Source organism: Oncorhynchus gorbuscha, linkage group LG08, assembly GCF_021184085.1.
Source record: "Oncorhynchus gorbuscha isolate QuinsamMale2020 ecotype Even-year linkage group LG08, OgorEven_v1.0, whole genome shotgun sequence".
NCBI classification, from domain to species: domain Eukaryota; kingdom Metazoa; phylum Chordata; class Actinopteri; order Salmoniformes; family Salmonidae; genus Oncorhynchus; species Oncorhynchus gorbuscha.
Window position 1 is genome coordinate 7,574,705 of NC_060180.1, and position 144,179 is coordinate 7,718,883.

Below are 144,179 nucleotides of genomic sequence, written 5' to 3' on the forward strand. Positions count from 1 at the left end.
AGTTTTGTTTTCATGATGCTTGTGGAAGGTGGTGACTGTTAGTAGTTGCATACTGGAATGTAGGCGGAAATGAACTGAAAAGCTAAAGCAGCAAGAGCCTCCGGAGCGAGCAGTGGACAGCTGCTGAGGAAATGATCACTATAACTGTCATCAAAGCATGACATGTCCTGACAGCTCCTTCAAAAGCAATAGAAAACAACACAAGCCATTTTGGAGAGTTTACATTTTTATTAGACAGCTCTCATTTTCGACAACGTCACATGCCCTGTCATGCGTTTCATGTCCTGTCTCTTCCTCGGGTTTGTGGTCAGGATGCACTCCATTCTTAGGGGTGGCCATGATGAGGGGCAGGGGCCCGCGCTCCGGCTGAAACTCACCAGGCAGAAACTGTTGGGTCTCTTACAGAGAGAAGAGAAGATCGTTAGTCTAAAGCAGTGTGTGTGTGCGCGTGTGTGTTTATGTTCAGAGCTCATGACTATGTTTTTACAGGAAGATTCCCAGAGATTGGCCGAGAACCAGCAAGCAACCCTGACAATGGCTCACCTGATTGGCCAGTCTGGTGAACAGAGCCATGGTGATGTTGAGCAGGTTGACGGAGCCCTCTTCCTTGGCGTACATGTCCTCTACACCAATCAGCTTACAGATGGTGATGACCGCGCGGTGACAGTGTAGTCCGTAACCTGACACAGCAACATGTTAGACTCGCCAGACTAACAGACAACCTCCATGCCACAGTGTTAATGACTTCCATTGCAAACAAATGAAAATTGAAAATGAAAATGAACTCATACACGGGGTAACATAATACGTTGCTGGTCCAGATTCACAAGGGACTCTAGTGTTGCATGTAAGGTCAAAGGTCCTCTGAGTTGACACTCCTCCTGAAGCTGGAGGCCCCTGTGTCTCTAACACTACTACATTGGAGTTTCATTATCCTTTACATAACACACCTGCGTCCGAGGCTATGTGAGACTGTTCACATGATAGGATGTAAATGAGAGAGAGATGTGGGTGTGAATAGATTTGTATTCAAGACTGTGTGTATGTGTTTGAGTAAATGTGTGAACCGTATCAGAGACACTTTTTGTGTGTGTGTGTGTGGGGGGGCACAGTGCTCTGTCAGTTGAACAAACTCTCATCAACTTATTGCTCCTCTGGGTTGAGCACAGCTTGTTAGGGCAGCCATACACACACAAATGTTTAACCTTTATTTAACTAGACAAGTCAGTTAAGAACAAATTATTATTTTTAATGACAGCCTAGGAACGGTGGGTTAACTGCCTTGTTTAGGGCCAGGACGACAGATTTGTACCTTGTCTGCTCAGGGATTCAAACTTGCAACCTTTCGGTTACTAGTCCAACGCTCTAACCACTAGGCTACCCTGCCGCCCCAAAATGCTCTACCACCCCTTGGTGCTGTTTCTTCATGAGTAGGGTGGTCCTCTTGAAGGTGGAGTTGATGTCATGGTAAACTGTTACAAAGAAAAAAACATCCATGTCAACCCAGCTGTCAGTCATCAGCTCACCCTAGCCAGTATGACCCTTTCCCTCTGGCCAACAAAGTGCACTAAATAGGGAATAGGGGACATTTTTTAATCTCTCCCGATGAGCAATGGGTGATGAGTCAGAACCTTGAGTGAGTGTGACTTAGTGGGTTAGTGACAGGAGTCAAAGAGCCAGCCTGTCCTGTGTTAGTCTGGGCCGGCATGGCACAAACACATCACCCACAGAACAGAACACTTACAGGAGCTGCAGGAGGTCCGGGCCTGTTAGGAACAGCCTCTTTCAGTGTGTGTGTGACTAACACAGAGACCAACTTACAGCAAGAGAATCAAACAAAACCCCACAGAGAGAAAAACGTGCCTTTCATCTAGTAATTTGCAGCAACATCCCCTCTGCAGAAAACCTTTAACAAGAATATTACTGTTCACACATTTTTTTTATGTGATCACTATTTAACTTATTTTGTGTAGTGCTGTTTGCAGTTTGATTAGTCTGTTGAGGGAATAGATTATTATAGACAACACAGGTATCTTTTGGTTATCACTACGGCAACAGCTTCCAGGAACGACACAATATTTACATCTTACAGTTATTCAGAAAATAAGCAAAAGGAATAGAACAACAATATGTACATAACTGCCAAGTGGTACAGTATTTGGAATTTCAGTACAGAAGAAAGATCATTGGTGAGCTCGCTCACTTAAAGTACAGTGGTTTGCATAGAAAAAAAGCCTGGTTCACTGTTCAGACAGTCAGAATAAACATAGGAAAAAGCCTGGTTCACTGCTCAGACAGTCAGAATAAACATAGGAAAAAGCCTGCCAAAGAGAGGAGTCACAAAAAGCAGAAATAGAGATAAAATGAATCACTAACCTTTAATGATTTTCATCAGATGACACTCATAGGACTTCATGTTACACAATACATGTCTGTTTTGTTCAATAAAGTTAATTTTATATCTAAAAATCTCAGTTTACATTGGCGTGTTACGTTCAGTAATGTTTTGCTTCCAAAACATCCGGTGATTTTGCGGAGAGCCACATCAATTTACAGAAATACTCATCATAAATGTTGATGAAAATACAAGTGTTATGCATGGAACTTTAGATAAACTTCTCCTTAATGCAACCGCTGTGTCAGATTTCAAAAAAGCTTTACCGAAAAAGCACACCATGCAATAATCTGAGTACGGCGCTCGGACACAAAAACAAGTCATACAGATATCCGCCATGTTGTGGAGTCAACAGAAGTCAGAAATAGCACTATAAATATTCACTTACATTTGATGATCTTCATCAGAATGCACTCCCAGGAATCCCAGTCCCACAATAAATGATTGATTTCTTCGATAAAGTCCATCATTTATGTCCAAATACTTCCTTTATGTACGCGCCTTGAGTTCACAAATCCAAATTCACGACACGCAGGCCAGATGAAAAGTAAAACAATTCCATTACAGTTCGTAGAAACATGTCAAACGATGTATAGAATCAATCTTTATGATGTTTATAACATTAATCTTCAATAATGTTTCAACCGGAGAATTTCTTTGTCTTTAGAAATGCGATGGAACGCAGCTATCTCTCACGGGAGCGCGCCTGAATGAGCTCATGGCACTCTGCCAGACCCCTGACTCAGCTCTCATTCCCCCCTACTTCACAGTAGAAGCCTCAAACAAGGTTCTAAAGACTGTTGACATCTAGTGGAAGCCCTAGGAAGTGCAATATGACCCCATAGATACTGTATATTCGATAGGCAATGAAAACTACAAACCTCAGATTTCCCACTTCCTGGTTGGATTTCAGGTCAATATATCTTAGCAGATTCCAACATCAACCAAGTCAATATAGTTTATCAGATTCCAACATCAACCAAGTCAATATAGTTTAGCAGATTCCAACATCAACCAGGTCGATATAGTTTAGCAGATTTCAAAATCAACCAGGTCAATATAGCTTAGCAGATTCCAAAATCAACCAGGTCAATATAGCTTAGCAGATTCCAACATCAACCAGGTCAATATAGCTTAGCAGATTCCAACATCAACCAGGTCAATATAGCTTAGCAGATTCCAACATCAACCAGGTCAATATAGTTTAGCAGATTCCAACATCAACCAGGTCAACATAGCTTAGCAGATTCCAACATCAACCAGGTCAATATAGTTTAGCAGATTCCAACATCAACCAGGTCAACATAGCTTAGCAGATTCCAACATCAACCAGGTCAATACAGCTTAGCAGATTCCAACATCAACCAGGTCAATATAGTTTAGCAGATTCCAACATCAACCAGGTCAATATAGTTTAGCAGATTCTAACATCAACCAGGTCAATATAGTTTAGCAGATTCCAACATCAACCAGGTCAATATAGTTTAGCAGATTCCCGGCTAGAATCCCAAACCCGTCCACTTGGAGAAATGACTTCTAACAAGACCATTTAAAACGACCCATTACTGCCGACACTGCAGAGCAGAACAATGTGAAACAACAACTTTATGGGAGGCAGAAGGAGCCCATTAACTTAGACATGCTATTATAAAGAAGAGGGTGAGCCCTGGTGGAGAACTGAAGGGAGGAGGCAGGCCCCTGGTTCATTGCATTTGGTGATAATCTTCCCTTCCCTCCCTCTTCTCGGTTATTGCTATCCTCCTAAAAGTCCCATCAAATAAACTGACCAGAGACTATAGTCAAACGAACAAATAATCACTGGTTACCAAACAGAATGCAGGTAGCATCTTATTAAACCTCAGGCTTTTTAAGAGTGATTGATCTTTCCTTCAAGGCCTCAGTCGCCACTGTTTACACTTTGTGTCTGATGTTTGGACTGAGTTAAAGTTCCTGCTGGTGTCTGGGCGGCGGTGTGTGTGTGTTTGCCCCTGGGGAGACAACCCATCTCATCCCTCCTTGACACCCTCTCAAAATGTAAGAGCTTTACAGTGGTCTGGATAGAGAGACGAATGCTGCCCTTCCCGGCCATTCACTCTGTTCTCCTCACTCCGGACAGATTTACGAGCTGCAGTGTGACCTGGGAGGCAGCAGAGGGCAGTGTGAGCATATGACAGGACCAGGGGACAAGACGAGGGTTAGCCATACATACAGCCCTGCTCTACACACATCCACACACCTGTAACACACACATACACAAACTGACCTAGAACATACATTTACACACAGACACACACTGCAATACACACACACATTCTGCAATACACAAACAGCAAACATACTGAGTCAAGATCCTCTGATCTAGACCATCACTGCCACAGACCCGTGAGTTGGAGGATCAGAGAAGAGATGGGAAACAGACCCAGGGCAACACAAAGTGACTGAAGTAGTTATGTGAGCATTACTCTTGAGCAGCAGTGTCAGAGGCCATTTCCATCTGTTCAGCTACACGCATGACTGTGTGAGGAAGAGCAGAGCAGAATACTAAGAAACAAACTTTATGCTCTCTGGTGTACAGGGACGAGCAGCGTTCAACATCTACTCTGTCTGTACTGCACTAATGTGAGTGGACACTGTTGTTCACCATGTCAATCAATATCAATCACTGTTCTTGAGGTACTCTGGTAGTAGGCCAGTATACGGTTGCCTCTAAAATACTTGTATTTAGTTGTGCAGCTGACTAGGTATCTGAAATATGTGTATTTAGTTGTGCAGCTGACTAGGTATCTGAAATATGTGTATTTAGTTGTGCAGCTGACTAGGTATCTGAAATATGTGTATTTAGTTGTGCAGCTGACTAGGTATCTGAAATATGTGTATTTAGTTGTGCAGCTGACTAGGTATCTGAAATACGTGTATTTAGTTGTGCAGCTGACTAGGTATCTGAAATATGTGTATTTAGTTGTGCAGCTGACTAGGTATCTGAAATACGTGTATTTAGTTGTGCAGCTGACTAGGTATCTGAAATATGTGTATTTAGTTGTGCAGCTGACTAGGTATCTGAAATATGTGTATTTAGTTGTGCAGCTGACTAGGTTTCAGATACCTAGTCAACTGCGTTCATCCACCTCTGGCCTGCTCGCCTCCCTACCACTGAGGAAGTACAGCTCCCGCTCAGCCCAGTCAAAACTGTTCGCTGCCCTGGCCCCCCAATGGTGGAACAAACTCCCTCACGACGCCAGGACAGCGGAGTCAATCACCACCTTCCGGAGACACCTGAAACCCCACCTCTTTAAGGAATACCTAGGATAGGTTAAGTAATCCCTCTCACCCCACCCCCCTAAGTTTTAGATGCACTATTGTTAAGTGACTGTCCCACTGGATGTCATAAGGTGAATGCACCAATTTGTAAGTCGCTCTGGATAAGAGCGTCTGCTAAATGACTTAAATGTAAATGTAAATGTAAATACGTGTATTTAGTTGTGCAGCTGACTAGGTATCTGAAATACGTGTATTTAGTTGTGCAGCTGACTAGGTATCCCCCTTTCAGTTCCGTTATTTGTTTTTTCAAATAACCATTCAAATACTCAAATAAAAGTACTTATTTTGGACTGTGCATTTTGAATCGACAAAAATACACTATTTTAAATACCATATACTCAAATACATGTGGAATTAAATCCAGTCTGACTGTGACAAGTGTCCACCTGTGCTCCCTCCATCCAGAAAGTGAGAGTGTTAAGTGGGAATAGGACTTGTCCCCATGCTAGTTTCAGTGCTAATGATAAAGGCAGGGATTTGGTGCTGAGAGAACATCAAAGGAAAGAGCTGCCCTGAGCAGCAGCAATAGTTACGTAACTAACACAAACACAGAGAGAGAGAGAGAGAGAGAGAGAGAGAGAGAGAGAGAGAGAGAGAGAGAGAGAGAGAGAGAGAGAGAGAGAGAGAGAGAGAGAGAGAGAGAGAGCAGGGGATATTTTTTCTTACAGGGCTAACACCAGTGAGGACCAGAACCTAAGGCTGGTATCATGAACCTAAAGAACTCCACTTTGCCCTCCTGCGTGCACACACACACACACACACACACACACACACACACACACACACACACACACACACACACACACACACACACACACACACACACACACACACACACACACACACACACACACACACACACACACACACACACACACACACACACACACACACACACACACACACACACACACACTCACACTCACACACACTTTTATCCATCCATCTCTTTGGGTAGATGTTTCTGCCTTCTCAGCATCCTCAGTCTAAAATGGCTCCATTCCTGACTACAGCTGAGTGCAAACCTCTGAAGCTGTAGCCATACACAGCCTGTGAACTGTCTTCAGATACAGAGATGAGATGATGAGACAGATCATGATGGCAGTAGTGTGCTGTAGGAGAGGCCCAGCCCAGATCAGGGAGAGAGACGAAAGAGTGGAAAGATGGGTGTGGAAAAGTATCATCTTTATGAGACATGGGTAAAGAGAGACAAGTGAGAGGACATGGAGAGAGAGGAGGACACGGAGAGAGGAGGAAACGGAGAGAAAGGAGGACACGGAGAGAGAGGAGGACACGGAGAGAGAGGAGGACACTGAGAAAGAGGAGGACACAGAGAGAGGAGGACACGGAGAGAGAGGAGGACACAGAGAGAGAGGAGGACACAGGGAGAGAGGAGGACACGGAGAGAGAGGAGGACACTGAGAGAGAGGAGGACATGGAGAGAGAGGAGGACACTGAGAAAGAGGAGGACACAGAGAGAGGAGGACACGGAGAGAGAGGAGGACACAGAGAGAGAGGAGGACACGGAGAGAGAGGAGGACACGGAGAGAGAGGAGGACACAGAGAGAGAGGTGGACACGGAGAGAGAGGAAGACACGGAGAGAGAGGAGGACACGGAGAGAGGGGAGGACATGGAGAGAGAGGAGGACATGGAGAGGCCGATACATAAGCAAGAGGATGAGAGGGGGAGAAAGAGGGAAGGGGAGATTGATAGGAGAAAGAGAAATAGAGAGGGATAAAGAGGGGAGAGAGAGGGTAGCAGAGAGAGAAATAGAGAGGGATAAAGATAGGGAGGGAGAGAGAGAGGGTAGCAGAGAGAGAAATAGAGAGGGATAAAGATAGGGAGGGAGAGAGAGGGTAGCAGAGAGAGAAATAGAGAGGGATAAAGATAGGGAGGGAGAGAGAGAGGGTAGCAGAGAGAGAAATAGAGAGGGATAAAGATAGGGAGGGAGAGAGAGGGTAGCAGAGAGAAAATAGAGAGGGATAAAGATAGGGAGGGAGAGAGAGGAGAGAGAGAAATAGAGAGGGTTAAAGATAGGGAGGGAGAGAAAGCAGAGAGAGAAATAGAGAGGGATAAAGATAGGGAGGGAGAGAGAGAGGGTAGGAGGGTTAAAGAGAGGGAAGAGAGAGAGGGATAAAGATAAAGATAGGGAGGAGAGAGAGAGGGTAGCAGAGAGATAAACAGAGAGGGATAAAGATAGGGAGGGAGAGCAGGGTAGGAGAGAGAAAATAGAGAGGGTTAAAGATAAGGGAGAGAGAGAGGGTAGGAGAGAGAAATAGAGAGGGATAAAGATAGGGAGGGAGAGAGAGGGAGCAGAGAGAGAAATAGAGAGGGATAAAGATAGGGAGGAGAGAGAGAGGGGAGAGAGAGCAGAGAGAGAAATAGAGAGGGATAAAGATAGGGAGGGAGAGAGAGAGGGTAGGAGAGAGAGAAATAGAGAGGGTTAAAGATAGGGAGGGAGAGAGAGAGGGTAGCAGAGAGAGAAATAGAGAGGGATAAAGATAGGGAGGGAGAGAGAGAGGGTAGCAGAGAGAGAAATAGAGAGGGATAAAGATAGGGAGGGAGAGAGAGAGGGTAGCAGAGAGAGAAATAGAGAGGGATAAAGATAGGGAGGGAGAGAGAGAGGGTAGGAGAGAGAGAAACAGAGAGGGATAAAGATAGGGAGGGAGAGAGAGGGTAGGAGAGAGAGAAACAGAGAGGGATAAAGATAGGGAGGGAGAGAGAGAGGAGAGAGAGAAATAGAGAGGGATAAAGATAGGGAGGGAGAGAGAGGGGGTAGCAGAGAGAGAAATAGAGAGGGATAAAGATAGGGAGGGAGAGAGAGGGTAGCAGAGAGAGAAATAGAGGGGATAAAGATAGGGAGGGAGAGAGAGAGGGTAGGAGAGAGAGAAATAGAGAGGGATAAAGATAGGGAGGGAGAGAGAGAGGGTAGCAGAGAGAGAAATAGAGGGAGGGAATGAGCTGGACTCCCACATGAAGGCTGTTGCAGTAATGGTAGCATACAGAGCCAACTGTTCAGATTGATTGGCACAGCAGAGGGACAGAATTATCCGCACCAAATACCCCCCCCCCCCCAAAACAGACAGTAGGACCAAGACAGGACAGAAAGTAGGACCAGGACAGGACAGAGAGTAGGACCAGGACAAAACATCAGGAACAGGACACAACAGACAGTAGGACCAGGACAGGACAGTAGGACCAGGACAGGACACAACAGACAGTAGGACCAGGACAGGACAGTAGGACCAGGACAGGACACAACAGACAGTAGGACCAGGACAGGACAGTAGGACCAGGACAGGACACAACAGACAGTAGGACCAGGACAGGACAGTAGGACCAGGACAGGACACAACAGATAGTAGGGCCAGGACAGGACACGGCACAACAGAGAGTAGGACCAGGACAGGACAGTAGGACCAGGACAGGACACAACAGACAGTAGGACCAGGACAGGACAGTAGGACCAGGACAGGACACAACAGATAGTAGGGCCAGGACAGGACACGGCACAACAGACAGTAGGGCCAGGACAGGACAGGACACAACAGGCAGTAGGACCAGGACAGGACACAACCGAGAGTAGGACCAGGACAGGACAGAGAGTAGGACCAGGACAAAACTGTAGGAACAGGACACAACAGACAGTAGCACCAGGATAGGACAGTAGGACCAGGACAGGACACAACAGACAGTAGGACCAGGACAGGACAGTAGGACCAGGACAGGACACAACAGACAGTAGGACCAGGATAGGACAGTAGGACCAGGACAGGACACAACAGACAGTAGGGCCAGGACAGGACAGTAGGACCAGGACAGGACACAACAGACAGTAGGACCAGGACAGGACAGTAGGACCAGGACAGGACACAACAGACAGTAGGACCAGGACAGGACAGTAGGACCAGGACAGGACACAACAGATAGTAGGGCCAGGACAGGACACGGCACAACAGAGAGTAGGACCAGGACAGGACACAACAGACAGTAGGGCCAGGACAGGACAGGACACAACAGGCAGTAGGACCAGGACAGGACACAACCGAGAGTAGGACCAGGACAGGACAGAGAGTAGGACCAGGACAAAACTGTAGGAACAGGACACAACAGACAGTAGCACCAGGATAGGACAGTAGGACCAGGACAGGACACAACAGACAGTAGGACCAGGACAGGACAGTAGGACCAGGACAGGACACAACAGACAGTAGGACCAGGATAGGACAGTAGGACCAGGACAGGACACAACAGACAGTAGGGCCAGGACAGGACAGTAGGACCAGGACAGGACACAACAGACAGTAGGGCCAGGACAGGACACAACAGACAGTAGGACAGGGACACAACAGGCCACTACAGGACACAACAAAGAGTAGGACCAGGACACAACAGACAGTAGGACCAGGACACAACAAACAGTAGGACCAGGACACAACAGACAGTAGGGCCAGGACAGGACTGGACACAACAGAGAGTAGGACCAGGACACAACAGGACACAACAAAGAGTAGGACCAGGACACAACAGACAGTAGGACCAGGACACAACAGACAGTAGGACCAGGACACAACAGGACACAACAAAGAGTAGGACCAGGACACAATAGACAGTAGGACCAGGACACAACAGAGAGTAGGACCAGGACACAACAGGACACAACAAAGAGTAGGACCAGGACACAACAGAGAGTAGGACCAGGACACAATAGACAGTAGGACCAGGACACAACAAAGTAGGACCAGGACAGGACACAACAGATAGGACCAGGACACAACAGAGACAGGACCAGGACACAACAGAGAGTAGGACCAGGACAGGAACAGACAGTAGGACCAGGACACAACAGAGAGTAGGACAAGGACACAATAGACAGTAGGACCAGGACACAATAGACAGTAGGACCAGGACATAACAGACAGTAGGACCAGGACACAATAGACAGTAGGACCAGGACACAACAGAGAGTAGGACCAGGACACAACAAAGAGTAGGACCAGGACACAATAGACAGTAGGACCAGGACACAACAGGACACAACAGAGAGTAGGACCAGGACACAACAGGACACAACAAAGACCAGGACCAGGACACAACAGACAGTAGGACCAGGACACAACAGGACACAACAGAGAGTAGGACCAGGACACAACAGGACACAACAACGAGTAGGACCAGGACACAATAGACAGTAGGACCAGGACACAACAGGACACAACAAAGAGTAGGACCAGGACACAACAAAGAGTAGGACCAGGACACAATAGACAGTAGGACCAGGACACAACAGGACACAACAGAGAGTAGGACCAGGACACAACAGGACACAACAAAGAGTAGGACCAGGACACAATAGACAGTAGGACCAGGACACAACAGAGAGTAGGACCAGGACACAACAGGACACAACAAAGAGTAGGACCAGGACACAACAGAGAGTAGGACCAGGACACAATAGACAGTAGGACCAGGACACAACAAAGAGTAGGACCAGGACACAATAGACAGTAGGACCAGGACACAACAGAGAGTAGGACCAGGACACGACAGAGAGTAGGACCAGGACATAACAGACAGTAGGACCAGGACACAACAGAGAGTAGGACAAGGACACAATAGACAGTAGGACCAGGACACAATAGACAGTAGGACCAGGACATAACAGACAGTAGGACCAGGACACAATAGACAGTAGGACCAGGACACAACAGAGAGTAGGACCAGGACACAACAAAGAGTAGGACCAGGACACAATAGACAGTAGGACCAGGACACAACAGGACACAACAGAGAGTAGGACCAGGACACAACAGGACACAACAAAGAGTAGGACCAGGACACAATAGACAGTAGGACCAGGACACAACAGGACACAACAGAGAGTAGGACCAGGACACAACAGGACACAACAAAGAGTAGGACCAGGACACAATAGACAGTAGGACCAGGACACAACAGGACACAACAAAGAGTAGGACCAGGACACAACAAAGAGTAGGACCAGGACACAATAGACAGTAGGACCAGAACACAACAGGACACAACAGAGAGTAGGACCAGGACACAACAGGACACAACAAAGAGTAGGACCAGGACACAATAGACAGTAGGACCAGGACACAACAGGACACAACAGAGAGTAGGACCAGGACACAACAGGACACAACAAAGAGTAGGACCAGGACACAACAGAGAGTAGGACCAGGACACAACAGAGAGTAGGACCAGGACACAACAGGACACAACAAAGAGTAGGACCAGGACACAACAGAGAGAAGGACCAGGACACAACAGAGAGTAGGACCAGGACACAACAAAGAGTAGGACCAGGACACAACAGAGAGTAGGACCAGGACACAACAGAGAGTAGGACCAGGACACAACAGGGCACAATAGACAGTAGGACCAGGACACAACAAAGAGTAGGACCAGGACACAACAAAGAGTAGGACCAGGACACAACAGGACACAACAAAGAGTAGGACCAGGACACAACAGAGAGTAGGACCAGGACAGAACAGAGAGTAGGACCAGGACACAACAGAGAGTAGGACCAGGACACAACAGAGAGTAGGACCAGGACACAACAGAGAGTAGGACCAGGACACAACAGGACACAACAAAGAGTAGGACCAGGACACAACAGGACACAACAATGAGTAGGACCAGGACATAACAGGACACACCAAAGACTAGGACCAGGACACAACAGAGAGTAGGACCAGGACACAACAGAGAGTAGGACCAGGACACAACAAAGAGTAGGACCAGGACACAACAAAGAGTAGGACCAGGACACAATAGACAGTAGGAACAGGACAGGACACAACAGAGAGTAGGACCAGGACACAACAGAGAGTAGGACCAGGACACAACAGAGAGTAGGACCAGGACACAACAGGACACAATAGACAGTAGGACCAGGACACAACAGAGAGTAGGACCGGGACACAACAAAGAGTAGTACCAGGACATAACAGACAGTAGGACCAGGACACAACAGACAGTAGGACCAGGACCAGGACAGGACAGGACACAACAAAAGAGAGTAGGACCAGGACACAACAGACAGTAGGACCAGGACAGGACAAAGTAGGACCAGGACAGGACACAGGACACAACAGACAGTAGGACCAGGACACAACAGACAGTAGGACCAGGACACAACAGGACACAACAAAGAGAGTAGGACAGGACACAACAGAGAGTAGGACCAGGACACAACAGAGAGTAGGACCAGGACACAACAGACAGTAGGACCAGGACAGGACAGGACACAACAAAGAGTAGGACCAGGACATAACAGACAGTAGGACCAGGACACAACAGACAGTAGGACCAGGACACAACAGACAGTAGGACCAGGACACAACAGACAGTAGGACCAGGGCAGGACAGGACATAACAGACAGTAGGACCAGGACACACCAGACAGTAGGACCAGGACAGGACACAACAGACAGTAGGACCAGGACACAACAGACAGTAGGACCAGGACACAACAGAGAGTAGGACCAGGACACAACAGAGAGTAGGACCAGGACACAACAGAGAGTAGGACCAGGACACAACAGAGAGTAGGACCAGGACACAACAGAGAGTAGGACCAGGACAACAGAAGAGTAGGACCAGGACACAACAGAGAGTAGGACCAGGACACAACAGAGTTAGGACCAGGACACAACAGAGAGTAGGACCAGGACACAACAGAGAGTAGGACCAGGACACAACAGACAGAGGACCAGGACACAACAGACAGTAGGACCAGGACCAGGACAACAGAGAGTAGGACCAGGACACAACAGACAGTAGGACCAGGACACAACAGACAGTAGGACCAGGACACAACAGAGAGTAGGACCAGGACACAGGACAACAGAGAGTAGGACCAGGACACAGGACAGTAGGACCAGGACACAACAGACAGTAGGACCAGGACAGGACACAACAGAGAGTAGGACCAGGACACAACAGACAGTAGGACCAGGACACAACAGACAGTAGGACCAGGACAGGACAGGACACAACAGAGTAGGACCAGGACACAACAGACAGTAGGACCAGGACAGGACAGGACACAACAGAGAGTAGGACCAGGACACAACAGACAGTAGGACCAGGACAGGACAGGACACAACAGAGAGTAGGACCAGGACACAACAGACAGTAGGACCAGGACACAGACAGAGACAGTAGGACCAGGACACAAACAGAGAGTAGGACCAGGACACAACAGACAGTAGGACCAGGACACAACAGAGAGAGTAGGACCAGGACAGGACAGGACAAACAGAGAGTAGGACCAGGACAGGACAGGACACAACAGACAGTAGGACCAGGACAGGACAGGAAACAACAGAGAGTAGGACCAGGACAGGACAGGACACAACAGAGAGTAGGACCAGGACACAACAGACAGTAGGACCAGGACACAGGACAGAGAGAGTAGGACCAGGACAGGACACAACAGAGAGTAGGACCAGGACACAACAGAGAGTAGGACCAGGACACAACAAACAGAGAGTAGGACCAGGACAGGACAGGACACAACAGACAGTAGGACCAGGACAGGACAGGAAACAACAGAGAGTAGGACCAGGACAGGACAGGAAACAACAGAGAGTAGGACCAGGACAGGACAGGACACAACAGAGAGTAGGACCAGGACAGGACAGGACAGAACAGACAGAGAGTAGGACCAGGACACAACAGACAGTAGGACCAGGACACAACAGACAGTAGGACCAGGACAGGACAACAGACAGTAGGACCAGGACACAACAGAGAGTAGGACCAGGACAGGACAGGACAACAGAGAGTAGGACCAGGACAGGACAGGACACAACAGAGAGTAGGACCAGGACACAACACAACAGAGAGTAGGACCAGGACAGGACAGACAGTAGGACCAGGACACAACAGAGAGTAGGACCAGGACAGGACAGAGAGTAGGACCAGGACACAACAGAGAGTAGGACCAGGACAGGACAGGAAACAACAGGACAGGACCAGGACACAACAGACAGTAGGACCAGGACAGGACAGGACACAACAGAGAGTAGGACCAGGACAGGACACAACAGACAGACAGGACACACAACAGAAGTAGGACCAGGACACAACAGAGAGTAGGACCAGGACACAACAGACAGTAGGACCAGGACACAACAACAGAGAGTAGGACCAGGACAGGACAGGACACAACAGAGAGTACCAGGACCAGGACACAGGACAGACAGTAGGACCAGGACAGGACAGGAAACAACAGAGAGTAGGACCAGGACACAACAGACAGGACACAGGACAGAGAGTAGGACCAGGACACAACAGGACACAATAGACAGTAGGACCAGGACACAACAGACAGTAGGACCAGGACAGGATAGTAGGACCAGGACAACAGACAGAGAGTAGGACCAGGACACAGGACACAACAGACAGTAGGACCAGGACAGGACAGGACACAACAGAAGTAGGACCAGGACAGGACCAGGACACAACAGAGAGTAGGACCAGGACAGGACATAACAGAGAGTAGGACCAGGACACAACAGACAGTAGGACCAGGACACAACAGACAGTAGGACCAGGGCAGGACACAACAGAGAGTAGGACCAGGACACAACAAAGGGTAGGACCAGGACACAACAGACAGTAGGACCAGGACAGGACAGGACACAACAAAGAGTAGGACCAGGACAGGACAGGACATAACAGACAGTAGGACCAGGACACAACAGACAGTAGGACCAGGACAGGACACAACAGACAGTAGGACCAGGACACAACAGACAGTAGGACCAGGGCAGGACACAACAGAGAGTAGGACCAGGCCACAACAGACAGTAGGACCAGGACAGGACACAACAGACAGTAGGACCAGGACACAACAGACAGTAGGACCAGGAAACAACAGAGAGTAGGACCAGGACACAACAGACAGTAGGACCAGGACAGGTCACAACAGAGAGTAGGACCAGGACACAATAGACAGTAGGACCAGGACACAACAGAGAGTAGGACCAGGACAAGACAGAGAGTAGGACCAGGACACAACAGAGAGTAGGACCAGGACACAACAGAGAGTAGGACCAGGACACAACAGAGAGTAGGACCAGGACACAACAGAGAGTAGGACCAGGACACAACAGAGAGTAGGACCAGGACACAACAGACAGGGACAGGACACAACAGACAGTAGGACCAGGACCGGAAACAACAGAGAGTAGGACCAGGACAGGACAAAACAACAGTAGGACCAGGACAGGACAGGACACAACAGAGTAGGACCAGGACAGGACAGGACACAACAGAGAGTAGGACCAGGACACAACAGACAGTAGGACCAGGACACAACAGAGAGTAGGACCAGGACAGGACAGAACACAACAGAGAGTAGGACCAGGACACAACAGACAGTAGGACCAGGACAGGACAGGAAACAACAGAGAGTAGGACCAGGACACAACAGACAGTAGGACCAGGACAGGACAGGACACAACAGAGAGTAGGACCAGGACAGGACACAACAGACAGAAGGACCAGGGCAGGACACAAAAGAGAGCAGGACCAGGACACAACAGAGAGTAGGACCAGGACACAACAGACAGTAGGACCAGGACAGGACACAACAGAGAGTAGGACCAGGACACAACAGACAGTAGGACCAGGACAGGACACAACAGACAGAGGACCAGGGCAGGACCAGGACAGGACAGGACACAACAGAGAGTAGGACCAGGACAGGACAGGACAGAACAGACAGTAGGACCAGGACAGGAACAGACAGTAGGACCAGGACAGGACACAACAGACAGTAGGACCAGGACACAACAGACAGTAGGACCAGGAAACAACAGACAGTAGGACCAGGACAGGACAGACAACAACAGGAGTAGGACCAGGACAGGACAGGACACAACAGACAGTAGGACCAGGACAGGACAGGACACAACAGACAGTAGGACCAGGACACACCAGAGAGTAGGACCAGGACAGGACAGGACACAACAGAGAGTAGGACCAGGACACAACAGACAGTAGGACCAGGACAGACAACAACAGAGAGTAGGACCAGGACAGGACAGGACACAACAGAGAGTAGGACCAGGACAGGACAGGACACAACAGACAGTAGGACCAGGACAGGACAGGAAACAACAGAGAGTAGGACCAGGACAGGACAGGACACAACAGAGAGTAGGACCAGGACACAGGAAACAGCAGAGAGTAGGACCAGGACAGGACAGGACACAACAGAGATAGGACCAGGACAGGACACACAACAGACAGTAGGACCAGGACAGGACAGGAAACAACAGATAGTAGGACCAGGACAGGACAACAACACAGTAGGACCAGGACAGGACAGGACACAACAGACAGTAGGACCAGGACACAGGAAACAGAGAGTAGGACCAGGACAGGACAGGAAACAACAGAGAGTAGGACCAGGATTGGACAGGACACAACAGAGAGTAGGACCAGGACAGGACAGGACAGGACAGAACAGACAGTAGGACCAGGACAGGACAGGAAACAACAGAGAGTAGGACCAGGACAGGACAGGAAACAACAGACAGTAGGACCAGGACACAACAGACAGTAGGACCAGGACACAACAGGACACAACAGAGTAGGACCAGGACACAACAGGACACAATAGTAGGACCAGGACAGAGACCAGGACACAACAGGAGACAGGACAGGACACAACAGACAGTAGGACCAGGACACAACAGACAGTAGGACCAGGACACAACAGAGAGTAGGACCAGGACACAACAAAGGACCAGGACATAACAGACAGTAGGACCAGGACACACCAGAGAGTAGGACCAGGACAGGACAGGACAGGAAACAAAGAGAGTAGGACCAGGACACAACAGACAGTAGGACCAGGACAGGACAGGAAAAGAGAGTAGGACCAGGACACAACAGACAGTAGGACCAGGACAGGACACAACAGAGAGTAGGACCAGGACAGGACACAACAGAGAGTAGGACCAGGACAGGAAACAACAGAGAGTAGGACCAGGACAGGACAGGACACAACAGAGAGTAGGACCAGGACAGGACACAACAGACAGTAGGACCAGGACAGGACAGGACAACAACAGAGAGTAGGACCAGGACAGGACAGGAAACAACAGAGAGTAGGACCAGGACAGGACACAGACAGTAGGACCAGGACAGGACAGGAAACAACAGAGAGTAGGACCAGGACAGGACAGGAAACAACAGAGAGTAGGACCAGGACAGGACACAACAGACAGTAGGACCAGGACAGGACAGGACAGACAGACAGTAGGACCAGGACACAACAGACAGTAGGACCAGGACACAACAGACAGTAGGACCAGGACACAACAGACAGTAGGACCAGGACACAACAGAGAGTAGGACCAGGACAGGACAGGAAACAACAGAGAGTAGGACCAGGACAGGACAGGACACAACAGAGAGTAGGACCAGGACAGGACAGGACACAACAGAGAGTAGGACCAGGACACAACAGACAGTAGGACCAGGACAGGAAACAACAGAGAGTAGGACCAGGACAGGACAGGACACAACAGAGAGTAGGACCAGGACACAACAGACAGTAGGACCAGGACAGGACACAACAGAGAGTAGGACCAGGACACAAACAGACAGTAGGACCAGGACAGGACAGGACACAACAGAGAGTAGGACCAGGACAGGACACAACAGACAGAGTAGGACCAGGACAGGACACAAAAGAGAGTAGGACCAGGACACAACAGAGAGTAGGACCAGGACACAACAGACAGTAGGACCAGGACAGGACAGGAAACAACAGAGAGTAGGACCAGGACAGGACAGGACACAACAGAGAGTAGGACCAGGACAGGACAGGACACAACAGACAGTAGGACCAGGACAGGACAGGAAACAACAGAGAGTAGGACCAGGACAGGACAGGACACAACAGAGAGTAGGACCAGGACAGGACAGGACAGAGAGAGTAGGACCAGGACAGACAGGACACAACAGAGAGTAGGACCAGGACACAACAGACAGTAGGACCAGGACAGGACAGGACAACAGACCAGGACAGGACAAGAAACAACAGAGAGTAGGACCAGGACACAACAGACAGTAGGACCAGGACAGGACAGGAAACAACAGAGAGTAGGACCAGGACACAGGACAACAGAGAGTAGGACCAGGACACAGGACACAGGACAGGACACAACAGAGAGTAGGACCAGGACACAACAGACAGTAGGACCAGGGCAGGACACAACAGAGAGTAGGACCAGGACACAACAGAAGGGTAGGACCAGGACACAACAGACAGTAGGACCAGGACAGGACAGGACACAACAAAGAGTAGGACCAGGACAGGACAGGACATAACAGACAGTAGGACCAGGACACAACAGACAGTAGGACCAGGACAGGACACAACAGACAGTAGGACCAGGACAAACAGACAGTAGGACCAGGACAGGACAGGACACAACAGACAGTAGGACCAGGCCACAACAGACAGTAGGACCAGGACAGGACACAACAGACAGTAGGACCAGGACACAACAGACAGTAGGACCAGGAAACAGGAGTAGGACCAGGACACAACAGACAGTAGGACCAGGACAGGACACAACAGACAGTAGGACCAGGACACAATAGACAGTAGGACCAGGACACAACAGAGAGTAGGACCAGGACAAGACAGAGAGTAGGACAGGACACAACAGAGAGTAGGACAGGACACAACAGAGAGTAGGACCAGGACACAACAGAGAGTAGGACCAGGACACAACAGAGAGTAGGACCAGGACACAACAAAGACCAGGACAGAGAGTAGGACCAGGACACAACAGACAGGAGGACCAGGACCGGAAACAACAGAGAGTAGGACCAGGACAGGACAGGAAACAACAGACCAGGACAGGACAGGACAGGAAACAACAGAGAGTAGGACCAGGACAGGACAGGACACAACAGAGAGTAGGACCAGGACACAACAGACAGTAGGACCAGGACAGGACAACAACAGAGAGTAGGACCAGGACAGGACAGGAAACAACAGAGAGTAGGACCAGGACACAACAGACAGTAGGACCAGGACAGGACAGGAAACAACAGAGAGTAGGACCAGGACACAACAGACAGTAGGACCAGGACAGGACAGGACAGAGAGTAGGACCAGGACAGGACACAACAGACAGACAGGACAGGACACAACAGAGAGTAGGACCAGGACACAACAGACAGTAGGACCAGGACACAACAGACAGTAGGACCAGGACAGGACAGGACCAGGACACAACAGACAGTAGGACCAGGACAGGACAGGAACAGACAGTAGGACCAGGAGGACACAACAGAGAGTAGGACCAGGACACAACAGAGAGTAGGACCAGGACAGGACAGGACAGAACAGACAGTAGGACCAGGACAGGACAAACAACAGAGAGTAGGACCAGGACAGGACAGGAAACAACAGACAGTAGGACCAGGACACAACAGACAGTAGGACCAGGAAACAACAGACAGTAGGACCAGGACAGGACAGGACAACAACAGAGAGTAGGACCAGGACAGGACAGGACACAACAGACAGTAGGACCAGGACAGGACAGGACACAACAGACAGTAGGACCAGGACACACCAGAGAGTAGGACCAGGACAGGACACAACAGAGAGTAGGACCAGGACACAACAGACAGTAGGACCAAGACAGGGCAGGAAACAACAGAGAGTAGGACCAGGACAGGACAGGAACAACAGAGAGTAGGACCAGGACAGGACAGGACACAACGACAGTAGGACCAGGACAGGACAGGAAACAACAGAGAGTAGGACCAGGACAGGACAGGACACAACAGAGAGTAGGATCAGGACAGGACAGGAAACAGCAGAGAGTAGGACCAGGACAGGACAGGACAGGAACAGAGATTAGGACCAGGACAGGACACAACAAACAGTAGGACCAGGACAGGACAGGAAACAACAGATAGTAGGACCAGGACAGGACAAGAAACAACAGAGAGTAGGACCAGGACAGGACAGGACACAACAGACAGTAGGACCAGGACAGGACAGGAAACAACAGAGAGTAGGACCAGGACAGGACAGGAAACAACAGAGAGTAGGACCAGGATTGGACAGGACACAACAGAGAGTAGGACCAGGACAGGACAGGACAGGACAGAACAGACAGTAGGACCAGGACAGGACAGGAAACAACAGAGAGTAGGACCAGGACAGGACAGGAAACAACAGACAGTAGGACCAGGACACAACAGACAGTAGGACCAGGACACAACAGGACACAACAGAGAGTAGGACCAGGACACAACAGGACACAATAGACAGTAGGACCAGGACACAACAGAGAGTAGGACCAGGACACAACAAAGAGTAGGACCAGGACACAACAGACAGTAGGACCAGGACACAATAGACAGTAGGACAAGGACACAACAGAGAGTAGGACCAGGACACAACAAAGAGTAGGACCAGGACATAACAGACAGTAGGACCAGGACACACCAGAGAGTAGGACCAGGACAGGACAGGACAGGAAACAAAAGAGAGTAGGACCAAGACACAACAGAGAGTAGGACCAGGACAGGACATAAAAGAGAGTAGGACCAGGACACAACAGAGAGTAGGACCAGGACACAACAGACAGTAGGACCAGGGCAGGACACAACAGAGAGTAGGACCAGGACACAACAAAGGGTAGGACCAGGACACAACAGACAGTAGGACCAGGACAGGACAGGACACAACAAAGAGTAGGACCAGGACAGGACAGGACATAACAGACAGTAGGACCAGGACACAACAGACAGTAGGACCAGGACAGGACACAACAGACAGTAGGACCAGGACACAACAGACAGTAGGACCAGGACAGGACAGGACATAACAGACAGTAGGACCAGGCCACAACAGACAGTAGGACCAGGACAGGACACAACAGACAGTAGGACCAGGAAACAACAGAGAGTAGGACCAGGACACAACAGACAGTAGGACCAGGACAGGACACAACAGAGAGTAGGACCAGGACACAATAGACAGTAGGACCAGGACACAACAGAGAGTAGGACCAGGACAAGACAGAGAGTAGGACCAGGACACAACAGAGAGTAGGACCAGGACACAACAGAGAGTAGGACCAGGACACAACAGAGAGTAGGACCAGGACACAACAGAGAGTAGGACCAGGACACAACAAAGAGTAGGACCAGGACACAACAGACAGTAGGACCAGGACACAACAGACAGTAGGACCAGGACACAACAGACAGTAGGACCAGGACACAACAGACAGTAGGACCAGGACACAACAGACAGTAGGACCAGGACCGGAACAACAGAGAGTAGGACCAGGACAGGACAGGAAACAACAGAGAGTAGGACCAGGACAGGACAGGACAGGAAACAACAGAGAGTAGGACCAGGACAGGACAGGACACAACAGAGAGTAGGACCAGGACACAACAGACAGTAGGACCAGGACAGGAAACAACAGAGAGTAGGACCAGGACAGGACAGAACACAACAGAGAGTAGGACCAGGACACAACAGACAGTAGGACCAGGACAGGACAGGAAACAACAGAGAGTAGGACCAGGACAGGACAGGACACAACAGAGAGTAGGACCAGGACAGGACACAACAGACAGAAGGACCAGGGCAGGACACAAAAGAGAGCAGGACCAGGACACAACAGAGAGTAGGACCAGGACAGGACAGGAAACAACAGAGAGTAGGACCAGGACAGGACAGGAAACAACAGAGAGTAGGACCAGGACAGGACACAACAGAGAGTAGGACCAGGACAGGACAGGACAGAACAGACAGTAGGACCAGGACAGGACCGGAAACAACAGAGAGTAGGACCAGGACAGGACAGGAAACAACAGACAGTAGGACCAGGACACAACAGACAGTAGGACCAGGAAACAACAGACAGTAGGACCAGGACAGGACAGGAAACAACAGAGAGTAGGACCAGGACAGGACAGGACACAACAGACAGTAGGACCAGGACAGGACAGGACACAACAGACAGTAGGACCAGGACACACCAGAGAGTAGGACCAGGACAGGACACAACAGAGAGTAGGACCAGGACACAACAGACAGTAGGACCAAGACAGGGCAGGAAACAACAGAGAGTAGGACCAGGACAGGACAGGACACAACAGAGAGTAGGACCAGGACAGGACAGGACACAACAGACAGTAGGACCAGGACAGGACAGGAAACAACAGAGAGTAGGACCAGGACAGGACAGGACACAACAGAGAGTAGGATCAGGACAGGACAGGAAACAGCAGAGAGTAGGACCAGGACAGGACAGGACACAACAGAGATTAGGACCAGGACAGGACACAACAAACAGTAGGACCAGGACAGGACAGGAAACAACAGATAGTAGGACCAGGACAGGACAAGAAACAACAGAGAGTAGGACCAGGACAGGACAGGACACAACAGACAGTAGGACCAGGACAGGACAGGAAACAACAGAGAGTAGGACCAGGACAGGACAGGAAACAACAGAGAGTAGGACCAGGATTGGACAGGACACAACAGAGAGTAGGACCAGGACAGGACAGGACAGACACAGACAGTAGGACCAGGACAGGACAGGAAACAACAGAGAGGACCAGGACCAGGACAACAGACAGTAGGACCAGGACACAACAGACAGTAGGACCAGGACACAACAGGACACAACAGAGAGTAGGACCAGGACACAACAGGACACAACAGAGAGTAGGACCAGGACATAACAGACCAGGACACAACAAAGAGTAGGACCAGGACACAATAGACAGTAGGACCAGGACACAATAGACAGTAGGACAAGGACACAACAGAGAGTAGGACCGGGACACAACAAAGAGTAGTACCAGGACATAACAGACAGTAGGACCAGGACACACCAGAGAGTAGGACCAGGACAGGACAGGACAGGAAACAAAGAGAGTAGGACCAAGACACAACAGAGAGTAGGACCAGGACAGGACATAAAAGAGAGTAGGACCAGGACACAACAGAGAGTAGGACCAGGACACAACAGACAGTAGGACCAGGACACAACAGACAGTAGGACCAGGACAGGACAGGACACAACAAAGAGTAGGACCAGGACAGGACAGACATAACAGACAGGACCAGGACACAACAGACAGTAGGACCAGGACAGGACACAACAGACAGTAGGACCAGGACACAACAGACAGTAGGACCAGGACAGGACAGGACAGTAACAGACAACAGACAGTAGGACCAGGACAGGACAACAGACAGTAGGACCAGGACAGGACACAACAGACAGTAGGACCAGGACACAACAGACAGTAGGACCAGGAAACAACAGAGAGTAGGACCAGGACACAACAGACAGTAGGACCAGGACAGGACACAACAGAGAGTAGGACCAGGACACAATAGACAGTAGGACCAGGACACAACAGAGAGTAGGACCAGGACAAGACAGAGAGTAGGACCAGGACACAACAGAGAGTAGGACCAGGACACAACAGAGAGTAGGACCAGGATACAACAGAGAGTAGGACAGGACACAACAGAGAGTAGGACCAGGACACAACAAAGAGTAGGACCAGGACACAACAGACAGTAGGACTAGGACACAACAGACAGTAGGACCAGGACACAACAGACAGTAGGACCAGGACACAACAGACAGTAGGACCAGGACACAACAGACAGTAGGACCAGGACCGGAAACAACAGAGAGTAGGACCAGGACAGGACAGGAAACAACAGAGAGTAGGACCAGGACAGGACAGGAAACAACAGAGAGTAGGACCAGGACAGGACAGGACACAACAGAGAGTAGGACCAGGACACAACAGACAGTAGGACCAGGACAGGAAACAGAGAGTAGGACCAGGACAGGACAGAACACAACAGAGAGTAGGACCAGGACACAACAGACAGTAGGACCAGGACAGGACAGGAAACAACAGAGAGTAGGACCAGGACACAACAGACAGGGACCAGGACAGGACAGGACACAACAGAGAGTAGGACCAGGACAGGACACAACAGACAGAAGGACCAGGGCAGGACACAAAAGAGAGCAGGACCAGGACACAACAGAGAGTAGGACCAGGACACAACAGACAGTAGGACCAGACAGGGCAGGAAACAACAGAGAGTAGGACCAGGACAGGACAGGACACAACAGAGAGTAGGACCAGGACAGGACACAACACAACAGTAGGACCAGGACAGGACAGGAAACAACAGAGAGTAGGACCAGGACAGGACAGGACACAACAGAGAGTAGGACAGGACAGGACAGGAAACAGAGAGTAGGACCAGGACAGGACAGGACACAACAGAGATTAGGACCAGGACAGGACACAACAAACAGTAGGACCAGGACAGGACAGGAAACAACAGATAGTAGGACCAGGACAGGACAAGAAACAACAGAGAGTAGGACCAGGACAGGACAGGACACAACAGACAGTAGGACCAGGACAGGACAGGACAACAGAGAGTAGGACCAGGACAGGACAGGAAACAACAGAGAGTAGGACCAGGACAGGACAGGACACAACAGAGAGTAGGACCAGGACAGGACAGGACAGAACAGACAGTAGGACCAGGACACAACAGACAGAGGACCAGGACACAACAGACAGTAGGACCAGGACACAACAGACAGAGGACCAGGACCGGAAACAACAGAGAGTAGGACCAGGACAGGACAGGAAACAACAGAGAGTAGGACAAGGACAGGACAGGACAGGAAACAACAGAGAGTAGGACCAGGACAGGACAGGACACAACAGAGAGTAGGACCAGGACACAACAGACAGTAGGACCAGGACACAACAGAGAGTAGGACCAGGACAGGACACAACAGAGAGTAGGACCAGGACACAACAGACAGTAGGACCAGGACAGGACAGGAAACAACAGAGAGTAGGACCAGGACACAACAGACAGTAGGACCAGGACAGGACAGGACACAACAGAGAGTAGGACCAGGACAGGACACAACAGACAGAAGGACCAGGGCAGGACACAAAAGAGAGCAGGACCAGGACACAACAGAGAGTAGGACCAGGACACAACAGACAGTAGGACCAAGACAGGGCAGGAAACAACAGAGAGTAGGACCAGGACAGGACAGGACACAACAGAGAGTAGGACCAGGACAGGACAGGACACAACAGACAGTAGGACCAGGACAGGACAGGAAACAACAGAGAGTAGGACCAGGACAGGACAGGACACAACAGAGAGTAGGATCAGGACAGGACAGGAAACAGCAGAGAGTAGGACCAGGACAGGACAGGACACAACAGAGATTAGGACCAGGACAGGACACAACAAACAGTAGGACCAGGACAGGACAGGAAACAACAGATAGTAGGACCAGGACAGGACAAGAAACAACAGAGAGTAGGACCAGGACAGGACAGGACACAACAGACAGTAGGACCAGGACAGGACAGGAAACAACAGAGAGTAGGACCAGGACAGGACAGGAAACAACAGAGAGTAGGACCAGGATTGGACAGGACACAACAAAGAGTAGGACCAGGACACAATAGACAGTAGGACCAGGACACAATAGACAGTAGGACCAGGGCAGGACACAACAGAGAGTAGGACCAGGACACAACAAAGGGTAGGACCAGGACACAACAGACAGTAGGACCAGGACAGGACAGGACACAACAAAGAGTAGGACCAGGACAGGACAGGACATAACAGACAGTAGGACCAGGACACAACAGACAGTAGGACCAGGACAGGACACAACAGACAGTAGGACCAGGACACAACAGACAGTAGGACCAGGACAGGACAGGACATAACAGACAGTAGGACCAGGCCACAACAGACAGTAGGACCAGGACAGGACACAACAGACAGTAGGACCAGGACACAACAGACAGTAGGACCAGGAAACAACAGAGAGTAGAACCAGGACACAACAGACAGTAGGACCAGGACAGGTCACAACAGAGAGTAGGACCAGGACACAATAGACAGTAGGACCAGGACACAACAGAGAGTAGGACCAGGACAAGACAGAGAGTAGGACCAGGACACAACAGAGAGTAGGACCAGGACACAACAGAGAGTAGGACCAGGACACAACAGAGAGTAGGACCAGGACACAACAGAGAGTAGGACCAGGACACAACAAAGAGTAGGACCAGGACACAACAGCCAGTAGGACCAGGACACAACAGACAGTAGGACCAGGACCGGAAACAACAGAGAGTAGGACCAGGACAGGACAGGAAACAACAGAGAGTAGGACCAGGACAGGACAGGACAGGAAACAACAGAGAGTAGGACCAGGACAGGACAGGACACAACAGAGAGTAGGACCAGGACACAACAGACAGTAGGACCAGGACAGGAAACAACAGAGAGTAGGACCAGGACAGGACAGAACACAACAGAGAGTAGGACCAGGACACAACAGACAGTAGGACCAGGACAGGACAGGAAACAACAGAGAGTAGGACCAGGACACAACAGACAGTAGGACCAGGACAGGACAGGACACAACAGAGAGTAGGACCAGGACAGGACACAACAGACAGAAGGACCAGGGCAGGACACAAAAGAGAGCAGGACCAGGACACAACAGAGAGTAGGACCAGGACACAACAGACAGTAGGACCAGGACAGGAGAGGACACAACAGAGAGTAGGACCAGGACACAACAGACAGTAGGACCAGGACAGGACACAACAGACAGAAGGACCAGGGCAGGACACAAAGAGAGCAGGACCAGGACACAACAGACAGTAGGACCGGACAGGACAGGACATAACAGACAGTAGGACCAGGCCACAACAGACAGTAGGACCAGGACAGGACACAACAGACAGTAGGACCAGGACACAACAGACAGTAGGACCAGGAAACAACAGAGAGTAGGACCAGGACACAACAGACAGTAGGACCAGGACAGGACACAACAGAGAGTAGGACCAGGACACAATAGACAGTAGGACCAGGACACAACAGAGAGTAGGACCAGGACAAGACAGAGAGTAGGACCAGGACACAACAGAGAGTAGGACCAGGACACAACAGAGAGTAGGACCAGGACACAACAGAGAGTAGGACCAGGACACAACAGAGAGTAGGACCAGGACACAACATGACACAACAAAGAGTAGGACCAGGACACAATAGACAGTAGGACCCGGACACAACAGAGAGTAGGACCAGGACACAACAAAGAGTAGGACCAGGACATAACAGACAGTAGGACCAGGACTCAACAGACAGTAGGACCAGGACAGGACAGAGAGTAGGACCAGGACACAACAGACAGTAGGACCAGGACAGGACAGGAAACAACAGAGAGTAGGACCAGGACACACCAGACAGTAGGACCAGGACAGGACAGGACACAACAGAAAGTAGGACCAGGACACAACAGACAGTAGGACCAGGACACACCAGAGAGTAGGACCAGGACAGGACACAACAGAGAGTAGGACCAGGACACAACAGACAGTAGGACCAGGACAGGGCAGGAAGCAACAGAGAGTAGGACCAGGACAGGACAGGACACAACAGAGAGGAGGACCAGGACAGGACAGGACACAACAGACAGTAGGACCAGGACAGGACAGGAAACAACAGAGAGTAGGACCAGGACAGGACAGGACACAACAGAGAGTAGGACCAGGACACAACAGACAGTAGGACCACGACACACCAGAGAGTAGGACCAGGACAGGACAGGAAACAACAGAGAGTAGGACCAGGACACAACGACAGTAGGACCAGGACAGGACAGGAAACAACAGAGAGTAGGACCAGGACAGGACAGGAAACAGCAGAGAGTAGGACCAGGACAGGACAGGACACAACAGAGATTAGGACCAGGACAGGACAGGACACAACAGACAGTAGGACCAGGACAGGACAGGAAACAACAGAGAGTAGGACCAGGACAGGACAAGAAACAACAGAGAGTAGGACCAGGACAGGACAGGACACAACAACAGACAGTAGGACCAGGACAGGACAGGAAACAACAGAGAGTAGGACCAGGACAGGACAGGAAACAACAGAGAGTAGGACCAGGACAGGACACAACAGAGAGTAGGACCAGGACAGGACAGGACAGAACAGACAGTAGGACCAGGACAGGACCGGAAACAACAGAGAGTAGGACCAGGACAGGACAGGAAACAACAGACAGTAGGACCAGGACACAACAGACAGTAGGACCAGGAAACAACAGACAGTAGGACCAGGACAGGACAGGAAACAACAGAGAGTAGGACCAGGACAGGACAGGACACAACAGACAGTAGGACCAGGACAGGACAGGACACAACAGACAGTAGGACCAGGACACACCAGAGAGTAGGACCAGGACAGGACACAACAGAGAGTAGGACCAGGACACAACAGACAGTAGGACCAAGACAGGGCAGGAAACAACAGAGAGTAGGACCAGGACAGGACAGGACACAACAGAGAGTAGGACCAGGACAGGACAGGACACAACAGACAGTAGGACCAGGACAGGACAGGAAACAACAGAGAGTAGGACCAGGACAGGACACAACAGAGAGTAGGACCAGGACACAACAGACAGTAGGACCACGACACACCAGAGAGTAGGACCAGGACAGGACAGGAAACAACAGAGAGTAGGACCAGGACACAACAGACAGTAGGACCAGGACAGGACAGGAAACAACAGAGAGTAGGACCAGGACAGGACAGGACACAACAGAGAGTAGGACAGGACAGGACAGGAAACAGCAGAGAGTAGGACCAGGACAGGACAGGACACAACAGAGATTAGGACCAGGACAGGACACAACAAACAGTAGGACCAGGACAGGACAGGAAACAACAGATAGTAGGACCAGGACAGGACAAGAAACAACAGAGAGTAGGACCAGGACAGGACAGGACACAACAGAGAGTAGGACCAGGACAGGACAGGACAGAACAGACAGTAGGACCAGGACAGGACAGGAAACAACAGAGAGTAGGACCAGGACAGGACAGGAAACAACAGACAGTAGGACCAGGACACAACAGACAGTAGGACCAGGACACAACAGGACACAACAGAGAGTAGGACCAGGACACAACAGGACACAATAGACAGTAGGACCAGGACATAACAGAGAGTAGGACCAGGACACAACAAAGAGTAGGACCAGGACACAATAGACAGTAGGACCAGGACACAATAGACAGTAGGACAAGGACACAACAGAGAGTAGGACCGGGACACAACAAAGGAGTACCAGGACATAACAGACAGTAGGACCAGGACACACCAGAGAGTAGGACCAGGACAGGACAGGACAGGAAACAAAAGAGAGTAGGACCAAGACACAACAGAGAGTAGGACCAGGACAGGACATAAAAGAGAGTAGGACCAGGACACAACAGAGAGTAGGACCAGGACACAACAGACAGTAGGACCAGGGCAGGACACAACAGAGAGTAGGACCAGGACACAACAAAGGGTAGGACCAGGACACAACAGACAGTAGGACCAGGACAGGACAGGACACAACAAAGAGTAGGACCAGGACAGGACAGGACATAACAGACAGTAGGACCAGGACACAACAGACAGTAGGACCAGGACAGGACACAACAGACAGTAGGACCAGGACACAACAGACAGTAGGACCAGGACAGGACAGGACATAACAGACAGTAGGACCAGGCCACAACAGACAGTAGGACCAGGACAGGACACAACAGACAGTAGGACCAGGAAACAACAGACAGTAGGACCAGGACAGGACAGGAAACAACAGAGAGTAGGACCAGGACAGGACAGGACACAACAGACAGTAGGACCAGGACAGGACAGGACACAACAGACAGTAGGACCAGGACACACCAGAGAGTAGGACCAGGACAGGACACAACAGAGAGTAGGACCAGGACACAACAGACAGTAGGACCAAGACAGGGCAGGAAACAACAGAGAGTAGGACCAGGACAGGACAGGACACAACAGAGAGTAGGACCAGGACAGGACAGGACACAACAGACAGTAGGACCAGGACAGGACAGGAAACAACAGAGAGTAGGACCAGGACAGGACACAACAGAGAGTAGGACCAGGACACAACAGACAGTAGGACCACGACACACCAGAGAGTAGGACCAGGACAGGACAGGAAACAACAGAGAGTAGGACCAGGACACAACGACAGTAGGACCAGGACAGGACAGGAAACAACAGAGAGTAGGACCAGGACAGGACAGGACACAACAGAGAGTAGGATCAGGACAGGACAGGAAACAGCAGAGAGTAGGACCAGGACAGGACAGGACACAACAGAGATTAGGACCAGGACAGGACACAACAAACAGTAGGACCAGGACAGGACAGGAAACAACAGATAGTAGGACCAGGACAGGACAAGAAACAACAGAGAGTAGGACCAGGACAGGACAGGACACAACAGAGAGTAGGACCAGGACAGGACAGGACAGAACAGACAGTAGGACCAGGACAGGACAGGAAACAACAGAGAGTAGGACCAGGACAGGACAGGAAACAACAGACAATAGGACCAGGACACAACAGACAGTAGGACCAGGACACAACAGGACACAACAGAGAGTAGGACCAGGACACAACAGGACACAATAGACAGTAGGACCAGGACATAACAGAGAGTAGGACCAGGACACAACAAAGAGTAGGACCAGGACACAATAGACAGTAGGACCAGGACACAATAGACAGTAGGACAAGGACACAACAGAGAGTAGGACCGGGACACAACAAAGAGTAGTACCAGGACATAACAGACAGTAGGACCAGGACACACCAGAGAGTAGGACCAGGACAGGACAGGACAGGAAACAAAAGAGAGTAGGACCAAGACACAACAGAGAGTAGGACCAGGACAGGACATAAAAGAGAGTAGGACCAGGACACAACAGAGAGTAGGACCAGGACACAACAGACAGTAGGACCAGGGCAGGACACAACAGAGAGTAGGACCAGGACACAACAAAGGGTAGGACCAGGACACAACAGACAGTAGGACCAGGACAGGACAGGACACAACAAAGAGTAGGACCAGGACAGGACAGGACATAACAGACAGTAGGACCAGGACACAACAGACAGTAGGACCAGGACAGGACACAACAGACAGTAGGACCAGGACACAACAGACAGTAGGACCAGGACAGGACAGGACATAACAGACAGTAGGACCAGGCCACAACAGACAGTAGGACCAGGACAGGACACAACAGACAGTAGGACCAGGACACAACAGACAGTAGGACCAGGAAACAACAGAGAGTAGAACCAGGACACAACAGACAGTAGGACCAGGACAGGTCACAACAGAGAGTAGGACCAGGACACAATAGACAGTAGGACCAGGACACAACAGAGAGTAGGACCAGGACAAGACAGAGAGTAGGACCAGGACACAACAGAGAGTAGGACCAGGACACAACAGAGAGTAGGACCAGGACACAACAGAGAGTAGGACCAGGACACAACAGAGAGTAGGACCAGGACACAACAAAGAGTAGGACCAGGACACAACAGCCAGTAGGACCAGGACACAACAGACAGTAGGACCAGGACCGGAAACAACAGAGAGTAGGACCAGGACAGGACAGGAAACAACAGAGAGTAGGACCAGGACAGGACAGGACAGGAAACAACAGAGAGTAGGACCAGGACAGGACAGGACACAACAGAGAGTAGGACCAGGACACAACAGACAGTAGGACCAGGACAGGAAACAACAGAGAGTAGGACCAGGACAGGACAGAACACAACAGAGAGTAGGACCAGGACACAACAGACAGTAGGACCAGGACAGGACAGGAAACAACAGAGAGTAGGACCAGGACACAACAGACAGTAGGACCAGGACAGGACAGGACACAACAGAGAGTAGGACCAGGACAGGACACAACAGACAGAAGGACCAGGGCAGGACACAAAAGAGAGCAGGACCAGGACACAACAGAGAGTAGGACCAGGACACAACAGACAGTAGGACCAGGACAGGAGAGGACACAACAGAGAGTAGGACCAGGACACAACAGACAGTAGGACCAGGACAGGACACAACAGACAGAAGGACCAGGGCAGGACACAAAAGAGAGCAGGACCAGGACACAACAGACAGTAGGACCAGGACAGGACAGGACATAACAGACAGTAGGACCAGGCCACAACAGACAGTAGGACCAGGACAGGACACAACAGACAGTAGGACCAGGACACAACAGACAGTAGGACCAGGAAACAACAGAGAGTAGGACCAGGACACAACAGACAGTAGGACCAGGACAGGACACAACAGAGAGTAGGACCAGGACACAATAGACAGTAGGACCAGGACACAACAGAGAGTAGGACCAGGACAAGACAGAGAGTAGGACCAGGACACAACAGAGAGTAGGACCAGGACACAACAGAGAGTAGGACCAGGACACAACAGAGAGTAGGACCAGGACACAACAGAGAGTAGGACCAGGACACAACATGACACAACAAAGAGTAGGACCAGGACACAATAGACAGTAGGACCCGGACACAACAGAGAGTAGGACCAGGACACAACAAAGAGTAGGACCAGGACATAACAGACAGTAGGACCAGGACTCAACAGACAGTAGGACCAGGACAGGACAGAGAGTAGGACCAGGACACAACAGACAGTAGGACCAGGACAGGACAGGAAACAACAGAGAGTAGGACCAGGACACAGCAGACAGTAGGACCAGGACAGGACAGGACACAACAGAGAGTAGGACCAGGACACACCCGAGAGTAGGACCAGGACAGGACAGGACACAACAGAAAGTAGGACCAGGACAGGACACAACAGAGAGTAGGACCAGGACACAACAGACAGTAGGACCAGGACAGGGCAGGAAGCAACAGAGAGTAGGACCAGGACAGGACAGGACACAACAGAGAGGAGGACCAGGACAGGACAGGACACAACAGACAGTAGGACCAGGACAGGACAGGAAACAACAGAGAGTAGGACCAGGACAGGACAGGACACAACAGAGAGTAGGACCAGGACACAACAGACAGTAGGACCACGACACACCAGAGAGTAGGACCAGGACAGGACAGGAAACAACAGAGAGTAGGACCAGGACACAACGACAGTAGGACCAGGACAGGACAGGAAACAACAGAGAGTAGGACCAGGATAGGACAGGAAACAGCAGAGAGTAGGACCAGGACAGGACAGGACACAACAGAGATTAGGACCAGGACAGGACAGGACACAACAGACAGTAGGACCAGGACAGGACAGGAAACAACAGAGAGTAGGACCAGGACAGGACAAGAAACAACAGAGAGTAGGACCAGGACAGGACAGGACACAACACAACAGACAGTAGGACCAGGACAGGACAGGAAACAACAGAGAGTAGGACCAGGACAGGACAGGAAACAACAGAGAGTAGGACCAGGACAGGACACAACAGAGAGTAGGACCAGGACAGGACAGGACAGAACAGACAGTAGGACCAGGACAGGACCGGAAACAACAGAGAGTAGGACCAGGACAGGACAGGAAACAACAGACAGTAGGACCAGGACACAACAGACAGTAGGACCAGGAAACAACAGACAGTAGGACCAGGACAGGACAGGAAACAACAGAGAGTAGGACCAGGACAGGACAGGACACAACAGACAGTAGGACCAGGACAGGACAGGACACAACAGACAGTAGGACCAGGACACACCAGAGAGTAGGACCAGGACAGGACACAACAGAGAGTAGGACCAGGACACAACAGACAGTAGGACCAAGACAGGGCAGGAAACAACAGAGAGTAGGACCAGGACAGGACAGGACACAACAGAGAGTAGGACCAGGACAGGACAGGACACAACGACAGTAGGACCAGGACAGGACAGGAAACAACAGAGAGTAGGACCAGGACAGGACAGGACACAACAGAGAGTAGGATCAGGACAGGACAGGAAACAGCAGAGAGTAGGACCAGGACAGGACAGGACACAACAGAGATTAGGACCAGGACAGGACACAACAAACAGTAGGACCAGGACAGGACAGGAAACAACAGATAGTAGGACCAGGACAGGACAAGAAACAACAGAGAGTAGGACCAGGACAGGACAGGACACAACAGACAGTAGGACCAGGACAGGACAGGAAACAACAGAGAGTAGGACCAGGACAGGACAGGAAACAACAGAGAGTAGGACCAGGATTGGACAGGACACAACAGAGAGTAGGACCAGGACAGGACAGGACAGGACAGAACAGACAGTAGGACCAGGACAGGACAGGAAACAACAGAGAGTAGGACCAGGACAGGACAGGAAACAACAGACAGTAGGACCAGGACACAACAGACAGTAGGACCAGGACACAACAGGACACAACAGAGAGTAGGACCAGGACACAACAGGACACAATAGACAGTAGGACCAGGACATAACAGAGAGTAGGACCAGGACACAACAAAGAGTAGGACCAGGACACAATAGACAGTAGGACCAGGACACAATAGACAGTAGGACAAGGACACAACAGAGAGTAGGACCGGGACACAACAAAGAGTAGTACCAGGACATAACAGACAGTAGGACCAGGACACACCAGAGAGTAGGACCAGGACAGGACAGGACAGGAAACAAAAGAGAGTAGGACCAAGACACAACAGAGAGTAGGACCAGGACAGGACATAAAAGAGAGTAGGACCAGGACACAACAGAGAGTAGGACCAGGACACAACAGACAGTAGGACCAGGGCAGGACACAACAGAGAGTAGGACCAGGACACAACAAAGGGTAGGACCAGGACACAACAGACAGTAGGACCAGGACAGGACAGGACACAACAAAGAGTAGGACCAGGACAGGACAGGACATAACAGACAGTAGGACCAGGACACAACAGACAGTAGGACCAGGACAGGACACAACAGACAGTAGGACCAGGACACAACAGACAGTAGGACCAGGACAGGACAGGACATAACAGACAGTAGGACCAGGCCACAACAGACAGTAGGACCAGGACAGGACACAACAGACAGTAGGACCAGGACACAACAGACAGTAGGACCAGGAAACAACAGAGAGTAGGACAGGACACAACAGACAGTAGGACCAGGACAGGACACAACAGAGAGTAGGACCAGGACACAATAGACAGTAGGACCAGGACACAACAGAGAGTAGGACCAGGACAAGACAGAGAGTAGGACCAGGACACAACAGAGAGTAGGACCAGGACACAACAGAGAGTAGGACCAGGATACAACAGAGAGTAGGACCAGGACACAACAGAGAGTAGGACCAGGACACAACAAAGAGTAGGACCAGGACACAACAGACAGTAGGACTAGGACACAACAGACAGTAGGACCAGGACACAACAGACAGTAGGACCAGGACACAACAGACAGTAGGACCAGGACACAACAGACAGTAGGACCAGGACCGGAAACAACAGAGAGTAGGACCAGGACAGGACAGGAAACAACAGAGAGTAGGACCAGGACAGGACAGGACAGGAAACAACAGAGAGTAGGACCAGGACAGGACAGGACACAACAGAGAGTAGGACCAGGACACAACAGACAGTAGGACCAGGACAGGAAACAACAGAGAGTAGGACCAGGACAGGACAGAACACAACAGAGAGTAGGACCAGGACACAACAGACAGTAGGACCAGGACAGGACAGGAAACAACAGAGAGTAGGACCAGGACAGGACAGGACACAACAGAGAGTAGGACCAGGACAGGACACAACAGACAGAAGGACCAGGGCAGGGCACAAAAGAGAGCAGGACCAGGACACAACAGAGAGTAGGACCAGGACAGGACAGGAAACAACAGAGAGTAGGACCAGGACAGGACAGGAAACAACAGAGAGTAGGACCAGGACAGGACACAACAGAGAGTAGGACCAGGACAGGACAGGACAGAACAGACAGTAGGACCAGGACAGGACCGGAAACAACAGAGAGTAGGACCAGGACAGGACAGGAAACAACAGACAGTAGGACCAGGACACAACAGACAGTAGGACCAGGAAACAACAGACAGTAGGACCAGGACAGGACAGGAAACAACAGAGAGTAGGACCAGGACAGGACAGGACACAACAGACAGTAGGACCAGGACAGGACAGGACACAACAGACAGTAGGACCAGGACACACCAGAGAGTAGGACCAGGACAGGACACAACAGAGAGTAGGACCAGGACACAACAGACAGTAGGACCAAGACAGGGCAGGAAACAACAGAGAGTAGGACCAGGACAGGATAGGACACAACAGAGAGTAGGACCAGGACAGGACAGGACACAACGACAGTAGGACCAGGACAGGACAGGAAACAACAGAGAGTAGGACCAGGACAGGACAGGACACAACAGAGAGTAGGATCAGGACAGGACAGGAAACAGCAGAGAGTAGGACCAGGACAGGACAGGACACAACAGAGATTAGGACCAGGACAGGACACAACAAACAGTAGGACCAGGACAGGACAGGAAACAACAGATAGTAGGACCAGGACAGGACAAGAAACAACAGAGAGTAGGACCAGGACAGGACAGGACACAACAGACAGTAGGACCAGGACAGGACAGGAAACAACAGAGAGTAGGACCAGGACAGGACAGGAAACAACAGAGAGTAGGACCAGGATTGGACAGGACACAACAGAGAGTAGGACCAGGACAGGACAGGACAGAACAGACAGTAGGACCAGGACAGGACAGGAAACAACAGAGAGTAGGACCAGGACAGGACAGGAAACAACAGACAGTAGGACCAGGACACAACAGACAGTAGGACCAGGACACAACAGGACACAACAGAGAGTAGGACCAGGACATAACAGAGAGTAGGACCAGGACACAACAAAGAGTAGGACCAGGACACAATAGACAGTAGGACCAGGACACAATAGACAGTAGGACAAGGACACAACAGAGAGTAGGACCGGGACACAACAAAGAGTAGTACCAGGACATAACAGACAGTAGGACCAGGACACACCAGAGAGTAGGACCAGGACAGGACAGGACAGGAAACAAAAGAGAGTAGGACCAAGACACAACAGAGAGTAGGACCAGGACAGGACATAAAAGAGAGTAGGACCAGGACACAACAGAGAGTAGGACCAGGACACAACAGACAGTAGGACCAGGACACAACAGACAGTAGGACCAGGACAGGACAGGACACAACAAAGAGTAGGACCAGGACAGGACAGGACATAACAGACAGTAGGACCAGGACACAACAGACAGTAGGACCAGGACAGGACACAACAGACAGTAGGACCAGGACACAACAGACAGTAGGACCAGGACAGGACAGGACATAACAGACAGTAGGACCAGGCCACAACAGACAGTAGGACCAGGACAGGACACAACAGACAGTAGGACCAGGACACAACAGACAGTAGGACCAGGAAACAACAGAGAGTAGGACCAGGACACAACAGACAGTAGGACCAGGACAGGACACAACAGAGAGTAGGACCAGGACACAATAGACAGTAGGACCAGGACACAACAGAGAGTAGGACCAGGACAAGACAGAGAGTAGGACCAGGACACAACAGAGAGTAGGACCAGGACACAACAGAGAGTAGGACCAGGATACAACAGAGAGTAGGACCAGGACACAACAGAGAGTAGGACCAGGACACAACAAAGAGTAGGACCAGGACACAACAGACAGTAGGACTAGGACACAACAGACAGTAGGACCAGGACACAACAGACAGTAGGACCAGGACACAACAGACAGTAGGACCAGGACACAACAGACAGTAGGACCAGGACCGGAAACAACAGAGAGTAGGACCAGGACAGGACAGGAAACAACAGAGAGTAGGACAAGGACAGGACAGGACAGGAAACAACAGAGAGTAGGACCAGGACAGGACAGGACACAACAGAGAGTAGGACCAGGACACAACAGACAGTAGGACCAGGACAGGAAACAACAGAGAGTAGGACCAGGACAGGACAGAACACAACAGAGAGTAGGACCAGGACACAACAGACAGTAGGACCAGGACAGGACAGGAAACAACAGAGAGTAGGACCAGGACACAACAGACAGTAGGACCAGGACAGGACAGGACACAACAGAGAGTAGGACCAGGACAGGACACAACAGACAGAAGGACCAGGGCAGGACACAAAAGAGAGCAGGACCAGGACACAACAGAGAGTAGGACCAGGACACAACAGACAGTAGGACCAAGACAGGGCAGGAAACAACAGAGAGTAGGACCAGGACAGGACAGGACACAACAGAGAGTAGGACCAGGACAGGACCAGGACAGGACAGGACACAACGACAGTAGGACCAGGACAGGACAGGAAACAACAGAGAGTAGGACCAGGACAGGACAGGACACAACAGAGAGTAGGATCAGGACAGGACAGGAAACAGCAGAGAGTAGGACCAGGACAGGACAGGACACAACAGAGATTAGGACCAGGACAGGACACAACAAACAGTAGGACCAGGACAGGACAGGAAACAACAGATAGTAGGACCAGGACAGGACAAGAAACAACAGAGAGTAGGACCAGGACAGGACAGGACACAACAGACAGTAGGACCAGGACAGGACAGGAAACAACAGAGAGTAGGACCAGGACAGGACAGGAAACAACAGAGAGTAGGACCAGGATTGGACAGGACACAACAGAGAGTAGGACCAGGACAGGACAGGACAGAACAGACAGTAGGACCAGGACACAACAGACAGTAGGACCAGGACACAACAGACAGTAGGACCAGGACACAACAGACAGTAGGACCAGGACCGGAAACAACAGAGAGTAGGACCAGGACAGGACAGGAAACAACAGAGAGTAGGACAAGGACAGGACAGGACAGGAAACAACAGAGAGTAGGACCAGGACAGGACAGGACACAACAGAGAGTAGGACCAGGACACAACAGACAGTAGGACCAGGACAGGAAACAACAGAGAGTAGGACCAGGACAGGACAGAACACAACAGAGAGTAGGACCAGGACACAACAGACAGTAGGACCAGGACAGGACAGGAAACAACAGAGAGTAGGACCAGGACACAACAGACAGTAGGACCAGGACAGGACAGGACACAACAGAGAGTAGGACCAGGACAGGACACAACAGACAGAAGGACCAGGGCAGGACACAAAAGAGAGCAGGACCAGGACACAACAGAGAGTAGGACCAGGACACAACAGACAGTAGGACCAAGACAGGGCAGGAAACAACAGAGAGTAGGACCAGGACAGGACAGGACACAACAGAGAGTAGGACCAGGACAGGACAGGACACAACGACAGTAGGACCAGGACAGGACAGGAAACAACAGAGAGTAGGACCAGGACAGGACAGGACACAACAGAGAGTAGGATCAGGACAGGACAGGAAACAGCAGAGAGTAGGACCAGGACAGGACAGGACACAACAGAGATTAGGACCAGGACAGGACACAACAAACAGTAGGACCAGGACAGGACAGGAAACAACAGATAGTAGGACCAGGACAGGACAAGAAACAACAGAGAGTAGGACCAGGACAGGACAGGACACAACAGACAGTAGGACCAGGACAGGACAGGAAACAACAGAGAGTAGGACCAGGACAGGACAGGAAACAACAGAGAGTAGGACCAGGATTGAACAGGACACAACAGAGAGTAGGACCAGGACAGGACAGGACAGAACAGACAGTAGGACCAGGACAGGACAGGAACCAACAGAGAGTAGGACCAGGACAGGACAGGAAACAACAGACAGTAGGACCAGGACACAACAGACAGTAGGACCAGGACACAACAGGACACAACAGAGAGTAGGACCAGGACACAACAGGACACAATAGACAGTAGGACCAGGACATAACAGAGAGTAGGACCAGGACACAACAAAGAGTAGGACCAGGACACAATAGACAGTAGGACCAGGACACAATAGACAGTAGGACAAGGACACAACAGAGAGTAGGACCGGGACACAACAAAGAGTAGTACCAGGACATAACAGACAGTAGGACCAGGACACACCAGAGAGTAGGACCAGGACAGGACAGGACAGGAAACAAAAGAGAGTAGGACCAAGACACAACAGAGAGTAGGACCAGGACACAACAGACAGTAGGACCAGGACAGGACACAACAGAGAGTAGGACCAGGACACAATAGACAGTAGGACCAGGACACAACAGAGAGTAGGACCAGGACAAGACAGAGAGTAGGACCAGGACACAACAGAGAGTAGGACCAGGACACAACAGAGAGTAGGACCAGGATACAACAGAGAGTAGGACCAGGACACAACAGAGAGTAGGACCAGGACACAACAAAGAGTAGGACCAGGACACAACAGACAGTAGGACTAGGACACAACAGACAGTAGGACCAGGACACAACAGACAGTAGGACCAGGACACAACAGACAGTAGGACCAGGACACAACAGACAGTAGGACCAGGACCGGAAACAACAGAGAGTAGGACCAGGACAGGACAGGAAACAACAGAGAGTAGGACAAGGACAGGACAGGACAGGAAACAACAGAGAGTAGGACCAGGACAGGACAGGACACAACAGAGAGTAGGACCAGGACACAACAGACAGTAGGACCAGGACAGGAAACAACAGAGAGTAGGACCAGGACAGGACAGAACACAACAGAGAGTAGGACCAGGACACAACAGACAGTAGGACCAGGACAGGACAGGAAACAACAGAGAGTAGGACCAGGACACAACAGACAGTAGGACCAGGACAGGACAGGACACAACAGAGAGTAGGACCAGGACAGGACACAACAGACAGAAGGACCAGGGCAGGACACAAAAGAGAGCAGGACCAGGACACAACAGAGAGTAGGACCAGGACACAACAGACAGTAGGACCAAGACAGGGCAGGAAACAACAGAGAGTAGGACCAGGACAGGACAGGACACAACAGAGAGTAGGACCAGGACAGGACAGGACACAACGACAGTAGGACCAGGACAGGACAGGAAACAACAGAGAGTAGGACCAGGACAGGACAGGACACAACAGAGAGTAGGATCAGGACAGGACAGGAAACAGCAGAGAGTAGGACCAGGACAGGACAGGACACAACAGAGATTAGGACCAGGACAGGACACAACAAACAGTAGGACCAGGACAGGACAGGAAACAACAGATAGTAGGACCAGGACAGGACAAGAAACAACAGAGAGTAGGACCAGGACAGGACAGGACACAACAGACAGTAGGACCAGGACAGGACAGGAAACAACAGAGAGTAGGACCAGGACAGGACAGGAAACAACAGAGAGTAGGACCAGGATTGGACAGGACACAACAGAGAGTAGGACCAGGACAGGACAGGACAGAACAGACAGTAGGACCAGGACAGGACAGGAACCAACAGAGAGTAGGACCAGGACAGGACAGGAAACAACAGACAGTAGGACCAGGACACAACAGACAGTAGGACTAGGACACAACAGACAGTAGGACCAGGACACAACAGACAGTAGGACCAGGACACAACAGACAGTAGGACCAGGACACAACAGACAGTAGGACCAGGACCGGAAACAACAGAGAGTAGGACCAGGACAGGACAGGAAACAACAGAGAGTAGGACAAGGACAGGACAGGACAGGAAACAACAGAGAGTAGGACCAGGACAGGACAGGACACAACAGAGAGTAGGACCAGGACACAACAGACAGTAGGACCAGGACAGGAAACAACAGAGAGTAGGACCAGGACAGGACAGAACACAACAGAGAGTAGGACCAGGACACAACAGACAGTAGGACCAGGACAGGACAGGAAACAACAGAGAGTAGGACCAGGACACAACAGACAGTAGGACCAGGACAGGACAGGACACAACAGAGAGTAGGACCAGGACAGGACACAACAGACAGAAGGACCAGGGCAGGACACAAAAGAGAGCAGGACCAGGACACAACAGAGAGTAGGACCAGGACACAACAGACAGTAGGACCAAGACAGGGCAGGAAACAACAGAGAGTAGGACCAGGACAGGACAGGACACAACAGAGAGTAGGACCAGGACAGGACAGGACACAACGACAGTAGGACCAGGACAGGACAGGAAACAACAGAGAGTAGGACCAGGACAGGACAGGACACAACAGAGAGTAGGATCAGGACAGGACAGGAAACAGCAGAGAGTAGGACCAGGACAGGACAGGACACAACAGAGATTAGGACCAGGACAGGACACAACAAACAGTAGGACCAGGACAGGACAGGAAACAACAGATAGTAGGACCAGGACAGGACAAGAAACAACAGAGAGTAGGACCAGGACAGGACAGGACACAACAGACAGTAGGACCAGGACAGGACAGGAAACAACAGAGAGTAGGACCAGGACAGGACAGGAAACAACAGAGAGTAGGACCAGGATTGGACAGGACACAACAGAGAGTAGGACCAGGACAGGACAGGACAGAACAGACAGTAGGACCAGGACAGGACAGGAACCAACAGAGAGTAGGACCAGGACAGGACAGGAAACAACAGACAGTAGGACCAGGACACAACAGACAGTAGGACCAGGACACAACAGGACACAACAGAGAGTAGGACCAGGACACAACAGGACACAATAGACAGTAGGACCAGGACATAACAGAGAGTAGGACCAGGACACAACAAAGAGTAGGACCAGGACACAATAGACAGTAGGACCAGGACACAATAGACAGTAGGACAAGGACACAACAGAGAGTAGGACCGGGACACAACAAAGAGTAGTACCAGGACATAACAGACAGTAGGACCAGGACACACCAGAGAGTAGGACCAGGACAGGACAGGACAGGAAACAAAAGAGAGTAGGACCAAGACACAACAGAGAGTAGGACCAGGACAGGACATAAAAGAGAGTAGGACCAGGACACAACAGAGAGTAGGACCAGGACACAACAGACAGTAGGACCAGGGCAGGACACAACAGAGAGTAGGACCAGGACACAACAAAGGGTAGGACCAGGACACAACAGACAGTAGGACCAGGACAGGACAGGACACAACAAAGAGTAGGACCAGGACAGGACAGGACATAACAGACAGTAGGACCAGGACACAACAGACAGTAGGACCAGGACAGGACACAACAGACAGTAGGACCAGGACACAACAGACAGTAGGACCAGGACAGGACAGGACATAACAGACAGTAGGACCAGGCCACAACAGACAGTAGGACCAGGACAGGACACAACAGACAGTAGGACCAGGACACAACAGACAGTAGGACCAGGAAACAACAGAGAGTAGGACCAGGACACAACAGACAGTAGGACCAGGACAGGACACAACAGAGAGTAGGACCAGGACACAATAGACAGTAGGACCAGGACACAACAGAGAGTAGGACCAGGACAAGACAGAGAGTAGGACCAGGACACAACAGAGAGTAGGACCAGGACACAACAGAGAGTAGGACCAGGATACAACAGAGAGTAGGACCAGGACACAACAGAGAGTAGGACCAGGACACAACAAAGAGTAGGACCAGGACACAACAGACAGTAGGACTAGGACACAACAGACAGTAGGACCAGGACACAACAGACAGTAGGACCAGGACACAACAGACAGTAGGACCAGGACACAACAGACAGTAGGACCAGGACCGGAAACAACAGAGAGTAGGACCAGGACAGGACAGGAAACAACAGAGAGTAGGACCAGGACAGGACAGGACAGGAAACAACAGAGAGTAGGACCAGGACAGGACAGGACACAACAGAGAGTAGGACCAGGACACAACAGACAGTAGGACCAGGACAGGAAACAACAGAGAGTAGGACCAGGACAGGACAGAACACAACAGAGAGTAGGACCAGGACACAACAGACAGTAGGACCAGGACAGGACAGGAAACAACAGAGAGTAGGACCAGGACACAACAGACAGTAGGACCAGGACAGGACAGGACACAACAGAGAGTAGGACCAGGACAGGACACAACAGACAGAAGGACCAGGGCAGGACACAAAAGAGAGCAGGACCAGGACACAACAGAGAGTAGGACCAGGACACAACAGACAGTAGGACCAGGACAGGAGAGGACACAACAGAGAGTAGGACCAGGACACAACAGACAGTAGGACCAGGACAGGACACAACAGACAGAAGGACCAGGGCAGGACACAAAAGAGAGGACAGGACCAGGACACAACAGACAGTAGGACCAGGACAGGACAGGAAACAACAGAGAGTAGGACCAGGACACAACAGACAGTAGGGCCAGGACAGGACAGGACACAACAGAGAGTAGGACCAGGACACAACAGAGAGTAGGACCAGGACACAACAGAGAGTAGGACCAGGACACAACAGAGAGTAGGACCAGGACACAACAGAGAGTAGGACCAGGACACAACAGAGAGTAGGACCAGGACAGGACAGGACACAACAGACAGAAGGACCAGGGCAGGACACAAAAAGAGAGCAGGACCAGGACACAACAGAGAGTAGGACCAGGACACAACAGACAGTAGGACCAGGACAGGACAGGACACAACAGAGAGTAGGACCAGGACACAACAGACAGTAGGACCAGGACAGGACAGGACAGGACACAACATACAGAAGGACCAGGGCAGGACACAAAGAGAGCAGGAACAGGACACAACAGACAGTAGGACCAGACAGGACAGGACACAACAGACAGAAGGACCAGGGCAGGACACAAAAGAGAGCAGGACCAGGACACAACAGAGAGTAGGACCAGGACAGGACACAACAGACAGAAGGACCAGGGCAGGACACAAAAAAGAGCAGGACCAGGACACAACAGAGAGTAGAACCAGGACAGGACATAACATAGAGTACGACTATGACACAACAGACAGTAGGACCAGGACAGGACACAACAGACAGTAGGACCAGGACACAACAGACAGTAGGACCAGGACAGCACACAACAGCGAGTAGGACCAGGACACAACAGACAGTAGGACCAGGGCATGACAGGACACAACAGACAGTAGGACCAGGCCACAACAGACAGTAGGACCAGGACAGGACACAACAGACAGTAGGACCAGGACACAACAGACAGTAGGACCAGGAAACAACAGAGAGTAGGACCAGGACACAACAGACAGTAGGACCAGGACAGGACACAACAGAGAGTAGGACCAGGACACAATAGACAGTAGGACCAGGACACAACAGAGAGTAGGACCAGGACAAGACAGAGAGTAGGACCAGGACACAACAGAGAGTAGGACCAGGACACAACAGAGAGTAGGACCAGGATACAACAGAGAGTAGGACCAGGACACAACAGAGAGTAGGACCAGGACACAACAAAGAGTAGGACCAGGACACAACAGACAGTAGGACTAGGACACAACAGACAGTAGGACCAGGACACAACAGACAGTAGGACCAGGACACAACAGACAGTAGGACCAGGACACAACAGACAGTAGGACCAGGACCGGAAACAACAGAGAGTAGGACCAGGACAGGACAGGAAACAACAGAGAGTAGGACCAGGACAGGACAGGACAGGAAACAACAGAGAGTAGGACCAGGACAGGACAGGACACAACAGAGAGTAGGACCAGGACACAACAGACAGTAGGACCAGGACAGGAAACAACAGAGAGTAGGACCAGGACAGGACAGAACACAACAGAGAGTAGGACCAGGACACAACAGACAGTAGGACCAGGACAGGACAGGAAACAACAGAGAGTAGGACCAGGACACAACAGACAGTAGGACCAGGACAGGACAGGACACAACAGAGAGTAGGACCAGGACAGGACACAACAGACAGAAGGACCAGGGCAGGACACAAAAGAGAGCAGGACCAGGACACAACAGAGAGTAGGACCAGGACACAACAGACAGTAGGACCAGGACAGGAGAGGACACAACAGAGAGTAGGACCAGGACACAACAGACAGTAGGACCAGGACAGGACACAACAGACAGAAGGACCAGGGCAGGACACAAAAGAGAGCAGGACCAGGACACAACAGACAGTAGGACCAGGACAGGACAGGAAACAACAGAGAGTAGGACCAGGACACAACAGACAGTAGGGCCAGGACAGGACAGGACACAACAGAGAGTAGGACCAGGACACAACAGAGAGTAGGACCAGGACACAACAGAGAGTAGGACCAGGACACAACAGAGAGTAGGACCAGGACACAACAGAGAGTAGGACCAGGACACAACAGAGAGTAGGACCAGGACAGGACAGGACACAACAGACAGAAGGACCAGGGCAGGACACAAAAGAGAGCAGGACCAGGACACAACAGAGAGTAGGACCAGGACACAACAGACAGTAGGACCAGGACAGGACAGGACACAACAGAGAGTAGGACCAGGACACAACAGACAGTAGGACCAGGACAGGACAGGACAGGACACAACATACAGAAGGACCAGGGCAGGACACAAAAGAGAGCAGGAACAGGACACAACAGACAGTAGGACCACGACAGGACAGGACACAACAGACAGAAGGACCAGGGCAGGACACAAAAGAGAGCAGGACCAGGACACAACAGAGAGTAGGACCAGGACAGGACACAACAGACAGAAGGACCAGGGCAGGACACAAAAAAGAGCAGGACCAGGACACAACAGAGAGTAGAACCAGGACAGGACATAACATAGAGTACGACTATGACACAACAGACAGTAGGACCAGGACAGGACACAACAGACAGTAGGACCAGGACACAACAGACAGTAGGACCAGGACACAACAGACAGTAGGACCAGGACAGCACACAACAGCGAGTAGGACCAGGACACAACAGACAGTAGGACCAGGGCATGACAGGACACAACAGACAGTAGGACCAGGACACAACAGACAGTAGGACCAGGGCACGACAGGACACAACAGACAGTAGGACCAGGACACAACAGACAGTAGGACCAGGGCACGACAGGACACAACAGACAGTAGGACCAGTAGAGCTGGAGAGAACAGATAGAGTTGTACTGGTCCAACAGAACTCTGCTCCTAAATCAACAACACTTACTCCAGAAGAGAAGTTTCGCTTTGGGGATCAGTAGAGTATATTATTATTCATTCATGAGTTCTTTCATTCTGCTCCTAAACTCTGTAACAGTAAACCCAGACCTGCTGCTAACTCAGCCTGTACTGAACCCATCCCTGTCCTGTGTGTGTGTGTGTGTGTGTGTCTGTGTCTGTGTGTGTTTGTGTTTGTGTGTGTGTGTGTGTGTGTGTTTGTGTGTGTGTGTGTGTGTGTGTGTGTGTGTGTGTGTGTGTGTGTGTGTGTGTGTGTGTGTGTGTGTGTGTGTGTGTGTGTGTGTGTGTGTGTGTGTGTGTGTGTGTGTGTGTGTGTGTGTGTGTGTGTGTGTGTGTGTGTGTGTGTGTGTGTGTGTGTGTGTGTGTGTGTGTGTGTGTGTGTGTGTGTGTGTGTGTGAGAATGTGAGAATACATTAAAAGTCTGCTGAAACCTAAACCCAACATACAGTATTATGACTCCATTCAGAAGAAACCATAACAGCTGGGTATTAAACAATAGAAATATGACTCCAAGGACAATGTGTTGATACCCCCAGAGAGAGAGACAGAAGGAGAGAAAGAAAGAGAGAGGAGAGTCAGACTAAGAGAGCTCCAGTTGCATGCTAATGGAATTGGCAGCACCGTGAAGCCACTTCGTCATTATATTCTTGTTACCATTTGCTGCATATTGCCAAGTCTCTCTCTCAGCTGCAGAGAACAGCACAGAAACAGCCACATGCATGATATGTTTTTCTATTCACCCGAATACAATTATGAGCAAGCATTGTGTCCTGAACCCTCATACAGAGTTAACTCAAGTTAGCGGGTGCGCCGGCAAATCGCTTCTCCATGGATTTGTTTAAAAGTTAACTATTAAAAGATGAAAAAATCCTCCAGTCTGAACTTAAACAACTAAAACCAGGTAGAACATGTGTAGAATGATGAATTATACATAACTAAAATCTACTGAACAAAAATATAAATGCAAAATGCAACAATTTCAAAGATTTTACTGAGTTCATAGAAGTAAATGGGTCATTTGAAATAAATAAATGAGGCCCTAATCCAGCGGTAGACAACCCTGGTCCTAGAGGGCCACAGGCACTTCATGTTTTTCATTTAACCAAACTGGAAGACCCGTGGGTTGAATTTAGGCAATCATTGAACTGATCAATTAGCTCTGTTGGCCAGGTGTGGTGCCTAGTTGGAACAAAATCCTGCAGTACCTGCAGCACTCGAGGAACAGTGCCTACCCCTGCCCTAATCTATGGATTTCACATGACTGGGCTGGGGTGCAGCTATGGGTGGGCCTGCATGGTCCGTGGTTGGACGTACTGCCAAATTCTCTAAAACAACATTGGAGGCAGCTTATGTAGATATATTAACAAATGATCTAGCAACAGCTCTGGTGGATATTCCTGCAATCAGCATGCCAATTGCACTCTCCCTCAAAACTTGTGGCATTGTGTTATGTGACAAAACTACACATTTTAGAGTGGCATTTTTTTGTCTTCAGCACAAGGTGCACCAGTGTGACTAAAATGGCGCCAGAGAAGAAGGTTAGACATTTTACGTGCCCCCAACCGATTGTGTTTTTTTTATTAGTTTATCTGCGTTGTTTGTAACTTATTTTTTGCTATTTTTGTACATAATCTTTCCTCCACTGTCTCTTATGACCGAAAATAACTTCAAGACATCAGGACTGCGATTACTAGCAGAATCCTTTTTTTACTTTCACGACTCTGACAAGCCCGAGGCGGAGGATATAAGGCTCCCTCGGGAACAGACCCCGACCCCCGTGATCTGTGTGAAGAGGAGGCAGAGAAAGAGAGGCTGAAGGGCGGGCTGCCTTCTGAGGAGTAGGAGGTGATCAAATAAACCCCCACTCCCCTCAATTCTGCTCGCAGACATGCAATCTTTGGACAACAAAATGGACGAGTTATTGGGAAGATTAAACTACCAACGGGACATTAAAAACTGCAACATCTTATGCATCACAGAGTCGTGGCTGAACGATGACAATATCAACATACAGCTGGCTGGTTATATGATGTACCGGCAGGATAGAACAGCGGAGTCTAGTAAGACAAGGGGCGGCGGTCTATGTATTTTAGTAAACAACAGCTGGTGCACGATATCTAAGGAAGTCTCGAGCCATTGCTCGCCTGAGGTAGAATATCTCATGATAAGCTGCAGACCACATTACCTACCAAGAGAGTTTTCATCTATATTCTTTGTAGCTGTTTACATACAACAACAGTCAGAGGATGGCACAAAGATAGCATTGAATGAGCTGTATTCTGCCATAAGCAAACAAGAAAACGTTCACCCAGAGGTGGCGCTCCTAGTAGCTGGGGACTTTAATGCTGGGAAAATTAAATCAGTTTTACCAAATTTCTACCAGCATGTTAAATGTACATCCAGAGGGAAAAGAACTCTGGACCATCTATACTCCTCAAACAGAGATGCATACATAGCGCTCCCTAGCCCTCCATTTGGCAAAACTGAACATAATGCTATCCTCCTGATTCCTGCTTACAAGCAAAAGCAGGAAGCACCAGTGACTAACTAGATCAATAAAAACGTGGTCAGATGAAGCAGATGCTAAGCTACAGGACTGTTTTGCTAACACAGACTGGAATATGTTTCGGGATTCCTCCAATGACATTGAGGAGTACAGCACTTCTGTCATTGGCTTCATCAAAAAGTGCATCGATGACGTCGTCCCCACAGTGACCGTACGCAAATACCCCAACCAGAAACCATGGATTACAGGCAGCATCAGCACTGAGTTAAGGGCTAGAGCTGCCGCTTTTAAGGAGCAGGACTCTAACCCGGAAGCTTATAAGAAATGCCGCTATGCCGTCCGACGAACCATCAAAAAAAGTGTCATTACAGAACTAAGATCGAGTCGTACTACACCGGCTCTGACGCTCGTCGGATGTGGCAGGGCCTGCAAACTATTACAGACTACAAAGGGAAACACAGTCGAAAGTTGCCCAGTGACAAGAGCCTACCGGACGAGCTAAACTACTTCTATGCCCGCTGCGAGGCAAATAACACTGAAACATGCATGAGAGCACCAGCTGTACTGGAAGACTGTGTGATCACGCTCTCCACAGCCAATGTGAGAAAGATCTTTAGACAGATAAAAACTCACAAGGCAGCAGGGCCAGACAGATTACCTGGATGTGTACTGCGAGCATGCACGGACCAGCTAGCAAGTGTCTTCACTGACATTTTCAACCTTTCCCTGCCGAGTATGTAATGGAAACATGTTTTAATCAGACCACCATAGTGCCTGTGACCAAGAACACTAAGGTAACCTGCCTAAATGACTACCGACCTGTAGCACTCACGTCCGTAGTCTTGAAGTGCTTTAAAAAGTTGGTCATGGCTCACAACACCATCATCCCAGAAACCCTAGACCCACTCCAATTTGCATACCGCCTCATCAGATCCACAGATGATGCAGTCTCTATTGCACTCCACACTGCCCTGTACCCACCTGGACAAAAGGAACACCTATGTGAGAATACTATTCATTGACTACAGCTCAGCTTTCAACACCATAATGCCCTCAAAGCTCATCAATAAGCTAAGAACACTGGGACTAAACACTTCTTTCCACAACTGAATCCTGGGCCGCCCCCGTGTAGTAAGGGTAGGTAACAACACATCCGCTACGCTGATCCTCAACACAGGGGCCCCTCAGGGGTGCGTGCTCAGTCCCCTCCTGTACTCCTTGTTCACTTATGACTGCGCGGCCAGGTATGACTCCAACACCATCATTAAATTTGCCGGTGACACAGTGGTAGACCTAATCACCGACAACAACAAGACAGCCTATAGGGAGGAGGTCAGAGACCTGGCCGTGTGGTGCCAGGACAACAGCCTCCTCAATGCGATCAACACAAAGGAGATGATTGTGGACTACATGAAAAAGAGGACCGATCATGCCCCCACTCTCATCGACGGGGCTGCAGTGGAGCAAGTTGAGAGCTTCAAGTTCCTTGGTGTCCACATCACCAACAAACTAACATGGTCCAAGTACACCATGACAGTCGTGAAGCGGGCATGACAAGATCAGATCCTGGATCCTCAGATCCTCAAAAGGTTATACAGCTGCACCATCAAGAGCATCCTGACGGGTTGCATCACTGCCTGGTATGGCAACTGCTCGGTCCTGCCATCCAGGACCTCTACACCAGGCGGTGTCAGAGGAAGGCCCAGAAAATAGTTAAAGACTCCAGCCATCCTCGTCATAAACGGTTCTCTCTGCTACCACACGGCAAGCGGTACCGGACCGCCAAGTCCAGGTCCAAGAGGCTTCTAAACAGCTTCTACCCCCCTAAGCCATAAGACTCCTGAACATCTAGTCAAATGGCTTCCCAGACTATTCGCATTGTCTGCCCTCCCCCTCCCCTCCCCTCACCACTGCCACTATCTGTTGTCATCTATGCATAGTCACTTTAATAACTCTACCTACACGTACATACTTCCTCAACCATCTTGTGCCCCCGCACATTGACTCTGTACTGGCACCCCCCTATATATATTTTGCTATTTTTACTGCCCCTCTTTAATTAATTGTAACTGTTGTATTCGGCGCATGTGAGTAATACAATTTGATTTGTAATGATCAAGCTGTTTAAATCAGCTTCTTGGCAAAGGAGAAATGCTCACTAACAGGGATGTAAACACATTTGTGCACAACATTTGAGAGAAATAAGCTTTTTGTGCGTATGGACAATTTCTGGGATCTTTTATTTCAGCTCATGAAACATGGGACTAACACTTTACATGTTGCGTTTATATTTTATTGAGTGTTCAATATATGTATATATTTTTTGAATTTAATCTCCAATTTTTTTTTATTACTATTTTCAACAGAGCTATTTGGTTGATTTGTGGTCTCAAACCAGTGAGTTTACTATCATTCTCTCAGATTTAATTATTGATGGAGAAAGTGGGAATGTTGTTCCCTTATAATTGCTACATTTACTATTCATATAGCATTAAAAACAGCTTTCTAGATTGCATTTTGGAGAAAAAAATTGTGATGTGAATATTAAGTTGTGACACAACCTGGTCTAATTTGGGTCCCATGGAAAAACACTATTTTTCCACTGTTTTTATCTCGGTCTCTAAGAGCTCTTCTCACCGGTACTCTCCCTCTTTCAATACGAATCTATAGTTGTGCTTCTATGATCAAGAGGAGAGTACGGTTCAGGCAACCACAGCTCACATGTTAGGGAACGAAAGCTTTAAATCAGCCTGCCAGGCATTAAGGGGGAAGTCAAGTACTCAGCATGTTAATATTCAAAAGCGACATCACCACCATTTATTTTTATAAAGAATAGACGTAGGGACGTCTCTCTACTCTGGATTTCATCCATGTGACTCATCTGTCATCTAAGCATCTGCCAGGTGGCTGGCGGCACCATTCAGCCCTCACTGGCCAATCACAGCTCAATGACCTGATTTGCAGATTGTATAGGGGAGGTGTGTGAAACCTGGTCAGGCAGGAGTGTCTTCAGAATTAGAACAGAACAAACCCAGTGGCTCACGGGTCATTGAGAATAACATCTCATGTGGACTGTACCACAAAGCAGAGTGTAGGGGGTCTAGGAGTGCAATGGAAAGGATGGCAGCCTTCCGACCCACGTTATCCATCTTAAACCGGATGTCTGCAGACCTATCTATACGCTGACATTTCCCCACAGGCCTACTTTACCTTAGAATTCAGGTACAAGTGTTTTTTTCCAATTATCAGAGGATATATTTTCATCCAACTTTTAATCTAGAACCTGTGCAATGCATAATACACCTTAAATCCGGGATGAAAAATGAACTGCCAACAAATTCACCTAGCCTTATGAATCACTGTGGAATTAGTGGTGTGTGTGTGTCTGTGCCATGTGTGTGCTCGTGTCTGTGGCACACGATAAGGGAGTCCATTACCGCAGGTATAAATTGATTTTATTACAGCGGCTTAATACTTTGGGGTGGATTTCAGAAGCTCTGTGTATCACACCCCTGCAAGATAACCTCTATGGATGGTCCCTGTTAGTTTAGGCCCTCCACTACATCCATTTGTTTTCAATTAGTCTAAATGGAAAGCACCATCATTACCGGGAGAGATCTACTCCAACTGGATGGGGAAGCTAAATGTATCTCTGAATCTCCGAAGCCCCTCTCTTCTCTCTCTCTCTCTCTGCCCCATAATAAGGATTGATGAGGATGGCGAGGAGTTTGTTTTGGGTGCCAGTTGACTGGTGTTCCTGTTTATCAAAACATTTTGTAATCGACTCCGTCTATATTCCAATATCCTCTCTGAGGGGTGCCTCTGATAACAACATACTGTATTAGCAATATCCATATCACCGCCATATTCATATCACCGTACTTCCCTTCATTTACCAAAATGGAAAAAGTAACATCATTTCCTCCGTTAGGGGGGTAGAGTTGCAGTGAGACCTCGGTGCTGACAACATGGCTGTCTGTGCCTACAGTCTCTCTCTGGCAGCCAGAAGGCATAAAACTGTCCTTTGGAAGACAGAGATCATGTGCATGATTAGGAATCATGTTGTTATCAATGCTGGGGGAGGGGAGGGGGGGGTGTTGAGAGATTACCTTTAACCCCCAACCCTCACCAACCCTCAGTTAGTGCTGGAGTAGGAATGATGTTAGGTAGCGATAGCTACATTAGTTGGCTGAACTTTTGTCAAAACTCTGGTAATTTTCATCCTATAGTTCAACATGTTTTTAGCACTTTTATTTCCATGACTGATCAAAACTAATTTGCTCATGCTCTCTCTCGTCTCTTCGCAGCATCAAATCCCAGCATCGAATCCCAGCATCGAATCGCAATATATATAGAATCGTGATAATCGCAATACATATCGTATCGTGAAAATATCGTATCATGAGGCCCCTGACAATCCCCAGCCCTAATGTAGACATATCGTGAGTGTCTGGGTAGGAGTGAAGCAGGTGAGATGTATTGTGAGTGTCTGAGTAGGATTGAAGCAGGTGAGATGTATAGTGAGTGTAAACATACAAGTCGTTTGCCCTCTTTCATACAGTGTGTAATACACAGATTTCAGCATGACTGTGCTAGGGCCTGTGTTTATGTGTGAGCCCTCCGGGGTCATATCCTTTCCAATTTCCCTCAGTGAGTTCAGCTGTGGTTCAGGCTCTTTGATCAGGAATGTTGAGAGGCCCATTGGCAGCTGGCTCCTCAACCAAGTGATATTCCTCACCAAGCAAGGAGTTCCGGTAAGCAGCAGGGGAGACACAGACATCCTCCCAGCCAGTCTCCACGGATCAAACCCAGCTCTCCCAGGGACCGGGAACATCAACCATCAAAGGGATCCCAGCCGCTTTTCTTCAAAGCCACTAAATATCACTACACTACAGCGTGGTGTCTGCCCTGCTTTGTCAAACTACAGACATTGCTACATGCCCTGATACACTGTTTTGGGCGGAGTTAATATCATGGTACCAGATTCCAACATTTTAGGTTAGTATTTGAAGAGCACTCACCTCGATCACTCAGGAGTCAAAGTCTTCGTAAATCTCAGTAAAAACATGAAATAACAAAGCAGTAAAAAAAACATGGAGATAAAAGGTGAATTCCAGTGGAATGAATATGCATGTTAACCCAGGTTACAGCTTTCAATAAACAAGAAATGTAATATAAAACTAATTTCATATGACCTATAAGAGAGGAGCCATTAGGACTGATGATGTCAGAATGCTGTTCCTCGACTGCAGGTCAGCTATCAACACCATAGTGTCCGCTCGTCACTAAGATCAGGGCCTTGGGTCTGAACCCTGACCTGAAAAACTAGATCCTAGATTTCCTGACGGGCTGATCCCAGGTGGTGAGGGTAGGCAACACCTCCTCCATGCTGACCCTCAACACAGGGGCTCATGGGTGCGTGCTCAGCCCACTCCTGTAATCCCTGTTCACCCATGACTGCGTGGCCACGCACGACTCCAACTCAAATCATTAAGTTTGCAGACGACATTACAGTGGAAGGTCTGGTTACCAACAATGACGAGATGGCGTACAGGGAGGAAGTTAGAGCCCTGGCAGAGTGGTGCCAGGAACATAACCTCTCCCTCAACGTCAACAAAACGAAGGAGCTGATCATGGACTACAGGAGACAGAGGGCGCATGCCCCCATCCTCATTGACGAGGCTGCAGTGGATAGGGTCAAAATCTTCAAGTTCCTCTGCGTGCACATCATTGAAGACCTGAAATAGTCTCGCCACACAGACACCATGGTGAAGAAGATGCAAAAGTGCCTCTACAACCTCCAACCTCAGGAGGCTGAAGAAATTTGGCATTGCCCTTTAAGACCCTCACAAACTTATACAGATGCACAAGGGCATTCTGTCGGGCTGCATCCCCGTCTGGTACGGCAACTGCACCGCCCTCAACCGCAACTCCAGAGGGTGGTGCGGTTAGGCATAACGCATAACCGGGGTGATGTCAAAGGATGACCAAGAAGATCATGAAGGAACTCAGTCACCCAAGCCACAGACTGTTCACTCGGCTACAGTCTGACAGACAGAGAAAGTGCAGGTGCTGGGCTTGAGAGTCCAGAAATCAACTATCGCCAGACCAGTAGACTGTTGGACAGGTTCTATTACTATTAGACTGTTGAACAGCTTCTATTACCATTAGACTTTTGGACAGCTTCTATTTCCATCAGACTGTTGGACAGCTTCTATTACCATCAGACTGTTGTACAACTTCTATTACCATCAGACTGTTGGACAGCTTCTATTACCATCAGATTGTTGTACAGCTTCTATTACCATCAGACTGTTGGACAGCTTCTATTACCATCAGACTGTTGTACAGCTTCTATTACCATCAGACTGTTGGACAGCTTCTATTACCATCAGACTGTTGGACAGACTGTTGAACTTCTATTACCATCAGACTGTTGTACAGCTGTTGAACAGCTATTACCATCAGACTGTTGGACAGCTTCTATTACCATCAGACTGTTGTCTACATCAGACTGTTGAACAGCTTCTACCATCAGACTGTTGAACAGCATCTATTACAATCAGACTGTTGTACAGCTTCTATTACCATCAGACTGTTGGACAGCTTCTATTACCATCAGACTGTTTTACAGCTTCTATTACCATCAGACTGTTGGACAGCTTCTATTACCATCAGACTGTTGAACCTTCTATTACCATCAGACTGTTGTACAGCTTCTATTACCATCAGACTGTTGGACAGCTTCTATTACCATCAGACTGTTGACAGCTTCTATTACCATCAGACTGTTGAACAGCATCAGACTGTTGACAGCTTCTATTATCAGACTGTTGGACAGCTTCTATTACCATCAGACTGTTGACTGTTGACAGCTTCTATTACCATCAGACTGTTGGACAGCTTCTATTACCATCAGACTGTTGTACAGCTTCTATTACCATCAGACTGTTGGACAACATATATTGCCATCAGACTGTTCTACAGCTTCAACTACAATCAGACTGTTGGACAACATCTATTGCCATCAGACTGTTCTACAGCTTCAACTACCATCAGACTGTTAGATATCTTCTATTACCATCATAATGTAGAACAACTTCTATTAACATCAGACTGTTCTACAGCTTCAACTACCATCAGTCTGTTAGACATCTTCTATTACCATCAGACTGTAGAACAACTTATATTACCATCAGACTGTTGGACAGCTTCTATTACCATCAGACTGTTGAACAGCATCTATTACCATCAGACTGTTGAACAGCTTCTATTACCATCAGACTGTTCTACAGCTTCAACTATCATCAGTCTGTTAGACATCTTCTATTACCATCAGACTGTTCAACAGCTTCAACTACCATCAGTCTGTTAGACATCTTCTATTACCATCAGACTGTAGAACAACTTATATTACCATCAGACTGTTGGACAGCTTCTATTACCATCAAACTGTTGAACAGCATCTATTACCATCAGACTGTTGGACAGCTTCTATTATCATCAGAATGTAGAACAACTTCTATTACCATCAGACTGTTGAACCGCTTCTATTACCATCAGACTGTTGGACAGCTTCTATTACCAGACCATCAGACTGTTGGACAGCTTCTATTACCATCAGACTGTTGAACCGCTTCTATTACCATCAGACTGTTGAACAGCTTCTATTACCATCAGACTGTTGAAAAGCTTCTATTACCATCAGAATGTAGAACAACTTCTATTACCATCAGACTGTTGAACAACTTCTATTACCATCAGACTGTTCTACAGCTTCAACTATCATCAGTCTGTTAGACATCTTCTATTACCATCAGACTGTTGAACAGCTTCAACTACCATCAGTCTGTTAGACATCTTCTATTACCATCAGACTGTTGAACAGCTTCTATTACCATCAGACTGTAGAACAATTTCTATTACCATCAGACTGTTGGACAGCTTCTATTACCATCAGACTGTTGAACAGCTTCTAATACCATCAACAGACTGTTGAACAGCTTCTATTACCATTAGACTGTTGAACAGCTTCTATTACCATCAGACTGTTGAACAGCTTCTACTACCATCAGACTGTTGAACAGCTTCTATTACCATCAGACTGTTGAACAACTTCTATTACCATCAGACTGTTGAACACAGCCATCAGACTGTTGAACAGCTTCATCAGACTGTTGAACAGCTTCTATTACCATCAGACTGTTGAACAGCTTCTATTACCATCAGACTGTTGAACAACCATCAGACTGTTGAACAGCTTCTATTACCATCAGACTGTTGAACAGCTTCTATTACCATCAGACTGTTGGACAGCTTCTACTACCATCAGACTGTTGAACAGCTCAGACTGTTGACCAGCTTCTATTACCATCAGACTGTTGGACAGCTTCTATTACCATCAGACTGTTGGTTGACAGCTTCTATTACCATCAGACTGTTGAACAGCTTCTATTACCATCAGACTGTTGAACAGCTTCTATTACCATCAGACTGTTGAACAGCTTCTATTACCATCAGACTGTTGAACAGCTTCTATTACCATCAGACTGTTGAACAGCTTCTATTACCATCAGACTGTTGAACAGCTTCTATTACCATCAGACTGTTGGACAGCTTCTATTACCATCAGACTGTTGAACAGCTTCTATTACCATCAGACTGTTGAACAGCTTCTATTACCATCAGACTGTTGAACAGCATCTATTACCATCAGACTGTTGGACAGCTTCTATTACCATCAGACTGTTGAACAGCATCTATTACCATCAGACTGTTGAACAGCTTCTATTACCATCAGACTGTTGAACAGCTTCTAGCAGACTCTATTACCATCAGACTGTTGAACAGCTTCTATTACCATCAGACTGTTGAACAGCTTCTATTACCATCAGACTGTTGAACAGCATCTATTACCATCAGACTGTTGAACAGCATCTATTACCATCAGACTGTTGAACAGCTTCTATTACCATCAGACTGTTGAACAGCTTCTATTACCATCAGACTGTTGAACAGCTTCTATTACCATCAGACTGTTGAACAGCTTCTATTACCATCAGACTGTAGAACAATTTCTATTACCATCAGACTGTTGGACAGCTTCTATTACCATCAGACTGTTGAACAGTTTCTAATACCAGAACAACAGACTGCTGAACAGCTTATATTACCATTAGACTGTTGAAAAGCTTCTATTACCATCAGACTGTTGGACAACTTCTATTACCATCAGACTGTTGAACAGCTTCTATTACAATCAGACTGTTGAACAGCTTCTATTACCATCAGACTGTTGAACAGCTTCTATTACCATCAGACTGTTGAACAGCTTCTATTACCATCAGACTGTTGAACAGCTTCTATTACCATCAGACTGCTGAACAGCTTCTATTACCATTAGAATGTTGAAAAGCTTCTATTACCATCAGACTGTTGAACAGCTTCTACTACCATCAGATTGTTGAACAGCTTATATTACCATAAGACTGTTGAACAGCATCTATTACCATCAGACTGTTGGACAGCTTCTACTACCATCAGACTGTTGAACAGCTTCTAATACCAGAACAACAGACTGCTGAACAGCTTCTATTACCATTAGACTGTTGAACAGCTTCTATTACATCAGACTGTTGAACAGCTTCTATCACCATCAGACTGTTGAACAGCTTCTATTACCATCAGACTGTTGAACCGCTTCTATTACCATCAGACTGTTGGACAGCTTCTATTACCATCAGACTGTTGAAAAGCTTTGGACAGCTATTACCATCAGACTGTTGAACAGCTTCTATCACCATCAGACTGTTGGACAGCTTCTATCACCATCAGACTGTTGAAAAGCTTCTATTACCATCAGACTGTTGAACAGCTTCTATCACCATCAGACTGTTGAACAGCTTCTATTACCATCAGACTGTTGAACAGCTTCTATTACCATCAGACTGTTGAACAGCTTCTATCACCATCAGACTGTTGAACAGCTTCTATCACCATCAGACTGTTGAAAAGCTTCTATTACCATCAGACTGTTGAACAGCTTCTATCACCATCAGACTGTTGAACAGCTTCTATTACCATCAGACTGTTGAACAGCTTCTATTACCATCAGACTGTTGAACAGCTTCTATCACCATCAGACTGTTGGACAGCTTCTATTACCATCAGACTGTTGAACAGCTTCTATTACCATCAGACTGTTGAACAGCTTATATTACCATCAGACTGTTGGACAGCTTCTATTACCATCAGACTGTTGAACAGTTTCTACTACCATCAGACTTCTTTAAAGGATCCTAATAACACCATACTTTTGAAGAGCTTCTATTACCTTCAGACTGTTGGACAGCTTCTACTACCATCAGATTGTTGAACAGCTTCTATTACCATCAGACTGTTGGACAGCTTCTATTACCATCAGACTGTTGAACAGCTTCTATTACCATCAGACTGTTGAACAGCTTCTATTACCATCAGACTGTTGAACAGCTTCTATTACCATCAGACTGTTGAACAGCTTCTAATACCAGAACAACAGACTGCTGAACAGCTTCTATTACCATCAGACTGTTGAACAGCTTCTATTACCATCAGACTGTTGAACAGCTTCTATTACCATCAGACTGTTGAACAGCTTCTATTACCATCAGACTGTTGAACAGCTTCTATTACCATCAGACTGTTGAACAGCTTCTATTACCATCAGACTGTTGAACAGACTGTTGAACAGCTATATTACCAACAGCATCAGACTGACTTGAACAGCTTCTATTACCATCAGACTGTTGAACAGCTTCTATTACCATCAGACTGTTGAACAGCTTCTATTACCATCAGACTGTTGAACAGCTTCTATTACCATCAACAGCTTCTATTACCATCAGACTGTTGAACAGCATCTATTACCATCAGACTGTTGAACAGCTTCTATTACCATCAGACTGTTGAACAGCTTCTATTACCATCAGACTGTTGAACAGCTTCTATTACCATCAGACAGACTGACTTTCTATTACCATCAGACTGTTGGACAGCTTCTATTACCATCAGACTGTTGAACAGCTTCTAACAACAGACTGTTGAACTATTACCATCAGACTGTTGAACAGCTTCTATTACCATCAGACTGTTGAACAGCTTCTATTACCATCAGAACAACAGACTGTTGAACAGCTTCTATTACCATCAGACTGTTGAACAGCTTCTATTACCATCAGACTGTTGAACAGCTTCTATTACCATCAGACTGTTGAACAGCATCTATTACCATCAGACTGTTGAACAGCTTCTATTACCATCAGACTGTTGAACAGCTTCTATTACCATCAGACTGTTGAACAGCTTCTATTACCATCAGACTGTTGAACAGCTTCTATTACCATCAGACTGTTGAACAGCTTCTATTACAATCAGACTGTTGAACAGCTTCTATTACATCAGACTGTTGAACAGCTTCTATCACCATCAGACTGTTGAACAGCTTCTAATACCAGAACAACAGACTGACAGAAATTACCATCAGACTGTTGAACAGCTTCTATTACCATCAGACTGTTGAACAGCTTCTATTACCATCAGACTGTTGAACAGCTTCTATTACCATCAGACTGTTGAACAGCTTCTAATACCATCAGAACAACAGACTGTTGAACAGCTTCTATTACCATCAGACTGTTGAAAAGCTTCTATTACCATCAGACTGTTGAACAGCTTCCATCAGACTGTACCATCAGACTGTTGAACAGACATCTTCTATTACCATCAGACTGTTGAACAGCTTCTATTACCATCAGACTGTTGAACAGCTTCTATTACCATCAGACTGTTGAACAGCTTCTATTACCATCAGACTGTTGAACAGCTTCTATTACCATCAGACTGTTGAACAACTTCTATTACCATCAGACTGTTGAACAGCTTCTATTACCATCAGACTGTTGAACAGCTTCTATTACCATCAGACTGTTGAACAGCTTCTATTACCATCAGACTGTTGAACAGCTTCTATTACCATCAGACTGTTGAACAGCTTCTATTACCATCAGACTGTTGAAAAGCTTCTATTACCATCAGACTGTTGAACAGCTTCTATTACCATCAGACTGTTGAACAGCTGTCACAGCTATCCATCAGACTGTTGACAGCTTCTATTACCATCAGACTGTTGAACAGCTTCTATTACCATCAGACTGTTGAACATCAGTCTGTTGAACAGCTTCTATTACCATCAGACTGTTGAACAGCTTCTATTACCATCAGACTGTTGAACAGCTTCTATTACCATCAGACTGTTGGACAGCTTCTATTACCATCAGACTGTTGAACAGCTTCTAATACCAGAACAACAGACTGCTGAACAGCTTCTATTACCATCAGACTGTTGAACAGCTTCTATTACCATCAGACTGTTGAACAGCTTCTATTACCATCAGACTGTTGAACAGCTTCTATTACCATCAGACTGTTGAACAGCTTCTATTACCATCAGACTGTTGGACAGCTTCTACTACCATCAGACTGTTGAACAGCTTCTATTACCATCAGACTGTTGAACAGCTTCTATTACCATCAGACTGTTGAACAGCTTCTATTACCATCAGACTGTTGAACAGCCATCAGACTGTTGGACAGCTTCTATTACCATCAGACTGTTGGACAGCTTCTATTACCATCAGACTGTTGAACAGCTTCTATTACCATCAGACTGTTGAACAGCTTCTATTACCATCAGACTGTTGGACAGCTTCTATTACCATCAGACTGTTGAACAGCTTCTATTACCATCAGACTGTTGAACAGCTTCTATTACCATCAGACTGTTGAACAGCTTCTATTACCATCAGACTGTTGAACAGCTTCTATTACCATCAGACTGTTGAACAGCTTCTATTACCATCAGACTGTTGAACAGCTTCTATTACCATCAGACTGTTGACAGCATCAGACTGTTGAACAGCTTCTATTACCATCAGACTGTTGACTGTTGAACAACAGCTTCTATTACCATCAGACTGTTGAACAGCTTCTATTACCATCAGACTGTTGAACAGCTTATTACCATCAGACTGTTGAACACCATCAGACTGTTGAACAGCTTCTATACCATCAGACTGTTGAACAGCATCTATTACCATCAGACTGTTGAACAGCTTCTATTACCATCAGACTGTTGAACAGCTTCTATTACCATCAGACTGTTGAACAGCTTCTATTACCATCAGACTGTTGAACAGCTTCTATTACCATCAGACTGTTGAACAGCTTCTATTACCATCAGACTGTTGAACAGCTTCTATTACCATCAGACTGTTGAACAGCATCTATTACCATCAGACTGTTGAACAGCTTCTATTACCATCAGACTGTTGAACAGCTTCTATCAGACTGTACCATTAGACTGTTGAACAGCTTCTATTACCATCAGACTGTTGAACAGCTTCTATTACCATCAGACTGTAGAACAATTTCTATTACCATCAGACTGTTGAACAGCATCTATTACCATCAGACTGTTGAACAGCTTCTATTACCATCAGACTGTTGAACAGCTTCTATTACCATCAGACTGTTGAACAGCTTCTATTACCATCAGACTGTTGAACAGCTTCTATTACCATCAGACTGTTGAACAGCTTCTATTACCATCAGACTGTTGAACAGCTTCTATTACCATCAGACTGTTGAACAGCTTCTATTACCATCAGACTGTTGAACAGCTTCTATTACCATCAGACTGTTGGACAGCTTCTACTACCATCAGACTGTTGAACAGCTTCTAATACCAGAACAACAGACTGCTGAACAGCTTCTATTACCATTAGACTGTTGAACAGCTTCTATTACATCAGACTGTTGAACAGCTTCTATCACCATCAGACTGTTGAACAGCTTCTATTACCATCAGACTGTTGAACAGCTTCTATTACCATCAGACTGTTGGACAGCTTCTATTACCATCAGACTGTTGAACAGCTTCTATTACCATCAGACTGTTGAACAGCTTCTATTACCATCAGACTGTTGAACAGCTTCTATTACCATCAGACTGTTGGACAGCTTCTAGACTGTTGAACAGCTTCTATTACCATCAGACTGTTGAACAGCTTCTATTACCATCAGACTGTTGAACAGCTTCTATTACCATCAGACTGTTGAACAGCTTCTATTACCATCAGACTGTTGAACATCAGACTGTTGAACAGCTTCTATTACCATCAGACTGTTGAACAGCTTCTATTACCATCAGACTGTTGAACAGCTTCTATTACCATCAGACTGTTGAACAGCTTCTATCTACCATCAGACTGTTGAACAGCTTCTATTACCATCAGACTGTTGAACAGCTTCTATTACCATCAGACTGTTGAACAGCTTCTATTACCATCAGACTGTTGAACAGCTTCTATTACCATCAGACTGTTGAACAGCTTCTATTACCATCAGACTGTTGAACAGCTTCTATTACCATCAACTGTTGAGCTTCTATTACCATCAGACTGTTGAACAGCTTCTATTACCATCAGACTGTTGGACAGCTTCTATTACCATCAGACTGTTGAACTGTTGAACAGCTTCTATTACCATCAGACTGTTGAACAGCTTCTATTACCATCAGACTGTTGGACAGCTTCTATTACCATCAGACTGTTGAACAGCTTCTATTACCATCAGACTGTTGAACAGCTTCTATTACCATCAGACTGTTGAACAGCTTCTATTACCATCAGACTGTTGAACAGCTTCTATTACCATCAGACTGTTGAACAGCTTCCATCAGACTGTTGACCATCAGACTGTTGAACAGCTTCTATTACCATCAGACTGTTGAACAGCTTCTATTACCATCAGACTGTTGAACAGCTTCTATTACCATCAGACTGTTGAACAGCTTCTATTACCATCAGACTGACTGTTGAACAGCTTCTATTACCATCAGACTGTTGAACAGCTTCTATTACCATCAGACTGTTGAACAGCATCTATTACCATCAGACTGTTGAACAGCTTCTATTACACTGTTGACTGTTGAACAGCTTCTATTACCATCAGACTGTTGAACAGCTTCTATTTCAGACTGTTGAATTACCATCAGACTGTTGAACAGCTTCTATTACCATCAGACTGTTGAACAGCTTCTATTACCATCAGACTGTTGAACAGCTGCTATTACCATCAGACTGTTGAACAGCTTCTATTACCATCAGACTGTTGAACAGCTTCTATTACCATCAGACTGTTGGACAGCTTCTATTACCATCAGACTGTTGAACAGCTTCTAATAGACTGCTGAACAGCTTCTATTACCATTACAGACTGTTGAACAGCTTCTATTACCATCAGACTGTTGAACAGCTTCTATTACCATCAGACTGTTGAACAGCTTCTATTACCATCAGACTGTTGAACAGCTTCTATTACCATCAGACTGTTGAACAGCTTCTATTACCATCAGACTGTTGAACAGCTTCTATTACATCAGACTGTTGAACAGCTTCTATCACCATCAGACTGTTGAACAGCTTCTATTACCATCAGACTGTTGAACAGCTTCTAATACCACCATCAGACTGTTGAACAGCTTCTATTACCATCAGACTGTTGAACAGCTTCTAGACTTACCATCAGACTGTTGAACAGCTTCTATTACCATCAGACTGTTGAACAGCTTCTATTACCATCAGACTGTTGAACAGCTTCTATTACCATCAGACTGTTGAACAGCTTCTATTACCATCAGACTGTTGAACAGCTTCTATTACCATCAGACTGCAGCTTCTATTACCATCAGACTTACAGCACCATCAGACTGTCAGCTTCTGTAGCATCAGACTTGGCTTCTTGACCATCAGACTGTTGAACAGCTTCTATTACCATCAGACTGTTGAACAGCTTCTATTACCATCAGACTGTTGAACAGCTTCTATTACCATCTGTTGAACAGCTAATTACCATCAGACTGTTGAACAGATCAGACTGTTGCAGCTTCTATTACCATCAACTGTGAACAGCATATATTACCATCAGACTGTTGAACAGCTTCTATTACCATCAGACTGTTGAACAGCTTCTATTACCATCAGACTGTTGAACAGCTTCTATTACCATCAGACTGTTGAACAGCTTATATTACCATCAGACTGTTGAACAGCTTCTATTACCATCAGACTGTTGGACAGCTTCTATTACCATCAGACTGTTGAACAGCTTCTATTACCATACCACTGAACAGACTGTTGAACAGCTTCTATTACCATCAGACTGTTGAACAGCTTCTATTACATCAGACTGTTGAACAGCTTCTATCACCATCAGACTGTTGAACAGCTTCTATTACCATCAGACTGTTGAACCGCTTCTATTACCATCAGACTGTTGGACAGCTTCTATTACCATCAGACTGTTGAAAAGCTTCTATTACCATCAGACTGTTGAACAGCTTCTATCACCATCAGACTGTTGGACAGCTTCTATTACCATCAGACTGTTGAACAGCATCTATTACCATCAGACTGTTGAACAGCTTCTATTACCATCAGACTGTTGAACAGCATCTATTACCATCAGACTGTTGAACAGCTTCTATTACAATCAGACTGTTGAACAGCTTCTATTACCATCAGACTGTAGAACAATTTCTATTACCATCAGACTGTTGGACAGCTTCTATTACCATCAGACTGTTGGACAGCTTCTACTACCATCAGACTGTTGAACAGCTTCTAATACCAGAACAACAGACTGCTGAACAGCTTCTATTACCATTAGACTGTTGAACAGCTTCTATTACATCAGACTGTTGAACAGCTTCTATCACCATCAGACTGTTGAACAGCTTCTATTACCATCAGACTGTTGAACCGCTTCTATTACCATCAGACTGTTGGACAGCTTCTATTACCATCAGACTGTTGAAAAGCTTCTATTACCATCAGACTGTTGAACAGCTTCTATTACCATCAGACTGTTGAACAGCTTCTATTACCATCAGACTGTTGAACAGCTTCTATTACCATCAGACTGTTGAACAGCTTCTATTACCATCAGACTGTTGAACAGCTTCTATTACCATCAGACTGTTGAACAGCTTCTATTACCATCAGACTGTTGAACAGCTTCTATTACCATCAGACTGTTGAACAGCTTCTATTACCATCAGACTGTTGACCATCAGACTGTTGAACTTCTAGACTGTTGAACAGCTTCTAATACCAGAACAACAGACTGCTGAACAGCTTCTATTACCATTAGACTGTTGAACAGCTTCTATTACATCAGACTGTTGAACAGCTTCTATCACCATCAGACTGTTGAACAGCTTCTATTACCATCAGACTGTTGAACAGCTTCTATTACCATCAGACTGTTGAACAGCTTCTATCACCATCAGACTGTTGAACAGCTTCTATTACCATCAGACTGTTGAACAGCTTCTATTACCATCAGACTGTTGGACAGCTTCTATTACCATCAGACTGTTGAAAAGCTTCTATTACCATCAGACTGTTGAACAGCTTCTATCACCATCAGACTGTTGGACAGCTTCTATTACCATCAGACTGTTGAACAGCATCTATTACCATCAGACTGTTGAACAGCTTCTATTACCATCAGACTGTTGAACAGCATCTATTACCATCAGACTGTTGAACAGCTTCTATTACAATCAGACTGTTGAACAGCTTCTATTACCATCAGACTGTAGAACAATTTCTATTACCATCAGACTGTTGGACAGCTTCTATTACCATCAGACTGTTGAACAGCATCTATTACCATCAGACTGTTGGACAGCTTCTATTACCATCAGACTGTTGAACAGCTTCTATTACCATCAGACTGTTGAACAGCTTCTATTACATCAGACTGTTGAACAGCTTCTATCACCATCAGACTGTTGAACAGCTTCTATTACCATCAGACTGTTGAACAGCTTCTATTACCATCAGACTGTTGAACAGACTGTTGGACAGCTTCTATTACCATCAGACTGTTGAAAAGCTTCTATTACCATCAGACTGTTGAACAGCTTCTATCACCATCAGACTGTTGGACAGCTTCTATTACCATCAGACTGTTGAACAGCATCTATTACCATCAGACTGTTGAACAGCTTCTATTACCATCAGACTGTTGAACAGCTTCTATTACCATCAGACTGTTGAACAGCTTCTATTACAATCAGACTGTTGAACAGCTTCTATTACCATCAGACTGTTGAACAGCTTCTATTACCATCAGACTGTTGGACAGCTTCTATTACCATCAGACTGTTGAACAGCTTCTAATACCAGAACAACAGACTGCTGAACAGCTTCTATTACCATTAGACTGTTGAACAGCTTCTATTACCATCAGACTGTTGGACAGCTTCTATTACCATCAGACTGTTGAACAGCTTCTATCACCATCAGACTGTTGGACAGCTTCTATTACCATCAGACTGTTGAACAGCTTCTATTACCATCAGACTGTTGAACAGCTTCTATTACCATCAGACTGTTGAACAGCTTCTATTACCATCAGACTGTTGAACAGCTTCTATCACCATCAGACTGTTGGACAGCTTCTATTACCATCAGACTGTTGAACAGCTTCTATTACCATCAGACTGTTGAACAGCTTCTATTACCATCAGACTGTTGAACAGCTTCTATTACCATCAGACTGTTGAACAGCTTCTTTACCATAGACTGTTGAACCATCAGACTGTTGAACAGCTTCTATTACCATCAGACTGTTGGACAGCTTCTATTACCATCAGACTGTTGAACAGCTTCTACTACCATCAGACTGTTGAACAGCTTTAAAGGATCCTAATAACACCATACTTGTTGAACAGCTTCTATTACCATCAGACTTCTATTACCTTACCATCAGACTGTTGGAACAGCTTCTATTACCAATCAGACTGTTGAACAGAATCTATTACAATCAGACTGTTGAAGAGCTTCTAATCAGACTGTTGAACAGCTTCTATTTCCATCAGAATGTTGAACAGCTTCAACTACCATCAGACTGTTGAACAGCATCTATTACCATCAGACTGTTGAACAGCTTCTATTACTATCAGACTGTTGAACAGCTTCTATTACCATCAGACTGTTGAACAGCATCTATTACCATCAGACTGTTGAACAGCATCTATTACCATTAGACTGTTGAACAGCTTCTATTACCATCAGACTGTTGAACAGCTTCTATTACCATCAGACTGTTGGACAACTTCTATTACCATCAGACTGTTCTACAGCTTCAACTACCATCAGACTGTTAGACATCTTCTATTACCATCAGAATGTAGAACAACTTCTATTATCGTCAGACTGTTCTACAGCTTCAACTATATTCAGACTGTTAGACATCTTCTATTACCATCAGACTGTTGATCAGCTTCTATTACCATTAGACTGTTGAAAAGCTTCTATTACCATCAGACTGTTGGACAGCTTCTACAACCATCAGACTGTTGGACAGCTTCTATTACCATAAGACTATTGAGCAGCATCTATTACCATCAGACTGTTGAACAGCTTCTATTACCATCAGAATGATCAGAATGTTGAACAGCTTCTACTACCATCAGACTGTTGAACAGCTTCTAATACCATCAGACTGTTGGACAACTTCTATTACCATCAGACTGTTGGACAGCTTCTATTACCATCAGACTGTTGAACAGCTTCTATTACCATCAGACTGTTGAACAGCTTCTAATACCATCAGACTGTTGAACAGCTTCTATTACATCAGACTGTTGAACAGCTTCTATTACCATCAGACTGTTGGACAGCTTCTATTACCATCAGACTGTTGAACAGCTTCTATTACCATCAGACTGTTGGACAACTTCTATTACCATCAGACTGTTGGACAGCTTCTATTACCATCAGACTGTTGAACAGCTTCTACTACCATCAGACTGTTGGACAACTTCTATTACCATCAGACTGTTGAACAGCTTCTACTACCATCAGACTGTTGGACAACTTCTATTACCATCAGACTGTTGGACAGCTTCTATTACCATCAGACTGTTGAACAGCATCTATTACCATCAGACTGTTGAACAGCTTCTATTACCATCAGACTGTTGAACAGCATCTATTACCATCAGACTGTTGAACAGCATCTATTACCATCAGACTGTTGAACAGCTTCTATTACCATCAGACTGTTGAACAGCATCTATTACCATTAGACTTTTGAACAGCATCTATTACCATCAGACTGTTGAACAGCTTCTATTACCATCAGACTGTTGAACAGCATCTATTACCATCAGACTGTTGGACAGCTTCTACTACCATCAGACTGTTGGACAGCTTCTATTACCATCAGACTGATGGACAACTTCTATTACAATCAGACTGTTGGACCGCTTCTATTACCATCAGACTGTTGGACAGCTTCTATTACCTTCAGACTGTTGGACAGCTTCTATTACCATCAGACTGTTGGACAGCTTCTATTACCATCAGACTGTTGGACAGCTTCTATTACCATCAGACTGTTGGACAGCTTCTATTACCATCAGACTGTTGGACAGCTTCTATTACCATCAGACTGTTGGACAGCTTCTATTTCCATCAGAATGTTGAACAGCTTCAACTAACATCAGACTGTTGAACAGCATCTATTACCATCAGACTGTTGAACAGCATCTATTACCATCAGACTGTTGAACAGCTTCTATTACCATCAGACTGTTGAACAGCATCTATTACCATTAGACTTTTGAACAGCATCTATTACCATCAGACTGTTGAACAGCTTCTATTACCATCAGACTGTTGGACAGCTTCTAATACCATCAGACTGTTGAACAGCTTCTATTACCATCAGACTTTTGAACAGCATCTATTACCATCAGACTGTTGGACAGCTTCTAATACCATCAGGCTGTTGAACAGCTTCTATTACCATCAGACTGTTTGACAGCTTCTATTACCATCAGACTGTTTGACAGCTTCTATTACCATCAGACTGTTGGACATCTTCTAATACCATCAGACTGTTGAACAGCTTCTATTACCATCAGACTGTTGAACAGCTTCTATTACCATCAGACTGTTGGACAGCATCCATGTTGATTATGGCATGCCCCGTACCTCTCTGCGGAAGACACATTTCAGTTGAATGTATTCAGTTGTACAACTGACTAGGTATCCCCCTTTCCCTTACAACCGATGGTAATGGCAATTTACTCACTCGCCCACAAATCCTAACAAGTCATCCCGACCTTCTCCCTCGGTATCTCTGTGTCACGTTCTGACCTTTATTTCCTGTGTTTTGTCTTTAGTTAGTGTGGTCAGGGCGTGAGTTGGGTGGGCAGTCTATGTTTGTTTTTCTAGGTTTTGGGAATTTCTATGTTTCGGCCAGGTATGGTTCTCAATCAGAGGCAGGTGTCATTAGTTGTCTCTGATTGAGAATCATACTTAGGTAGCCTGGGTTTCACTGTGTGTTGGTGGGTGATTGTTCCTGTCTCTGTCTTTGCACCAGATAGGACTGTTTTGAGATTTCACATTTCTTGTTTTTTGTAGTCAGTTGTTCATGTGTACCTTAACGCATTAAAAAGAACCATGGACACTTACCACGCCGCGTATTGGTCCTCTGATCCGTTTCGCCTCTCCTCTTCGGAAGAATAGGAGGAAATTCATTACAGAATCACCCACCCAAATCGGACCAAGCGGCGTGGTAAAGCACAGCGACGACAGCAGCAGCAGCATCAACAACAGAGGCCAGCATCACAGGACTCCTGGACATGGGAGGAGATACTGAATGGAGAGGGACCCTGGGCACAGGCTGGGGAAAATCTCTGCCCCAAAGCAGAGCTGGAGGCAGCGAGAGCTGAGCGGCGGCAATATGAGGAGCCAGCACGGCAGTGCGACAGGTACGAGAGGCAGCCCCAAAAAATTTTGGGGAGGGGGCACACGAGGTGTGGTACTAAGCCAGGTAGCAGACCTGAGCTCACTCCTCGTGTTTATGATAAGCAGCGTATTACTGGTCAGGCACCGTGTTATGCGGTTAAGCGCACGGTGTCGCCAGTACGTGCCCATAGCCCGGTGCGTGATAGGGCAGCCCCCCGAAAGTGCCATGCGAGTGTGGGCATTGAGCCAGGGCGTATGATGCCTGCTCAGAGGGTCTGGTCGCCAGTACACAGTTTTGGTCCAGGTTATCCTGCGCCGGCTCTGCGTGCTGTGTCTCCGGGGCGCTGGGAGGGTGCAGTGCGTCCTCTGCCTGCGCTCCGCTCGTGCTGGGCAACTGTGGGAGTGGAGCCTAGGGGAGAGGTGCATGTAGTAAGCACTAGATCTCCCGTGCTTACCCACAGCCCGGTTCAACCTGTGCCTGCACTCTGGAGGGTCCGGGCTAGAGTAGTTGTCCAGCCTGGGGAAGTGGTGCCAAGGTTGCGCACCAGAGCGTGCTCCCCCACAGCCCGGTCTTTCAGGCTCCTCCTAACACCAAGCCTCCTGAAGGTCTCCCCAGCCTGGTGGTTCCTGTGGCAGCCCCACGCACCAGGCTGTCTCTCTGTCTCCTCCCTGCAGGTGCTCCCGCCTGTCCGGCGCTGCTGCCGGAGCGTCCCGCCTGTCCGGCGCCGCTGCCAGAGCGTCCCGCCTGTCCGGCGCCGCTGCCGGAGCCTCCCGCCTGTCCGGCGCCGCTGCCGGAGCCTCCCGCCTGTCCGGCGCCGCTGCCGGAGCCCCTCAGCCCAGAGGCGCCAGAGCCCCTCAGCCCAGAGGCGCCAGAGCCCCTCATCCCAGAGGCACCAGAGCCCCTCAGCCCAGAGGCGCCAGAGCCCCTCAGCCCAGAGGCGCCAGAGCACCTGCCCCTCTGTCCCGAGCCCCTGCCCCTCTGTCCAGAGCTTCTGCCCCTCTGTCCCGAGCTGCCCCTCTGTCCAGTGGGGTCATTGAGAGGGGTTGCCATGGTGAGAAAGCCACAGAGGCGGACAATAAGGCGGACTAAGACAATGGTGAAGTGGGGTCCGCGTCCCGCGCCAGAACCGCCACCGCGGACAGACACCCACACAGACCCTCCCCTATAGGTCAAGGTTTTGCGGCCGGAGTCCGCACCTTTGGGGGGGGGATACTGTCACGTTCTGACCTTTATTTCCTGTGTTTTGTATTTAGTTAGTATGGTCAGGGCGTGAGTTGGGTGGGCAGTCTATGTTTGTTTTTCTAGGTTTTGGGAATTTCTATGTTTCGGCCTAGTATGGTTCTCAATCAGAGGCAGGTGTCATTAGTTGTCTCTGATTGAGAATCATACTTAGGTAGCCTGGGTTTCACTGTGTGTTGGTGGGTGATTGTTCCTGTCTCTGTCTTTGCACCAGATAGGACTGTTTTGAGATTTCACATTTCTTGTTTTTTGTTGTCAGTTGTTCATGTGTACCTTAACGCATTAAAAAGAACCATGGACACTTACCACGCCGCGTATTGGTCCTCTGATCCGTTTCGCCTCTCCTCTTCGGAAGAAGAGGAGGAAATTCATTACACTCTGCTTTTTCTTCACGCGAATGACAGGGATTTGGACCTGTTCTGCAGAAAGCAGTATTTCTTTCGTATCGGACTCATTAAAGAAAAAATCTCTGTCCAGTTCTTGGTGAGTAATTGCTGTTCTGATGTCCAGAAGCTCTTTTCGGTCAATAGAAACGGTAGCAGTAAACTTTATGTACAAAATAAGTAAAACGGCTCAGCGCCATCACACATTTGCTCAAATGAAATATTAGGCCTTTGGGGACACCTACACACTTGGCAGCCAAGCATGAGTGATCAGTATAGCTTTTTATTGTCATAGACTCAATCCAATGAAAACCTATTAGAATTACAGGGCAGTTTGGAAAAACTAATCCCGTGCGAATCTTCCTCTGAAATAAGGCACATGCTGGGATAATAATTACATAACCAACGTCTCTAGTAATAGGCTACTATAGCTGTCTCTCCCTCCCCTTCAAACTTTCCTTGTCAATTTATTTGATAGGCTACATTATTTTTTAATTATGCTATAAATATAGCCAAGGCTTACTTTCTGATGGACTACAGCCAAGATTTGAAGTTGAACCTAGGTTTTTAATACATTTTTAAGAAATGAGAAATTCGATTTTTTTGTTTGAGATACGCTGGTTTAGATTGATGGGTCCTTTTAGGGGGGGTGTGTGTTAGCTAAAACAACTGCTACCCAGACTAACAGTGAATAGCTCTGATTGTATACTGTTAAGCTAACATCACCTTCTATCAGACTCTGAACAGGACATGAGAGGTTCACCTTGTTAGCAGCTGGGCTTCTCATCTTTGGATGCTGTATTTGTGCTGCTTGGGTTTATGAGGTAAATTCAATCCAAACAAATGGGCATTGGATTAAATGTATAATTCAATTGGAAATAGGAGCTACAGAAGCAAATCTCGGAGCAAATGAAAGCGAATTAGCAGCCGGCTTTCAGCCAGACAAATAAGGGGGTGATGAGGCAGACTTCTCAGATAGGGAGAGTGGGATAGAGAGAAAAGTTAGATTTTTTGTTTACAACACAGGGAAATCGGACTTGTGTGGATATTGTCTAGTAGTGTACTCCACGGCTAACACAGTAGAGAATCATTTCTGTGGGAAACCCACACGAATCCAAAACCAATTGTTAACAAACACATGACATTCACTACATGGAGCTAGTTTAAATGGAATGTTGTAAGCCACCATAACAGTATTCATTTCACCCCCTTTGATGGCATGTAAATATATCTGGAAATAAACGTAAATAATCTGTCAATGATTTAGCTCTGCAGTGGTGTATCAGTAATTCCCTCACTACGCTCTAACATGGGATTCTGAAAGAGATGGGAGGCGACAGGACATTTCCTAGATTTTAGAGCCGGGCTTGGCAAAGGTGTCTGTTAGGAGGTGGGGTTAACCCCAGGTTGAGGAATAGGAGGGTGAAGGTCAAAGGTTGTGCGTTTCCTGCTCCAATCCAGAGCCGTGATTTAGGATCCTGTCTACGCAGACGCACGGCAATCAATCACCGTGGGGACTAGGAGCCAGAGCTGACACTGCAGCTGGACTAGCAAGAGAGAGAGAGACAATGGAAAACAGGAAATGTAATAACCAACCAAGCGCTGCTTGGGCAACTGGAAGAAATAAATAGAAAAAATAAATGTATAACAAATAAATCCTGGTCGTGCTGTGTGGGAACGACTAAAATTAAACTGAGATTGTTCTCTCTGTGGTGTGTTTCAGTCGTAAACAGAGTTGGGAGTGGTGGGGGATGAGGAAAGATTGGAGATGCAGATGAACAATACCAGTTTGATTGTGTTCCATCTCACAGGGAGATGAGGAGAGGAGAGGCAGAGAGAGCGTTCTATTTCAGATACGTCTTTCCTTGACAGAGGACCACCACAAATCTGACTTATTCTCAAGTTCTGCAATTCTGAAAGTTTGAGCTTTTTGACTACTGTAATATTCAGGCCCAACAATAAGTTCTCCATCGGAGGGGTTAAGGGCCAAATGGACAGAGCTGAGAAACAAGAGGGAAGGGGTGAGTGGGTGGTAGAGGGATTTGTACCTTCTTTTTAATCTTGCTCTCCATCAGTCATGAGGTGCTAAAGGAATACAGGGCTATCCCCCAGCCCTACAGACAGCCTCCACTCTTCCTCTCTCAGACTACAGTACAGTGACAGTGAGTCTGATGGCCCTGCACACCCTCCCTCCCTCAAAAACACAGACTTCTCACATTATCTAGAATGTATCAAAGACCTGATATATCATTTTAAATGTCAAAGATTTGATCAAAATACAGTTCATTAATCACTTCATAGAAATGTAGTGAATTTAGACCACCAAATTAGAGAGGTGTAAGGGAAAGAGTCCTGTCAGTCTGCCGGGCCTTTCATTGTGTTTCGCTAGGCTCCATTGTTTCTCAGTTTCTTGTTTTAAACCCTGCTAGCCAGATGACATTTACCCTCCTTCCAGACAGCGGTACGGACAGTGGACTGAGCTTTTACCGTGTGGTGCAGCAATTGAAAGAATCATCGTCGTGGAGGCTGCAGGCATTTGGAGCTTTCAGAAGGAAAAGAGTGACCCAACCTGCCCTTTTCACTGTTTCACAACATTTACCAGTAAATCAAGGCCGGAGGTGACGCTGTGTGGTGGATGCAGATTGCTTTGCTTCAATAATATACCAACAATATTCAATCTGATCTAAGGTAATATCAGTAACAGTGATTGATGTTTGGTGGCAAAACAGACCTTCAAAGTGTGTGCACGCGTTACACACACACACACACACACACACACACACACACACACACACACACACACACACACACACACACACACACACACACACACACACACACACACACACACACACACACACACACACACACACACACACACACACACACACACACACACACACACACACATACCTCCGTTGGGTCCAGGGTCAGGGGGCCCAAGACTGATGCCTCCCCAGGAGTTGCCAGTCCACCCTCGCTCCCTCTTCACCCTCATCTTCCTCCTGCGATCTAATTTGTCACGCTGCCGCAGAAGCTCCCCCTGCAGTTCCTGTTGCTCCGATTCCACACGGCAGGACATGTTCTGTATGGCCCCACTCTTCAGGATGGGTTGCGTTCAACCCACAGCCACAGGAACCCCCCGATGCCCTGACAGAGAAAGAGGGTAGGAAGGAGCATTGCTTTGTTCTAAACTCCACTGCAATCCTAACTGAAACAAAGAAAGAATAGTTGTTACAGAGAGACCAGGACAGACGGGACAGATGGGGCACTGATTAGGAGGGGAGTAGACAGCACTTCAACCACTGTGACGAGGTGCAGACAAAAATCAAAAGAACATAGGAAGAGAAGTCACGCCTATTCTCTTCCAATAGGGCACTGATTACACAATCTTGTCACAGCTGTAGGGTTTGAAGGATTTGAACAAAGCCGGAGAAGAAAGACAGGGAGACTGTCTGGGTAACAGACAGGTCAGCAATAAAATAACCTGATTAATTTCCACTTTTTAAACGAGACAGATAGATAAGATACAGAGAACAGATCTGTTCATTATAAATGATTGTAATTAATAAAATCATACTGGTAACAGATGAATAGTCTATACAGTGCCTGTTTAATGCCCATTAGTGTCACGCCTTGGTCTTAGTATTTTGTGTTTTCTTTAATTATTTGTTCAGGCCAGGGTGTGACATGGGGTTATTGTATTGTCGTATTGGGGTTTTTGTAGGCATTGGGATTGTGGTTGATTAGGGGTGTGTCTAGTATAGGCTTGGCTGCCTGAGGCGGTTCTCAATCAGAGTCAGGTGATTCTTGTTGTCTCTGATGGGGAACCGTATTTAGGTAGCCTGGGTTTCACTTTGTATTTCGTGGTGATTGTTCCTGTCTCTGTGTAGGTTCACCAGATAGGCTGTAATTAGGTTTCACGCTCCGTTTTGTTGTTTTGTATTTGTATTCAGTTATTTCATGTACCACGATTCATTCATTAAAGACATGAGTAACCACCACGCTGCATTTCGGTCCGACTTTCTTTTGACAAACGAAGAACGCCGTTACAGAATCACCCACCACACACGGACCGAGTGGCGTGGTTACAGGCAGCGACAGCCGGAGCAGCGAACGGAGGCACTTACGAGAGCTGAGAGACGCTGTTATGAGGACGTTATGGACAGCAGATGTATGGAGTATACGACGTGGGAAGAAATAGACAGGTGGGCGGTCGACCCAGAGAGAGTGCCGGAGCCCGCCTGGGATTCGCTGGAGCAGTGCGAAGAGGGCTATAGGAGAATGGAGTTGAAGAGAAAGACACGGCGGCGGAGAAAGAAACCCGAGATTCACCCCCAAAAATGTATTGGGGGAGGGCTCAGGGAGAGAGTGGCAGAGTCAGGAGTCAGACCTGAGCCTACTCTTCCTGTTAATCGTGAGGAGCAGCGATCAAAGGACTTCTGGACTTGGGAGGAAATATTAGACGGAAAAGGACCCTGGGCTCAGCCTGGAGAATATCGCCGTCCCAAGGAAGAACTGGAGGTGAAAAAAGCGGAGAGGCGCTGGTATGAGGAGGCAGCACGGCGACGCGGATGGAAGCCCGAAAAGCAGCCCAAATTTTTTTTTTTGGGGGGGCTTACAGGGAGTATGGCTACGCCAGGTAGGAGACCTGCCCAAACTCCTGTGCTTACCGGGGGGCTAGAGAGACCGGGCAGGCACCGTGTTATGCTATGGAGCGCACGTGTTTCCAGTGCGGGTGCATAGCCCGGTGCGGTTCATACCAGTCCTTCGTATTGGCCGGGCTAGAGTGGGCATCGAGCCAGGTAAGGTTGGGCAGGCTCGGTGCTCAAGAGCTCCAGTGCGCCTGCACGGTCCGGTCTATCCAGAGCCACCTCCACACACCAGTCCTCCGGTAGCAGCTCCCCGCACCAGGCTTCCTGTGCGTGTCCTCGCTCCAGTATCACCAGTGCCAGCACCACGCATCAGGCCTACAGTGCGCCTCGCCTCTCCTGTGCTGTCGGAGTCTCCTGTCTGTTCAGCGCTATCAGAGCCTTCATTCCCTCCTGCACTGTCGGAGTCTCCCGCCTGTTCAGCGCTATCAGAGCCTTCCTCCTCTACAGCGCTGCCGGAGCCTCCTGCCTGTTCGGAGCAGCCTGAGCTGTCATTCTGCATGAAGCAGTCAGAGCTGTCAGTCTGCATGAAGCAGCCAGGGCTGTCAGTCTGCATGAAGCAGCCAGAGCTGTCAGTCTGCAAAGAGCTGCCAGTCTGCAAGGAGCTGTCAGTCTGCAAGGAGCTGTCAGTCTGCAAGGAGCTGCCAGTCTGCAGGGTGCTGTCAGCCTGCATGGAGCAGTCAGAGCTGTCAGTCTGCATAAAGCAGCCAGAGATGTCAGTCTGTATGGGCAGTCAGAGCTGTCAGTCTGTATGAAGCAGCCAGAGATGTCAGTCTGCATGAAGCAGCCAGAGCTGTCAGTCGGCATGAAGCAGCCAGAGCTGTCAGTCTGCAAGGAGCTGTCAGTCTGCATGGAGCAGCCAGAGCTGTCAGTCTGCATAGAGCAGCTAGATCCGCCAGTCAGCCATGATCTTCTAGATCTGCCAGTCAACCAGATTCTTCCAGATCTGCCAGTCAACCAGTCCCTTCCAGATCTGCCAGTCAACCAGAATCTTCCAGATCTGCTAGTCAACCAGAATCTTCCAGATCCGCCAGCCAGCCAGGATCTACCGGAGCCGGCTACCTACCTGAGCTTCCTCTCAGTGCTGGGCTTCCTCTCAGTACTGGGCTTCCTCTCAGTACTGGGCTTTCTCTCAGTACTGGGCTTCCTCTCTGTTCCGGGCTGCCCCTCAGTCCCGAGCTGCCCCTTAGTCCCGAGCTGCTCCTCAGTTCAGTGGGGTTCTGGATGCCCCTCAGTCCCGGCTGCCCCTCAGTCCCGAGCTGCCCTCAGTTCAGGTTCTGGATGAGGGCTATTAGGCCATGGTCGGAGGCGAGGGTGGATTTATCCCAGGACGCAAAGGGAAGGAACTAGGACATTAATGGAGTGGGTTCCACGTCCCGAGCCGGAACAGGGGGAGTTCTGTCACGCCTTGGTCTTAGTATTTTGTGTTTTCTTTAATTATTTGTTCAGGCCGGGTGTGACATGGGGTTATTGTATTGTCGTATTGGGTTTTTTGTAGGTATTGGGATTGTGTTGATTAGGTAGTGGTTGATTAGGGGTGTGTCTAGCATAGGCTTGGCTGCCTGAGGCAGTTCTCAATCAGAGTCAGGTGATTCTTGTTGTCTCTGATGGGGAACCGTATTTAGGTAGCCTGGGTTTCACTTTGTATTTCGTGGGTGATTGTTCCTGTCTCTGTGTAGGTTCACCAGATAGGCTGTAATTAGGTGTCACGTTCCTTTTTGTATTTGTATTCAGTTATTTCATGTGCCGCGATTCATTCATTAAAGACATGAGTAACCACCACGCTGCATTTCGGACCTACATTCTTTTGACAAACGAAGAACGCCGTTACAATTATCAGAATGAAATTCAGCCATCGATACACAAACTCGAATTCAGCTTTGGCATCAAAGATGGAAAGAAACATGATACCAACCCATGCTTGTTTTGGTTCTCTCAGGGGTTTGGATTTACTCTCCGTCTCCAACATAAAGTAACATTATTGAGTTATAGGGATATATAAACATTTAGCTATTAATTAAATAGATCTATCCAATATATCAATCTTACCTTCTCCGATGTTCTGGCCTCAGTTCAGATCTTTCTTCATATTCCTCTTGGTCCTCTTCCCTCGACCCTTCCGAGCTCCGGCGCCAGTCTCCGCCAGAACTCCCCTCCAAAGCTCCTCTGCTGTCATTGCAATGATAACACACCAAAGGGGGATTTAATTGGGAAATCTGACCAATCTGGCAACCTCAACGCAGTATGTGTTTTCTCATCCCTCTATGTTTAGAATATCGAAAGCAAGCTAAATATCCAGTGAATAAACTAGACGTCTGGTTACCTGTAGGATACTGATGACGAGTATCCAATGGCACACAGAACCCAGCTCATATAGCCCTATGTCACAGAGATCTGCATTTGTATGGGGCTGTGGCAGTCACGAAATGTCATCAGCCGGTGATTGTCAAGCAAATAACTGTCGGTCTCACAGTAATTGACCATTAATTAACATGAACACATTTAGCATCTCCTGACTTCCACACATAGCCTACAAGCCACTGATGCAGACCTTTGGAACATCTACATTTGAAAAAGTCTAATAAATCCATGTAATATAGCCTACACCTTCACAATAAATCCATTATTTATTTCAGATAGGTCTAAAGAAATATGATATGAAGAAAATGTAGTCTATTTCAGAAGAACAGAATAGCAATCTCTGAGTTGTCCTTAATGTTAGGTCCTGATCTGGCTATGCTAAATGGCTTTGGGCTACACTAGTTTATTTAGTAGACAAGATTTGCTTATAATTCCATGGCATTATTTTATATTATGTTATAGTATGAAGAATAGAATTGAACAAAGCTGAATAAAATAGAAAGGATATTTTTCCAAACGATTTGAGGGAGTGCACACATGCGGCTATTCTGTGTTGAGCGGTTAACAAAGAAATAGTTATTCCTATATGCTTAATTTACAGTTATGTAACTTTAGTTGTTCTACAAATGTTGGGCTATTTTAAAAACATTGTAAGGCTACATGATGAGACTTTAATGATGATTTGAAAAAAGTTGCTTGAAAGGCATGATTTCTGATTTGGTTTGTTTTGGGCAGGCTGTACACACTTCATTAGTCTCTCATTCACAATTTGACAAGCACTTGATAATGCCTTGAATTTCCCAGCTGCATCCCTTTTGTGGCTGTAATGCACCCCAAAAAATCCATGCCTTTTGCGACCAGTGTCCGCTCTGACCTGGAGTGCTGCGTTGTGCCCTTCTCCCTGAGTGCTGCACACTCCATTAGCACCTCTCAATCAGACAGATCCAATTCCAAGGTGCATTTTTAAGATATTGGAAGAACTGTCCACATTTACTTTTCATCAGCCAACAAGATGAGGCCTAATGAACAGCAAAAGCACTAGTCTATGTCAATCTCCTATCCCCCATATTACAAAAGTCGACCTTTTCTATTCTGTGCGAGAAATAAATATTCCAAACATAGTCTGGGACAGTTGTAGGATTCAATAGATCCCAAATTAATACAACCACTGCGTTATTTGTTTTTGTTGATAATGTGGCTGACACAACAGATCAGAACATTTAGCTGAAATTGTTGATACATTATTAGGCTATTTCTTCACATTATAAGGTCAGTAATGTGTACACGGCAGAAGGCTATAAGCTCAAATGTTCCATTAGCAGAAAAACATTATCAAAAGTGACCTCAAACAAAATTATGCATGTAATGCTTTTTATATAAACGGTGCATTTTTATGGTGAAAATGATCTTCTCTGAACTTGAAGCTCACGTGCTGCGTATATATACCAGTTAGGCTCTGCACCCCTTGTAAAGTGGATTAATATCCTTCATTTTGAAAAGTTTTTTTTGTCCACTTTAGTTGTGATACAAACCTTATCAAAACATATAGGCCTATAGGCTAGGCTACATGAGGTGTGAGACTATTATTAGAAAAATTAACCAAAAAAAGGCAGTTTCTTCTGCTGGGCATCATTCACAAGTGATAGGCTAACATTGTCACCCATCAGACTATTGTTGATTTAATCTCATCTTTACATATACTAAATAATATATGTGAGATTAGTTTTGATTTAGAATGGACCATTATCATGCACCTGTCTTGAAACAGGCAGCGGGAAAGAAATGCAATAAAAAGCAAATGGAAGATGCTTTTCCGGTGGTTTATCTTCATGATAGCCAGGTAGACTATACTCCTATCATAACGATAAACAACGTGCTTAACATTAGGAAAGTTGAGTAATAAATGTAGTAGGCCTAGCCTATAAAAAGCTGATGGGATCCTCCTCTTTTTATTAGTGGACATCACTCTGTTTTCTCCCGCAATTACATAACCTATAGAAATGTTGCGCAACATGAGCTCATGGGCTCTCATGTAGTGTTTGATTAGATTTCTGATTACATTTGCATTGATGTCAGAGTGATTTAGAGGGACAATAGAGTGCAGTAGCAAGTTTGGTAGGCTACTAATGACCATCAGCAGCATCAGAGCTTGGAGAAGCCTAATTACCGTGACTAAACGGTCACATGGAATTTGTCTGACTTCATGACTTGTGACCGCTGTTGTGGCGGTAATACGGTCTCTAGGAATAGAAAATTACAACAAGGCTAGAGAGTTTGAAATATATTGAATTTCTTCTTTAAATGTAGCTCTACTTATCCAGACAAAAAAAAAAATAAAAAAGAACAGTTTTAAATTCGCTACAGGTCCTCCTTGTCCCCTCAACCACCTGAAGGTCTGAACAGACAGCATAATATTACCATTTGGAAACACATTTGCAAGTACAAATATGTTTTTCACAGGGTCTGTCGTGCTGCGGGTGTTGCTGCTATAAACAAATCTCTCTGCAACACGGCTGGGATCGATCTCCAACACAAGAGCCCCGAAAATACAATCTGCAGCTACAGTCATGAACTAATCAAACCTGCTGGAGCACACTGAATTTCAGCAAACAAACACCCGGTATTACTCAGTGAGAGAGAATGCTGGCTTGTTTTTGTAAAAGAAAAGCTCATTTCAGCCAGTTTGCTTGGTTCTCGAGGATTCAGGAGGAGATGCTCGGTGCCGCGCTGAGATATGATTATGAGTTCATTAAAGCATGAGAAGGGAGATGTAACGAGTGTGCTTGAGCATTTAATGAGGCTTTGTACTACAGCAAAGAAACAAAACACTGTCAATAAGCCAAACATTGCTTGAGGCTAATTCTAGTGTCCTTGCTGTGAGGAAACGTCTGAAAAGAGAGTTTGTCTTCATCATTGGGTGAGTCAGTGTCACTGGAAAGTAAATTTTGTAGCCTACTGTATTCTATACTATATATCTATATCATGGTTTCCGTTAGGAGTAGGAAGATAAAAATGTATTGGACATATGATAAATTTACCAGTACTCCATATGCATTAGGGCATCCACCCATCCAGCATCAATAAACAAGGGATATTGGTCAAATGAACGGCATCTACATCTTTAAAAACAGCCTACAACAAATAACAAAAACACTATTCCTTGTGCAGCATTTGCAAAACTCTATAGCCTATTGTTGAATTGTTTTTTAATTTCCTAAAATAATAATTGTCCACCTCACAGTTCAGCTGTCAGAGGTTTGAGCACTAAATGCATCAGGACATTGCATGCACAGACCAATAGGCTTAGGTGTCCACCATTGAAAAGAAAATGATCTAAAAAAAGGGGGAGAAGCTTAGGCCCCAGAGAGAATGATATGCTACAACACTGACATGCAGTTCTTAATCCTTAGACTACTGCGTCTGCTATATCTACTGAACAAAACATAGAAAACACAACATTTCTGTCAGGATTTGGCCAGGGGTGTACAGGTTTTTGGTCACTAGATGCCACCATTGTGCCTTTTGACCTTTTGTTTTCCCTTGATCCCCATTATTATTTGCACCTGTGCCTCGTTTCCCCTGATTGTATTTAAACCCTTTGTTTTCCTCTGTTCTTTGCTCTGTGTTTGTATGTTAGCACCCAGCCCTAGTACTCTGAGAACTCTTGTTGATCCCGGTGGACTCTCTTGTGGAATTCTGTTTTTTTTGTTCTTGTTTGTTTTGTTTTTTTGAGTATCTTTTGAGGCTTTTTGTGCTTTACCTTCCACCTTGTGGATTTACCTTTTTTGTCTTGGAGGATTACCTTTGTTCTTGTAGGATTCCTTTTGATGTTGTGGAGTTACATGTTTTCCTGAAGAACTTCACTTTTTACTTCATTAAATACACCGTCTCAAGTACTGCTGTGTCTGCCTCATCTTCTGGGTTCTGCCCACTATTCGTGGCTCAGTTGGTTAAGTGACTGTTTCTCACTCCGGAGACCCGGGTTCGTAACCGGGTCCTAACAGAAACACAGAGCCAAAAATGAACCCAGAGGCAGCCAGTTCCCAGGACCTTGTTGCCATGCTGTCCCACCACCAGGAGACTGTCCAACGCCACAAAGCCGCCCTGGTTCAGCAAGAGGCCTTAATGGCTAGACATTCTCATCTTCTGTCGGAGATGCTGACTTCCATAAAGCAGATATCTGATCGACTTACCCCGGCAACAGTTCCCCTCCCAGTACCTCAGATTCACGTACCCATGGCAGTTAATCCTCTGGCTGAACCTCGTCTTCCACCTCCCCAACGGTTCTCAGGTGATCCAAGTGCTTGTAAAGGGTTTCTCACCCAATGTTCTCTCTCCTTCGAGCTGCAACCCTCGTCGTTCCCCACCGACCGGTCTAAGATCGCATATATCATCACCCTGCTGTCGGAAAAAGCCCTGGCCTGGGCTACTGCTGTGTGGGATGCCCATAGTTCCTGCTGTGCCAGCTACTCTGCCTTTGCTGAGGAATTCAAACGAGTGTTTCAAGGCCCAAGCAGTGGTCCTGACTCAGCCAAACAGCTCCTGACTCTCCACCAAGGTCGGCGCAGCGTGACGGACTATGCCATCCAGTTCCGCACGGTGGTAGCAGCGAGTGGCTGGAACAACGAGGCGCTCACGGTGTGCTTTCTGAAAGGCCTTTCCGACACTATCCAAGATGAACTGGCCACTCGGGAACCACCGGACAATCTCTAGTCCCTGATCAAGTTGGCCTCACGCATTGACCAGCGTCTGAGAGAGAGAGAACTCAACCGTATACCTCTAGCCCCTATCAGTCCCAGCTCCGAGTCCCCACCTTTATCCTCGCTGGCTCCAACGGAACCCATGCAGATTGGACGCATCTCCCAGGCTGAGAGAGACCGCCGGATAAGGGAGCGACGCTGTCTATATTGCGGCAAACCGGGCCATTTCCGTTCCACGTGTCCCGGGCTCCAGGGAAACACTCTGTCCCGTACAGACCGGGGGAACTGTAACGGGAAACATAACCTCCTCCCATCCGTCCAACTCCCGTCTGCTCATTCCAGTCACCCTTTCCTGGGACAACCACAAGCTTCACCTTCAAGCCTTGGTAGACTCTGGAGCCGCAGGTAACTTCATGGATGGTGTCTGGGCGAAGGAGAATGGCGTTCCCTCTGAACCTCTAAGTGACCCCATGAGGGTTACTACATTGGATGGAAGCCCTTTGGGATCTGGACTTGTCACTCATGTCACTACCTCCTTGCGACTTTCAGTTTCACAACACCAGGAATTGATGAACTTTCATTTGATCTCCTGTTCCGAGTTCCCTCTCGTCCTTGGATACCCCTGGCTTCACAGCCATAACCCTCACATCGACTGGTCTGTGGGCACTATCAAGCAGTGGGGTCCTACGTGCCAAGCTACTTGTATTTTCCCGAATTCCCGAGTTCTACTCCCGAGTCTTTAGAATCCATCGACCTGACCCGAGTTCCCGAGTGTTACCATGACCTCAAACTGGTATTTAGTAAACAGAGGGCCACCATGCTACCACCCCATAGACCTTATGATTGCCCCATCAAACTGTTTCCGGGCACTTGCCCTCCCAGGGGTCGGATCTTTTCCCTATCTCCACCCGAACGAGCTGCTATGGATACCTACATCAAGGACGCTCTGGAAGCAGGCCTCATGCAGGGTTTTTCTTTGTGGCCAAGAAAGACTGTGGATTACGTCCTTGCATCGACTACCGGGGACTCAATGCCATAACCGTCCGTAACCGTTACCCGCTACCCCTTATGGCCACAGCCTTCGAAGCTGCTCCAGGAAGCAGTTGTTTTCACTAAGCTTGACCTGCGGAACACATACCATCTTGTGCGGATCAGACCTGGTGACGAGTGGAAGACCGCTTTCAACACGCCTACTGGTCACTATGAATACTTGGTGATGCCCTTCGGCCTGACCAACGCCCCAGTTCCAAGCGCTCATAAACGATGTGCTTAGGGATATGCTTAACATATTTGTGTTCGTTTACTTGGATGACATCCTCATCTTTTCGAGCTCTCTTCAAGAACACACTAAGCATGTCAGACAAGTACTCAAACGCCTCCTAGACAGCCATCTGTACGTTAAGCCGGAAAAATGTGAATTCCATTCATCCCGAGTACAATTCCTGGGATTTGTAGTGGAACCCGGTCGAGTCCAAATGGACCCCAGGAAGGTAGGGGCGGTAGCGGATTGGCCCACCCCCAAATCCGTTAAGGAAGTTCAGCGTTTCCTGGGCTTCACTAACTTTTACCGCAAGTTCATCAAGAACTTCAGCTTGGTGGCAGCCCCTCTCTCAGCTTTAACCAAGGGTGGCAATGCAAGGTTTTTGTGGGGAAGAGAAGCTGAGACGGCCTTCCAAGGACTCAAGCAGCGCGTCCTCTCTGCTCCCATCCTGATACTACCGACTACGGATGAACCGTTTGTGGTGGAGGTAGACGCCTCAGAGGTTGGTGTTGGAGCTGTCCTGTCTCAGAGGGGTGAAGACAAGAAGCTTCATCCGTGCGCTTTCTTCTCACACCGGCTTACCCCGGCTGAGAGGAACTACGATGTGGGGGATCGTGAACTCCTAGCGGTTAAGATGGCATTGAAGGAATGGAGACACTGGCTCGAGGGGGCTTCTCACCCGTTTCAAGTGCTTACGGACCACAAAAATCTGGAGTATATCCAGCAGGCGAAGTGGTTGAACTCTAGACAAGCTAGATGGTCTCTTTTCTTCAATCGATTCCAGTTTATCCTCACCTATCGGATCGGGTCGAAGAATCTCAAACCGGATGCCCTGTCCCGAGTCTACGCTCCTGCCATTCGAGATGACACGGACATGCCTGTCCTTCCTGCTGCTAAGATCGTGGCTCCGATCTCGTGGCAAGTTGAGGATACCGTGAGACGAGCTCAAGCTATTGAACCGGACCCGAAAGGAGGTCCTGCCAATCGGTTGTTTGTCCCCAAGGCAGTGAGGACTCGGGTCCTTCTGTGGGGGCACTCCTCTCGCCTCACCTGTCACCCGGGCCTAGGTCGCACCTTGGAGTTCATCCAGCGTAAGTTCTGGTGGCCTACCATAAGAGAAGACGTTGCCACTTTCGTCAATGCCTGCCCCGTGTGCTGCCAGGGCAAATCTTCTCACCTCCGCCCGCAAGGACTCCTTCACCCTTTACCTGTTCCCCACAGACCCTGGTCCCATATCTCGTTGGACTTCATTACTGGCCTTCCTCCATCCCATGGCAATACTACTATCCTAGTCATTATCGACAGGTTTTTAAAGGCAGCCAGGTTCGTCCCTCTGACTAAGTTACCTTCTGCCAAGGAAACGGCTGAGTTGGTAATTAATCATGTGTTCCGAGTCTTCGGCATTCCTGAAGATATGGTTTCTGACAGAGGTCCCCAGTTCGCATCTAGGTTTTGGAAGGCCTTCTGCCAACTCATGGGGGCTTCTGCCAGTCTATCTTCAGGGTACCATCCGGAGTCCAACGGCCAAACTGAGAGGATGAATCAAGAGCTGGAAACCACCCTCCGATGTATGACTCATAACAACCCGTCCACATGGTCGTCCTTCATTGTTTGGGCCGAATACGCGCACAAAACCTTGCGCTCCTCCTCCACTGCTATGTCCCCGCACGAGTGTCAGTTTGGCTATGCCCCTCCATTGTTCCCGGACCAGGAGGCAGAAGTCAGAGTGCCTTCAGCCTTGAAGTTCGTCAGACGCTGTCGGCTTATGTGGAGGAAGACCCGTCTTAATCTTATGCGTTCCTCACAGAGGTACCAACAACAAGCCAACAGACGTCGCCGTCCCGGGCCTACTCTGCGACCCGGCCAGAGAGTCTGGCTCTCCACAAGAGACTTACCACTACGGGTGGAGTCTCGCAAGCTGTCCCAAAAATACATCGGTCCCTTTAAGGTTGCCAGGAGAGTTAACCCAGTTTCTTATCGCCTACACTTACCCAGATCCCTGTAGGGCTCCGGGCAGCCGAGCGGAAATGGAGGAAAACTCGCCTCCCTGCGGACCTGGCATCCTTTCACTCCCTCCTCTCTACATTTTCCTCCTCTGTCTCTGCTGCTAAAGCCATTTTCTACCACTCTAAATTCCAAGCATCTGCCTCTAACCCTAGGAAGCTCTTTGCCACCTTCTCCTCCCTCCTGAATCCTCCTCCCCCTCCACCCCCCTCCTCCCTCTCTGCAGATGACTTCGTCAACTATTTTGAAAAGAAGGTCGACGACATCCGATCCTCCTTTGCTAAGTCAAACGGCACCGCTGGTTCTGCTCACACTGCCCTACCCTGTGCTCTGACCTCTTTCTCCCCTCTCTCTCCAGATGAAATCTCACGTCTTGTGACGGGCGGCCGCCCAACAACCTGCCCGCTTGACCCTATCCCCTCCTCTCTTCTCCAGACCATTTCCGGAGACCTTCTCCCTTACCTCACCTCGCTCATCAACTCATCCCTGACCGCTGGCTACGTCCCTTCCGTCTTCAAGAGAGCGAGAGTTGCACCCCTTCTGAAAAAACCTACACTCGATCCCTCCGATGTCAACAACTACAGACCAGTATCCCTTCTTTCTTTTCTCTCCAAAACTCTTGAACGTGCCGTCCTTGGTCAGCTCTCCCGCTATCTCTCTCAGAATGACCTTCTTGATCCAAATCAGTCAGGTTTCAAGACTAGTCATTCAACTGAGACTGCTCTTCTCTGTATCACGGAGGCGCTCCGCACTGCTAAAGCTAACTCTCTCTCCTCTGCTCTCATCCTTCTAGACCTATCGGCTGCCTTCGATACTGTGAACCATCAGATCCTCCTCTCCACCCTCTCCGTGTTGGGCATCTCCGGCGCGGCCCACGCTTGGATTGCATCCTACCTGACAGGTCGCTCCTACCAGGTGGCGTGGCGAGAATCTGTCTCCTCACCACGCGCTCTCACCACTGGTGTCCCCCAGGGCTCTGTTCTAGGCCCTCTCCTATTCTCGCTATACACCAAGTCACTTGGCTCTGTCATAACCTCACATGGTCTCTCCTATCATTGCTATGCAGACGACACACAACTAATCTTCTCCTTTCCCCCTTCTGATGACCAGGTGGCGAATCGCATCTCTGCATGTCTGGCAGACATATCAGTGTGGATGACGGATCACCACCTCAAGCTGAACCTCGGCAAGACGGAGCTGCTCTTCCTCCCGGGGAAGGACTGCCCGTTCCATGATCTCGCCATCACGGTTGACAACTCCATTGTGTCCTCCTCCCAGAGCGCTAAGAACCTTGGCGTGATCCTGGACAACACCCTGTCGTTCTCAACTAACATCAAGGCGGTGGCCCGTTCCTGTAGGTTCATGCTCTACAACATCCGCAGAGTACGACCCTGCCTCACACAGGAAGCGGCGCAGGTCCTAATCCAGGCACTTGTCATCTCCCGTCTGGATTACTGCAACTCGCTGTTGGCTGGGCTCCCTGCCTGTGCCATTAAACCCCTAAAACTCATCTAGAACGCCGCAGCCCGTCTGGTGTTCAACCTTCCCAAGTTCTCTCACATCACCCCGCTCCTCCGCTCTCTCCACTGGCTTCCAGTTGAAGCTCGCATCCGCTACAAGACCATGGTGCTTGCCTACGGAGCTGTGAGGGGAACGGCACCTCAGTACCTCCAGGCTCTGATCAGGCCCTACACCCAAACAAGGGCACTGCGTTCATCCACCTCTGGCCTGCTCGCCTCCCTACCACTGAGGAAGTACAGTTCCCGCTCAGCCCAGTCAAAACTGTTCGCTGCTCTGGCCCCCCAATGGTGGAACAAACTCCCTCACGACGCCAGGACAGCGGAGTCAATCACCACCTTGCGGAGACACCTGAAACCCCACCTCTTTAAGGAATACCTAGGATAGGATAAGTAATCCTTCTCACCCCCCCCTTTAAGATTTAGATGCACTATTGTAAAGTGACTGTTCTACTGGATGTCATAAGGTGAATGCACCAATTTGTAAGTCGCTCTGGATAAGAGCGTCTGCTAAATGACTTCAATGTAAATGTAAATGTAATCCCTTAAGATTAATCCCACGTTTCTCATTTCCTTATTAAAACTTGTTGTTTTTTCTCCCCTTGTCCCGGCAGACATACCTCCCCCTCCCTCCGCCTCTCAATGTCCTGGGGGGGTGGGATTGTTTGGCCAGGGCTGTTTCTTGGCCCTACTCTCTTCTTATTGTGTCATTGGAGGCCAGCCGGCTTATACCGTCCATCGGATACTGGATTCCCGCCGGGTGCAGCGGTCCTGGCAGTATCTGGTGGACTGGGAAGGCTATGGTCCCGAGGAGCGCTCCTGGGTTCCTGCCAACGACATTCTGGACCCTGACCTCATTCGTCAGTTCAGGGCCCTCCACCCTGAGAGAGCTGGTAGGAACGTCAGGAGCCGTTCCTAGGGGGGGGTGATTCTGTCAGGATTTGGCCAGGGTTGTTCCGGTTTTTGGTCACTAGATGCCCCCATTGTTCCTTTTGACCTTTTGTTTTCCCTTGATCCCCATTATTATTTGCACCTGTGCCTCGCTTCCCCTGATTGTATTTAAACCCTTTGTTTTCCTCTGTTCTTTGCTCTGTGTTTGTATGTTAGCACCCAGCCCTAGTACTCTGAGAACTCTTGTTGATCCCGGTGGACTCTCTTGTGGAATTCTGTTTTTTTTGTTCTTGTTTGTTTTTTTGTTTTTTTGTATCTTTTGAGGCTTTTTGTGCTTTACCTTCCACCTTGTGGATTTACCTTTTTTGTCTTGGGGGATTACCTTTGTTCTTGTAGGATTCCTTTTGAGGTTGTGGAGTTACATGTTTTCCTGAAAAACTTCACTTTTTACTTCATTAAATACACCGTATCAAGTACTGCTGTGTCTGCCTCATCTTCTGGCTTCTGCCGACTATTCGTGGCTCAGTTGGTTAAGTGACTGTTTCTCACTCCGGAGACCCGGGTTCGTAACTTCTACTGCACTTCTAAACAGTTTGTTCACAGACAAAATACAATCAAAGAGGTCTGAACAGAGTTCTGAGTGAGTATAAAACTAAAACTCCAGCTCATCTCCAACAATTTGTCATGACCTAGTGAAAATATTATCTTCAAAAGAACCAAGCCCTCAGGCAAAAGAGCCTATATAACACAAATGAGTCTTAAAAAATGAATCACTCTGTGATCTAACAAAGCATGGCCTTTTCACAAAATGTCTTACATGGACACCGTATACAAGCATAGGGACCCTGTTTTCTGTTCTCTCTTGACTCCCTGTACACGCCCAGTCAGTGAAGCTGGCCACTCAGATGCTCATATCAGACATGTCTGACACATTCATTAGATTCAGCAGCCATATCTGCTGTGCCACCAGTCAGCCAGCCAGTCAGTCAATCAATCAGCGAGTCAGTCAGGCGGCCCAGCATCTCTTTCATTAGCAGCAGTAATAATCCTGGGCTAGGCTGCCATGACCAGCTATTAGAACATTTGGCGTCAGGCACAGAGACAACCGAGTTCCACTTGGCCCAATCATTTCACTCATCTTTCACATTACACTGAACAAAAATATAAAACGTAACACGTAAAGTGTTGGTTTCATGTTTCATGAGCTGAAGTAAAAAAAGATCCTAGAAATGTTCCATACACACAAAAAGCTTATTTCCTCTCAAATGTTCTGCACACATTTGTTTAATCCCTGTCAGTGAGCATTTCTCAGTTTCCAAGATAATCCATTCACCTGACAGGTTTAGCATATCAAGAAGCTGATTAAACTTCATGATAATTACACAGGTGCACCTTGTGCTGGGGACAATAAAAGGCCACTAAAATGTGCAGTTTTCACAACACAGAATGCCACAGATGTCTCAAGTTGAGGGAGTGTGTAATTGGCATGCTGACTGTACAAATGTCCGCAGAGCTGTTGCCAGATAATGTTAATTTCACTACCATAAACCGCCTTCGACGTTGTTTCAGAAGTACGTCCAACCAGCCTCACAACAGCAGACCACATGTAACCAAGCCAGCCCAGGACCTCCACATCCCGCTTCTTCACCTGCGGGATCGTCTGAGACCAGCCACCCGGACAGCTGATGAAACTATGGGTTTGCACAACCAAACACTTTTTGCATAAAATGTCAGAAACCAGGGAAACTCACCTGCGTGCTCGTTGTCCTAACCATGGACTTGACCTGACTGCAGTTTGGCATCGTAACAGACTTCAGTGGGAAAATGCTCACCTTCAATGGCCACTGGCACGCTGGAAAAGTGTGCTCATCACGGAAGAATCCCAGTTTCAACTGTACTGGGCAGATTGCAGACAGTGTGTGTGGGCGAGCAGTCTACTGATGTCAACGTTGTGAACAGAGTGCCCCATGGTGGTGATGGGGTTATGGTATGGGCATGCATAAGCTACGGACAACAGAAAAAATTTCATTTTATCGATGGCAATTTGAATATACAGAGATACCGTGACGAGATCCTAAGGCCCATTGTCGTGCCATTTATCCACCACCATCACCTCATGTTTCAGCATGATAATGCACATCCCATGTCGCAAGGATCTGTACACAAGTCCTGGAAGCTGATAATGTCCCAGTTCTTTCTGTATCTGTCTGGCCTCCATACTCATTAGACTGGTTTTCTGATCTACGCCCTACTATTTTCTTAAGGTATCTGTGACCAACAGATGTATACTGTATCTGTATTCCCAGTCATGTGAAATTCATAGATTTCATAGATTCATTTATTTCAATTGACTGATTTACTTATAAGAACTGTAACTCAGTAAAATCTTAGAAATTGTTGCATGTTGCGTTTATATTTTTGTTCAGTGTAGTACATAGCATCTCATCAGATTAGTCTGAGCCGTCCTTATGTGCTAAAGATCACACACTTAAGTTAACATAGAATCTAGTGACAATTCTGGCATTCGACATCTCTTGGAAAAGTGTACCTTCCCCTATCAAAAAATAACTAAAGTCTCTTCCCAAAACAATTCAACAGGATGTCAGTCAGTTTTGAAAACCCATTGCTAAAGAATCATTTGCCAGCAAAATCTTTAAAAAGTATGCTGAAACCTCATAATACACACCAAAGCAGTTTCTCAACTATTTAAGAGGCATATCATTTCCAATAATAAGTCTGGAGATGCAACGCAATTAAAGTAGCAACTTGTCTTGAGTATGTATAAATAGAAATATAATGCTGAGAGAGTGTCAACTGAAGGTGGCAGGTTAATAAAGTCAGGAACGTTGGGTGTACGTTTGGGTTTTCTTGCATAGGCTGAGACAGAGCTGGTGGTGACAGATGAAGCATGGGTAATCATCTCAGAGAGAAGCTGAAAGAGAGAGTGGGCTGCCTGCCTGTGTTGTGCTGAGTTGAGCTGACAGACACACACCAATGGAAGCTCTCCGTTTGACAGGTTCACCCACTGTGATTAAGTCTCACTTGGCGAGCTCGGGCCTTTTTTAATGTGTCCTATTCAAATGCTCAAGTAGATATGTCTATGTCAGGGATAGGCAACTGGCCTCTTGCAGGCCTGCGGATCAATTTCTCGGAACTCAGTCTCGGGGTCTCAACTTGTTTAGCGTCAGACTAGTAGAATATACATGGTGCAATTATTTTATTGTGCATCAGCAGTATTTCTTGTTGGGGGGGGAGGGGTTGCCTATCCGTGGTCTATATTATAGTGCACAGAGCTTCTTTCCATCTCATAATGCACAAATAAACTGCAAACCTGGTTTCAAAAAACAGATAAAGCAACACCTCGTGGCACAACACCTCTCCCCTATTTGACCTAGATAGTTTGTTTGTATGCATTGATATGTAGGCTAAGTGTGACTTTTTAAAAATGTATGTAGTTCTGTCTTTGAGCTGTTGTTGTCTATTGATGTTCTGTATTATGTCATTCTGTATTATGTTTCATGTTTTGAAACAGGAAGATTAGCTTCTGGAAGATTAGGAAGATTAGCTGCTGCTTTTGCAACAGCTAATCCTAATAAAATACCAAATAGTGCCGTCTCTGGTAATACTGGGGCAGTATCGAGAGGTTCAAGTCGTAGACCAGAGTCGGGGATGATTCGCATTGTGAATAACAGCACCGTTATAGTGAGGGTTGAGCACATACTGTATCAGAGCTGATGTCAGCTAATATTAGAATTAATCCATTTCTTCACTTGATAAGGTAATGTGGAAAGGAAGTGTGTTCTGTTGATAAAAAAAATAAGCATTGACATAAGAGCTTGGCTGAGAATGACAATGAGTTAACATGAAAATAATAGATATGCTGTAATATCAGTACTCTATCAACTCTTCAGAGTTCGGGAACACCAGTACTTACGCTTGTTGAAGAAGCTGCTATGTCTGGTCTGTATCCAGGTAGCAGGGGCAGCAGGGCAGAGCCAGTGGGTCTGGCCAGGTGAGAGAGGCAGGGCACCCCGTGCTGTCCGAAGTGGCGCTACCCCTGAAACACAGCACAGACAGGGAATGTTATTTACTGCACATTAAAATGACCTAGAACAGCTACGAATGAGCCAATCTTCTTTATTTTCGATTTGGGTGTCAACGACTTTGTATACCGCCAAACTAGCTCTAGTCCACGCAACCGTCTTGGCCTTAGATATTCATGGGCCAACGAGTCTGGTCGCATAGAGATCCTACTATAATTATTAAGTATTCTAATTCTATGGATTGTCATTCATTTAGTATTTTGGAGAAATTACACCCTGTGCATACAAAGAAAGGTTATCCAGCACTCAACATCTTTACTTTGGTGAGTAAAAAATGTAGATTATATGACTTAATTTGCAATTTATTTAATAATTTTTGGGGGGAGCTAAACAAATTGGGGGCCTGACGACTCACACTAAATTCTACCGCTGCTCTGTTGTTCGCTACATACTTTAGTCTGAGACTCATTGAAGTCGTCTGTAGTGTCGCGAGGAATGAGGAGTGTTGTACAAAACAAAGCCATCAGCAATTGGATTGTCTCTAACCAATTAGAGTATCAAATGACAAATTTTCTAACCGCCACTTCTCCACATTATCCACTAAATTGACCAGAATTCAAAAACATTTGTTTATTTTTTATATTATTTTAAAATTAAAATGGCGCCGAAGTAGAAGATTTTACGTGTCGCCAACCAATTGTGTTTTTTTGTTCATTTATTAGCGTATTAGTAAAAAAAAATTGAAAACTTATTTTGTACATAATGTTGCCTCTACCGTCTCTTATGACCGAAAATAACATCAGACATCAGGACTGCGATTACTCAACACAGACAGGCAGAATCCTTTTTTACCTTTAACGAGTCTGGCGAGCCCAAAGGGAACGATACACTGCTTTCTTTGGAACAGGCCCATATCCCTGTGATTTGCGTGAAGAGGAGACGGAGAAAAAGGGGCCAAAGGTCGGGCTGCCTTCGGAGAATTCGAAGGCGATCGAATAAACCCCCACTGCCTTCCATTCTGCTAGCAAACATGTAATCTTTGGAGTTATCCCCCTCTCTTTGCCTCTTCCTCTCTGGCATTACCCACGTGTGTTCTGTCTCTGGCCCAACGCATCGGTTTCTGGACCAATCAGATGGCCACGAATGTGTTCATGTTTGGTAAGGTACTCAGATCAAAAGCCAGTACAGTATGAAAGGGAAATGTAAAAAAGGTTCAACTTCATATTCATCATCTCCAGCACCACCTCAACAGCAACATGTGAAATTTGCGGCTTTCTATGTTTTGTAGTAAAAAACATAGAGAAAGATAAGCGTTTCCAATGACATCATCGGTGTGCATCGTGTGATTTTAACAATTTAGGAGTTGGCATTGCCTACTAATTGGTTGATGATGTCATTGGAAACACTTATCTTCCTCTATATTTTTTTCATAGAAACATATAAACACTCCATTTTCACATATGTTGATGTTGGGAGATGATGAATATGAAGTTCAAAATGTTTGACATTTCCCTTGAAGATTAAAACTGAAGGCTAAAACTGCTTCTCCAAAAGAAATCCCTGATCACACTTAGAAACTCTGTGCTCAGATCCAGAACATTGCACAAAACTAACATGCTGACCAAAGTGCCTCCACCATCGTGTGCATGTTGATTTTGTCCAACTACACCAGAACTGTTCAAAACCAACTGTGGACTAACTAAATTAATTTGGGAACAGGTCGAAGCACATGAAACATTCATGGACATTTAGCTAGCTTTGTGTTGCTAGCTAATTTGTCCTGTGAGATAACATTTATTATTTTACCTGAAATGCACATGGTCCTTTTTTTGTTGCTCTTTATACAAAATTGTGTGTTCTGTAACGTCCGGGGTGTCGTGGGTGAGAAGTCAGGTGCAGGAAGCAGAGAGTTCAGGGTAGTGCTATACATTTTAATGTACAAAAACCGGTGAACATACGCCAACCCCACGAAACACAGGGTGCACACCAAAACAAATGCCCCAAACACGGGGGACTTAAACAGTCCATTAAAACCCAAGAAAATGGGAAAACCGTGACACACACAGACATGTACACCAAACAATCCCACACAACCAGCAGGCTCTGCTCTGGACCAATGTGTACAACAGCATGTTCCAGTTCCTGCCAATATCCAGCAACTTTGCACAGCCATTGAAGAGTGGGACAACATTCTACAGGCCACAATCAACAGCCTGATCAACTCTATGCAAAGGAAATCTATCACGCTGCATGAGGCAATGATGGATACACCAGATACTGACTGACTTTTCTGATCCATGCTCCTACCTTTTTTTAAAGGTATTTGTGACCAACAGATGCATATCTGTATTCCCAGTCAAGTGAAATCCATAGATTAGAGCCCAATTAATTAATTTATATTGACTGATTTACCTATATGAACTGTAACTCAGTAAAATCTTTGAAATTGTTGCATTTGTGTTTTTGCTCAGTATAGTTAGTTCTCTCTCCTCATTCCTCTTCTGTGGATTATATATGGCAGTTGGCAAACAACTTTAAGGTGCTTTACTGACACCAGTTGGACTGGACTGTGGACCTCATTATTCCCATCACCCACATACTGTAAGTATATGCTCATAAAAGCCAAAGAGTAGATGGGGGAGGCGGGACTTGCAGCGCATCAAGCATCTAAAATGGCTGGGGAAACCATGCTGGTTGTGTGCCTTGAAATCTAAATAAATCACAGACAGTGTCACAAGCAAGCACCCGCACAGCATCCCACCTCCTCCCTCATGCTTCGCAGTGGGAACCACACATGTGGAGATCATTCGTTCACCTACTCTGCGTCTCACAAAGACACGTCGGATGGAACCAAAAATCTCAAATTTGGTCTAATGTATATTACTCGTGTTTCTTGGCCCAATAAAGTTTATTCTTCTTATAGTTGTCATTTGGTAGTGTTTTTTTCACAGCAATTCGACCATGAAGACCTGATTCATCAGTCTCCTCTGAACAGTTAACGTTGAGATGTGTCTGTTACTTGAACTCCGCAAAGCATTTATTTGAGCTGCAATTTCTGAGGCTGGTAACTTGAATGAACTTATCCTCTGCAGCAGAGGTAACTCTGGGTCTTCCTTTCCTGTGGCAGTCCTCATCATAGCACTTGAAGAAACTTTAAAAGTTCTCAAAATCTTCCAAATTGACTGACCTTCATGACTTAAAGTAATGATGGACTGTCGTTTCTCTTTGCTTATTTGAGCTGTTCTTGCCATAGTATGGACTTGGTCTATTACCAAATATAAACCACCCCTACCATGTCACAACACAACTCTTTGGCTCAAATGCATTAAGGAAAGGAATTCCTTTCCTTTTAACAAGGCATACCTGTTAATTGAAATGCATTCTAGGTGACTACCTCATGAAGCTGGTTGAGAGAATACCAAGAACGTGCAAAGCTGTCATCAAGGCAAAAGGTGGCTACTTTGAAGAATCTAAAATATATTTTGATTTGTTTAACACTTTCTTTTTTGGGTACTACATGATTCCATATGTGTTATTTGATGTCTTTACTATTATTCTACAATGTAGAATAAAAAACCCTTGAATGAGTAGGTGTGTCCAAACTTTTGACTGGTACTGTACCTCCTAGGGTGTTGCATAGCATTTGGCCAGAGTTATGCCCCCTTTGTTTTCTGGATGTCTAGCCCACATGTTCTGTACAGGACACCTACAGCACCCGTTGTCACAGGAAGGTCAAAAAGATGATCAAGAACATCAACCACCCGAGCCACTGCCTGTTCACCCCGCTACCATCCAGTAGGTGAGGTCAGTACAGGTGCATCAAAGCTGGGACCGAGAGACTGAAAAACAACTTCTATCTCAAAGACAACAGACTGTTAAACAGCCGTCACTAACACAGAGAGGCTGCTGCCTACATACAGACTCAAAATCACTGGCCACTTCAATAAATGGAACACTAGTCACTTTAATAATGCCACTTTAATAATGTTTACATATCTTGCATTACTTATTCCATATGTATATACTGTATTTTTATACCATCTATTGCCACTTTCCTATGCCGCTCGGTCATCGCTCATCCATATATTTATATTCTTATTCCGTCCCTTTACTTAGATTTGTGTGTATTAGGTAGTTGTTGTGGAGCTGTTAGATGATTTGTTAGATATTACTGCACTGTCGGAACTAGAGGCACAAGCATTTCGCTACACTCGCATCAAACATCTGCTAACCATGTGTGCGTGACCAATCAAATTTGATTTGAAGCACGTTCTCCACTTTTTTAACGTGCTAAAAGCTAGCTAGTTGGAGTCGGTGTGTACCTCCGTTTGTACCACTGTACAGTGGGCTCCCAAGTGGCGCAGTGGTCTAAGGCACTGCATCTCAGTGCTAGAGGCGTCACTACAGACCCTGGTTCGTTTCCAGAGTCTGTAGTGCAATTGGTCCAGCTTTCTCCCGGGTTAGGCCTGGGTAGGCTGCCATTGTAAATAAAAATTTGTGCTTAACTTACTTGTTCTTACTGCCTAATTAAATAAAGGTAAAAAAACAGTCAAATATTTAATGCATGTGTACACAGAGTGCACCTGTTCCATTGAAAATGAATGACTTCCACCGGAATGCAAAGAGTTTGATGCATCTAGTGGACATGAGGCGTTCGGAGTCTTGGTACGCAGTCAAGAAGTCCTCCATGAAAGGACATGGAAAGCGACAGAGCACGTGGACAACGGATTGTCTTCACGCGATGGACCAGAGCTAGGCATTCATCAAGAAAGACATGTAAACGAAAGATAAGAACGGATTTGTTGAGCAACGTACATCCCGATAATATATTATTATCGATAAGACATGATTTCTGATGGAATGGTGATCTTAAATAGTTAGCTTGCCGACTGTCTCGCTAAATCTGACAACCTGAGAATGACAAGTTAGCATTAGCCATAGCATAGCGTGCAGCCTTTGTCCTTCAAAACAGACTACACGGTTCAGTATGCAACCCAATTACATATTCTAGGGTTAAAACGTGTAATTTGGGAAATATATTAACTTCCCAGTGTAATCCGGAGGGCACAGCCCATCCGTATGGACGCCGCCATTTAGAAGTTATGAAAGGTCCTGAACAGCACAACAAGTAGACTGAGATGTGCCGGTTCACAAATAAGATTTTGTTTAATTTTGTCACGTTCTGACCTTAGTTCTTTTGTTATGTCTTTGTTTTATTATGGTCAAGGCGTGAGTTGAGTGGGTTGTCTATATTCCTTTTTCTATGTTTTGGGATTTCTGTGTCTGGCCTGGTATGGTTCTCAATCAGAGGCAGCTGCCAATCGTTGTCCCTGATTGAGAACCATACTTAGGTAGCCTGGTTTCACTTTTGAGTTGTGGGTGATTATTTTCCCGTGTCAGTTTTTGTGCCACACGGGACTGTTTCGTTTGTGTCGTTCTTTCACTTTGTTATTTTGTATTTTGTAGTGTTCAGATTTACATATTAAAATGGACACTTCCAACGCTGCACATTGGTCTGATATCTCTTACTCCTCGTCAGAAGAAGAGATAACATTACATTATGGATAACATACAGGTAAATATGATTATTAAGAAAGCTATATTCAATGTAATTAAAGCTATAATGAAGTGTTTAAATTATAAGCATGTCGGCTTCATCTGACCTGGACCTCAGATCCTGGTATTAGGCTACATGGGTGACTGGTTAAGAATTATTAGGTGATATAATCCTGCTATTCTGTGTGAAATAGCTGTACAAATGCATTTTCTGTCTGTTAAATTAGCTTGATTTTTGATGCCTGTTTCTGTTGAATGTACTCACAGGTTCAACTTAAAGAGCAAAGCTAATGCTATGCTTATTGCCACTGTGTCTTCTATGACAATACGTTTCAGCATTTCATGAGACTTCTCACACCTGCAGAAGGCAAGGAACTGTGAAAATAAAAAAGGCCTCTAGAACAGAACATCCTGTTACAGATCATGTCTCTCATATCTGTGACAGCTGCCATGTGTGCTGCAGCTTCGGAAATGACTCCCAGCAGCAGGGCACTGAACACGGAAAAGTGAGAGTATGTACGTGGATTTTCTTGTTGGCGTTTTGACAATTTATCAATCTACCTTGTCTGCTGTTGGACAAAGACAGAAGCGTCGAATGAGAGAGAGACAGCTCAGGAAATGAACCAGCGGATGTGAATACAACACAACACAGTTCCAAATCAAATCAAATCAAATGTATTTGTCACATACACATGGTTAGCAGATGTTAATGCGAGTGTAGCGAAATGCTTGTGCTTCTAGTTCCGACAATGCAGTAATAAGCAATGAGTAATCTAACCTAACAATTCACAACTACTAACTTATACACACAAGTGAAAAGAGATGAAGAATATGTACATAAAGTGATGGTACAGAGCGGCATAGGCAAGATGCAGTAGATGGTATCGAGTACAGTATATACATATGAGATGAGTAATTTAGGATATGTAAACATATAAAAGTGGCATAGTTTAAAGTGGCTAGTGATACATGTATTACATAAAGATGGCAAGATGCAGTAGATGGTATAGAGTACAGTATATACATATGAGAAGAGTAATGTACGGTATGTAAACATTATATTAAGTGGCATTGTTTAAAGTGGCTAGTCATACATTTTTTACATCAATTTTTCCAATATTAAAGTGGCTGGAGTTGAGTCAGTATGTTGGCAGCAGCCACTCAATGTTAGTGGTGGCTGTTTAACAGTCTGATGGCCTTGAGATAGAAGTCTCTCTGTCCCTGCTTTGATGCACCTGTACTGACCACACCTTCTGGATGATAGCGGGGTGAACAGGCAGTGGCTCGGGTGGTTGTTGTCCTTGATGATCTTTATGGCCTTCCTGTGACATCGGGTGGTTTAGGTGTCCTGGAGGGTAGGTAGTTTGCCCCCGGTGATGCGTTGTGTAGACCTCACTACCCTCTGGAGAGCCTTACGGTTGTGGCCCGGAGCAGTTGCCGTACCAGGCGGTGATACAGCCCGACAGGATCCTCTCGATTGTGCATCTGTAAAAGTTGTTTTTGGTGACAAGCCAAATTTCTTCAGCCTCCAGAGGTTGAAGAGGTGCTGCTGCACCTTCTTCACCACGCTGTCTGTGTGGGTGGACCAATTCAGTTTGTCCGTGATGTGAACGCCGAGGAACTTAAAACTTACTACCCTCTCAACTACTGTCCCATCGATGTGGATAGGGCGGTGCTCCCTCTGCTGTTTCCTGAACTCCACAATCATCTCCTTTGTTTTGTTTTGACGTTGACTGTGAGGTTATTTTCCTGACACCACACTCCAAGGGCCCTCACCTCCTCCCTGTAGGCCGTCTCGCCGTTGTTGGTAATCAAGCCTACCACTGTAATGTCGTCCGCAAACTTAATGATTGAGTTGGAGGCGTGCAAGGCCACACAGTTGTGGGTGAGCAGGGAGTACAGGAGAAGGCTCAGAACGCACCCTTGTGGGGCCCAAGTGTCGAGGATCAGCGGGGTGGAGATGTTGTTACCTACCCTCACCACCTGGGAGCGGCCAGTTAGGAAGTCCAGTACCCAGTTGCACCGAACGGGGTCGAGACCCAGGGTCCTGGGATAATCCACACTCTCCGCCGACCATGGCCTAATAGTCCTCACACAGAACCCCACAGAACTGAGGAGCAGCTCGTGACTGAGGGGCATCTCGGGACCGAGGGACAGCTCGGGACTGAGGGGCATCTTGGGACTGAGGGACAGCTCGGGACTGAGGGGCAGCTCGGGACTGAGGGGCTGCTCGGGACTGAGGGGCAGCTCGGGACTGAGGGGCAGCTCGCGACTGAGGGGCATCTTGGGACTGAGGGACAGCTCGGGACTGAGGGGCAGCTCGGGACTGAGGCAGCTCGGGACTGAGGGGCAGCTCGGGACTGAGGGGCAGCTCGGGACTGAGGGGCAGCTCGGGACTGAGGGGCAGCCCGGAACTGAGGGGCAGCCCGGAACTGAGGGGCAGCCCGGAACTGAGAGGAAGCCCAGTACTGAGAGGAAGCCCAGTACTGAGAGGAAGCCCAGTACTGAGATGAAGCTCAGGTAGGTAGTAGGCTCCGGTAGATCCTGGCTGGCTGGCGGATCTGGAAGATTCTGGTTGACTAGCAGATCTGGAGGAGACTGGTTGACTGGCAGATCTGAAAGAGACTGGTTGACTGGTAGATCTGGAAGAGACTGGTTGACTGGCAGATCTGGAAGAGACTGGTTGACTGGCAGATCTGGAAGAGACTGGTTGACTGGCTGATCTAGAAGATCATGGCTGACTGGCGGATCTAGCTGCTCTATGCAGACTGACAGCTCCTTGCAGACTGACAGCTCTGACTGCTCCATGCAGGCTGGCAGCACCTTGCAGACTGGCAGCTCCTTGCAGACTAGCAGCTCCTTGCAGACTGGCAGCTCTGGCTGCTTCATGCAGACTGACAGCTCTGGCTGCTTCATACAGACTGACAGCTCTGACTGCTCCATGCAGGCTGACAGCTCTGACTGATCCATGCAGGCTGACAGCTCTGACTGCTCCATGCAGGCTGGCAGCACCTTGCAGACTGGCAGCTCTTTGCAGACTAGCAGCTCCTTGCAGACTGGCAGCTCTGGCTGTTTTATGCAGACTGACAGCTCTGGCTGCTCCGAACAGACTGACAGCTTTGACTGCTCCATGCAGGCTGACAGCTCTGGCTGCTTTATGCAGACTGACAGCTCTGACTGCTCCATGCAGGCTGACAGCTCTGACTGCTCCATGCAGGCTGGCAGCACCTTGCAGACTGGCAGCTCCTTGCAGACTAGCAGCTCCTTGCAGACTGGCAGCTCTGGCTGTTTCATGCAGACTGACAGCTCAGGCTGCTCCGAACAGGCAGGAGGCTCCGGCAGCGCTGTAGAGGAGGAAGGCTCTGATAGCGCTGAACAGGCGGGAGACTCAGACAGCGCAGGAGGGAAGGAAGGCTCTGATAGCGCTGAACAGACAGGAGACTCCAGTAGCGCAGGAGGAAAGGAAGGCTCTGGCTGTGCTGAACAGGCGAGGCGCACAGAAGGCCTGGTGCGTGGTGCTGGAACTGGTGCTACAGGATCGAGGACACCGGAGGACTGGTGTGTGGAGGTGGCTCTGGATAGACCGGACCGTGCAGGCGCACTGGAGCTCTTGAGCACCGAGCCTGCCCAAGCTTACCTGGCTCGATGCCCACTCTAGCCCGGCCAATAGGAAGGGCTGGTATGAACCGCACCGGGCTATGCACCCGCACTGGAAACACTGTGAAACACGCTCCATAGCCTAACAAGGTGTCTGCCCGGTCTCTCTAGCCCACCGGTGTGCACAGGGAGTTTGCGCAGGTCTCCTACCTGGCATAGCCATACTCCCTTTAAGCCCCCCCCCCCAATATTTTTTTTGGGCTGCTTTTCGGGCTTCCAACCGCGTCGCCATGCTGCCTCCTCATACCAGCGCCTCTCCGCTTTTCCCACCTCTAGTTCTTCCTTGGGACGGCGATATTCTCCCGGCTGCGCCCAGGGTCCTTTTCCGTCTAATATCATCTCCCAAGACCAGAAGTCCTTATATTGCTGCTCCTCACAATTAACAGGGAGAGTAGGCTCAGGTCTGACTCCTGACTCAGCCACTCTCTCTCTGCGCCCTCCCCCAATAAATATTTGGGGGTTACTTTCGGTTTTCGCTCTGAGCCGCCGTGTCTTTTTTTCCGACTCCATTCGCCTATAGCCCTCTTCGCACTGCTCTAGCGAATCCCAGGCGGGCTCCTGCACTCTCTCTGGGTCGGCCGCCCACCTGTCTATTTCTTCCCACGTTGTATACTCCATGCCTCTGCTGTCCATAACGTCCTCCTTTTTCTGCTCAAGCTGTCGCTGCCTGTTAACACGCTGCTCGGTCCGTGTGTGGTGGGTGATTCTGTAGTTTGTGGAAAGAGAGTCGGACCGAAATGCAGCGTAGTGGTTACTCATGACTTTAATAGAAAAAGTGACACATGAAATAACGAAACAAAATACAAAACAACAAACGGAGCGTGAAACCTAATTACAGCCTATCTGGTGAAACTACACAGAGACAGGAACAATCACCCACGAAATACAAAGCGAAACCAGGCTACCTAAATACGGTTCCCAATCAGAGACAACGAGAATCACCTGACTCTGATTGAGAACCGCCTCAGGCAGCCAAGCCCATACAACACCCCTACTCAGCCGCAATCCCAATAATACAAAAAAAAATATACGAAATACAACAACATAAACCCATGTCACACCCTGGCCTGATCAAATAATAAAGAAAACACAAAATACTAAGACCAAGGCGTGACATTCATGATGACGGAAGTGAGTGCTACGGGGCACAACATAGTGACACAACATTTAGCTCAGTTACCTTATCTTCCTTGGGAACAGGAACAATGGTGGCCCTCTTGAAGCATGTCGGAACAGCAGACTGGGATAAGGATTGATTGAATATGTCCGTAAACACACCAGTCAGCTGGTCTGCGCATGCTCTAAGGACGCGGCTGGGGATGCCGTCTGGGCCTGCAGCTTTGCGAGGGTTAACATGTTTAAATGTTTTACTCACGTCGGCTGCAGTGAAGGAGAGTCCGCAGGTTTTGGTAGCGGGCCATGTCAGTGGCACTGTATTGTCCTCAAAGCGAGCAAAGAAGTTGTTTAGTCTGTCTGGGAGCAAGACATCCTGGTCCGCGACGGGGCTGGTTTTCGTAATTTTTGTAATCCGTGATTGACTGTAGACCCTGCCACATACCTCGTGTCTGAGCCGTTGACTTGCGACTCTACTTTGTCCCTATACTGACGCTTAGCTTATTTGATTGCTTTGTGGAGGGAATAGCTACACTGTTTGTATTCGGTCATGTTTCCGGTCACCTTGCCCTGGTTAAAAGCAGTGGTTCACGCTTTCAGTTTCGTGCGAATGCTGCCATCAGTCGGTTTCTGGTTTTGGAATGTTTTAATAGTTGCTGTGTGTATGACATCGCCGATGCACTTGCTAATAAACTCGCTCACCGAATCAACGTATTCATCAATGTTGTTGTTCGACGCAATGCGGAACATATCCCAATCCACGTGATCGAAGCAATCTTGACGCATGGAATCAGGTTGGTCGGACCAGCCTTGAACAGACCTGAGCGTGGGAGCTTCCTGTTTTATTCTCTGTCTATAGGCAGGGAGCAACATAATGGAGTCGTGGTCAGCTTTTCCGAAAGGAGGGCGGGGGGGGGGGGGGCCTTATATGCATTGCAGAAGTTAGAATAACAATGATCCAGGGTTTTACCAGCCCTGGTAGCACAGTCGATATGCTGATAGAATTTAGGGAGTCTTGTTTTCAGATTATTCTTGTTAAAATCCCCAGCTACAATGAATGCAGCCTTAGGATATGTGGTTTCCAGTTTACATAGACTCAAATAAAGTTTGTTCAGGGCCATCGATGTGCCCGTCTCTGGAGCCTGACCAGAAGACCGCTTCCTCTGCCCCTTTTACGGCGTCGTTGTTTTGGTTCGCCGGCTGGGATCCGATCCATTGTCCTGGGTGGTGGGCAAAACACAGGATCCGCTTCGGGAAAGTCGTATTCCTGGTCGTAATGATGGTGAGTTGACGTTGCCCTTATATCCAGTAGTTCCTCCCGACTGTATGTAATAAAACCTAAGATTACCTGGGGTACCACTGTAAGAAATAACACGTAAAAAAAAAAATACTGCATCGTTTCCTAGGAACTCGAAGCCGGCGCTGTTCAACAGGATAAACTGCTGTTCAACAGGATAAACCTCATCCCAGACCCAGGCTCCTAAAATGTTCTGTCTGACAGCCGAAGCTGTCAGGAAATATGACAGGAGACAGGAAACAAATTAAAAAGATTCTGGAAGGTCCCTCTCCCACTGCCAGTGCAATGAGCAGAGTTGAAGCTTAAAATACATTTAAAAATCTACAGGGTTCGAATATGGCAATTTCGTTGTACATGTGACAAACATCTTTCCGGGTTCTACTATTATTCGCTCTCCTTGGGGTTTGATTACAAATGACTCTGAGGCTTTTCTTCATCATTTACAGCCCTTTTCTAAGTGTAAATATGAGTGTTTACTGTGTTAGACATGAGTGTAGCTGCAGCACTAGTATGGGGCAGTGTAGGAGGCAGGAGAGCTACAGTTTGTCTTATAATAATGATTCAGGTGTTGCATAACCATAATCCATTAAGTATCTAAAGGAACAAATAGCTGTATGTTTCTCAATCCATTCTGTATTCAGGTGATAGAAGGGATAACTTTCCTCTGTCAATTATACTGACTCACTCCACAGTGTATCTCTTGATTTTAATCAAGTGTGACATATCGCTACTTTGATTACTTTGCAGAAAATTAACCATGTCCATTCATATGTCCTGGAGCATTGGCAATATTACATTGTAATGACACACCATTGTAAAGACATTGTAATGACACTGTAATGACTCTTCTCTTACAAGAGGGATAACCCTATCACTTTACTCGCTCTGTCTGACCCCTCTTCAAGCTTCGGTCCAGTAGAGCTGCATGCTCTTTTGTCCCTCAGATCTCCATGTCTGTTCCTCTGGTCTGTGACAGACGCTTCCATAACGTCTCAATTCACCGTGCTCTGTATAATTACCCTTCCTCAGGCTACCAGCTGGGCCCTCAGCCACAGGAAGTGGTTTTGTGTGTGGTGGGTCACCCATCACTCCCGCTAGAGGACTCAGCTGTAATTGGCACGTGGCGTGGGAAATATAAAGTGTTTGTCACAATTACATTCAGTGTAAATGTGGCAGCATTATATTCCTTTTCTGTGTGATAATGAAGGTAATGGTATCAAGTTATTTTGTGAGGGAGGGGTAACTGCTGTGCTGCAGTGTGATACTGTTATCAAGAGATAACTGACTAACAGGTGATTTAAAACAAGTTTTGCATTAGCACACACACACACACACACACACACACACACACACACACACACACACACACACACACACACACACACACACACACACACACACACACACACACACACACACACACACACACACACACACACACACACACACACACACACACACACACACACACACACACACACACACACAGTTTATCCATACACACAGAGTCCCCATTCCTCTTATCCATATCTAGTCCAGAGTCTATTGTCCAGGCCAGGCATTTCCTGAAAAGACCCTTAGGGGACCCTGAAGGGGTTGATGAGGAGCAAACCTCCAGCCCTCATGCTGATTGATGTCAGCCTGTAATCTCCATAGCCACCTGGTGAAGTCTGATTTAGTGAGGCCACTCTGGGCACAACCTGACAGGGATCGATGCATCCCTGTTGGCACCATGCAGCCCTGGACCAAGCCACTGACTCTGGCAGCTACTGAGGAGAGAGAGGAAAGGAGGGGAGAAAGAAAAAAGAGAAAGGGGGAGGGAGAAAAGGGAGAAAGAGAGAGGGGGAGGAGGGAGAAAAGAGAGGGGGAGAAAAGAGAGAAAAGAGAGGGAGATGGGGTAGGGATAACAGAGAGAGGGGGAGGATTTAGAAAAGAGAGGGGGAAGGAGAAAGAGAGAGAGAGGGAGATGGGGGTAGGGATAACAGAGAGAGGGGGAGGATTGAGAAAAGAGAGGGGGAAGGAGAAGAGAGAGAGAGAGGGAGATGGGGGTAGGGATAACAGAGAGAGGGGGAGGATTGAGAAAAGAGAAATAGGGGGGAGGAAGGAGAAAAGCGAAAGAGAGAGAGGGGAGGAGGGAGAAAAGAGAGTGGTGAGGAGAGAGAAAATAGAGAGGGCGAGGAGGGAGAAAACATCAATAGTGACACAATAGCATTCAAGATAGTCCACCGGTGCAATTTAGAGCATCAGTGTTCCTGACCAATATTGCAAGAAGCATCTCTATCAAATCACCCGGAAGCATCTCTATCAAATCACCCAGTACCTCTTCTCAACAGACCATTGTAATTCATTCATTTTATTTTGGGAACCAGTTCATTAGGACACAAATGAAAGCACACCTAAGCACACCTGCACTTTTCATTACAGTAAATTGTCAACTGCTGACATTCCATAAGGACACAGTCTTCTCATTTTGGATGAATTTTCCCTGCTTTGGGGTTATCAGTGTTACTGCGCTGCTGTGAGCAATGTTGACTTTCAGGCATATGCTGTTTTCCTCGCCAGGGAAATTGCCCCCTAGCCATTCAGCCCCAGAGTTTTTATTCAAGATTATTGATATGAAATAATGGCTTTTCTGGGAACACAAACAATAGACTAACTCAGTGTATCCAGTTCCATTTAGAGGAAAATTAGTCTGTGTACTTGGTTTGCTGGAAACACAAAGGCTAAATTTAACTAAAGTGATAGTCCAGCAATAGTGAAATTGAAGGTTGTCACATTAGGGCTTGGCTAAACATGAAACAAAGTGTTGGCAGGTCCACTGGCCATTTTTCTGCTACTGTTTTGATGTCCCTGAAACAGCCATTAAATATATTAGTGATGAAGAAAGCATCACTCTAGCTGCATTTACAAAATGGTATTTTGGCCAATCAGATCAGCTCTAAAAAAGATCTGATGTAAAAAGATTGATGTGATTGGTCAAAATGCCAATTGGTGGAAAAAAGATCGGCATTGGGCTGCTTGTGTAAACACAGCCATGTTTCAGTTTGAGGGTAACCCTTTTGTTTTGTTCTAAATGAAAGCGCCGTCTCAGCCGATGATTATAGGAATAATAATTGATGAGTGATGGGACATTCACGTGCTTGTTGGAAGTCTCTTCAAAGGGGGTGACATCCTGGACCCAAACTGTTACAGACCTATATCCATCCTGCCCTGCCTATCTAAGGTCTTCGAAAGCCAAGTCAACAAACAGGTCACTGACCATCTCGAATCCCACCGTACCTTCTCCGCTATGCAATCTGGTTTCCGAGCTGGTCACGGGTGCACCTCAGCCACACTCAAGGTACTAAACGACATCATAACCGCCATCGATAAAAGACAGTACTGTGCAGCCGTCTTCATCGACCTTACCAAGGCTTTCTACTCTTTCAATCACCATATTCTTATCGGCAGACTCAGTAACCTCTGTTTTTCGGATGACGGCCATGCCTGGTTCACCAATTACTTTGCAGACAGAGTTCAGTGTGTCAAATCGGAGGGCATGTTGTCCGGTCCTCTGGCAGTCTCTATGGGGGTGCCACAGGGTTCAATTCTCGGGCCGACTCTTTTCTCTGTGTATATCAATGATGTTGCTCTTGCTGCGGGCGATTCCCTGATCCACCTCTACGCAGACGACACCATTGTATACACTTTCGGCCCGTCATTGGACACTGTGCTATCTAACCTCCAATCAAGCTTCAATGCCATACAACACTCCTTCCGTGGCCTCCAACTGCTCTTAAACACTAGTAAAACCAAATGCATGCTTTTCAACCGATCGCTGCCTGCACCCGCATGCCCGACTAGCATCACCACACTGGATGGTTCCTACCTTGAATATGTGGACACCTATAAGTACCTAGGTGTCTGGCTAGACTGCAAACTCTCCTTCCAGACCCATATCAAACATCTCCAATCGAAAATCAAATCAAGAATCGACTTTCTATTCCGCAACAAAGCCTCCTTCACTCACGCTGCCAAGCTTACCCTAGTAAAACTGACTATCCTACCGATCCTCGACTTCGGCGACGTCATCTACAAAATTGCTTCCAACACTCTACTCAGCAAACTGGATGCAGTTTATCACAGTGCCATCCGTTTTGTCACTAAAGCACCTTATACTACCCACCACTGCGACTTGTATGCTCTAGTCGGCTGGCCCTCGCTACATATTCGTCGCCAGACCCACTGGCTTCAGGTCATCTACAAGGCCATGCTAGGCAAAGCTCCGCCTTATCTCAGCTCACTGGTCACGATGGCAACACCCATTCGTAGCACGCGCTCCAGCAGGTGTATCTCATTGATCATCCCTAAAGCCAACACCTCATTCGGCCGCCTTTCGTTCCAGTACTCTGCTGCCTGTGACTGGAACGAATTGCAAAATTTGTTCCAGTCCGTAAACTTCAACAGCACAGGATCAAACCCGAGAGCCTAATAACCATAACAGAATGCATTAAAATAGCTATTCTCTTTGATTTCTTCATAATTTAAAATGAAAAGAAAAGCACTTGAACATCTGAGTTATCTCATTGCAGGTGCATGGGAACAATGTAATTACTTTAAAGAAAAGACAAACTAGCACAATGCTCTTGCTCGTATCACTTATTTTTATTAAAGCTTACATGATGGCCTTTTGGCCTTTCAAGAGTAATTTCTTCATAATTTAACACCAAAAGGTTTGAATAAAATCACACATGACCGACAAAATAATTGAACCAACTCTGTCAGATTAAATATTGATTGTGAAAAACAATTTCATATGAATTGTTTCCATCCTTTTATTTAGAAGAGAAACTTAAAGCACTAAAACTATAAAGCGAATAAACTTGACGCTACATGCAGTGCAGAAAGCAACTACACACAAACATAGTCAAGATCCCACAAATCACAATGGGGACAATGGCTAAATCAGAGACAACGATCTGAATGGGAACTATATCAGGCCACCATAGAAATACAATTACCCTAGATAACCCACCCTAAATCACACCCCGACCCATCCAACATAGAGAATAAACAGCTTTCTATAGTCAGGGTGTGAGAGCACCCCCCCCCCCCTCCCCTTCCCCCCAAAGGTGCAGACTCCGACCGCAAAACCTGACTCAATAGGGGAGGGTCCGTGTGAGCATCTACATTTACATTTTACATTTAAGTCATTTAGCAGACGCTCTTATCCAGAGCGACTTACAAATTGGTGCATTCACCTTATGACATCCAGTGGAACAGTCACTTTACAATAGTGCATCTAAATCTTAAGGGGGGGGGGTGAGAGGGATTACTTATCCTATCCTAAGTAATCTACCATCGGGGGCAGCTCTGGTGCGGGGCGCGTCGCCAAAGGCTCCGGACCGTGGATCGTCGCAGGGGACGGTTCCTACAGCGACGATCCCAAGGTCCGGTTCCTATGGTGACAACCCATGTTCCGGTTCCTCCGGTGACGACCCATTGTCCCGGAGCTTCCAGCGATGATCCCCGCACCAGAGTCGTCATGGAGGATAACGTATCTGTAAGCAGAGTGGGTACTTCGTCCTGCACCGGAGCCGCCCCCGACGGTACATGCCCACTCGGACCCTCCCCTATTGGGTCTTGCGTTTTGCGGTCGGAGTCTGTCTTTGTTTGGTGAGTTTTGATTCATTAAAATATGTGGAACTCTACGCACGCTGCGCCTTGTCCATTCATTATGACGAGTGTGACACAATACTTCATCAGATGAGAGCAACATTGTCACTGATTAAAGTGCTGGGGGGCGAATCACATCGTCGGAGGGATTGACAAAGAAAACAACATGAATGCATCGGAAGGATTCTTTATTAAAATAGGCATTTGAATGTCCCTGCACTGTGGGGTCGAATTAGACACATAGTCAGACTGGGGACATGAGATAAAGTGATGGAGAGGTAATGAGAAAACGAGAAGGAATGAAAGGTTGAAAAAGAGAGATGGGAAAGAGGGAATGAGGGGGAATGAGAGATAGAGCATGATAGGGTAATGACAGGAAGGAACTGGAATGTGCTGTTAGGAGGCTGACAGGCCGAGCAGGGAAGGTGACCGAGGCTGTAAGAACAGCAGGAGGATCAGAAACGACAGCAGACTAACTGGAGATGAATGAAACAGGAGCAGAGGTGACCTACAGAGAAACACCCAGAGAGGGGAACGACAAACAACAGAGGGAGGTAGAGGAGGAAAAGATGTAGAAAAAGAAAGATCCTGGGAGAGGACCGACAGAAAACAGAGGGAGGTAGAGGAGGAACAGATGTAGAAAAAAAAGATCCTGGGAGAGGACTGACAGAAAACAGAGGGAGGTAGAGGAGGAACAGATCCTGGGAGAGGACTGACGGAAAACAGAGGGAGGTAGAGGAAGAACAGATCCTGGGAGAGGACCGACAGAAAACAGAGGGAGGTAGAGGAGGAACAGATGTAGAAAAAGAAAGATCCTGGGAGAGGACTGACAGAAAACAGAGGGAGGTAGAGGAGGAACAGATCCTGGGAGAGGACTGACAGAAAACAGAGGGAGGTAGAGGAGGAACAGATGTAGAAAAAGAAAGATCCTGGGAGAGGACCGACAAACAACAGAGGGAGGTAGAGGAGGAACAGATGTAGAAAAAGAAAGGTCCTGGGAGAGGACCGACAGAAAACAGAGGGAGGTAGAGGAGGAACAGATCCTGGGAGAGGACCGACAGAAAACAGATGGAGGTAGAGGAGGAACAGATGTAGAAAAAGAAAGATCCTGGGAGAGGACCGACAGAAAACAGAGGGAGGTAGAGGAGGAACAGATCCTGGGAGAGGACTGACAGAAAACAGAGGGAGGTAGAGGAGGAACAGAGAACATATAGACTATCAGAGAGAACATATAGACTATCAGAGAGAACATATAGACTATCAGAGAGAACATTTATACTATCAGAGAGAACATATAGACTATCAGAGAGAACATATAGACTATCAGAGAGAACATATAGACTACAGAGAGAACAAACTATCAGAGAGAACATATAGACTATCAGAGAGAACAAACAGACACCCAGAGAGAACATATAGACACAGAGAACATATAGACTATCAGAGAGAACATATAGACATCAGAGAGAACAGACACCCAGAGAGAACATATAGACAGAGACTATCAGAGAAACATATAGACTATCAGAGAGAACATATAGACTATCAGAGAGAACATATAGACTATCAGAGAGAACATATAGACTATCAGAGAGAACATATAGACACAGAGAGAACATCAGAGAGAACATATAGACTATCAGAGAGAACAAACAGACACCCAGAGAGAACATATAGACCATCGGAGAGAACATATAGACTATCAGAGAGAACATATAGACTATCAGAGAGAACATATAGACTATCAGGGAGAACATATAGACCATCAGAGAGAACATATAGACTATCAGAGAGAACATATAGACTATCAGAGAGAACATAGACACATATAGACTATCAGAGAGAACATATAGACTATCAGAGAGAACATATAGACACAACATATAGACTATCAGAGAGAACATATAGACATATAGACATCAGAGAGAACATATAGACTAGAGAGAACATATAGACTATCAGAGAGAACATATAGACTATCAGAGAGAACATATAGACACCAGAGAGAACATATAGACTATCAGAGAGAACATATAGACTATTAGACACCGTTAGAAACATATAGACTATCAGAGAGAACATATAGACACCGAGAGAGAACATATAGACTATCAGAGAGAACATATAGACACAGAGAGAGAACATATAGACTATCAGAGAGAACAAACAGACACCCAGAGAGAACATATAGACTATCAGGGAGAACATATAGACCATCAGAGAGAACATATAGACTATCAGAGAGAACATATAGACTATCAGAGAGAACAAGCAGACACACAGAGAGAACATATAGACTATCAGAGAGAACATATAGACTATCAGAGAGAACATATAGACTATCAGAGAGAACATATAGACTATCAGAGAGAACATATAGACAGAGAGAACATATAGACTATCAGAGAGAACATATAGACTATCAGAGAGAACATATAGAATCAGAGAGAACATATAGACTATCAGAGAGAACATATAGACCATCAGAGAGAACATATAGACTATCAGAGAGAACATATAGACTATCAGAGAGAACATATAGACTATCAGAGAGAACATATAGACTATCAGAGAGAACATATAGACTATCAGAGAGAACATATAGACTATCAGAGAGAACATATAGACTATCAGAGAGAACATATAGACTATCAGAGAGAACATATAGACTATCAGAGAGAACATATAGACTATCAGACATATAGACTATCAGAGAGAACATATAGACTATCAGAGAGAACATATAGACTATCAGAGAGAACATATAGACTATCAGAGAGAACATATAGACTATCAGAGAGAACATAGACAGAGAGAACATATAGACTATCAGAGAGAACATATAGACTATCAGAGAGAACATATAGACTATCAGAGAGAACATATAGACTATCAGAGAGAACATATAGACTATCAGAGAGAACATATAGACTATCAGAGAGAACATATAGACCATCAGAGAGAACATATAGACTATCAGAGAGAACATATAGACTATCAGAGAGAACATATAGACATCAGAGAGAACATATAGACCATCAGAGAGAACATATAGACTATCAGAGAGAACATATAGACTATCAGAGAGAACAATAGACATCAGAGAGAACATATAGACAGAGAGAACATCAGAGAGAACATATAGACTATCAGAGAGAACATATAGACTATCAGAGAGAACATATAGACTATCAGAGAGAACATATAGACTATCAGAGAACATATAGACTATCAGAGAGAACATATAGACTATCAGAGAGAACATATAGACTATCAGAGAGAACATATAGACCATCAGAGAGAACATATAGACTATCAGAGAGAACATATAGACTATCAGAGAGAACATATAGACTATCAGAGAGAACATATAGACTATCAGAGAGAACATATAGACTATCAGAGAGAACATATAGACTATCAGAGAGAACATATAGACTATCAGAGAGAACATATAGACATCAGAGAGAACATATAGACTATCAGAGAGAACATATAGACTATCAGAGAGAACATATAGACTATCAGAGAGAACATATAGACACCGAGAGAGAACATATAGACTATCAGAGAGAACATATAGACACCCAGAGAGAACATATAGACTATCAGAGAGAACATATAGACTATCAGAGAGAACATATAGACATCAGAGAGAACATATAGACTATCAGAGAGAACATATAGACATCAGAGAGAACATATAGACTATCAGACACATCAGAGAGAACATATAGACCATCAGAGAGAACATATAGACTATCAGAGAGAACATATAGACTATCAGAGAGAACATATAGACTATCAGAGAGAACATATAGACTATCAGAGAGAACAAACAGACACCCAGAGAGAACATATAGACACCGAGAGAGAACATATAGACTATCAGAGAGAACAAACAGACACCCAGAGAGAACATATAGACCATCAGAGAGAACATATAGACTATCAGAGAGAACATATAGACTATCAGAGAGAACATATAGACTATCAGAGAGAACATATAGACTATCAGAGAGAACATATAGACTATCAGAGAGAACATATAGACTATCAGAGAGAACATATAGACCATCAGAGAGAACATATAGACTATCAGAAAGAACATATAGACCATCAGAGAGAACATATAGACTATCAGAGAGAACAAGCAGACACCCAGAGAGAACATATAGACTATCAGAGAGAACAAACAGACACCCAGAGAGAACATATAGGCACCGAGAGAGAACATATAGACTATCAGAGAGAACAAACAGACACCCAGAGAGAACATATAGACATATAGACCATCAGAGAGAACATATAGACTATCAGAGAGAACATATAGACTATCAGAGAGAACAAATAGACACCCAGAGAGAACATATAGACTATCAGAGAGAACATATAGACTATCAGAGAACATATAGACTATCAGAGAGAACATATAGACTATCAGAGAGAACATATAGACTATCAGAGAGAACATATAGACCATCAGAGAGAACATATAGACTATCAGAGAGAACATATAGACTATCAGAGAGAACATATAGACTATCAGAGAGAACATATAGACTATCAGAGAGAACATATAGACTATCAGAGAGAACATATAGACTATCAGAGAGAACATATAGACTATCAGAGAGAACATATAGACTATCAGAGAGAACATATAGACATCAGAGAGAACATATAGACTATCAGAGAGAACATATAGACTATCAGAGAGAACATATAGACTATCAGAGAGAACATATAGACTATCAGAGAGAACATATAGACTATCAGAGAGAACATATAGACTATCAGAGAGAACATATAGACTATCAGAGAGAACATATAGACTATCAGAGAGAACATATAGACTATCAGAGAGAACATATAGACATCAGAGAGAACATATAGACATCAGAGAGAACATATAGACTATCAGAGAGAACATATAGACTATCAGAGAGAACATATAGACTATCAGAGAGAACATATAGACTATCAGAGAGAACATATAGACTATCAGAGAGAACATATAGACTATCAGAGAGAACATATAGACTATCAGAGAGAACATATAGACCATCAGAGAGAACATATAGACTATCAGAGAGAACATATAGACTATCAGAGAGAACATATAGACTATCAGACATATAGACTATCAGAGAGAACATATAGACTATCAGAGAGAACATATAGACTATCAGAGAGAACATATAGACTATCAGAGAGAACATATAGACCATCAGAGAGAACATATAGACTATCAGAGAGAACATATAGACTATCAGAGAGAACATATAGACTATCAGAGAGAACATATAGACTATCAGAGAGAACATATAGACTATCAGAGAGAACATATAGACTATCAGAGAGAGAACATATAGACCATCAGAGAGAACATATAGACTATCAGAGAGAACATATAGACTATCAGAGAGAACATATAGACTATCAGAGAGAACATATAGACATCAGAGAGAACATATAGACTATCAGAGAGAACAAATAGACACCCAGAGAGAACATATAGACTATCAGAGAGAACAAATAGACACCCAGAGAGAACATATAGACTATCAGAGAGAACATATAGACTATCAGAGAGAACATATAGACACCAGAGAGAACATATAGACTATCAGAGAGAACAATAGACACCAGAGAGAACATATAGACTATCAGAGAGAACATATAGACTATCAGAGAGAACATATAGACTATCAGAGAGAACATATAGACATAGACAGAGAGAACATATAGACTATCAGAGAGAACATATAGACAGACATATAGACCCAGAGAGAACATATAGACTATCAGAGAAACATATAGACTATCAGAGAGAACATATAGACTATCAGAGAGAACATATAGACTATCAGAGAGAACATATAGACTATCAGAGAGAACATATAGACCACAGAGAGAACATATAGACTATCAGAGAGAACATATAGACCATCAGAGAGAACATATAGACTATCAGAGAGAACATATAGACTATCAGAGAGAACATATAGACTATCAGAGAGAACATATAGACTATCAGAGAGAACATATAGACTATCAGAGAGAACATATAGACTATCAGAGAGAACATATAGACTATCAGAGAGAACATATAGACTATCAGAGAGAACATATAGACTATCAGAGAGAACATATAGACTATCAGAGAGAACATATAGACTATCAGAGAGAACATATAGACCATCAGAGAGAACATATAGACTATCAGAGAAACATATAGACTACAGAGAGAACATATAGACTATCAGAGAGAACATATAGACTATCAGAGAGAACATATAGACTATCAGAGAGAACATATAGACTATCAGAGAGAACATATAGACACCAGAGAGAACATATAGACTATCAGAGAGAACATATAGACTATCAGAGAGAACATATAGACAGACTATCAGAGAGAACAAGCAGACACCCAGAGAGAACATATAGACACAGAAGAACATATAGACTATCAGAGAGAACATATAGACCATCAGAGAGAACATATAGACTATCAGAGAGAACATATAGACTATCAGAGAGAACATATAGACTATCAGAGAGAACATATAGACTATCAGAGAGAACATATAGACTATCAGAGAGAACATATAGACTATCAGAGAGAACATATAGACTATCAGAGAGAACAAACAGACACCCAGAGAGAACATATAGACTATCAGAGAGAACAAACAGACACCCAGAGAGAACATATAGACCATCAGAGAGAACATATAGACTATCAGAGAGAACATATAGACTATCAGAGAGAACATATAGACTATCAGAGAGAACATATAGACTATCAGAGAGAACATATAGACTATCAGAGAGAACATATAGACTATCAGAGAGAACATATAGACTATCAGAGAGAACATATAGACATCAGAGAGAACATATAGACTATCAGAGAGAACATATAGACTATCAGAGAGAACATATAGACTATCAGAGAGAACATATAGACTATCAGAGAGAACATATAGACATATAGACTATCAGAGAGAACATATAGACCATCAGAGAGAACATATAGACTATCAGAGAGAACAATAGACATCAGAGAGAACATATAGACTATCAGAGAGAACATATAGACAGACATATAGACTATCAGAGAGAACATATAGACTATCAGAGAGAACATATAGACCATCAGAGAGAACATATAGACTATCAGAGAGAACATATAGACTATCAGAGAGAACATATAGACTATCAGAGAGAATATAGACATCAGAGAGAACATATAGACTATCAGAGAGAACATATAGACTATCAGAGAGAACATATAGACTATCAGAGAGAACATATAGACTATCAGAGAGAACATATAGACTATCAGAGAGAACATATAGACTATCAGAGAGAACATATAGACTATAGACTATCAGAGAGAACATATAGACTATCAGAGAGAACATATAGACTATCAGAGAGAACATATAGACTATCAGAGAGAACATATAGACTATCAGAGAGAACATATAGACTATCAGAGAGAACATATAGACTATCAGAGAGAACATATAGACTATCAGAGAGAACATATAGACATCAGAGAGAACATATAGACTATCAGAGAGAACATATAGACTATCAGAGAGAACATATAGACTATCAGAGAGAACATATAGACTATCAGAGAGAACATATAGACTATCAGAGAGAACATATAGACATCAGAGAGAACATATAGACTATCAGAGAGAACATATAGGCTATCAGAGAGAACATATAGACTATCAGAGAGAACATATAGACTATCAGAGAGAACATATAGACTATCAGAGAGAACATATAGACCATCAGAGAGAACATATAGACTATCAGAGAGAACATATAGACTATCAGAGAGAACATATAGACTATCAGAGAGAACAAATAGACATCAGAGAGAGAACATATAGACTATCAGAGAGAACATATAGACTATCAGAGAGAACATATAGACTATCAGAGAGAACATATAGACTATCAGAGAGAACAAACAGACACCCAGAGAGAACATATAGACTATCAGAGAGAACAAACAGACACCCAGAGAGAACATATAGACCATCAGAGAGAACATATAGACTATCAGAGAGAACATATAGACTATCAGAGAGAACAAGCAGACACCCAGAGAGAACATATAGACACCGAGAGAGAACATATAGACTATCAGAAAGAACATATAGACTGTCAGAGAGAACAAACAGACACCCAGAGAGAACAAGCAACCACACAGAGAGAACATATAGACACCAGAGAGAACATATAGACTATCAGAGAGAACATATAGACTTTCAGAGAGAACAAACAGACACCCAGAGAGAACATATAGACTATCAGAGAGAACATATAGACCATCAGAGAGAACATATAGACTATCAGAGAGAACAAATAGACACCAGAGAGAACATATAGACTATCAGAGAGAACATATAGACTATCAGAGAGAACATATAGACTATCAGAGAGAACAAGCAGACACCAGAGAGAACATATAGACACCAGAGAGAACATATAGACTATCAGAGAGAACATATAGACTATCAGAGAGAACAAGCAGACACCCAGAGAGAACATATAGGCACCGAGAAACATATAGACTATCAGAGAGAACATATAGACTATCAGAGAGAACAAACAGACACCCAGAGAGAACATATAGACACCAGAGAGAACATATAGACTATCAGAGAGAACATATAGACCATCAGAGAGAACATATAGACTAGAGAGAACAAGCAGACACCCAGAGAGAACATATAGACTATCAGAGAGAACAAACAGACACCAGAGAGAACATATAGAACATATAGACTATCAGAGAGAACAAAGACATCAGAGAGAACATATAGACACCAGAGAGAACATATAGACTATCAGAGAGAACATATAGACCATCAGAGAGAACATATAGACATAGAGAGAACATATAGACTATCAGAGAGAACATATAGACTATCAGAGAGAACATATAGACTATCAGAGAGAACAGACTATCAGAACATATAGACTATCAGAGAGAACATATAGACTATCAGAGAGAGAACATATAGACTATCAGAGAGAACATATAGACTATCAGAGAGAACAAGCAGACACCCAGAGAGAACATATAGACACCGAGAGAGAACATATAGACTATCAGAGAGAACATATAGACCATCAGAGAGAACATATAGACTATCAGAGAGAACATATAGACTATCAGAGAGAACATATAGACTATCAGAGAGAACAAACAGACACCCAGAGAGAACATATAGACTATCAGAGAGAACATATAGACTATCAGAGAGAACATATAGACTATCAGAGAGAACATATAGACTATCAGAGAGAACAAACAGACACCAGAGAGAACATATAGACTATCAGAGAGAACAAACAGACACCCAGAGAGAACATATAGACCATCAGAGAGAACAGAGAGAACATATAGACTATCAGAGAGAACAATAGACACCAGAGAGAACATATAGACACCAGAGAGAACATATAGACTATCAGAGAGAACATATAGACTATCAGAGAGAACAAACAGACACAGAGAGAACATATAGACACAGAGAGAACATATAGACATCCAGAGAGAACATATAGACTATCAGAGAGAACATATAGACTATCAGAGAGAACATATAGACTATCAGAGAGAACATATAGACCATCAGAGAGAACATATAGACTATCAGAGAGAACATATAGACACCCAGAGAGAACATATAGACTATCAGAGAGAACATATAGACTATCAGAGAGAACATATAGACTAGAGAGAACATATAGACAGAGAGAACATATAGACTATCAGAGAGAACATATAGACATCAGAGAGAACATATAGACCATCAGAGAGAACATATAGACTATCAGAGAGAACATATAGACTATCAGAGAGAACATATAGACTATCAGAGAGAACATATAGACTATCAGAGAGAACATATAGACTATCAGAGAGAACATATAGACTATCAGAGAGAACAAGCAGACACCCAGAGAGAACATATAGACACCGAGAGAGAACATATAGACTATCAGAGAGAACATATAGACCATCAGAGAGAACATATAGACTATCAGAGAGAACATATAGACTATCAGAGAGAACATATAGACTATCAGAGAGAACAAACAGACACCCAGAGAGAACATATAGACTATCAGAGAGAACATATAGACTATCAGAGAGAACATATAGACTATCAGGGAGAACATATAGACTATCAGAGAGAACAAACAGACACCCAGAGAGAACATATAGACTATCAGAGAGAACAAACAGACACCCAGAGAGAACATATAGACCATCAGAGAGAACATATAGACTATCAGAGAGAACATACAGACACCCAGAGAGAACATATAGACACCGAGAGAGAACATATAGACTATCAGAAAGAACATATAGACTTTCAGAGAGAACAAACAGACACCCAGAGAGAGACACACAGAGAGAACATATAGACACCGAGAGAGAACATATAGACTATCAGAAAGAACATATAGACTTTCAGAGAGAACAAACAGACACCCAGAGAGAAGATATAGACTATCAGAGAGAACATATAGACCATCAGAGAGAACATATAGACTATCAGAGAGAACAAACAGACACCAAGAGAGAACATATAGACACCGAGAGAGAACATATAGACTATCAGAGAGAACATATAGACTATCAGAGAGAACATATAGACATCAGAGAAACATATAGACAGACATATAGACCCAGAGAGAACATATAGACTATCAGAGAGAACATATAGACTATCAGAGAGAACATATAGACTATCAGAGAGAACATATAGACTATCAGAGAGAACATATAGACCATCAGAGAGAACATATAGACTATCAGAGAGAACATATAGACCATCAGAGAGAACATATAGGCTATCAGAGAGAACATATAGACCATCAGAGAGAACATATAGACTATCAGAGAGAACATATAGACTATCAGAGAGAACAAGCAGACACCCAGAGAGAACATATAGACACCGAGAGAGAACATATAGACTATCAGAGAGAACATATAGACCATCAGAGAGAACATATAGACTATCAGAGAGAACATATAGACTATCAGAGAGAACATATAGACTATCAGAGAGAACATATAGACTATAAGAGAGAACATATAGACTATCAGAGAGAACATATAGACTATCAGAGAACATATAGACTATCAGAGAGAACAAACAGACACCCAGAGAGAACATATAGACTATCAGAGAGAACAAACAGACACCCAGAGAGAACATATAGACCATCAGAGAGAACATATAGACTATCAGAGAGAACATATAGAATATCAGAGAGAACAAGCAGACACCCAGAGAGAACATATAGACACCAGAGAGAACATATAGACTATCAGAAAGAACATATAGACTATCAGAGAGAACAAATAGACACCCAGAGAGAACAAGCACAGACACACAGAGAGAACATATAGACACCGAGAGAACATATAGACTATCAGAGAGAACATATAGACTTTCAGAGAGAACAAACAGACACCCAGAGAGAAGATATAGACTATCAGAGAGAACATATAGACCATCAGAGATAACATATAGACTATCAGAGAGAACAAACAGACACCCAGAGAGAACATATAGACCATCATAGAGTACATATAGACTATCAGAGAGAACATATAGACTATCAGAGAGAACAAGCAGACACCCAGAGAGAACATATAGACTATCAGAGAGAACATATAGACTATCAGAGAGAACAAGCAGACACCCAGAGAGAACATATAGGCACCGAAAGAGAACATATAGACTATCAGAGAGAACATATAGACCATCAGAGAGAACAAACAGACACCCAGAGAGAACATATAGACACCGAGAGAGAACATATAGACTATCAGAGAGAACATATAGACCATCAGAGAGAACATATAGACTATCAGAGAGAACAAGCAGACACCCAGAGAGAACATATAGACTATCAGAACAAACAGACACCCAGAACATATAGACACCAGAGAGAACATATAGACCATCAGAGAGAACAAACAGACACCCAGAGAGAACATATAGACCGATAGAGAGAACATATAGACACCAGAGAGAACATATAGACCATCAGAGAGAACATATAGACACCAGAGAGAACATATAGACTATCAGAGAGAACATATAGACTATCAGAGAGAACATATAGACCATCAGAGAGAACATATAGACTATCAGAGAGAACATATAGACCATCAGAGAGAACATATAGACTATCAGAGAGAACATATAGACCATCAGAGAGAACATATAGACTATCAGAGAGAACATATAGACTATCAGAGAGAACAATCAGACACCCAGAGAGAACATATAGACACCGAGAGAGAACATATAGACTATCAGAGAGAACATATAGACCATCAGAGAGAACATATAGACTATCAGAGAGAACATATAGACTATCAGAGAGAACATATAGACTATCAGAGAGAACAAACAGACACCCAGAGAGAACATATATACTATAAGAGAGAACATATAGACTATCAGAGAGAACGTATAGACTATCAGGGAGAACATATAGACTATCAGAGAGAACAAACAGACACCCAGAGAGAACATATAGACTATCAGAGAGAACAAACAGACACCCAGAGAGAACATATAGACCATCAGAGAGAACATATAGACTATCAGAGAGAACATATAGAATATCAGAGAGAACAAGCAGACACCCAGAGAGAACATATAGACACCGAGAGAGAACATATAGACTATCAGAAAGAACATATAGACTGTCAGAGAGAACAAACAGACACCCAGAGAGAACAAGCAGACACACAGAGAGAACATATAGACACCGAGAGAGAACATATAGACTATCAGAGAGAACATATAGGCTTTCAGAGAGAACAAACAGACACCCAGAGAGAAGATATAGACTATCAGAGAGAACATATAGACCATCAGAGATAACATATAGACTATCAGAGAGAACAAACAGACACCCAGAGAGAACATATAGACCATCAGAGAGAACATATAGACTATCAGAGAGAACATATAGACTATCAGAGAGAACAAGCAGACACCCAGAGAGAACATATAGGCACCGAAAGAGAACATATAGACTATCAGAGAGAACATATAGACTATCAGAGAGAACAAGCAGACACCCAGAGAGAACATATAGGCACCGAGAGAACATATAGACTATCAGAGAGAACATATAGACTATCAGAGAGAACAAACAGACACCCAGAGAGAACATATAGACACCGAGAGAGAACATATAGACTATCAGAGAGAACATATAGACCATCAGAGAGAACATATAGACTATCAGAGAGAACAAGCAGACACCCAGAGAGAACATATAGACTATCACAGAGAACAAACAGACACCCAGAGAGAACATATAGGCACCGAGAGAGAACATATAGACCATCAGAGAGAACAAACAGACACCCAGAGAGAACATATAGACCGATCAGAGAACATATAGACACCCAGAGAGAACATATAGACCATCAGAGAGAACATATAGACTATCAGAGAGAACATATAGACTATCAGAGAGAACATATAGACTATCAGAGAACATATAGACTATCAGAGAGAACATATAGACTATCAGAGAGAACATATAGACACCAGAGAGAACATATAGACTATCAGAGAGAACATACAGACTATCAGAGAGAACATATAGACATCAGAGAGAACATATAGACTATCAGAGAGAACAAACAGACACCCAGAGAGAACATATAGACTATCAGAGAGAACATATAGACATATAGACACCCAGAGAGAACATATAGACTATCAGAGAGAACAAACAGACACCCAGAGAGAACATATAGACTATCAGAGAGAACATATAGACCATCAGAGAGAACATATAGACTATCAGAGAGAACATATAGACTATCAGAGAGAACAAACAGACACCCAGAGAGAACATATAGACCATCAGAGAGAACATATAGACTATCAGAGAGAACATATAGACTATCAGAGAGAACAATAGACACAGAGAGAACATATAGACCGAACATATAGAGAACATATAGACAGAGAGAACATATAGACTATCAGAGAGAACAAACAGACACCCAGAGAGAACATATAGACAGAGAGAACATATAGACTATCAGAGAGAACATATAGACCATCAGAGAGAACATATAGACTATCAGAGAGAACAAGCAGACACCCAGAGAGAACATATAGACTATCAGAGAACAAACAGACAGACATATAGGCACCGAGAGAGAACATATAGACCATCAGAGAGAACAAACAGACACCCAGAGAGAACATATAGGCACCGATAGAGAACATATAGACACCCAGAGAGAACATATAGACCATCAGAGAGAACATATAGACTATCAGAGAGAACATATAGACTATCAGAGAGAACATATAGACTATCACAGAGAACATATAGACTATCAGAGAGAACATATAGACTATCAGAGAGAACATATAGACACCGTTAGAGAACATACAGACTATCAGAGAGAACATACAGACTATCAGAGAGAACAAGCAGACACCCAGAGAGAACATATAGACTATCAGAGAGAACAAACAGACACCCAGAGAGAACATATAGGCACCGAGAGAGAACATATAGACTATCAGAGAGAACAAACAGACACCCAGAGAGAACATATACACTATCAGAGAGAACATATAGACCATCAGAGAGAACATATAGACTATCAGAGAGAACATATAGACTATCAGAGAGAACAAACAGACACCCAGAGAGAACATATACACTATCAGAGAGAACATATAGACAATCCGAGAGAACATATAGGCTATCAGAGAGAACATATAGACTATCAGAGAGAACATATAGACTATCAGAGAGAACATATAGACCATCAGAGAGAACATATAGGCTATCAGAGAGAACATATAGACCATCAGAGAGAACATATAGACTATCAGAGAGAACATATAGACCATCAGAGAGAACATATAGGCTATCAGAGAGAACATATAGACTATCAGAGAGAACATATAGACTATCAGAGAGAACATATAGACTATCAGAGAGAACATATAGACCATCAGAGAGAACATATAGACTATCAGAGAGAACATATAGACTATCAGAGAGAACATATAGACTATCAGAGAGAACATATAGACTATCAGAGAGAACATATAGACTATCAGAGAGAACATATAGACTATCAGAGAGAACATATAGACTATCAGAGAGAACATATAGACTATCAGAGAGAACATATAGACTATCAGAGAGAACATATAGACTATCAGAGAGAACATATAACATATAGACATATCAGAGAGAACATATAGACTATCAGAGAGAACATATAGACATCAGAGAGAACATATAGACTATCAGAGAGAACATATAGGCTATCAGAGAGAACATATAGACTATCAGAGAGAACATATAGACTATCAGAGAGAACATATAGACCATCAGAGAGAACATATAGACCATCAGAGAGAACATATAGACTATCAGAGAGAACATATAGACTATCAGAGAGAACATATAGACTATCAGAGAGAACATATAGACTATCAGAGAGAACATATAGACTATCAGAGAGAACATATAGACTATCAGAGAGAACATATAGACTATCAGAGAGAACATATAGACCATCAGAGAGAACATATAGACTATCAGAGAGAACATATAGACCATCAGAGAGAACATATAGGCTATCAGAGAGAACATATAGACCATCAGAGAGAACATATAGACTATCAGAGAGAACATATAGACTATCAGAGAGAACAAGCAGACACCCAGAGAGAACATATAGACACCGAGAGAGAACATATAGACTATCAGAGAGAACATATAGACCATCAGAGAGAACATATAGACTATCAGAGAGAACATATAGACTATCAGAGAGAACATATAGACTATCAGAGAGAACAAACAGACATCAGAGAGAACATATAGACTATCAGAGAGAACATATAGACTATCAGAGAGAACATATAGACTATCAGAGAGAACATATAGACTATCAGAGAGAACATATAGACTATCAGAGAGAACATATAGACTATCAGAGAGAACAAGCAGACACCCAGAGAGAACATATAGACACCCAGAGAGAATATATATACTATCAGAGAGAACATATAGACACCCAGAGAAAATATATAGACTATCAGAGAGAACAAATAGACTATCAGAGAGAACAAGCAGACACCCAGAGAGAACATATAGACACCCAGAGAGAAGAGAGAACATATAGACTATCAGAGAACAAGAACACCAGAGAGAACATATAGACTATCAGAGAACATATAGACTACAGAGAGAACATATAGACTATCAGAGAGAACATATAGACTATCAGAGAGAACAAATAGACATATAGACTATCAGAGAGAACATATAGACTATCAGAGAGAACAAACAGACACCCAGAGAGAACATATATAGACTATCAGAGAGAACATATAGACTATCAGAGAGAACATATAGACCATCAGAGAGAACAAACAGACACCCAGAGAGAACATATAGACACCCAGAGAGAACATATAGACTATCAGAGAGAACATATAGACTATCAGAGAGAACATATAGACACCCAGAGAGAACATATAGACTATCAGAGAGAACATATAGACTATCAGAGAGAACATATAGACTATCAGAGAGAACATATAGACTATCAGAGAGAACATATAGACCATCAGAGAGAACATATAGACTATCAGAGAGAACAAGCAGACACCCAGAGAGAACATATAGACACCGAGAGAGAACATATAGACTATCAGAGAGAACATATAGACTATCAGAGAGAACAAACAGACACCCAGAGAGAACATATAGACACCGAGAGAGAACATATAGACTATCAGAGAGAACATATAGACCATCAGAGAGAACAAACAGACACCCAGAGAGAACATATAGACACCGAGAGAGAACATATAGACTATCAGAGAGAACATATAGACTATCAGAGAGAACATATAGACTATCAGAGAGAACATATAGACCATCAGAGAGAACATATAGGCTATCAGAGAGAACATATAGACTATCAGAGAGAACAATAGACACCCAGAGAGAACATATAGACTATCAGAGAGAACATATAGACTATCAGAGAGAACATATAGACTATCAGAGAGAACATATAGACTATCAGAGAGAACATATAGACTATCAGAGAGAACATATAGACACTGAGAGAGAACATATAGACTATCAGAGAGAACATATAGGCTATAAGACTATATAGACTATCAGAGAGAACATATAGACTATCAGAGAGAACATATAGACCATCAGAGAGAACATATAGACTATCAGAGAGAACAAGCAGACACCCAGAGAGAACATATAGACACTGAGAGAGAACATATAGACTATCAGAGAGAACATATAGACCATCAGAGAGAACATATAGACTATTAGAGAGAACAAGCAGACACCCAGAGAGAACATATAGACACCGAGAGAGAACATATAGACTATCAGAGAGAACAAACAGACATCCAGAGAGAACATATAGACCATCAGAGAGTACATATAGACTATCAGAGAGAACATATAGACTATCAGAGAGAACAAGCAGACACCCAGAGAGAACATATAGGCACCGAAAGAGAACATATAGACTATCAGAGAGAACATATAGACCATCAGAGAGAACATATAGACTATCAGAGAGAACAAGCAGACACCCAGAGAGAACATATAGACTATCAGAGAGAACAAACAGACACCCAGAGAGAACATATAGGCACCGAGAGAGAACATATAGACTATCAGAGAGAACAAACAGACACCCAGAGAGAACATATAGACCATCAGAGAGAACATATAGACTATCAGAGAGAAGATATAGACTATCAGAGAGAACAAGCAGACACCCAGAGAGAACATATAGACACCGAGAGAGAACATATAGACTATCAGAGAGAACATATAGACTATCAGAGAGAACATATAGACTATCAGAGAGAACATATAGACTATCAGAGAGAACATATAGACTATCAGAGAGAACAAACAGACACCCAGAGAGAACATATAGACTATCAGAGAGAACATATAGACTATCAGAGCGAACGTATAGGCTATCAGGGAGAACATATAGACTATCAGAGAGAACAAACAGACACCCAGAGAGAACATATAGACCATCAGAGAGAACATATAGACTATCAGAGAGAACATATAGACTATCAGAGAGAACATATAGACTATCAGAGAGAACAAACAGACACCCAGAGAGAACATATAGACTATCAGAGAGAACAAACAGACACCCAGAGAGAACATATAGACCATCAGAGAGAACATATAGACTATCAGAGAGAACATACAGACACCCAGAGAGAACATATAGACACCGAGAGAGAACATATAGACTATCAGAGAGAACATATAGACTATCAGAGAGAACATATAGACTATCAGAGAGAACATATAGACTATCAGAGAGAACATATAGACTATCAGAGAGAACAAACAGACACCAGAGAGAACATATAGACTATCAGAGAGAACATATAGACATAGACAGAGAGAACATATAGACTATCAGACATATAGACACCCAGAGAGAACATATAGACTATCAGAGAGAACATATAGACCATCAGAGAGAACATATAGACTATCAGAGAGAACAAGCAGACACCCAGAGAGAACATATAGACACCGAGAGAACATATAGACTATCAGAGAGAACATATAGACTATCAGAGAGAACATATAGACTATCAGAGAGAACATATAGGCACCGAGAGAGAACATATAGACTATCAGAGAGAACAAACAGACACCCAGAGAGAACATATAGACACCGAGAGAGAACATATAGACTATCAGAGAGAACAAACAGACACCCAGAGAGAACATATAGACCATCAGAGAGAACATATAGACTATCAGAGAGAACATATAGACTATCAGAGAGAACAAGCAGACACCCAGAGAGAACATATAGGCACCGAGAGAGAACATATAGACTATCAGAGAGAACATATAGACTATCAGAGAGAACATATAGACTATCAGAGAGAACAAACAGACACCCAGAGAGAACATATAGACTATCAGAGAGAACATATAGACTATCAGAGAGAACATACAGACACCCAGAGAGAACATATAGACATCAGAGAGAACATATAGACTATCAGAGAGAACAAACAGACACCCAGAGAGAACATATAGACACCGAGAGAGAACATATAGACTATCAGAGAGAACATATAGACTATCAGAGAACATAACATATAGAGAGAAACATATAGACTATCAGACTATCAGAGAAACATATAGACTATCAGAGAGAACATATAGACATCAGAGAGAACATATAGACTATCAGAGAGAACATATAGACACCCAGAGAGAACATATAGACACAGAGAGAACATATAGACTATCAGAGAGAACATATAGACTTTCAGAGAGAACATATAGACTATCAGAGAGAACATATAGACCATCAGAGAGAACATATAGACTATCAGAGAGAACAAACAGACATAGACAGAGAGAAACATATAGACTATCAGAGAGAACATATAGACACCAGAGAGAACATATAGACTATCAGAGAGAACAAACAGACACCAGAGAACATATAGACACCAGAGAGAACATATAGACTATCAGAGAGACACAGAGAGAACATATAGACCATCAGAGAGAACATATAGACTATCAGAGAGAACATATAGACATATAGACACCCAGAGAACATATAGACTATCAGAGAGAACATATAGACAGACATCAGAGAGAACATATAGACTATCAGAGAGAACATATAGACACCAGAGAGAACATATAGACACCAGAGAGAAACATATAGACTATCAGAGAGAACATATAGACATATAGACCATCAGAGAGAACATATAGACTATCAGAGAGAACATATAGACTATCAGAGAGAACAAACAGACACCCAGAGAGAACATATAGACACCAGAGAGAACATATAGACTATCAGAGAGAACATATAGACCATCAGAGAGAACATATAGACTATCAGAGAGAACATATAGACTATCAGAGAGAACAAACAGACACAGAGAACATATAGGCACCAGAGAGAACATATAGACATCAGAGAGAACATATAGACTATCAGAGAGAACATATAGACTATCAGAGAGAACAATAGACATCAGAGAGAACAAGCAGACACCCAGAGAGAACATATAGACACCAGAGAGAACATATAGACTATCAGAGAGAACATATAGACTATCAGAGAGAACATATAGACTATCAGAGACATATAGACTATCAGAGAGAACATATAGACTATCAGAGAGAACATATAGACAGAGAGAACATATAGACTATCAGAGAGAACATATAGACTATCAGAGAGAACAAGCAGACACCCAGAGAGAACATATAGACTATCAGAGAGAACATATAGACTATCAGAGAGAACATCAGATATAGACACCCAGAGAGAACATATAGACAGACATATAGACCATCAGAGAGAACATATAGACTATCAGAGAGAACATATAGACTATCAGAGAGAACATATAGACTATCAGAGAGAACATATAGACTATCAGAGAGAACATATAGACTATCAGAGAGAACATATAGACTATCAGAGAGAACATATAGACATCAGAGAGAACATATAGACTATCAGAGAGAACATATAGACTATCAGAGAGAACATATAGACTATCAGAGAGAACATATAGACTATCAGAGAGAACATATAGACATCAGAGAGAACATATAGACTATCAGAGAGAACATATAGACTATCAGAGAGAACATATAGACTATCAGAGAGAACATATAGACTATCAGAGAGAACATATAGACTATCAGAGAGAACATATAGACATCAGAGAGAACATATAGACTATCAGAGAGAACATATAGACACCAGAGAGAACATACAGACTATAGAGAACATATAGACTATCAGAGAGAACATATAGACTATCAGAGAGAACATATAGACTATCAGAGAGAACATATAGACTATCAGAGAGAACAAACAGACATCAGAGAGAACATATAGACTATCAGAGAGAACATATAGACTATCAGAGAGAACATATAGACTATCAGAGAGAACATATAGACTATCAGAGAGAACATATAGACTATCAGAGAGAACATATAGACTATCAGAGAGAACATATAGACATCAGAGAGAACAAATAGACAGAGAACATAGACCAGAGAGAACATATAGACTATCAGAGAGAACATATAGACTATCAGAGAGAACATATAGACTATCAGAGAGAACATATAGACATCAGAGAGAACATATAGACTATCAGAGAGAACATATAGACTATCAGAGAGAACATATAGACTATCAGAGAGAACATATAGACTATCAGAGAGAACATATAGACTATCAGAGAGAACATATAGACTATCAGAGAGAACATATAGACACCCAGAGAGAACATATAGACTATCAGAGAGAACAAACAGACACCCAGAGAGAACATACAGAGAGAACATATAGACTATCAGAGAGAACATATAGACCATCAGAGAGAACATATAGACTATCAGAGAGAACAAGCAGACACCCAGAGAGAACATATAGACACCGAGAGAGAACATATAGACTATCAGAGAGAACAAACAGACATCCAGAGAGAACATATAGACTATCAGAGAGAACATATAGACTATCAGAGAGAACATATAGACTATCAGAGAGAACAAGCAGACACCCAGAGAGAACATATAGACACCAGAGAGAACATATAGACTATCAGAGAGAACATATAGACCATCAGAGAGAACATATAGACTATCAGAGAGAACAAGCAGACACCCAGAGAGAACATATAGACTATCAGAGAGAACAAACAGACACCCAGAGAGAACATATAGGCACCGAGAGAGAACATATAGACTATCAGAGAGAACATATAGACTATCAGAGAGAACATATAGACTATCAGAGAGAACAAGCAGACAGACCCAGAGAGAACATATAGACACCAGAAGAACATATAGACTATCAGAGAGAACATATAGACTATCAGAGAGAACATATAGACTATCAGAGAGAACATATAGACTATCAGAGAGAACATATAGACTATCAGAGAGAACAAACAGACATAGACATATATACATAGAGAGAACATATAGACTATCAGAGAGAACATATAGACTATCAGAGAGAACATATAGACATCAGAGAGAACATATAGACTATCAGAGAGAACATATAGACTATCAGAGAGAACAAATAGACACAGAGAGAACAAGCAGACACCAGAGAGAACATATAGAGACATATAGACTATCAGAGAGAACATATAGACTATCAGAGAGAACAAATAGACACCCAGAGAGAACAAGCAGACACACAGAGAGAACATATAGACACAGAGAGAACATATAGACTATCAGAGAACATATAGAACATATAGACTATCAGAGAGAACAAACAGACACCCAGAGAGAAGATATAGACTATCAGAGAGAACATATAGACCATCAGAGAGAACATATAGACTATCAGAGAGAACAAGCAGACACCCAGAGAGAACATATAGACACCGTTAGAGAACATATAGACTATCAGAGAGAACATATAGACTATCAGAGAGAACAAACAGACACCCAGAGAGAACATATAGACTATCAGAGAGAACAAACAGACACCAAGAGAGAATATATAGACTATCAGACAGAACAAACAGACACCCAGAGAGAACATATAGACCAACAGAGAGAACATATAGACTATCAGAGAGAACATATAGACACCAGAGAGAACATATAGACCATCAGAGAGTACATATAGACTATCAGAGAGAACATATAGACTATCAGAGAGAACAAGCAGACACCCAGAGAGAACATATAGGCACCGAAAGAGAACATATAGACTATCAGAGAGAACATATAGACCATCAGAGAGAACATATAGACTATCAGAGAGAACATATAGACTACCAGAGAGAACATATAGACTATCAGAGAGAACAAACAGACACCCAGAGAGAACATATAGACCATCAGAGAGAACATATAGACTATCAGAGAGAACATATAGACTATCAGAGAGAACATATAGACTATCAGAGAGAACATATAGACCATCAGAGAGAACATATAGACACCAGAGAGAACATATAGACACCAGAGAGAACATATAGACTATCAGAGAGAACAAATAGACATCAGAGAGAACATATAGACAGACACCAGACTATCAGAGAGAACATATAGACCATCAGAGAGAACATATAGACTATCAGAGAGAACATATAGACTATCAGAGAGAACATATAGACTATCAGAGAGAACAAGCAGACACCCAGAGAGAACATATAGACTATCAGAGAGAACAAACAGACACCCAGAGAGAACATATAGGCACCGAGAGAGAACATATAGACTATCAGAGAGAACAAACAGACACCCAGAGAGAACATATAGACCATCAGAGAGAACATATAGACTATCAGAGAGAAGATATAGACTATCAGAGAGAACAATAGACATCAGAGAGAACATATAGACATAGACATCAGACTATCAGAGAACATATAGACTATCAGAGAGAACATATAGACTATCAGAGAGAACATATAGACTATCAGAGAGAACATATAGACTATCAGAGAGAACATATAGACTATCAGAGAGAACATATAGACTATCAGAGAGAACATATAGACTATCAGAGAGAACATAGAGACACCAGAGAGAACATATAGACTATCAGAGAGAACATATAGACTATCAGAGAGAACAAACAGACACCCAGAGAGAACATATAGGCACCAGAGAACATATAGACTATCAGAGAGAACATATAGACCATCAGAGAGAACAAACAGACACCCAGAGAGAACATATAGACACCAGAGAGAACATATAGACTATCAGAGAGAACATATAGACAGAGAGAACATATAGACTATCAGAGAGAACAAGCAGACACCCAGAGAGAACATATAGACTATCAGAGAACAAACAGACACAGAGAGAACATATAGACTATAGACAGAGAGAACATATAGACTATCAGAGAGAACATATAGACTATCAGAGAGAACATATAGACTATCAGAGAGAACATATAGACTATCAGAGAGAACATATAGACTATCAGAGAACATATAGACTATCAGAGAGAACATATAGACTATCAGAGAGAACATATAGACACCAGAGAGAACATATAGACTATCAGAGAGAACAAACAGACACAGAGAGAACATATAGGCACCGAGAGAGAACATATAGACTATCAGAGAGAACAAACAGACACCCAGAGAGAACATATAGACACCGAGAGAGAACATATAGACTATCAGAGAGAACATATAGACTATCAGAGAGAACATATAGACTATCAGAGAGAACAAACAGACACCCAGAGAGAACATATAGACTATCAGAGAGAACATATAGACAATCCGAGAGAACATATAGGCTAGAGAGAACATATAGACTATCAGAGAGAACAAACAGACACCAGAGAGAACATATAGACCATCAGAGAGAACATATAGACTATCAGAGAGAACATATAGACTATCAGAGAGAACAAGCAGACACCCAGAGAGAACATATAGACACCAGAGAGAACATATAGACTATCAGAGAGAACATATAGACTATCAGAGAGAACAAACAGACACCCAGAGAGAACATATAGACACCGAGAGAACATATAGACTATCAGAGAGAACATATAGACCATCAGAGAGAACAAACAGACACCCAGAGAGAAATATATAGACCATCAGAGAGAACATATAGACTATCAGAGAGAACATATAGACTATCAGAGAGAACAAACAGACACCCAGAGAGAACAAGCAGACACCAGAGAGAATATAGACACAGAGAGAACATATAGACTATCAGAGAGAACATATAGACTCAGAGAGAACAAACAGACACCCAGAGAGAACATATAGACTATCAGAGAGAACATATAGACTATCAGAGAGAACAAACAGACACATATAGACTATCAGAGAGAACATATAGACTATCAGAGAGAACATATAGACTATCAGAGAGAGAACATATAGACTATCAGAGAGAACATATAGACACCAGAGAGAACATATAGACTATCAGAGAGAACAAACAGACACCCAGAGAGAACATATAGACTATCAGAGAGAACAAACAGACATATAGACTATCAGAGAGAACAAACAGACACCCAGAGAGAACATATAGACCAGAGAGAACATATAGACTATCAGAGAGAACATATAGACACCAGAGAGAACATATAGACCATCAGAGAGAACATATAGACTATCAGAGAGAACATATAGACTATCAGAGAGAACATAGACACCAGAGAGAACATATAGGCACCGAAGAGAGAACATATAGACTATCAGAGAGAACATATAGACCATCAGAGAGAACATATAGACTATCAGAGAGAACATATAGGCACCGAGAGAGAACATATAGACTATCAGAGAGAACAAACAGACACCCAGAGAGAACATATAGACCATCAGAGAGAACATATAGACTATCAGAGAGAAGATATAGACTATCAGAGAGAACATATAGACTATCAGAGAGAACAGACAGAGAGAACATATAGACTATCAGAGAGAACAAACAGACACCCAGAGAGAACATATAGACATCAGAGAGAACATATAGAGAAACATATAGACTATCAGAGAGAACAAACAGACACCAGAGAGAACATATAGACCATCAGAGAGAACATATAGACTATCAGAGAACATATAGACCATCAGAGAGAACATATAGACTATCAGAGAGAACATATAGACTATCAGAGAGAACATATAGACTATCAGAGAGAACATAGACACCAGAGAGAACATATAGACACCAGAGAGAGAACATATAGACTATCAGAGAGAACAAATAGACCCAGAGAGAACATATAGACCATCAGAGAGAACATATAGACTATCAGAGAGAACATATAGAGAGAACAATAGACACCCAGAGAGAACATATAGACACCCAGAGAGAACATATAGACTATCAGAGAGAACATATAGACTATCAGAGAGAACATATAGACATCCAGAGAGAACATATAGACACCCAGAGAGAACATATAGACACCGAGAGAACATATAGACTATCAGAGAGAACATATAGACTATCAGAGAGAACAAACAGACACCCAGAGAGAAGATATAGACTATCAGAGAGAACATATAGACCATCAGAGAAACATATAGACTATCAGAGAGAACAAACAGACACCCAGAGAGAACATATAGACCATCATCATATAGACTATCAGAGAGAACATATAGACTATCAGAGAGAACAAGCAGACACCCAGAGAGAACATATAGACTATCAGAGAGAACATATAGACTATCAGAGAGAACAAACAGACACCCAGAGAGAACATATAGACCATCAGAGAGAACATATAGACTATCAGAGAGAACATATAGACTATCAGAGAGAACAAACAGACACCCAGAGAGAACATATAGACACCAGAGAGAACATATAGACTATCAGAGAGAACATATAGACCATCAGAGAGAACATATAGACAGAGAGAACAATAGACACCAGAGAGAACATATAGACTAGAGAACAAACAGACAGAGAGAACATATAGACACCGAGAGAGAACATATAGACCATCAGAGAGAACATATAGACTATCAGAGAGAACATATAGACTATCAGAGAGACTATCAGAGAGAACATATAGACTATCAGAGAGAACATATAGACTATCAGAGAGAACATATAGACTACAGAGAGAACATAGACTATCAGAGAGAACATATATCAGAGAGAACAATAGACACCAGAGAGAACATATAGACTATCAGAGAGAACAAACAGACACCCAGAGACATATAGGCAGAGAGAGAACATATAGACTATCAGAGAGAACAAACAGACACCCAGAGAGAACATATACACTATCAGAGAGAACATATAGACCATCAGAGAGAACATATAGACTATCAGAGAGAACATATAGACTATCAGAGAGAACAAACAGACACCCAGAGAGAACATATACACTATCAGAGAGAACATATAGACAATCCGAGAGAACATATAGGCTATCAGAGAGAACATATAGACTATCAGAGAGAACAAACAGACACCCAGAGAGAACATATAGACCATCATAGAGTACATATAGACTATCAGAGAGAACATATAGACTATCAGAGAGAACAAGCAGACACCCAGAGAGAACATATAGACACCGAGAGAGAACATATAGACTATCAGAGAGAACATATAGACTATCAGAGAGAACAAGCAGACACCCAGAGAGAACATATAGGCACCGAAAGAGAACATATAGACTATCAGAGAGAACATATAGACCATCAGAGAGAACAAACAGACACCCAGAGAGAACATATAGACTATCAGAGAGAACATATAGACTATCAGAGAGAACATATAGACTATCAGAGAGAACAAATAGACACCCAGAGAGAACATATAGACTATCAGAGAGAACAAACAGACACCCAGAGAGAGAACATATAGGCAGAGAGAGAACATATAGACTATCAGAGAGAACATATAGACCATCAGAGAGAACAAATAGACACCAGAGAGAACATATAGACTATCAGAGAGAACAACACCCAGAGAGAACATATAGACATCAGAGAGAACATATAGACATCAGAGAGAACATATAGACCATCAGAGAGAACATATAGACTATCAGAGAGAACATATAGACTATCAGAGAGAACATATAGACTATCAGAGAGAACATATAGACATCAGAGAGAACATATAGACTATCAGAGAGAACATAGACTATCAGAGAGAACAAGAGACACCCAGAGAGAACAGACACCGAGAGAGAACATATAGACACCAGAGAGAACATATAGACCATCAGAGAGAACATATAGACTATCAGAGAGAACATATAGACTATCAGAGAGAACATATAGACTATCAGAGAGAACATATAGACCATCAGAGAGAACATATAGACTATCAGAGAGAACATATAGACTATCAGAGAGAACATATAGACTATCAGAGAGAACAAGCAGACACCCAGAGAGAACATATAGGCACCGAAAGAGAACATATAGACTATCAGAGAGAACATATAGACTATCAGAGAGAACATATAGACTATCAGAGAGAACAAACAGACACCAAGAGAGAACATATAGACACCGAGAGAGAACATATAGACTATCAGAGAACAAACAGACACCCAGAGAGAACATATAGACCATCAGAGAGAACATATAGACTATCAGAGAGAACATATAGACAGAGAGAACATATAGACCATCAGAGAGAACATATAGACTATCAGAGAGAACATATAGACTATCAGAGAGAACAAGCAGACACCCAGAGAGAACATATAGACACCGAAAGAGAACATATAGACAGAGAGAACATATAGACCATCAGAGAGAACATATAGACTATCAGAGAGAACATATAGACACCAGAGAGAACATATAGACTATCAGAGAGAACAAACAGACACCCAGAGAGAACATATAGACACCATATAGAGAGAAACATATAGACTATCAGAGAGAACAGACACCCAGAGAGAACATATAGACTATCAGAGAGAACATATAGACTATCAGAGAGAACAAGCAGACACCCAGAGAGAACATATAGACACCAGAGAGAACATATAGACTATCAGAGAGAACATATAGACTATCAGAGAGAACATATAGACTATCAGAGAACATATAGAACATATAGACTATCAGAGAGAACATATAGACTATCAGAGAGAACAAACAGACACCCAGAGAGAACATATAGACTATCAGAGAGAACATATAGACTATCAGAGAGAACATATAGACTATCAGGGAGAACATATAGACTATCAGAGAGAACAAACAGACACCCAGAGAGAACATATAGACTATCAGAGAGAACAAACAGACACCCAGAGAGAACATATAGACCATCAGAGAGAACATATAGACTATCAGAGAGAACATATAGAATATCAGAGAGAACAAGCAGACACCCAGAGAGAACATATAGACACCGAGAGAGAACATATAGACTATCAGAAAGAACATATAGACTGTCAGAGAGAACAAACAGACACCCAGAGAGAACAAGCAGACACACAGAGAGAACATATAGACACCGAGAGAGAACATATAGACTATCAGAGAGAACATATAGACTTTCAGAGAGAACAAACAGACACCCAGAGAGAAGATATAGACTATCAGAGAGAACATATAGACCATCAGAGAGAACATATAGACTATCAGAGAGAACATATAGACTATCAGAGAGAACATATAGACTATCAGAGAGAACAAACAGACACCCAGAGAGAACATATAGACTATCAGAGAGAACAAACAGACACCCAGAGAGAACATATAGACATCAGAGAGAACATATAGACTATCAGAGAGAACATATAGACTATCAGAGAGAACAAGCAGACACCCAGAGAGAACATATAGGCACCGAAAGAGAACATATAGACTATCAGAGAGAACATATAGACTATCAGAGAGAACAAGCAGACACCCAGAGAGAACATATAGGCACCGAAAGAGAACATATAGACTATCAGAGAGAACATATAGACCATCAGAGAGAACAAACAGACACCCAGAGAGAACATATAGACACCGAGAGAGAACATATAGACTATCAGAGAGAACATATAGACTATCAGAGAGAACATATAGACTATCAGAGAGAACAAGCAGACACCCAGAGAGAACATATAGACTATCAGAGAGAACAAACAGACACCCAGAGAAACATATAGACCGACATATAGACCATCAGAGAGAACATATAGACACATCAGAGAGAACAAGAAACAGACACCCAGAGAGAACATATAGACTATCAGAGAGAACAAACAGACACCCAGAGAGAACATATAGACACCAGAGAGAACATATAGACATCCAGAGAGAACATATAGACCATCAGAGAGAACATATAGACTATCACAGAGAACATATAGACTATCAGAGAGAACATATAGACTATCAGAGAGAACATATAGACACCATTAGAGAACATACAGACTATCAGAGAGAACATATAGACTATCAGAGAGAACAATAGACACCCAGAGAGAACATATAGACACCAGAGAGAACATATAGACTATAGACCATCAGAGAGAACATATAGACAGACAGAGAACCTATCAGAGAGAACATATAGACATCAGAGAGAACATATAGACACAGAGAGAACATATAGACCATCAGAGAGAACAGACTATCAGAGAACATATAGACTATCAGAGAGAACAAGCAGACACCCAGAGAGAACATATAGACACAGAGAGAACATATAGACTATCAGAGAGAACATATAGACCATCAGAGAGAACATATAGACTATCAGAGAGAACAAACAGACACCAAGAGAGAACATATAGACACCGAGAGAGAACATATAGACTATCAGACAGAACAAACAGACACCCAGAGAGAACATATAGACCAACAGAGAGAACATATAGACTATCAGAGAGAACATATAGACACCCAGAGAGAACATATAGACCATCAGAGAGTACATATAGACTATCAGAGAGAACATATAGACTATCAGAGAGAACAAGCAGACACCCAGAGAGAACATATAGGCACCGAAAGAGAACATATAGACTATCAGAGAGAACATATAGACCATCAGAGAGAACATATAGACTATCAGAGAGAACATATAGGCACCGAGAGAGAACATATAGACTATCAGAGAGAACAAACAGACACCCAGAGAGAACATATAGACCATCAGAGAGAACATATAGACTATCAGAGAGAACAAGCAGACATATAGACCAGAGAGAACATATAGACCATCAGAGAGAACATATAGACTATCAGAGAGAACATATAGACTATCAGAGAGAACAAGCAGACACCCAGAGAGAACATATAGGCACCGAAAGAGAACATATAGACTATCAGAGAGAACATATAGACCATCAGAGAGAACATATAGACTATCAGAGAGAACAAACAGACACCATATAGACACAGAGAGAACATATAGACTATCAGAGAACAAACAGACACCCAGAGAGAACATATAGACAGAGAGAACATATAGACTATCAGAGAGAACAATAGACACCCAGAGAGAACATATAGACTATCAGAGAGAACATATAGACTATCAGAGAGAACATATAGACTATCAGAGAGAACATATAGACTATCAGAGAGAACATATAGACATCAGAGAGAACATATAGACTATCAGAGAGAACAAACAGACACCCAGAGAGAACATATAGACCATCAGAGATATAGACTATCAGAGAGAACATATAGACTATCAGAGAGAACAAGCAGACACCCAGAGAGAACATATAGACACCGAGAGAGAACATATAGACTATCAGAAAGAACATATAGACTGTCAGAGAGAACAAACAGACACCCAGAGAGAAAGCAGACACACAGAGAGAACATATAGACACCAGAGAGAACATATAGACTATCAGAGAGAACATATAGACTTTCAGAGAGAACAAACAGACACCAGAGAGAACATAGACTATCAGAGAGAACATATAGACCATCAGAGAGAACATATAGACTATCAGAGAGAACATATAGACTATCAGAGAGAACATATAGACTAT

General features: G+C 45.2%; 1 protein-coding gene across 1 annotated transcript; it reads right to left on the reverse strand.

Annotated features, from left to right (window-relative positions):
- Positions 1 to 230: 230 nt before the first annotated feature.
- On the reverse strand, positions 231 to 76,971 carry LOC124042245 (28S ribosomal protein S5, mitochondrial-like). Its single transcript, XM_046360659.1, has 3 exons — positions 76,750 to 76,971; positions 544 to 680; positions 231 to 398 (listed from the first exon to the last, which is right to left on the reverse strand). Exons 1-3 carry the CDS (start codon positions 76,916 to 76,918, stop codon positions 231 to 233), a joined length of 474 nt encoding a protein of 157 aa, XP_046216615.1. The 5' UTR covers positions 76,919 to 76,971.
- Positions 76,972 to 144,179: the final 67,208 nt, after the last annotated feature.

Excerpts from the sequence above, each read along its gene's own strand:
- LOC124042245 (XM_046360659.1), bottom strand. The coding sequence starts at position 76,918 with ATGTCCTGCCGTGTGGAATCGGAGCAACAGGAACTGCAGGGGGAGCTT. Across the intron at positions 681-76,749 it reads TGACCCTGGACCCAACGGAG|GTTACGGACTACACTGTCAC; the intron begins GTATGTGTGTGT and ends TTGCTGTGTCAG. Across the intron at positions 399-543 it reads TCACCAGACTGGCCAATCAG|AGACCCAACAGTTTCTGCCT; the intron begins GTGAGCCATTGT and ends TCTCTCTGTAAG.